Here is a 144,179-nt window from a genome sequence, read left to right as displayed (position 1 = left end):
GAGATGAGTTTCGAAGGTGTGACAAATGATAGCAATGCTCCACAACAGAATAGCCTTGACGACATAATATTTACAGTTGATGAGACAATGTCACACATCTCCCAGAGTGATACACTGCTCATGAATGAAGCAGTGGTGAGCAATACAGTTATGAATCTTGACAACACATTACAGATACCACTTATTCACAACACAAACATCAACTTGGAAAATACAGTTGACAGCAATCACAGTAGCACAACTGACTCACTGCTATGCAGTTATTATTTAACATAAACACCAAATTAGATAACATGAACACCAATTTCACTGATATGAAACAAGATATAAATACCAAAATTGATAGTTTGGCACCAGATATGAACACAGTAAAACAGCAACAAAACACTGTTACACAACATCTAAATACAATGAAACAAGAACAAAAACAAGTATTCAAGAATTTGCAAGACACAGTCTCACAGTTGTCCAATAACTTAGCCAAAAATTATCACACTGCATCGACGAAAAACTGAATAATATGAAAAAACAAGTAAAGCATGAAGTACTTTCTGAAGTTAACAGTAATGTTACAGAGCTAAAACAGAAGGTAGATTCTTTTAACGACCATCATGATCTAGTAGGGCAACAGATAAAGACAATCACAGATGCGAACACAAATATTGAAGCCACACAAAACCAGTTGTGTTCGACAGAAAAAAGATAACCAGTGTCATTAACAAACTAAACGAAGACTGTGAAGGTGTACCTCTAGCTGTAGAAGAGCTTATTTTAATGTTAGTAACATTAGAAGTTGACTTAGCACGTGGTAAGAAGGACAGAGAGAAGATCAATGAAGATCTAAATGATATCATTAGTCAAGCTGAAGCAGGTATGTTGGATAAGAGTAATACGATTGCAGAGCAGTTAGTAACCGATTGTAAGTTATACACAGATGAAGTAGAAAAAGCTATTCAGAAGAAGGAAGTGACATAGTGAACAAAGTAAAAATTAACCTACAAGCTGCGGAAGGTAGGATCCGCAATCTTTTAGAAGAAGATATTACCAGATCTCGAAATATGGATGTAGATAATACACAGGCTACAGTGAACAAAGTGCAACCCTTTGGTATGTATACACAGTCTGTTACAAGTCCTACAGCAGGTACCAGTGACAGTTGTAGAGTGCAAAATGTAAACTTATTCACAACTCCAACACCTGAGTAATTACCAACCGGAATTACAGGTAACTACAATAACAACATAAATACGACCGAAAATGACACGTGTCTATTAATTATTTTTGCAGACGATTGTTTGCTGAGACATTGACAGTGGCTTCATTCACTACCGAAGGTAAAACAATGAACACAGTAATATTTATCAGTGCTTTTCGCCACGTATTTCCAAGCAACTGGACGGAAGTACAGAAAATCAGATTTGTCGTGGGATATAAACAAGGTGACTTTCTTTTATGGGCAACTGAAGTTGCCGAACGTTGCAGCACTTACGAGGGTTGGAACTTAAATAGTGGCAACTATTTATCCACAACTGATACAAAAGAGTTACATGTTTGCACTTGTTACTGTCCTTCAAAGTAGTCACCAGCGTTGTGTAGAACCCGTTGCCAGCGATGTGGAGGGCATAGTATACCGTTAGCAGAGCCTGTTCTGTTGATGGTGCGAATGGAGGTGTCTACTGCCTGTTGAATCTCTGGAACAGTTCTGAAGCGAATGGTACGAAACGGTTCCTTCATATTCACTATCAAATGAAAGTCACAAGAACTTAAGTCCAGGGAGTATGGGGGATGGTACAGTACTTCCCAGTCCCATCGACTGAACAGAGCAGCCACTGCTTGCGCTTTATGTGCCCTCACATTGTCGTGTAAAATGATGGGTGGGTTGTGCAGAAAGTGTCGCCGTCGCAGGTGATGCGCCAAAAACGAACAGTAATATTGTGCATTGACGGTCTGCCGTGGAGGAACCGTAATGCGTTAGGATAACACCATCGCAGTCGTACACGAGAACCACCGCTCCATTCGCATCATCAACAGAACAGGTTCTGCTAAAGGTATACTACGCCTTTCACATCGCTGGCGACGTGTTCTACACAACGCTGGTGACGACTTTGAAGGACAGTAATAGGTGCAAACATGTAACTCTTTTGTATCGATTGTGAATAATTATTTAAGTTCCAACCCTCCTATATACAATTTGAATGAGCTTTCTTCGACAAATACTGGTCTGAGGCAGTACAAGAAAGACTCAGACGCGAGGTTTTCAAACCTGCACCATTCAATGGCAAATACGGTAGTCTATGAGGATACTTTTAGAAATATCTGAACAAGACCCTCTACAAGACGAACCCAATATCACAGGCAGACGAATTAAAATTTTTTACCATCGCACATTAGAGAAAAATTAGCCACAATGCCAGAACACGAATCTAAATACACACATCAAAAAAAGCTTCGCATCAACTCGGTTCCGAGTGTTCCGGAACCTGTACAGAAAATTGGAATAGAGATCAATATAAACATCATTTCCGCCCTTTTTATTGTTCATGAAAACCACACATTGGATATTGTACCATCATAAAGCGAGACCTTCAGGGGTATTGGTCCAGATTGCTGTACACACCGGTACCTATATTGCCCAGTAGCACGTCCTCTTGCATTGATGCACGCCGCTATTCGTCGTGACATACTATCCACAAGTTCATCAAGGCACTGTTGGTCCAGATTGTACCACTCCTCAACGGCGATTCGGCGTAGATCCCTCAGAGTGGCTTGTGGGTTACGTCGTCCATAAACAGCCCTTTTAAATGTATCCCAGGCATGTTCAATAGGATTCATATCTGGAGAACATGCTAGCCACTCTAGTCGTGCGATGTCGTTATCCTGAAGAAAGTCATTCACAAGATGTGCACGATGGGTGCGCGAATTGTCATCCATAAAGACGAATGCCTCGCTAATATGCTGCCAATATGGTTGCACTATTGGTTGGTGGATGGCATTCACATATCGAACAGCCGTTATGGCACCTTGCAAGACCACCAGCGGCATACGTCTTCCTCACACAATGCCACCCCAAAACAGCATGGAACCTCCATCTTGCAGCACTCGCTGGTGAGTGTGTCTAAGGAGTTCAGCCTGACCGGATTGCCTCCAAACACGTCCCTGGCGATTGTTCTGGTTGAAGAGAATGTGATGTCAGTCCTGAGCAGTCCAATTGGCATGTGGTTGGGCCTATCTGTACTGCGCTGCATGGTGTCGTGGTTGCAAAGATGGACCTCTATTCTATAGAGTCTATAGAGTGCAAAGATGGACGTCGGTATTGAAGTTGCGCATTATGCAGCCTATTGCGCACAGTTTGACTCATAATACGACGTCCTGCGGCTGCACGAAAAGCATTATTCAACATGGTGCCATTGCTGTCAGGATTCCTCCGAGCCATAATCAATAGGTAGCGTCGTGCACTGCAGTAGTAGCCCTTAGGTGGCCTGAGGAGGCATGTTATCGATAGTTCCTGCCTCTCTGAACCTCCTCCACGTCCGAATAACATTGCTTTGGGTCACTCCGAGATGCCTGGACATTTCCCTTGTTGAGAGCCCTTCCTGGCACAAAGTAATAATGCAGATGTGATGGAACCGCGGTATTGACCGTCTAGGCATGGGTGAACTACAGACAACACAAGCCGTGTTCCTCCTTCCTGGTGGAATGACTGGAACTGATCGGATGTCGCACCCCCTCCGTCTAATAGGCGCTACTCATGCGTGGTAGTTTACATCTTTGGGCGAGTTCAGTGACGTCTCTGAACAGTCAGAGGGACTGGTCTGTGATACAATATCCATAGTCAACGACTATCTTCAGGAGTTCTTGGAACCAGGGTGATGCAAAACTTTTTTTGATGTGTGTATTTTCTGTCAATGCTATATACTATCGACTTAAACGGGTGTTACACGACGATCCGCCGTGAACGGTACTGGTCTACCGCGACAGCCATCTAGTGGTAGAACGGGTGAAACTACAAAAATTAGCAAACACATTATCCGCGCGCCAGAATAGAGAGCAGTTCTAAACTGCCATCAATCCGCGCATGCGCACTAGGCAGTGATAAGGCGCGCTTGCGCAGAAGGGCCTACCGCAATGTTTTCTGCTTGTTATTTGCTTACTGCTTAGTGGCTAGTAGCTCATTTCAGATTGTTTTGGGCATTTTCCGCGTTTTTTTCAGTAAGTAGGATTTCATAAGTGCATGGAAAAAACATTTTTTTTGCAGTAGACTTTCTTTTGTGCCGCTGTTTGTGAAAACATTATTTCTATTGATTACTTCGTATTCTAGAAATGAAATAGATCGAGGAGGCGTTAAGCGTCTTAATTCAGGCATACTGCGAGGAAAGGTGTGTGTGTGACTCGCTGTATTATAATGCGATACGTCGGCAATCGTTTCTTTCTGAGTAATATGCATATAAAGCCACACAGTGATTTTCGATTTGTATCGTAATGCCTTAGGTTACAGAAGTTCATGTTTGTTTTGGTTGCGTCTCTTGTTCATTTCAGCATTCCAGAAAAGAGAAACAGGCAGTGATAGGCGACGAATTTCGTGCAGTTTCTCCCAGTGAGATAGACGAGGACTGAAAAACTCTGAGTAGCACTTATATACCGTATATTCATAACTTCGACAAATAACACAAGTACACCTTTAAGTACTGGTCCTTTCAGGTGCTGCAAATTGCAGTGCATACATCCACAACAACTTTTGAAATGGTGAGTTGTGCTATTCATGAATTTTAAATGATAAGTATGTCTTGCAGAGTTAATAGTAAGGGTGGTGGTACATGCATATATGTTAGGACAGGTCTTGATGCAAAATAAATTAAATACAGTAATGTAAAATGCATAGAAAAAGACTTTGAATACTGTGTATGTGAGTTAAAAAACTGAAAATATTTATTGTGTGCATATATACGATCACCATCAGGGAATTTTACTTCTTTTCTCCATAACCTTGAAATGCTGCTAAATCTGCTCAAACAACAATTACCAAATACAATTGTTCTTGAAGATTTTAATGTTAATTTTAAAACTAACTGCAGTAAACAACAACAACTGACAAAGCTGTTCATATCTTATAATATGACAGCAACAGTAACAGAAAACACTAGATGTTTAAATGTGTCTGAAACAATAATTAAATCAAGTATTTGTCAATAAGAATAAGTGCGAGCATATCACTGAAGTAATAGATATGGGGTTCTTGGACCATAAGGCAGTCATGTTAAAATTATAACATATGTCCATTAAGGATCCAATGGTATATGAAAAATCCAGAGAGAAAAGATTTGTAAGTGAAGACGGCATGAGGGTTTTTAATCACATGTTAAAAAATATAACTTGGGACATAGAATCAACCTGTGATGTAGATAAAAAAATCGAGTCATTCCTAGCAAGTTATTCCCATTGTTGTGATATCACATGTCCTATAAAATGAGTCAAAATTAAAACCAAAACAAAGACCTGGGTAACACAAGGAATAAAAAAATCTGCAGACACTCTGTGAAAGTTGAACAAATCAGCAAAAAATACTGTTGCGTTAAAACCATAAAACTTACAGGAAAGCATATAAAAAAGTTATAATAGTGGGTAAGAAACTAAATAATGACTCATATAACAGGAAAGGTACTAACAAAAAATCAACCTGCAAGGTAATAAATAGGAGCATAGGTAAACAAAAAAGTAAAAACAGCATTCTTGTAATTAAAAGTGAATAAAAAACAGTTGAGGATCCACTACAGATATCAACATTTTCAACACACATTACACAAATATCGCAACAAAACTAATTCAAAAAAGATGTGATTTCTGCTCCAGATTGCAACAACCAATGAATGATAAAACCATGTTTCTATACTCTATTCCTGCATTGGATGCACAAAATGCATGAAATCAGTTAAAAAATAAATTGGCATATGTCTGTGATGGGACTCCAGATAAAGTCATAAAGAACAGTGCTAGATACATAGATTCCCCACTTGCTGAGCCGGCCGCGGTGGTCTCGCGGTTCTAGGCGCGCAGTCCGGAACCGCGCGACTGCTACGGTCGCAGGTTCGAATCCTGCCTCAGGCATGGATGTGTGTGATGTCCTTAGGTTAGTTAGGTTTAAGTAGTTCTAAGTTCTAGGGGACTGATGACCACAGCTGATAAGTCCCATAGTGCTCAGAGCCATTTGAACCATTTGAACCCACTTACTGACATAATTAATGTGTCATTTAGCACAGGAGTCATCCCAAACAAATCGATTGTCAAGACTATTTACAAGAAGGGTGACCAGTCTGATGTTACCAATTACCGGCCTATATCATTGTTATGTGGATTTTCAAAAGTAATTTCAAAAGTAAGGGTAATGCATGGAAGACTCTCATTTTCTTACAAAAATCAAATTCTAGTTAATGGGCAAAACGATTGTAGGAAAAATTGGTCAACAGACACAGCAATTTATAACTTTTTAAAATGAGTCATAAATTCTGCAGATAAAAATGAATTAAACTGTGGCATGTTTTTGGATCTGTCTAAGGCATTCGATGTTATTGACCCTAATTTACTTCTCAGGAAACCATATTACTACAGGGTTCATGGACTAGCACATTATTGATTCAAATCCTATCTTTCTAATAGGTATCAGAAGGTAGAGATACAGCATGTGGGTAAAGTTTACTCATCAGCATACCAAAGAGTCAGATATGGCGTGCTGCAGGGCTCTGTACTGGTGCCATTGCTGTTCTTAATATTTATAAATAATATGCTAAGCCATATATCAACATCAGATACAGTATTGTTTGCCAATGACACCAGTCTCTTTGACAAAGCTACTATGAAACTGACTTACAGGAGAGAGTCACAGTAGCCACAAAAGAAGCAAACATGTTATTTACAAACAGCAAATTAATTGTGAATAACAAAAAAAAAACAGTTTGAATGGACTTCAGACATGTAACAAACAAAGTAAAATCTGACCTAACTGTTGAACTTGGGCAGTATAAGATAATGCAAACTCCCCATACAAAATTTTTAGGATTATGGCTAGATGAATATTTAATGTGGGAGAAACACACAGAAATGTTAAACAAAAAATTAACTCAAAATTGTTATGTTCTTAGAAAACTAAAAAATTCCTGTAGTGTTGATGCAGTGTTATGTTCATACTTTGCACTCATACATAGCACACTAAGATATGGTATCATATTTTGGGGGAATACCAGTTCGGCCAAACACTCTTTTGTGCTCCAGAAGATGGCAATAAGGATAATCAGAGGTATGACACATAGAGAATCATGTAAAAAAGTTTTCAAGGAACTACAAATCATGAATCTACCATGTATCTATATTTATGAAAGTATATGTTTTATGAAGGCACACCAGAAACACTCAAGTTCATAACTACAAAACGACTTTCACAGAGAAAGTCACACAAAAGCTACGTATCAAAAAAGTGTTCTTTATCAACCAAAAAATTTATTTAGTGCACTACCAAAGGAAATTAAAAGTATACCAAAATTCCACATATTCAAAATAGAACTTAAGAAAATGTTAATTAGCAAGAGTTTTTATAGTGTCTAGGAATACTTAAATCACAAGCATTCATTATACAGTAGCTTATTTCCTTCGTCATAATGACCCAAAATGCTAATTGAAAACTAAATTGTATTCATTTATTATTCTGATTTTGCATATTATGAACGTTGTTATGTGTATGGTTTCATGTTATATGTAATAATATTTTATTTATGGACATGTAATTGTAAATCTTTTCATTTCCTATTTTCTATGTAAGGCAATGTATGACAAATCCTATATCATTTTTATAACCACAATTACAAGGATGCTAAGTAAATAAATAAGTAAATATTCTGTGGCTAAAAGTCAGAATCTTAAAAGATTTCCCATTCGCCAGGAAATGTAAAGTTGCAACCAGCCTGCAACATAACAGGGTGTTAACTGGTATTTTATTCGTGATCTAGGCTGGTATGATCACAAAATGTATAAACATATTATTTATTTCTTACTTTCGGAAATGTGAGATAGCCTCCCTCATGACTGTGTCACACTTGCTAAATCCATCTTGTATCATAAAGATATGGTTCTCGAAACAGGCCATGTTCATCCTAATGAACTTCCGAAATTCTTGCAGATCTTAGGACCTCAGTTCTTTCATTAACAGTGAATATATTCGCTTGCCTTCATCCCTTCTTTTCAGCTAGGGTCGAATCCAACAACGTCTGACTTTCCGTTTTCGTTGCAGTTCTGCCCTAATCCGAAGAGTTACTGTCACTGCCAGAGCAATAGCTCCAAAAACAAGGCTTTAATGTATGATGAAAGACCTGCGCCGAATAAAGCAACAGAAAATCAGGCACAACAGCAACATAGTTATGTAAATCAGTCACTGAAACGCGATCTAAACACACAGCAGTGATGGTACACACAACATCAAAGTTACATACCCAGAGGTAACAAGTATGGTAACGGGAACGGAAACAACAAACGATTCAAAAGAAATTTTCAAAACAACAGGAGTAATTTCAACGCATGATCGAATTAAATCCACCATCACAATGCCATATCCCGAATATAAACAGAAACAGTCAGCCATAACAGTGACCGACATGTGGCAACAACGCCACGCTGTACAGCAGCCAACCTTTGGGCAGCAAAGTAACGGCACACCAGTTTTTACTAATAACAACATGATGTCGTGAGAAGCCAACAACACAAATTCGCGAAGAACCCACACTGTAACTGAAATTACTCCAGGTAATGAGTTAAGTCACACTACGCTGTCAGAAAACCCCAACCGGTCGTAGTAAAGCCCCAGGCTATTGACCTCTCTGGGAGTGGAGGCAAAGCAAAACTACACACATGTTTCTTAAGATTTGACAAACAAGGTGACATCAAGGATGATCTGTATCAGCATGACTTAGATACAACAAATAATATCCAGGAGGAACAAGTACAAGCAATCATTAAGGTGAAAATATTTAATATTGACACACAGTTAATATCAGATACAGGTTAGCTACCAACCTAATGTCAAACACATTTTGCTGTGAATTGAAGAAGAGAGGAAAATTTCCTACATTTCCTGTCCAAAATTGCAGGGTTCAAACTGCTACAGGCAGTAAGACTAAGTTGGTGAAGCGTCAGGCACTTATTCCATTACAAACTGAACATTTTGCAGTGAAGTGCAATTTTATTACAATTGACAAACTTAGAGGTAATTGTCTTATTGACATGGAGACGTTTGGAACATAAAAAACACAGATTGACATATGTAATGGTAAATGCCACTTTTATATAAAGGTTCAGATTTTTTTCTATTGCTTTAGTCAAAACATCTGATAAAAGTAACAAAAACAAACCAGAGTCAAATGTAACAGTACAATATTCCTTTCCAACTATATATTTCACAAACAGATTTGATCCTGAACGAGAAGCAAACACTGATATTAGTTACGAAATAGCAGAGCAGAAATTAAGTGAATCACATATATTAAATTATATGCAACGACAAGAACTTTCTAACTTGTTATTTAAGTATGCAAATGTTTTCAGTAAGGAGCCTGGAGTAATCAAAGACTATGAATATAAATTTGAAGTTTTTCCACATGAAACATTTTGTGTAATGTCATATCCTATTCCACAGGCGAAACGAGAGGCAGTAAGTGAAGAGATCAATCATTTGATTAAATGGGGAATTATACAATCTTCATTTTCACCCTTTTGTAGCCCTATGTTACCAGTAAGTAAACGTGACGGATCTGTAAGATTGGTTCTCGACGCTAGAAGTATCAATAAGACTTTAGTACCAGTACACATAAGACCAGACAACTTGGACGAACAGCTTTTAAAGTTTTACAACACCAAACACTTCAGTATCCTCGATCTAAAGGCGTCCTACTGCCTAATAAAGCTCCATGAAGAAAGTCGAAAATATACAGCATTTGTTTCTGGTAGCAGAAGTTATAAATTCCGTGTACTACCTTTTGGACTGAACATCAGTGCAGGCGTGTTTATATCTGCAATGGATATGATCTTAGGACCAGTACTGCTTAGCAAAATCACTGTTTATGTAAACGACATGCTAAGAGCCATACCCACTTGGTTAGAATGTATCAGGCTGATTGAACAGGAACTTCAACAATTTGCAGATTACGGAGTCACAGCCGATTTAAAAAAGTCTAGTTTTGGTAAGGAGCAAGTCAAATTTTTAGGACACTTTGTGTCAGACAAGGTATATTACATGATACGAAAAAACGTGATGCCATATGCGATTGCCCAGCTCCAAGGAATAAAAATCAACTAAAAGCTTACTTCGGACTAGCATCCCTTTTTCGGAAATCTGTATGTAATGACACATTCTGACGCAGAGACATACAATACCTTAAGGGCTGCGCCAAAGCAAACCTGATGGGTCAGTCAGATTAGTACTTTATGCGCGGGAAATTAATAAGATCATAATACCAATACGCACTAGGCCGGAAAACTTAGATGAGCAATTGCTTAAATTTCATGGAGTGAAGTATTTAACATTCGTGATATGAAGCTTTGGCATTGGCAAATAGCCCTACTTAGTGATTGCAGAAAATATACTGCATTCATTCATGCTGGCAGAAGCTATCAGTTCCAAGTACTGCCATTTGCACTCAACGTGAGTGCTGGGGTGTTTATAGAGGCTTTAGAGAGAGTATTGGGTCCAGAACTATTTAGCAAAGTGATGTTGTATGCAGACGATCTCTTAATAGCCACGGAGACGTGGCAAGAGCATGTAGAATTGGTACACAAGGTGTTCCAAAAGTTCCGAGAATATGACGTCACAGAAAATTTTAAGAAGTCCGAATTCGGAAGAGGCATAGGCAGTCATTTTTCCCTCGTTCTGTTTGGGAATGGAACAGGGAGAGAAGATGCTAGTTTTCGTTTGAGGTACCCTCCGCCACCCACCGTATGGTGGATTGCGGAGTATGTATGTAGATGTAGGATCGAATAAAATTTTTAGGCCGCATTATTTCACCAGGCGGAATTTTACCAGATCCAAAACAGCTTGATGCCATAAAATATTTCCCCTCACCACAAATAATTGAAAGCTTTTCTGGGGGTCACGTCATTTTTTCGGAAATTCGTGCCCAAACAGTTACTGAATAGTGATTCCCTACTCAACCTTTTAAGGAAGAACCACACATGGTTGTGGACAGGAAAATGTGAGGAAGATTTCGTAAAAATCAAACAGGCACTCATAAACGCACCCATTTTGAAGCATCCTAACATGAACTACAACTTTTATTTGAGCATGGACGCCTCATGTCAGGGATTAGGCTCTTGTCTGTTCCAATTGGTAAATGATAATGGAGTACAGAAAGTAAACATAATTAGTTTTGCCAGTAGAACGTTAACGGAATGTGAAAGAACCAATTCGGCAACTGAACTTGAAGCATTAGCTGTAGTGTGGGCTTTCTGCAAGTTCCAATACTATCTCTGGGGAAGGCATACACGAGTGTTTTGTGACCATCAAGCATTATCGTTTTTACTCACATGTAAATTGTTGCACAAACGGATTGCACTTTGGTGTTTATGCCTCCAGGAATTTGATTTCGAGATAGTTTATATCAAAAGTGAACAGAATGTAATTGCCGACGCATTATAGCGCTGCCACAAGGCTTGAGCGAGTTCAATGAATTGATCGAACAGACTTCCGATTTTAGAGTTTTTATGATGCATGATGGCACATTTCAACCATATTACAGAAAGACGTGTAAAGATATGAGCAAACTACAAAAGGAAGACAATAGTACATTGAACAATATTACACACTGTCAAACGATGTTCTTTTCTACAGGCGCAATCCACAATCCAACACCTGGTGTGTATGCATCCTGGAAGAACACACAGACAATTTGATAAGACACACACATAGAGTATGGGGACACTATGGGGTATCAAAATGTACAGCGAAAATATCAACGTATTGTTGCTTCCCGAATCTCATATGCGGGATTGAACAAATAATAAAAAAGTGTACAATATGCCAGAAGGTTAAACATCTTAATAGATCTTGTTTGGATGTATTATACCCTATCATTCCAACTAGACCAAGAGAACTAGTTTCTGTGGACGCAGCAGGACCATATCCATGAGCTAGGGGGGGGGGGGGGGAGTTAGATATTTGATCACATTTTATGATGTCTTCACAAAGTACTTAAAATTGTGTGCTATAAAAGCAGTACTGTCGGGATCAATAATGAAATGCATGATGGAAGACTACATACCACTAGTGGGAAAACCGAAAATTATATTAACTGATAATGCAACAAACTTCACTAGTAATAAATGGAAAACATTTCTCGAATCTCAAAACATATATTGGTTACCAAATTTCACCCAGAATCGAGCCCGATTGAGAGGAATTTTAAAGAATTTAATGGGTTTATAAGAACTTATATACCAAATAAACATACAAAATGGGTAGAATACATAGCTCCATTTCAACATATTGTTAATAATTTAATTCATACTTCAACAGGCTTTACACTTACAGAGTTAATGTTTCAAGGCACAGAACTTGACGAATGGGCTAAACCTTTACCTGAATTAGCCACAAAGGAAATAACACTAGACGAAAAGGTACGTCAAGCATTACTACAGATAGAAGAACAAGCAGAAAAAAGGAGAAAACAGTTAAAAAAAGGTAAGAAAGGTTACAGAATAACATTGGACAGGAAATACTATTACATACCCACCCATAACACTCTAAATTTAAGGCATTAAACAAAAAGTGGCAGTTGTTGTATGATGGCCCTTTCATTATAATAGACAAACCTCACCCAGGATGTTACCTGTTAGGTAACACACGAACAGGCAAGGTGAAAGGGTTATACCCCCACAAGGATATCAAGAAATTTTTTCATTAAAGGTTATATGTTATTTTAGCAAAATTGAAATTATACAACCTTGGATCACATAGTAAAATTGTTGTCATTAACCTAAGAAACTTGCGAACACAAAAAAAAAAATGCTCTAACTCCGGTTTCGTAGTTTAAGGAGTACATTGAAAAAGACAGTCAGTTAGTGAAAAACATTCATTAAGCTAGAAAACATAACTGAAGTTTCAATTGGACATAGAAACTAGCAACCAACTGGGGGCATATGCCAGCTTAAAAACGCATAGTTAACCACACCTAATGAAACATGTGTTACTGTGAGTCTTAACATTATAAAATAAACCATACGGTACTTTTGTAGTCTAACTCGGTTATTTAAGAGAGAGGAACAAAGACAAATTAGCGCGAAGGTCAGAGTTTGTTCGCTTGAGACGAGCAACAAACCACGCGTCGAAGTTGCAATCCAACGCTCAGCTGATGAGCACACGATAGCTGCATGGCAAGACGAGGGCATTGGCCGCGCTTTAGGCAGGGAGCCGGGGAGAGATCTACCCCCTTCTCTGACCGATCAGCAGTGTATACAAAGCGCGAAGGCGCATGCGCGGTCGAGTCCAGACGACACGTGACTTATATTACACGATGGCGGCTATCACGAATAATGTTCACCACAATGCAGTTTTCCCCGCGCCTACAGTCCAGTCGTGGTACATAGGCGCACATGCACGGAACGTTTAAAAGTTTTGAGACCAGGCTTGCTAGAAGACACAGTGACGAAAGTCATTCAAAAACAAGAAAGGAAAGGGTACTCAAGTCTTGTAAATAGTAGCTTAGAAAATTTAATTATAAGCTGGTACTATGTAATAAAAGCGAACATACAAGTACATACTGGTCATGGACGGTATTGTAATATTATATTACATTGAGTAAAATCTTAGCTTGTACGGAAGGAGAAAGAAACTAGCACAATAGAAAAAAATAAATAATGTAGATATATAGCCGGAAGAAAGGCTATGTACACGAGAACAACATACAATTACATATAGGGAAAAGCTAGCAGCAAAGAGGAAAGCAAAGAGATAACGCCTGCATTTACATTACACAGTAGCGAGCGATTTTCAGAATGAACAACAAGATATACGCGTGAATTTTTGTGACTAAGGAAGAGAATGACACAAGCTTTAAAATAGGAAAATAATAAACAGATGTATGCAACGTGAGTAATGAACTGAATCGCCCTAAAAACAAATACCTAGGCTTTATAGAGAGAGACTCACATCAACGTTAGGAAACACCTAAAGCACTCAGCAAACAACTTTGTAGAATATATAAGCTATACATGAGGGTACATGTACCAGGCTGAAGTGTAAAGGAGGAAAATATGGAATGATTGCGCATTAATGGACCGTAAGACAGTTATGTATGTAAGAAGAAATATTTAGTTTTAAGTATTATTAATATGAGGGGACGATGCTCAGCACACCCTGAATTATTTTGGAATATTGAGGTAATGGTGCAGGGTACCGAAAAAGGGCCCCATCAGCAAAGTGTATATTATAGTGGTAGATATTTTTTGTGTGTATAAACTTATGTATGAATATGTGAAAGGCGAAAGAAGCTCTGTACATGTACAGAACCAAAACAACATAGAAGTGTGTAAGGAAAATTAAACTTTTAAGACAACCTCGTATAAACATGCATACCTAACGTCAAGAGGCAACTTAATTAAAACCGCAAGACTCTACGAGTTTACGAAAAATTACGAAAAACCTGATACACAGTGCAACATTAGCGATGCTTCACTCATGTATGCAGAAGAAAGGTATGAATTACTTTACACGCTTGAAACATGAAATGATAAATCATGTCAAAATTATATCTTTCATACATATCACGATTTACAGGCACAAAGAATGAAAATGATATCGCCGCTATACGAGAAACAGGTAAGTAGTGTGATCGACGACCTGTAAGCAAAGGAATCGTCTATAAACTGAATTATGAACAAAAACATCATACAGAACTTTATGCTGCACAGAAGCTATGAAAGTCGGATTATTCGTGCACATAGATTTTCATGAGAACCTTTGCATTAAAATGTTTGTATTTTTTTCTCATGATAACACAAGATGCCTATAAGCGCAATTTAATTGAAGATGATACACGCACTCAAGGGCGTGCCGCTATTATGAAACACTGTACATAGTAATAGTAGATACACCCTGAACTTAAAGATTTTCTGTTTATATGTCCATGTTAATGTAGGAAGTTTTATTAGGGGTAATGATTTACAAGCACACCAGAACGTGCTTAAGCACAAAACACTGTACATATTAGGGTTATACTGCATATAAATGATTATTCCGTGCATTTTCAGATTTTTAAACGTAAAAAACCGTAGCATACACGTAGTCGTGCCATTACCCTAAGTAGAAGGTAGAAAATTCGCTTCCCAAACTTCAGTAGAGCGGCTACAGGTGTATTCTCTGCATGCTGATGCATGCTGATGCATGCCATTGCGTATGAAGAATACGTAACATAAGGTAAACCTTAAGTTACAGGATAAAGTGGTGTGTGTAGAAATTAAAATCGTGCAAAGTAATGCTACGTTGCCAGTGTCAGCGAGCCTAAACAAGTGACATCGAAAATCGAAGCTTGTATCGTCAAGCGACCCATGGCGTCACAATAAGAAAATGGCAAACATGGTTGACATGGTACGCTTATTACCTGGAGCTGCATCGACGGGATCGTCCTCCGCCTGGCACATTGTGGTGTGTTCTTCGGGGCACATATTCCAATGTACCTCGTCGTATCCAGTCTAAGTACTGGAAGGAACTACAAAAAGCACACGCATAGTGAGGTTCGGAAGTCTAGGCGGTACCCGCACGTCGGTGTATATTCACTGCACTGGCGCGCGCATTCAACCAACGTCACCCGCTAACGGACGACCAAACAATCAGACGCGCGTATCGCCCGCCCATATTCAACACTGGGGCTAGTGAACAAAGCTCGTCGCCCCAGAATAAATACAGAAAGCAATACAAGGACTTAATTTTCACCTCTGATGAGGAAGGAAACATTTGTAAATAACGTTGTATTCATTGTATATTTTATTGTACAAACTTTACTACGTGATGTCGTTTTCTCAGTATAAATCAAAAGTTTGTGTATTAGGATTAAGGCTTGTAAATATTGGCATAAGTATGCCAAAAACCTGACACACTCAGTAATACCAAAGAATACACAGTGCCATGAAAACGAGGCAGTAAAAATGAAGTTTGTAAATGAAAGACCCCCCAAACCTATCAATTGCAAGGTCGACTACTGTATCCTGTCAACCAAATAAAATTTTCTAGTGACAGTATACAGCAGGGGGGCAGCTGTAATGACACATTCTGACGCAGAGACATACAATACCTTAAAGGCTGCGCCAAAGATTAAATTGAGAGGGCTGTAGAATATATTCTCTGTAATGTTCATATTGGATTCTCTTTTGTTTCATACTCCAAGAAGGAGCTAAGAGACACTTTCGATTGTTACCTTGTAGGGGATGGATGTAATTTTTGGTGTGTGCAGAAAGGATGTCATCATGTTAGTATTTATTGTTTGTGAGACAAGCAGAGCAAATCTTATTGTTTGTGAATAAAAAATAGTGAGAAGTATCTAAGTTTTACAAGAATTATTTAAACCAACGTAACATTGTATTCCTTGGTTCCCACCATCTTTGTGAAGTGAACCGATGCCAGCTCAGGAAGATACACACGGCCTACAAAGAGAAGAACATCGATGGCGACTAATGAATTAATATTGTGGTAGGACGAATTCTATGTCTAAGGTGAGAACTCTGAATAAATCAACAATGATGTAGAATTCAAAAATGTAATTAATCGGAATGGTAAATTATATTACAGGCAAAAATTTACACATCACTGAATTTGTCCGCATTCAAGCAGGTCAATACAGTCCATAAAAAAGCCTTTCAAAAATTCTAAATTTACAGTTCCACATCCATTATTTTTTCTCTTTTCAAAAAATCAATAAATTTAATTTTTTAAATTTATTTCGCCATACGTACCACAGCAACTGATGAACAGTGATGCATTACTCAACTTGTTACGAAAAAATAGGGCTTGGGTATGGTTTGATAAGTGTCAGGAGGATTTTAATAACATTAAGCAGGCATTGGTCAATGCAAACACTCTTCACCACCCTAACGAGTCCAAGGATTTTTGTCTATGCAAAGATGCCTCATCTCAGGGCTGGGGGCATGCTTGTTCCAGATGCGAGAAGAAGAAGGTAAAGAAGTACCCTAGGTCATCAGTTTTGCTAGTCGAAATTTATCGGGAGCAGGAAGATCTTACTCTGTGTTAGAATTGGAGAGTTTAGCTGAAATATGGGCGTTTAAAAAGTTTGAATATTTTTTGTGCAGTGAGAATACCAAAGCTTACTCTGACCATCATTCACTGTCATTTCTTTTAACATGTGAACTATTGCACCGCAGATTGGCTAGGTGGTGTCTATATTTACAAGAATTTAATTTTGAGCTCATTTGTATTAAAGGAAGTCAGAATGTTATTGTAGATCCCTTGTCTAGGCTACCACAAGGTTTAGAGGAATTTAGTGAATTAACAGAGCAAGATGCAGAAATCAAAACGTTACTAAAGGTATAACACAACAGTCTGACTACCATAAGTTTTATAAGCAAATGAAAATTATAAAACAATAAGTTGGCAGATGGAGTAAAGTCACGCAAAATCTTAAGCGCGATGAAGGTGGAAAGGTAAGTAAATGGTATCAGGAGTGCAAGGGCGTTTTGTTTCATAGGAAACATGAAAAATCTGATCAATAGTGTGTGTGTGTGTATTACTGAAACTTATATCGAAGAATATTTAAGACACACACATGAAGTATAGGGACATTATGGAGTAGGCAAATGTACTGCAAAAATTGCAGCACTTTGTTATTTTCCAAATTTGAGAAGGCGAATCCTACAGGTATTAAGAAAGTGTGCAATATGTCAAAAATCAAAACAGTGCAATGTGTCAAAATATGCTGAGCTACACCCAATACTCACAAAAAAACCTCTAGATACAGTATCCCTGGACATAGTTGGTCCATATCCAAGAAGTAAAGGAGGAGTAAGATATGTAGTAGCACTGTACTATATTGTCTCAAAACATATCAAAATATATGTCATTAAAAATGCAAAGGCCACAAATATCAGAAAATGAATTGAGGAAGACTGTTTGAGAAGAATAGGTAAAGCAAAGTTACTACTAACTGATAATGCTTCATATTTCGTTGGACAAAAGTGGAAACAACTTATGACCTCGCAGGGCATAAAACTCGTAATAGGAAGCTTTTTTCACCCAGAAGCAAGCCCAGTAGAACGAGTTTTTAAAGAATTTAACTGGTTTATTGCGATATACACACCTCACATACACACCCGATGGGTAGAATACATAACTCTTTTCATGTAAATAGTCAATAACCTTCCAGATTCTTCAACAGGTTTCACACCTAACGAATTGATGTTCTGTACAAAACAAACGAATGCGTGGGAGTCACCCATACCAGAAGTACCCACTACAGAAATGACACTACGAGACAAAATCAAACTAGCCATGATTACAAACGAAAACAGGGCTTATTATACAAAGAAAATTTATAATAAGATACTGAAACGTGTTACATAATTTTTTGAAGGGCAACGAGTCCTCTTATGGACGCACCCTAAAGTGACAAAAAGTGGCAAACTGAATAAGAAGTTGCAATTACTCTGTTCAGGACCATATATAATTTCCAAAATACCTTATCCTGGAACATACAGATTGGTATATGAGAAAACAGGGAGAGACAAGGGTCTCCACCCTCACAAAGATATAAAAGCTTTTATATAAAGATGAAGCAAGGTTGCATTTTCCTTCTATCACAAGATAATTGAACATAATGTATATAACTCTAAGTGTAATTTTTTTCTTCTGGAGTGTATTTTAGGTTTAAGTAATGTGTATAGGTATAAGTAATTCTTTTCATTTTTACATGCAATGACGAAATCAACAGGAATGAGAAGTAATACACCACTTCACATGAAGCAAAAGTATAAAAAAAATTAGCTTGTGGCTCAGCTGTGCGTGCTCAACAATACGCACTGACATCAGTAGTAGGAGAGGAGGCACTGACTAGTGCGCATGGGTGACAGACCAAATAGGAAGGCGATATGTACAAGTACCTAACTTAAATACAAAGTAAACGGCGCTACTAGGCAATTACATCTACTGCCTAAGAACTAAGGAACCTATTGATATATGAACACAGAGATTTAATTAAACACTAAGCTATATATAGCATATTCATAAGCAAAGGGAAGCATTATGAAGAAACATAGGAGACATGTAAGCTAATAATGATAAAATACCATAGGAAATGCCAAATAATCCTCTTTGCAGGGTAAATGATCATAAAGGGTAAAAGAATAAACGAATGTCTATTAATTTAAACAAAGTATAGAGATATCCTCAGACAGATGTAATGACCAAATGTATTAGTGGCCACTGAGCGATGTAATGCAATTAATTTTAAGTTATTTTTTCTTTCAGCGACCAGTGCATCGTCATGGCGCAGAAGAAGACAATAACATTGAGAGTAGCAAGTACCAAATGAAGAAAGGGGCTGCATTTCGAGTAAACAATTTAGTTATAAGGATATTTATACTAAGGTCATAAGGCAATGAAAAATAAAAATATGCATCGTCACAGTATAGCTCTGTGACATTTACCAATACCTTTTTGCTGCAGAGTACACATAAACATTTAAGCATGTGATGTTACAAAAACCAATTAATTTTAATCATACCACATGAAAGCATAAATAATGACGTTTCCAGGTATTCTAGAAAGATAAGTCTATGATGGTTGAAACTCCTTCAAATTAACACTAAACTGCACATGAATTGAAGTAAGCACCACTAGCACAGAAACAACATGATAGTACATGAATGATTAGTCAGTACATATCATTTCCATAAAATAAGAGTTCCCTTGCAACTAGTCCGTGGTTGTATGAGTAACATTTCCTCATAAATCCTTGAACCAGTAGATCAGTATTACCTTTCTTCCTTCCCAAACACAGGAGGCCTCGCCAAGCATAGTTAGGCCAGCAATGCACAATGTTTTTGTCATATTCCGAGTGTTTTTCTCCCTCCTCTACCTAAGGAAGAAATGAGCACCCATAAGTGATAAAAGCCTATCTATAAAATGAAGTACAACTGTATCATATGCTTGTACCACAATAATGCATTATGTAATTAATTTGTGTATGTGATGTGAATGAAGGTACGTTAAAATTAACAAACAAACAGAATAAAGTTAATGAAAAATTTATGATGTTTTAAAACTTAAGAAATTTATGTTGCTAGTGTAAGTGATGGATGGAATGTCAGCCATAGATATAAGCTATCAGGTTATATATTGGTGTAACTCAATACTTCTATGAATTTTCATTGAAAACCAAACTCTGTTTAAAAAGTGAACTTTAAAGACAAGCAATTTATACAATGTTTTGGACAGCTATATGTGTCTTTCAACAAAGCGGACAGTGATGTGTGGTGACATTAACATATGTGTGCAATGAAGTAATCTCTGAGTATTGTGTCTCACAATGCCTGGCATGTTAATAAGTGAACTATAGTTGTTCAAGCCAGTACTTTCCTTACTTTCCTCATCGATGGATGCTGTTGGCCAGGGTCCTCTCCACTGAAAACTCGAGTGTGATGGATAATAATGATACCAGGGAGATCTTCTACCACAGTGTCAGATTTTGAACAATAAGCACACACATACTTCACCCAGAATGAAGACAAACGCCATGGCAATTCTTTAATATGTAATACTCTAGTGAAAGTATGACACTTAATATGAAATTAACACTAAGAAAACGAGTGCATACAAGTGCGACAGTAGCATCATTGACCATTAGCGACTCATGCTTAGGTGCAAAACTCTGCAGTGAGGTCGAAGCAAACTGAACATTATAGTCAGTGTGCTAAATTCAAATATATAATGAACTATTATATTATGTATATAATCTTTCAGTTTCTTGCAGAACTTTAAGATACGTAGGATAAGCTGACATATTCATTCCGTTAAATAAAAGAGAAGCCGACAAATAAAGGGCATCGACCCCTGTCAGCAAATGTAAATATATATATGTACAAGCAAAAACACTGTATGGCTCCATATCATGTCAATGTACAGTGTGGGGGTAACTGTGTAGGTGCATGGTGAAAGACCCACGGATATGGTAAAGTTAAAATTTATTTAAAAAATGAATGAAACAGTGATAATAACGCAAGCAAAAACCAACCATAAGTGTCGGCAAAGACATTAATTATGAATGCGTGGTCAGGTGCAGACAAATGAAGAAAAAAACATCATCCACTTTTCTTTGTAGATGACTCTGTTTCACTCTCTCTCGTATGTAGAAGGATGCTTAATATGTGATTCTGAATAAGAGAAGACTTAATAACAGTATTAAGTATTTTTATTGAAGTGAAGTGGAGCAAAGTTGGGAGGAATTCCTTCATCTTGAGAAGCACTGGTGTCCTTGGAGTTGGCAGCCTGCATCTACAATTGCAATGTAGGAGAGGAAGTCCATGCACCTATTTCATAAGATTAACAGAAGCATAAGATCCTTCAGAAGACGACTAATATAATTAAAAGATATATGGTGATGAATACAAACAAAAAAAGAAGCAAAGCAAGGTAAAGTGAATTAAGAATAGCACAATTTCGTACGTGGAGAAATTTACTAATAATGCAATTGTACTATCCTTTAATTTTTTCATTTTAATTATGTATCATCTTTTTTATTTATTATTATAATACAATGCTTGCCCCTGAATGTATGCAACCTCCAGAAACGAAATGGCCCAGAACTCTTTTTGCCCAATATTCTCTTAGTTGCCTTACTTGTATCACGTGTTCGTATCACCAGTCAATTACATCAATTCTCAGGATATTTCTTTTACTTACTGTTCCCTTCCAGATAAATCCCATTTCACACAGTGTCTTCTCCAAAACGACTTTCTGCCAAGTAAAATGGATTTATTGTTTTATTGAAATAAACAATTTGCATAACATCGGTAGAATTTTGTTCACTGATTAAAAATCCAAGAACCTTCAACATCGCAGCGTGTCAGCAATTGTTGGTTAATATATTAAAAACTAAAAACCCGCCTCGATAACGAAAAAATCACCTAATGTTAAGTGTTAACCCAGGGTTCGGCGTAGATAACTACACCATCTCCAGAACAAGAATAAAACCCGCAAATGCCTAAGAAGACCTTTAGACAGAGTATTGGGTCCAGGACTGATTAGCAAAGTGGCGTTGTGTGTAGACGATCTCTTGATAGCCACGGAGACCTGGCAAGAGCATGTAGAATTGGTACACAAGGTGTTCCAAAAGTTCTGATAATATGGCATCACAGCAAATTTTAAGAAGTCCGAATTCGGAAGAGGCATATAGGCAGTTATTTTTCCCTCGTTCTGTTTGGGAGTGGAACAGGGAGAGAAGATGCTAGTTTTCGTATGAGGTACCCTCCGCCACCCACCGTATGGTGGATTGCGGAGTATGTATGTAGATGTAGGATCGAATAAAATTTTTAGGCCACATTATTTCACCAGGCGGAATTTTACCAGATCCAAAACAGCTTCATGCCATAAAATATTTCCCCTCACCACAAATAATTGAAAGCTTTTCTGGGGGTCACGTCATTTTTTCGGAAATTCGTGCCCAAACAGTTACTGAATAGTGATTCCCTACTCAACCTTTTAAGGAAAAACCACACATGGTTGTGGACAGAAAAATGTGAGGAAGATTTCGTAAAAATCAAACAGGCACTCATAAACGCACCCATTTTGAAGTATCTTAACATGAACTACAACTTATGTTTGAGCATGGACGCCTCATGTCAGGGATTAGGCTCTTGTCTGTTCCAATTATAGTACAATTCTTTTATCTTGGCGGCTCGCGCATGCCCGCCCAGACGCGGGAGATTGCTGCGTTGCCAGTTGCACTCGACGCACGCGCCGAGAAACAGGGCCATAGTACAGCATAGTTCGCAAGCTTACGTTTAGGGGGGGGGGGGAGCGCGCAGTTCATGAAGTAAAGTAAAGCCACCACGGCCGCATTAGCCCCTTCGCTGCTACAGAGACGTGCTCCCCTCATTCCACGCTGTGCGCGATTTTGTCACTGCACTGCTTGCCTGTGCTGACACATGGTGCTCCGACTGCTTTGACACACTTATCATTCGATTTAACAAAAACTATTTGGCCCAAAAATTAGATTTCTACACACCTTCTTGACTGGTACCTTCCCCCCATAAATGACTTAATTTCGTTTCGATGTTCAACGCAGTTATTATGCAGCATTTAATATAGTAAACCATAACAAAATTATATTTGACATAGCTCAGAGCACTTCACTGATGGACGGTATATTCAAGTCCTAATGTTTTTGTTAGTCCACAGTTTTGTTTAATGTATTTTGTCTATTTCCTTTTGATTGATTGAAGTGCTTTAAAATAAAGCCAAACGCGCCCGGTGTAAATTAAACTTTTATTACAGTCGCGAAAGACGGAATATTTCTCAATATTACATACGACACCCATGTGGTACTTAAATTAAATGAGATATTGTTATACAGTAAATTTTATATGAAATTTAGGTATCTTGTCCACATTTCATTCTCAACATTGTGGCAACTAAAATCTACCATACGGAAAGTATACGCTATGAACTTTTACCTCTGCAAACTCTTCAAAATTTCGTGCAATGGTTTACTACATTTAATGCTGCACAATAACTGCGTTGAACATCGAAACAAAATTAAGTCATTTATGGGGGGAAGGTATCAGTCCAAAAGATGTGTAAAAATCAAATTTTTGGGCCAAATCGTTTTTGTTAAGTCGAATGATAAGTGTGTCAAAGCAGTCGGAACACCATGTGTCTGCACAGGCGAGCAGTGCAGCACGGAATGCGGGGAGCACGTGTCTGCAGCAGCGAAAGGGTTAATGAAGAGACAAAGCGCTAGAAATTTCAAAAAATTGAATTCAAACGAATAAAATTAGTGAAGTAAGACCCTTCCATATTGTTTTCCAATAAAGAAAATAATTAGCACCGCATAAGGTTTGAACTCTTCACCTTTCGCTTAGTAACCCAATATCTTAACCATTACGCTGCCGCAGCTTGTCAAACAGTGACGCAGAATACTGACAAACACTGTTGATATGACTATGAATTACTCACATTTCGTCGAAGTACAATAGGAAATAAACAAATACCGCTGTTCTTTATTGCGAAAAAACGGTTAGTGAGATTGATACAAACACCTTTCCTTGCTATCGCCTGAATTAGGAGTCTTATTGCTTGTTTGGTTTAATTAATTAATGGAATATGAAGCAATTGGTATAAAGAATGCTTTTTCCAAACTTTCTATAAAAGAATGTCTGCTATCAAGACATTGCTTTTGCTCTATTACTTTATTTATGACTGAACGTTTCTAAAACTGAAGACACTCGTCCGTGCTCTGCTCTGCAGTCGAGATCTGGCAACGTCGTTCTCTGATCATTGGCTGACTGTGTTTTGTGACGTCAGATGCGCAGAACGAACCTAAACTCGGCCGCCAACATAAATGACGCGCACTTTAGTAAATGATAATGGAGAACAGAAAGTAAACATAATTAGTTTTGCCAGTAGAACGTTAACAGAATGTAAAAGAACCGATTCGGCAACTGAACTTGAAGCATTAGCTGTAGTGTGGGCTTTCCTCAAGTTCCAATACTATCTCTGGGGAAGGCATACAGGACTGTTTTGTGACCATCAAGCATTATCGTTTTTATTCACATGTACATTGTTGCACAAACGGATTGCACGTTGGTGTTTATTCCTCCAGGAATTTGATTTCGAGATAGTTTATATCAAGGGTGAACAGAATGTAATTGCTGATGCATTATCGCGCTTGGCACAAGGCTTGAGCGAGTTCGTTGAATAGATCGAAAACACTTCCGATTTTAGAGTTTTTCTGATGCATGATAGCATATTCCAACCATATTTCAGAAAGATGTGTAAAGACATGAGCAAACTACAAAAGGTAGACAACAGATGAAGACAAGTTATACAAAAACTGCAGGCAGATGACAATAGTACATTGAAACAATATTAACACTGTCAACCATGTTCTTTTCTACAGGCGCAATCCACAATCCAACACCTGGTGTGTATGCATCCCGGAAGAATACATAGACAATTTGATAAGCACACACATAGAGTATGGGGACACTATGGGGTATCAAAATGTACAGTTTCTGTATTAGTAACATTCACCAAGTAACACCTCCTGATACACAGTTCTCTCAGGACTTCTCACTGCAGGAAGTAGAAACAGCTCTCCAGGATTTAAAGAAAGGTAAGACACCTGCTTTTGATGGGATACACAATTACTTTCTAGCTCACTGTGGAATGAGGACTAGGGTAGCGCTGATCAAATTTTTTACATAGATTCTAAAAATCAGGAATCTACCAGGAGCTTCCAGAATTACTTAAGTTATCGTTTTCCTGAAACTGAAGAAATCTTAGGATGAAGTAGAAAGTTATCGCCCAACAGCACTTCTTCTCAGCTGTTGCTAGAAACTTTTGAAGAGAATTCTATTAAACAGGATAGTTACAAGAATTCTGGAAAATATCCTTGTAGAACAAACAGATTTCAAGGCAAATAGTAGCTGCATGGATCAGGTTCTCAGCCTGATTACACACATCAAAGCTGTAGTTCAGAAACAACTGAACACATCTGTGTGTGGTCTTTGTTGAGTTGACTGCCACTTACAGTGTAGCATGCAAAGAAGTCTCTTATGTAAGTTAATCAGAGTTATCCTCTGCCAAACCAAACTGCGACTACTCAATAACATGCTATCAGATAGGCACTTATGAGTTGTCCAGGATAATCTCATAAGCAAAGAAAAGAAACTAAATAATGGTCCACCTTGGGGGTCAGTACTGTCACCTGTGCTTTTCAACTTTTAAAGTTCTGACATACCTGAAACCAGCGCTATAAAGTTTAGATTTGCTGTTGATCTAGCAGCTGTGGTTCAGCACAAACATTTCAGAAGTGCTGGAAACACTTTAACTAATGATCTCAAGAAACTAAACAAATATTTTACCATGTGGACAGTTATATCCAACCAACCTAAAACCGAAATTAACAGGCTATAAAATGGAGGTCCACATTAACAATCCATTGTTTCCTATTAGAATCAAACACATTATCTTGGAATGATTCTTGAGAGGACGCTATCTTACAGGAAGCATCTCGAAAACAACTTCTTAGAAATTAAAAGTGCAAACCAACGATATCTAGAAACTCTGCATTACTAATTGGGGAGTATCAGCAGATATGCTTCAAACTTATGCACTCAGTATTGTGTTTTCTATGGCTAAATATTGTGCTCTGGTGTGGCTGAGCAGCCCTCACCTAAACAATATAGGTACTCTGCTCAGCACAAAATGAGGATCATTTCTGGTTGCTGAAAGACTACGCCATTATAATGCTTTGCAACACTCATACACATAGCCCCTCCTCTGTTAAGGAGACAAGAAGCCCTATCGAAAAAGTATTCAAAAATAATGAATAACCTTCTATTTCTCGTTTATGAACATATTCCCGTGCTGACAACAAACAGACTTTCTTTCCGAAATCGACCCATAAAACTGGACCAACAGGTTGCTGATTGTAATTTCACTACTGACAACAAATGGCGTGGAAGGTCCGTTATTATGCTCCATCTAAAGCGTGATACATTAATGGCGCTTTATAGAGACCCAAGGGCTTTGAACTCCCATGGCATGAGTGGAAGAATGTAAATAACATCAGAACAGGACACAGAATGTGTGTGTAGACAAATGGGATAAGCAGTACAGCCCAAGCTGTACTTGTGTAGCACTGAATCAGACCATCTGACACTTTGTTGTAGAGTGTAACTTCAGAAACTGTTTGGGTGATCCAAACGACTTTTTCGTGTCTACACCATCAAACCTTGAGTGGATTAGGAGACTGGACATCAGCATGGATAAGGAGAATGGAGATTAGCATATGACAAATGTTCATTACTTTAATGTATCATTTTTAACTATAGCTTGTTTTTTTTCTTTTTGTTGTATTTTGGATTGCTGAAGTGGCCGAGCGGTTCTAGGCACTTCAGTCTGGAACCGCGCAACCGCTACAGTCGCAGGTTCGAATCCTGGCTCAGGCATGGATGTGTGTGATGTCCTTAGGTTAGTTAGGTTTAAGTAGTTCTAAGTTCTAGGGGACTGATGACCTCAGATGTTAAGTCCCATAGTGCTCAGAGCCATTTGTACCATTTTTTGTTGTATTTTGCATGTCATGTTATACACTTTTACTTTTCATGTTCTTATGACACGTTCACCTGACTGATTTTATTTTCTTCCTACTTTAGAAACTACAAATTCAGTTGTTTCTGTTGTAATTTTGCTTTACAACTCAATAGGACAGTGTTTCCCAGTATATAATTTCAGACACTAATTTCCGATGATATTATGTCTGAGAAATATTAAAAATTATTATAGTCCTTTGCATTTGCAGATAAAATTCCACCAATTAAATTTTTTGAAACTAAGTTTTCCCTTTGGGTTTCACTCATTTTTCATTTATAACTACAAATAACACATGCAGCTTCCCCTCCTGTGCATTTATATCTTCTGTTTTGTTGCGCTTGGCCTGAAGATAAGTTTCACTTACTATATGTAAACCATGTTCTGCAAATTTGATCTTGCATGTAATTTGTTGCATACTGCTGTAGAAGTACTGAGTATCGGCTGCTTTACTTAGCGCTGCTACTATCAGACATGCTGCTTTCGCGTTATTCTTTTGTCACTCTACATATGCATCCTTTTGCCACAGTCTAATATATACAGTCGCGACACTCTCTGCTGTGGAAGTTGTTACCATTTGACAATTCAGGTGACACTAGCGCCCCTAGCGGCCAGAAAGCTCGCCTTCCTCTGATGGCAGATGCCACATAAAAATAATGTTTGTGTTTAACTCGTTTTGTACACAATTTACAAAATAGTTAGTATATTTTTGCGTCACAAGTGTGAGGAGAACAGTGAGAGACATAAATGATCATGAAATATAAGTAAACAGAGCACGAGCTATTGAATGAAGTGACATAAGCTGCAACATATTCTTGAAGAAATAATTAAGAAGTAGCATACAGTCGCACTTATTCCACTGAAAGTAAGAGAATACACACTGTATATCCCACATATGAAGAATATAGATGCTCTTCCTTGTGTAAAAATGAGCGACACATAACTTTTTGTTGGAATTGTGTGCACAATATATTTCGTGTGTGATGGCGCAAAGTGCACTGTGTAAAATAGACCTCTTTGGCATTGTCTAACACTCTTTGTGTGCGCTAATTATTATGTTGTGTTCGCTGCAAATTTTTTTGTTATTGAATGTGCAAATATTGTTATTAGTAAAATGTCCTTTTTTCTCCTTAATACTTATTCAGCTGCGCAAATTCCAATAGGTTATGGGCCCAGGCTGCATTTAGAATAAGTATATCAATATAATAGTAGGGAGAAAGTATTGGAAAAGTTCCAATTTACGTGAAGTGCGAGTTATCCTTACAAGACGATCGCAATTTTTTTCCGCATTGTTTTTCGGTGTTCTTTGCGGCAATAAAAAGCAAGTTACCGTTAAGAATGAGTGCGTCACAAATTCCACAGATTGAAAGACTTACAGGTCGCGAAAACTGTGCAACCTGGAAGTTCGCAGTAGAAGCGTATTTACGTTTAGACGACCTATGGGACGTGGTAGATGGGACAATGAAATCCAGAGATCAGAATTATTCAAATAAGGATAGGAAAGCAAAATCAAAATTGATATTACTGATTGATTCGGTGAATTATGTTCACGTTGAAAAAGCTGCTACAGCGAAGGAAGTCTGGGACAATTTCCGAAGTGCATTCGAGGATGGTGGTCTTACAAGAAAAGTAGGATTATTACGCGAGTTAATTACCACTCGTCTGGATAAATGTAAGAGTGTAGACGAATACGATAACAAAATAATAACCACGTCGAACCGACTGAGAAACATAAGATTCGAGATCGCTGACGAATGGATAGGAACATTGCTGTTGGCAGGACTGCCCGAAAGGTGTGCACCTATTATTATGGGACTTGAATGCTCGGGTATACCAATCACAGGCGACAGTGTTAAGGTGAAAATCCTGCAGGACGTAAAGAGTGCTCCAAGCTGTTGTACATTGGAGAAGGAAGGTGCGTCTGCTCTCTACTCAAAAAACAAAAAGGGGAAACCGGTGAGGTGCTATAAATGTCAGAAGATGGGACATATTGCGTCTCAGTGCAAAGAAAAAGTAAGCCCAAGATCACACACTCAGCAAAAGAGGTATGTTACTGATAGCCCAGAGAGAAGGACCAATAACAAAGGTAAGGCACTCTCATGTTTTTATTCTTTTGGTGGGATGAATAATCGTGATATGGAATGGATTTTAGACTCAGGTGCATCCGTGCATATTGTTAAAGATAAATCACTTATTTATGACATCAAAGATAAGACTCATATGGGAATATCTACTGTTGATGGCAACAAGCTCACCTGGCTGGGAAACTAGATCTACATATAAGTGTAAATGGTGAATCAGATATGGTTACAGCACACAATCTTCATTATGCGAAAAATGTGGCAACTAACCTGCTGTCTGTATGGGAAATTGTCAAGAAAGGAAATACAGTCGCTTTTGACATGCAGGGTGCAAGAGTAATCAGTGAAAGTGGTGAAGTTATAGCTACAGCAAGTAACGAAAGGGGCATTTTTAATTTGGATACCATTGACAGTAAACATAAAAAGGTTACTGATTCAGTATATTCAGCAGAAGGTTTTTTATGGCACTGGAGGCTTGGACATCTAAATAGAAAGAGTATCTCTATAATAAAGGATATGGTAAAGGGAATACAGAATTTTAGTGTGTCCAAGGATCCTTGTGAGACATGTATAAAGGGAAAACAAGCAAAGTTACCCTTCAAGACTAGTAAGAGTAAATCCACAGAAATCTTACAGTTAATCCACACAGATGTATGTGTCCCGATGGAGTGTGAATCCATAGGTGGCAGTAATTACATTCTTACGTTTATTGATGACTACTCACGATATACTCATGTTTATTTTCTTAGTTCTAAAGACTAAGTGAGAGATATCTTTGAGGAATATTACAATATGGTTGGAAGGTGGACGGGAAAGAAGATCAAGATCATCAGGTCTGATAATGGGAGAGAATATATTAACCAGAAATTGAAGAAACTTCTGGCAGAAAAGGGAATCAGGCATCAAACTACTATAAGGTACAGCCCATCTCAAAATGGGGTTGCTGAGAGGACCATTGTTGAGAAAGCAAGGAGCATTATGACTAACGCTGAATTATCCAAAGATTTTTGGGCAGAGGCAGTGTCACCAGCTGTATATTTGAACAATAGATCATCTAAAAAAGCATTAAAGAACAGAACCCCTTATGAGATATGGATAGGAAAGAAACCTGATCTAAGCAATATAAGGGTTCTTGGGTATGATGCAATGCCACATATTCCAAAACAGCTAAGAGGAAAATGGAATCCGAAAGCTAAAAAGTATATTTTTGTAGGCTATTGTGAAAACTCAAAGGGCTACCGATTAATGGATCCATTGACTAAAAAGATTGTCACAAGTAGAGATGTAATATTCTTTGAAAATAGAAAGGACTCAAAAGAGAGCAAACCCACTAAGTCAACTGCACCTAGTTCAGAAGGTGAAACCTTGTGTGAGCAAATAGAAAGTGAAGAAGAGGAAGATGACAGCCAAGGACAAATGGATACAATTTATGATGACAATGAGTTAGAGGATGGAAAAAATGAAGAAAACAATGTGAGGCGTTCTTCTCGTGCACCAAAACCGAAGGAATATCTGGATTTTGAGATGTATACAGCACAGTCTTTTAACGATGAGCCAAGAACAACAGAAGAAGCAATGAGTGGCCCAGACTCTCAAGAATGGAAAGAAGCGATGAAGAGAGAATTAGAATCTTTATATCAGAACGAAACCTTTGAATGGGTAGATATGCCAGGAGATAAGAAACCACTGCAGGCAAGATGGGTATTCAATTTGAAGAACCCTGTAAACTCATCACCAAAATACAAAGCAAGACTTGTGGTAAATGGAATTTCACAAAAACAAGGGGTAGATTACGAAGAAACTTTTTCACCTGTAGTCAAGTATGCATCATTGAGATATCTTTTAGCCTTGGCAGTAAAACGAAATTTAATAATTCATCATATGGATGTTAAAACGGCATATTTAAATGGGAAATTGGAGTAGGAGATATATGTCATTCCACAAAGGGAAGCCATAAAAACCAGATCAGAAAGTAAAAAGATTTGGCGTTTGAGAAAAAGTATTAATGGACTTAAACAAAGTGGACGTTGCTGGAATCGATGTCTACATGAAACTCTAATAAATATGAATACGAAGGAATCCAAGGCAGATCCCAGCATTTACTATAAAGGGAGAAAAGAAGAAATAATAATAATGGCGATATGGGTGGACGATTTCTTTATCCTGACTGAAAGTGAAGGCCAAATGAGAAAGTACTTGGAACCAATACTTTTTAAATTGAGCTTGTTCTTTTGTACTTGTGTTCTGAAGAATGACAAATGTGGTGTCTTCTTCCTATTATTACTGCAATTGATTGCGCTGCGTGCACTGCCTTTCATAAAAACCATGTTAAAAATGAATATAAAGGATACTCTTTACATCTACTGAATACCGTATTCAGCAGCGTAGCTTCTCCACCGCTTGGGGCGCTGTTGTCGGGGTGTATAACAAAAATCAGCGAGAGTGTCGCGACTGTATATATTACACTGTGCTTTTGTTCATATGGAGGTTTTTGTGGCAAGACCACACGCCAGCGCGTGCTTTTAATAATGAACTCGAGTTCCTATGAACGAAGCACCATAATGAATTGCTGTTTCCATTTGACACAAATCGCGGAATCCACTAAATTTATCAATATCCACTTTGAAACTTCCAATGGCACCCGTGTTTTTATTGGATGTTTCCGTTACCGGCGGTTTCAATAAAAACAAGTTCCTCACGGAATCACACAGGATTTCTTTAATTGCTTAAAAAGTAGGCTTTGCACCCAGAATGTATTTTCTGTCCACAGCCGTGTGAGCGCCAATATGAAACTTCCCAGCAGAGCTTTGCTGTGTGCTGGACTGATATTCGAACCTGGGACCTTTGACATAGGTAGAGCATTTCCCTAGGAAGTGCAAAGACCTCGGGTTCTAACTCCAATTCGTCGCACACTTTTGATAGTTTTTCTGTAAATTATTATAAATCATTTAATTTGCCCAATTTCCTTATACATGTGTGATGTATTCATAGGACAGGAATTGTTAAGTTTCAAAACGGATAACAAAGAGCTTTTATAAATGTTCGTGTTTCAAGACTTCATAAAACAACCTAGGACTTACGGTGATCCTTGAATTATTTTTCCTATTGTATTACAACAAATAGATTTTCCGAAATTTCTCCCAAAGTAGGAAGCAACACTATGACATCTTCAGTTACCATTCATTTTCTCAAGCAATTTACTGCGTTTCAGATTGTATAAATCAAAATTAATTTTCTAAGTTCTTTATTTAATTTGAATGACCGTTGATAATGTTGCTAAGGGTGCAGTGAAGGACGTCGCAAGTAATTTTGTTCATTGTCGAAGGCTTCCATCTAAGCTTTGTTGGAAGACATGTTTCTTGAGGATCCTTGACATGAAACATCTTTGACTGATTTTAACCTCGTTGTGGCTGAATGTTTAGGGAGGGATTGTTCAAGTTAGTTGTGGTGGCGTTGACCTAATGAGGGAAATATTTATTGATGACACCTTGTATTTATATCATGTAACAAGGTGATAGCGTATAACTAAGAATTAAGACGTTTACGTTGAGAAAAGGTTGCTATTTCCAGTGCCGTACTAAAGCCTTTAATCTTAAAAATGAGTACCTCGCGTCGAATCTCATGTGGTTTGGACTTCTGCAGTGTTCCGGATATTAGAGCAAGTCTTCAGCTCGCTTCCGAATCTGGGTATGTATTCTATTGAACACTGGGTAGTTTTTAACGATGATCTGGTACACTTATTACATGATGGTATTAATTTTATATTCTTCTAGAATTATGCTTGTGTGTTTCAAAAGTACACCAATTGTTTACAGAGCAAGATAACCGGTGGCATAAGCTCTCACGTTGAATGTTGATAACATTTTTGCATTGATTGTAGGTTCCAGTCGTTTATCAAGCACTAAAAATTAGCTGTTCTTATTCGCCGCTGTATGAATAAAAGCGTATCTGCTGATACAATTTGCCGTTTCCTTTCGAAATCTTGGTTAATAAAGCTAAATTACGCGTAAGTAATAGCATTTTCAAAGATTGTTTGGGGGTATTGTTTGCAGTTTCTCGTAACCGGGGACGTATGTGTCTGTTACACGAGCAGTAGTAATCTGTTTTTTGTCATTCATCCGTTCGATTGCTTTGTGATTTAATTGTAACCTGTCCATTCAGAAACAGAATATGTGAAAGGAAATAGGAAAATCGCTAATAGTTAAAAGAAGTTGCTAATCAATCGTAGGACAGCACGATCAAATACCTTTTTACTTTCCCAGAAAAGGGACACCGTTGGTTAGTTTCATGTTACGTGATTCATTGATTAGATTAATCGCACTGATCTGGAACTAGTCAGTTTCCATTCACATTATCAGTTCCCATCGAAACTGGCTACATGCTGATGAGCTAGAAAATTTTTTTTTACTGCTGTGAGTTATTAATTTCTAACCACCTCATTTTACAGAGCTACAAAATTACGAATTTTTCTACAACATAGGGGGTGTGAAGGAGAAGCTTTTTCAATTTGTTTTCAGATTTGACTTATTTGTTTGTCAGCTGTTTTATGTCATTTGTTAACTGATGACAAATTTTGAGGCAGTGTTGGACACCCATTCTTGTACTACAGACGTCTTAATGAGAAGAAACGAAAGTAATTTTTCTCCTTATGGTACTGTGGTCGAGCTACATAGTATTGTTTGATGTACAGTGGATTGTTTACAACAAACTTCAAACTGTCTAATTCCTTAAACAGATGTCTAAAACATGATTTTGGGTGAGCACCACATATTACTCATACAGCACTATTTTTGTGCAATGAAGAATTTCTTTCTTAAAGTTGAGTTAGCCCAGAACATTATTCTATATGTCACTGTTGAATGGAAATACACTAACTGTGTGGGCTTAGTGATTTCTCTTTCCCAAAGATTTGTAAGAATTAGAAGTGTAAATCTGTCAGAACTAAGTTATTTTAAGAGTTCCAAAATGTGCTTACATTTTCCGTTAATATGGACACCAAAGATGTTTGACATTTCCACTCTAGTTTCCCCACTATGTGCTCCATTTATCACTGGAGTTATAACTCTAGACGTGGAAACTGAATATTTTGTACCTTTTTGAAATTGAGAGTGAGACTTCGCAGAAAACCTCTCAATAATAGACAGTCTTGATGAATATTATTTATCATTTCTTCTGTTGCTTTATGTATTTTTGGACAGAACACAGTACTTGTATTATCCATAGAAAGAATTAATTCTGTCTGTTGTATGTTGGACAGAAGTTTGTTTACATATAAAAGGAACAATAGTGAACTTATGATTGAGTCTTGTGGAACCCCAAAAATTTTCTCCCCTTTCAGAAGAATCTCCCCTGCTTACATTGTTTGAATTATTAAATGTGATATTGAGTTTCACACAGTGAGATACCTTAGGTAGGTCCCAGAAAACACCAGCTGGTGCTACTGTTAGTTGCTGCTTTTAAAATTGGGTGAGCGAATGTGTAAATGGCACTCTCGGTATAGCAACTCTCCTAAACTTCAAATTGTGATTTACTGAGGATTTTATAATTCCTCAGGAGGAATTTCTTTTCTGTCATCAGTCTTCTGACTGGTTTGATGTGGCCTGCCACGAATTCCTCTCTTGTGACCTCTTCATCTCCAGAGTAGCACTTGCAACCTACGTCCTCAATTACTTGCTGGATGTGTTCCAATCTTTGTCTTCCTCTATAGTTTTTGCCCTCTACAGTTCCCTCTAGTACCATGGAAGTCATTCCCTCATGTCTTAGCAGATGTCCTATCATCCTGTCCCTTCTCCTTATAAGTGTTTTCCACGTATTCCTTTCCTCTCTGATTTTGCATAGAACTTCCTCATCCCTTACCTAACCAGTCCACCTAATTTTCAATCTTAGTCGGTAGTACCACATCTCAAATGCTTTGCTTTTCTTAAGTTCGGTTTTCCCACAGTCGATGTTTCACTATCGTACAATGCTGTACTCCAGATGTACATTCTCAGAAATTTCTTCCTCAAATTAAAGCTGATATTTAATATTAGTAGACTTCTCTTGGCCAGGAATCTCTTTTTTGCCGTGGCTTGTATGCTTTTGATGTCCTCCTTGCTCCATCCGTCATTGGTCATTTTACTGCCTAGGTAAAATCCTCCGTGACCATCAATCCTGATAAGTTTTTCGCTGTTCTCATTTCTACTACTTCTCATTACCTTCGTCTTTCTTAGATTTACTGTCAATCCATACTGTGTACTCATTAGACTGTTCATTCCATTCAGTAGATCATGTTATTCTTCTTCACTTTCACTCAGGATAACAATATCATCAGTGAATCATATCATTGATATCTTTTCACCTTGAATTTTAATTCCACTCTCGAACTTTTCTTTCATTTCCATCATTGCTTCCTCGATGTACGGATTGAACAATGGGGGAGAAAGGCGACATCCTTGTCTTGCACCCTTTTTAACATGAGCACTTCATTCTTGGCCGTCCACTCTTACTATTCCCTCTTGACTGTTGTACATGACCTGTCTTTCACTATAGCTTACCCCTACTTTTTTCAGAATTTTGAACATCTTGCATCATTTTACATTGTCGAATGCTTTTACCGGGTCGACAAATCCTGTGAACGTGTCCTGATTTTTTTTTTTTTTTTTTTTTTTTTTTCCATTATTAACTGCAACATCAGAATTGCTTCTCTTGTGCTTATGCTTTTCCTAAAGCCAAACTGATCGTCATCTAGTGCACTTCAGTTTTCTTTTCCATTCTTCTGTGTATCATTCTTGTAAGCAACTTGGATGCACGAGCTGTTAAGCTGATTGTGCAATAATTCTCGCACTTGTCAGCTCTTCCCGTCTTTGGAATTGTGTGGATGATGCTTTTCTGACAGTCAGATGGTATGTCGCCAGACTTATATTCTTTACACACGAACATGAGTAGTCATTTTGTTGCCACTTCCTCCAATGATTTTAGAAATTCTGATGGAATCTTATCTATCCCTTCTGCCTTATTTGATCTTAAGTCCTCCAAAGCTCTTTTAAATTCTGATTTTAATGCTGGATCCCCTATCTCTTGTAAACTGACTCCTGTTTCTTCTTGTATCACTTCAGACAAATTTCCCCCTCGTAGAAGCTTTCAGTGTATTCCTTCCACTTATCCACTCTCTCCTCTTTATTTAACAATGGGATTCCTGTTGCACTCTTAATGTTACCATCCTTGCATTTAATGTCATCAAAGGTTGTTTTGACTTTCCTGTAGGGCCTACGTGGAATCTGTCCTTCCGACAATCATTTCTTTTTTGACGTTTTCACCTTTTTCCTGCAGCCATTTTGTCTTAGCTTCCCTGCACTTCCTACTTATTTCATTCATCAGCGACTTGTATTTCTGTATTCCTGAGATTTCTGAAACATTTTTGTACTTCCTCCTTTCATCGATCGTTTGAAGTATTTCTTCTGTTACCAATGGTTTCTTTGCAGTTACCTTCTTTGTACCTATGTTTTCCTTCCTAACTTCTGTGATGGCTCTTTTCAGAGGTGTCCATTCCTCTTCAACTGTACTGCCTACTGAGCTACTCCTTATTGCTGTATCTGTAGCCATAGAGAACTTAAAGCATATCTCGTCATTCCTGTGTACTTCCATATTGCACTTCTTTGCGTATTGATTCTTCCTGACTAATGTCTTAAAATTCAGCTTACTCTTCATCACTACTATATTGTGATCTGAGTTATATCTGCTCCTGGGTACGCCTTACAATCAGTATCTGATTTCGGAATCTCTGTCTGACCATGATATAAACTAACTGTAATCTTCCCGTATCACGTGGCCTTTTCCAAGTATACCACCTCCTCCTGTGATTCTTGAACAGGGTATTATTAGCTATTACTAGCTGAAACTTGTTACAGAACTCAGTCTGTCTTTCTCATCTCTCATTCCTTGTCCCAAGCCCGTATTCTCTTGTAACCTTTTCTCCTACTTCTTCCCGTACAGCTGCATTCCGTATTACCCTTTCAATATCGTCGTATACTTTCTCTATCTCTTCATCTTCAGTTTGCGACATAGGCTTGTATACCTGAACTATCGTTGTTGGTGTTGGTTTGCTGTCGATTCTGGTAGGGATGACCCTGTCACTGAACTGTTCACAGAAACACTCTCCCTGCCCTACCTTCCTATCCACAACGAATCCTACTTCTGTAATACCATTTTATGCTGCTGTTGATACTACCCGTTATTCATCTGACCAGAAATCCTTGTCTTCTCTCCACTTCACTTCACTGACCCCTACTATATCTAGATTGAGCCTTTCCATTTCCCTTTTCAGATTTTCTAGTTTCTCTACCACATTCAAGCTTCTGACATTCCACCTCCCGCCTCGTAGAACGTTATCATTCCATTGATTATTCAATCTTTTTCTTCTGGTAACCTCCCCTTGGCAGTCTCCTCTCGGAGATCCGAATGGGGGACTATTCTGGAATCTTTTGCTAATGGAGAGATCATGACATTTCTTCAATTACAGGCCACATGTCCTTTGGCTACATGTTACGTGTCTTTAATGCAGTGGTTTCCATCGCCTTCTGCATTCTCATGCCATTGATCATTGCTGATTCTTCTGCCTTTAGGGGCAGTTTCTCCACCCCTAGGACAAGAGAGTGCCCTGAACCTCTGTCTGGTCCTCCACCCTCTTTGACAAGACCGTTGGCAGAATGAGGGTGACTTTTTATGCCGGAAGTCTTTGGCCACCAATGCTGATTATTAATCAAAATGTAAACATCGGCGGGATTCGAACCTGGGACTGAGGGTGTTTTGACTATGAATCAGAGACACTACACCTAGACCACAGGTCTAATTCAGGAGGGATACTATTCGCGGAGAAAAAAAAAGTGTTGTGATGATAGCCTGACCAGCAGCTTAACCCACCTGAAAAAACAGCCACTTATTTCATGTTATATTCCCCATGTTTACACTGTTTGTCACATATTTCCTACGTCACTGGTCGAAGTCCATGACTTTTATCTAATATTCTTTTTTATACAAGTAGTATCAGGAGGTATACTATTTGTATAACATGACTGTAACATGAAATAAGTGGCTGTTTTTTCAGGTGGGTTGAGCTACTGGTTAGTCTGTCATCACAACAAGATTATTTTTAGTGTCACATCATTGGCTTCACCGACTCATAATCAAACTGCTATCTTCCAACCTAATCTATAAGTTGAACAAAGCTGCAGATCAGTGTATAACCACAGCCAGGCTTTTTACTTTAACATTTGTTGGCGTCACCTACTCTCGACCAAACAGTTATCTTCCAACCTGACCTGGACCTCGCTAAGCTACAGATCAGTGCATCACCATGACAAAAATGTTTCACTTCCACATTCATTGGCTTAACTAACAACAAAGCTGCATATATACACTAACATCACTGGTCAAAGCCAGTGACTTGATTGAATATTCCTCGACCCAACTATTTTACAAATTTTGGAAAATAATGACAGTAGTGAAATAGGTAGTAGTTATTGACATCTCTCCTGTCATCTTTCCTGGAGAGGAGTTTAACAATGGCATAATTCAGTCTATCTTGGAAAACTGCCCGAAGTTACTGATGCATTACATATTTTGGAAAGGCTGTGCTTATTATGTGGGAACAAAGACGGTACTTATTACTTGGGGACAAAAGTCTTTAGTACTCTGTGGGAAACATCATCATATCCAGATGAGCTTCTATTTTTGGAAGAATATCTTAATTTTCTTAGACTCAGAAGAAGTGGGTGACAACTACAAGATTGAATTTCTATTGTGTTGCTTGTTCAACACAGTTTTTTTGATTTTTCTCTGGAACTGTTTGCCCATATGTTTTCTACTACACATAAGAAATCATTATTAATCATCATTTATTGCCCTTCCATTTAAATTAATAATGATGTTACCCTGTTCCTTAGGTTTTTGTACTGTCTCTTGTTTTGATAAATTCTGTATAGCTTTAAGTCTGTTGCCAGAATTACTGGGTCAACAGAAGCGTCCGATTCCACCCGTTTGCTTTGGCCCATGACATAAGGGTGTTGGGGTGTGTGACATCATTACGGTGCAGAGTTTGAGTTGGTTGGGTTTGTAGATGTCGTCTATTGCTCTATTTTTCTCGAGATGTATTGTTTTGTGTATTTATTGTGTATTGAATGTGTTTTAATTTTCGTAGGGATGTTTTGAGTTTTTAATTTTTGAGGGTTTAAGATGTTGTTTTTGTTTTTTGTAGGTGTTTGTTTTTTTCATGTCAGTAGTTATAGTTGACCTATATAGGGCAAGGGAAATGACTGATTCCAATTTTTGTATGTAGATACAGGTGTTTTGGTACAGTCATCTGTGGTCAAGGAAAATGTTTGATTCCAATTTGCGTAGTTTTTGCTGTAGGCATTGGTGTTTTGGTATCGTCAGCTCCCGTTGACCTATATAGGTCAAGGGAAGTGTCCATTTGCTGTAGATTTTGTAATTATTTATTTTTGTTTCTCATTGCAACTACTGGAGGATCTTCACTTGTTCTTCCCCACAGATTCCTTTTCCTTTCACAAGAAATTTTACTTTTAAAGTACGGTTAGGCTGTTTCATCAGAATATTAGAGGATTTCACTAAATCTTACATTTAACTTCTCTAATCATTGTTAAAGCATTTCTGTAATGTGAAGAGCTAAATCAATTGCTGGCACAAAATGACTCTCATGATATTTGCAAACCTACCCTTCACGTATTCCATAGAAAGCAAATGTTGACTTCACATTTACCATTATTGAGGTAGACTTATCAGAACAGTAACAAATTCAGAAACATTTTACAGACTCCCATTTCTTTGTTAGAAGAATGTGCTCAGATTAACATTGAAAATATTGTTTCAGATATGATTTTGCATGTCTACCAATAGTTCATCCGAGGTTTAAGAGAGAGTTCCTTCATGGGAAAAGTAAAGATCGAACAGGGCCGTTCACTCGGTCAGATCTAATTCTGTCGAGTTCAGGTATGTTACATCTTGTAACTTACATAATGTTATTCCTTTTATGCTTTCTGATTCAGATTCGTGAGACTGATACAATATAGCTAATTTGTTTTTTGCAGATTGGAACAACATGATTGTGGGCAAACTCTCACCATACATAGATGTTGATAGTCCAGACGGCACTTATAGAAAACAGTCAGAGGAAACACTTGCACAAGAATTGGCATATGCTGCTCATCTTGGCCTCCCAGCAATAATGTTTACACTTAGAAGTGCGAACAATGTCAACTTGTCAAGGCTGCTGAATAATAAGCTACTGGCCGGATGTTGTTACCAGGTAAAATTAGTTTTGTAGTTCAGTATCTATAATGCAAATAAATTACATCTCAGGGTATTATTATAAACTTCATTCATGTTTGGGAGATATATAAGTGTGTGCAACTTCCAGAGGTGTTCCCCCCACCTACCAACCCACCTTAGCGTAGCATTCTTTGGTCAAGCAGAACATTGTAACTATCATTGTAATGTAGAGATCAGTATACTTCGGTTGCATGGAGAGCTTACTATTTGGTACAAAAGGCACATGACAGGTTCTTGCTATACAGATAAATTGCTCTCAACTGCTTGCTTAGACAGTAAGGAAAACTGATCACATAAGTAATTGTGACGCGGAGTGTTAGCTATGGACAAAGTCAATATTATTACTGCCAGTTGGCATTCATTCATAACTGATGGTTTCTTCACAGGTCTTTATATTTTTGACCAATATAATTGTTACTGGCAGAGGGGAAGAGTTATAGAATAGTGGTTTGTGGAGGAGTATGTTTCATTCCAGTTTATATTGTAGGCCTCCAAATTTCAAAATTTGCCAAATTTCCAACACATTGCATGTGAAGTACTTGAAATACGTCACCTGATAATTCTATATGACTTTGTGGAAATGTTTCCTGCTGTTTTTATGTGCACAAGTCCATCAAATCACTATTATCTGGTGGCTTGTAATGTTCTGAATGAAAAGTGTAATTTGTTGTACTGCATATGATTCGATGAAAACATAGGTAAGTATTTTCCACGCAGCGTGCCCATGTTTCACTGAATCCAGACATAACAATTGTGGTGGAATCTAGCAACATGAACAACCATTTGTCGCTCTTTTGTAACATCTGCCTTACATGGGACGTGCATTGGCGGCAGTAGAGTCTTTTTACAGTAAGTTTCTAATTTTGTCAGTAGTGTTTCTTGACTAAGATGTTGTTTCCCTCCAGGGATTTTTTCTCATTGGAATTCCCAAAGCATCTCCATAAGATTTGTGTGTTGTTTGAACCTCCTGGTAAAAAGCCTGGCAGCCTCCCTCTGAATTTCTCAGATGTCTTCCTTTAATCTGATGTGGTGGGGATCCCGAACACTTGAACAGTACTCAAGAAAGGGATGCACTAGTGTTCTGTATGCAATCACCTTTACAGAAGAGCTGCCTTTTCCTAAAATTCTCCCAATAAATGAGTCACCATTGACCTTCCCTACTATGTGCTCATTTCATTTCTTATCCCTTTGCAACATTACACATGGGTATGAAATTAGTGTGACTGTGTCAAGCAGCAGACTACTAAAGCTGTATTCAAACATTACAGAATTGTTTTTCCTACTCATTTACATTAACTTACTCATTCGTTTTTCTACATTTAGAGCTAGCTGCCATTCATCACACCAACTAGAAATTTTGTGAAAGTCATCTTGTATTTTTCTACAGTCACTCGACAATGACACTTTACTACACACCACAATATCATCAGTAAGCGGCTGCTGATTGCTTTTCACCCTGTCCATCAGATCCTTTACATATCAATATAATAGAGGGAAACATTCCACGCGGGAATGATGGTCAGGTCATGCAGGAAGTGTCATCACTTCTGTCTCTATGCTGTTCATTTTTGGAACACAACCTATGACCAGCTTAGAGACGGAATTGATGACACTCTCTGCAGGACCTGACCATCATTTTGCAGGACAGTGCTCAGCCATGTACAGTGCAAGCTGTTAATGATTTGTTTGACTGATGGGGCTGCTGAGTGCTATACCACCTACTGCATTCCGCTGACTTAAGCCCTTGTGAGTTCAACTCAATTTCTAAACTGAAGGAAACACTTCATGCCATTCGCTTTAGAACTGCTGCAAATTCGTCGGGCTATAGACCGCGCCACTCGAACTGTCAACACAAGTGGCATTGCTCAGGGTGTATACGACCCGGGAGATCTGGGAAAAAACTCGGGAATTTTTTCATCCGGGAGAAAACCGGGAAAAATCTGGGAATTTTTTAGAATTCCGGGAATTTTTCATTGTTTCAGTTTTCTGTAAAATTTTTGTAATTTTCACTGGTAAGAACCGATACTCTAATGAAGGATATTACTGTATCCTGCTACTGCAGAATAACATTTCAACAATAAAACATAAACAAGAGAAAAAAAGGAAAATAACTTAAATTGCAAAGGAAATGCGCCTTATACAACCATGACACACAGTGCTCATGCAAGCGTGTGCCAAAGCAAAATGTGTCAAAGGCTTCAGGAAGACTATGCAATGCTTCATAACAACAAATTACCTCCGATTAGCGTGAAGTCACAACTGTTTACATTAGATTCATTTTAGCAGTTAAGAGAGGGCTCATGCGCATGCGCAGTTGAGTCGTGTTTGAGTAGTAGATTCTCCCAATTCTGGCTACAGGAATGCGGCTGTGCAAGCAGTCGCAGCAAGGAGCTAGATGCTACCAGGAAAAGGGGGTGCCAAATTCATATTCTTGAGGAAAAAAACTTTTTTCCCCAAAGCACCTAGCATCCAGCGCACATTTGCCTATCGATTATTCATATGATTTTGAAACGCATCCCTGTTGGTTTTTGAACATTTTTGAACACATTTTAAGTTGAATCATACATTGATATGTGAATGCGTGTAGTGTATGTGATGTCTCTGTCAGGAGAATCATCATCACATCTAGAAATAAAATTTCCGCAGACTAAAGGGGACGGGGCTATACGAGCTGAGCGGAGTAAAGGCCGAACGGATGAATGCCAATCGCTGTCTGATTATGTGGTTGATTGGGTTTGTGAATGAATAGCGTTGTTATAATTACTAGCGAAATCCATAGATTCAGACTACCAGAGTAGAAATAAATGACTAACGGGAATAACAGGTGAGAAAGATTACATATTATCTTCTCGGTGTATCCAAGAAAATGAAATGTTGACAGAAAATTTTTGGCCAGATCGCTACACTAGTAAGGACCAGTTGTCAGCCGTTTAAGTTATATTATGGAAGTAACGCGGAAAACATATTGTACGAACATGTAACACCTAACCGGAGAATAATCGCGGGATAACTAAACCTGTGATTCTGCCAGGGTTAGTGAAGTTAATCGGCGAACAAGTTTTGACAATGGCAGGAATAGCTACAGAAGTGGTGATCACAAGATTGTTTGTTAGAATGAGGAAGGAGAAGAAATGGAGACATCACACAAATTATGGAAGAATAAGACAATTCCAAATTTATATAAAAATTTCGTAATACTACTTTTCGATCTTATGCTTGAGACACTGGTGCGTATGAATGAAATGTGAAACTATTTCTTAACATAAAGCTTTAAGCTTGTAGTAGGCCTAATAGGGATTTTGTATTTCGTGAATTATATTCTGTCATGTTATAAAAATGACCATTTGTGCCAAAACAGTCTCGCTTATTAGATGTGTGTTACAAAATTGCTGCAATATTAGAAAGGCCTATTTTGTTTTATCTAGCAGACAGTGACAAAATAGACGTAATCAGATCGAGAAACCAGACCAATCTTGGATATTATTTGTATTAACAGCTTTTTCATTATTAGGTAACGACATTTCGATTTTTCACTTAGCAAAACGTTTGATGAACTTTGAGGTAATAGATTCTTTCGGAGAAAGGAAAGCACACTATGTAAAGCTGTAGCAAGATTAGAGAGAAAAAAATGCTAGGAGCTAAGAATTGAAGAAATGTGTACTTTCTTGCTTGCCTCTTGTCTTTATTGGTTTTTATGTATTCTATATTTAATTTTATGTCACACAAAACAGCAAGGTGTTTGCTAATAGGCAATAAAGAGTGCAAATTTCCTGAAGAGTTCTTGTTCTCACGATTACAAATAATCCCATCTGCTATTAATTGCGAGATTTTCGTTTTTTCAGAGGGACAGGCTGTCAAACCGTCTGACTGGGAGCAGGAGAGGCACCACAGGACATTTCAATTTCCACTGTCCTGAATATAGTTTGATGGCATCTATTGCAAAATATGCACGTTTCAATACCATAGAGCGAAATACAGTGATGTGCGATAGAAGAATGCTGTCTGAAGAGACGTGGCACTGCAATTTGGCACACTTACGACCAAAAAACATGTCTTACATTTCCACAAACACACGTTTTATGTTTCAGACTTTTCAGAAAGATGTGCGCTACAAGATGAACATATTTTTGAAAATTCGATTTTTTTTTTAGTATTGACCTGGTTAGCAAATGTCGTAGATGCGGCGTTGATGCGCAGAGTAGTCTGAGTTATGGTGGGTAGTCCCCACGTGACTCGTGTTTACACTTAGTGATTTTGCGTTTCTCCTTCTTTTGCTCTCACATCAAATGAAAACAAAACGGATATCTGTGGCCGGGAGCTATCATGTGAATTAAAATATATTCACATAATTACGGAAAGCTAAAATATGTTATTAGTTTCAGATTTTATTTTATTCCCACCTTTATGACAGTGAAGTTATTTTTGTCTGTTTGCTAAAGAAATTTGACTTTTATTAATCTTTTCCGCAGACAGAGTCAATGTATTTGAAATGAAATATTTAATTCCACAGTACTGGCTAATTTCAACTGTTCGCTGCATTTAAAGTGCACGTTTTATCTTCTAGCACGTATGGCATTATGCCATAATAAAGAACCAAACATGATGTAAGACAGTACTAGTGCGCCATGATAATTTAAATCCCGAAAACCACACTGAAAAACTTAATATCGGGTCAAGGTCTACTTCATTGGAAATCTAGATATACGAATGTGCACTTTAAGTAGGCTATGCATTTTAAATGTGCACATTTCAGCATGGTTCATGAAATTCCGATGCTCTTAGGGTATTCTCTAATGTCTTGTTTCCTATATGACGTAATGTATTATCTTTCAATGCTTTACACGTACGTACATACGGACTTCCTACGTCATGGTAGCTGCGCAAACGCGGTGTCCCCTGTTATCTGCGCTCTCTGGCAACTGCTGAAACGATCCTGTATCTAACAAGTCGTGGGAAAATATTGCGAAAAGTGGTATGAAAGGCGTTACTTTCAAAGTAAATATCCTTTTACGTAAGTTGAACTATGTGCGAGAATGTACCTTGAATTTCTTAAATCACAGAGCGTTTGACTCTCATTTAAAAGTCAACTCTTTGATGACGAGCTGTTTAGAAGAATTTCGAACCATGAAGATCAGACATTTATGTCGCTATTGAAAATTTTATCGGCACATTTGTGTGATATATCTTAAAGTGTAACATGCGCAAAAAAGATTAACATTATATGCAAAAGCTTAGCTTCTCTTGCAGCTTATTAACCTTAGAGACCAATATTATATGTGAATGCTTTACTTTTCTAGTAGCAACACTATGTATACTAATTTAAACTATTAACTTTCCCTGTTTGAGTGTTCGTGATACTGTAATGTTGCTGTTGACTAACTACATCATGTGCCCTATGCTCTGAATATCCGCTGTCATTGGCTGGCGATATCACGTGACATGAGCTATGACTGGCTTACAGAAGCGCGTCGCAATCTCGATTTCAATGATTCGGAAAGTAACATCCGGTGTTTGGTGGAATTCCAATGTATACTTTCGTAATACGAAAATACGCGGAGTAGATGTTACTGCACATCAAAGATATTTCCAAAACTTGTCTTTTTCCCTGAGTTTCCTTTTCTAAAGTGCCGGGAAATTCAACGCCCATGTAAACCATTCAAAGGATTGATAAGTTTCGCAGGGAAAATATGATGTCACTTAACACGAAAAAGTGTGTTTTCACCCGGGAGAAAGTGTATTTTTAACCGGGAAATCCGGGAAAAATCCAGGAATTTTTTTCCTTGCCCACGTATACACCCTGATTCTACGACTTCCACATTGCTGGCAACGGGTTACGTACCATGCTGGTGACTACTTTGAAGGTCAGTAAAACTTTGAAACACACATCTATTTTGTACGAGCTGTAAACAGATAGTTGCCATTATTAAAGTTCCAACCCTCATATTTGTATGAATTGGTAGACTCCAGCTGTGACTCATTGATATTGTAGTCATAGAATACTATTTTGTGTTTCATTTTGTGAAGTGCAAAATTTTACATTCATAAACTTTTGTAGCAAGTTGCCAATCTTTGCACCACTTTGAAAACTGATTGGATTTTTATGCAGCTTCTTTCGGAGAGTACTTCATTATAGATATTTGTATAAAGTAGTTTTGTGGAGCACTTCTAAAACCCTTCTTGTAGATGCGCGTGACCTATGCTTTCTTCCAACTACTTGGCACTGTTTTTTGAGCTGTCTTTGATTGAGGGGTCTATGATAGTTAATAGTTTGAAGAGGGCTAACTCAGCCGCAGTGTCAGTATAGAATCTGATAGGGATTCTCTCGGGCCTCGGAGCTTTGTTCAATTTTAACGATTTCAGCTGTTTATCAACAACATTGACACTAATACTTATTTCACTTATCTTTTCAGTGGTATGAGTATTAAACTGGGACATTTCTCCTGGGTTTTATTTTTTAAAGGAACATTTGAGAACAGAGTTCAGCAAATCAGCTATTGCTTTGCTACCCTCAATTTCAGTTCCTGTGTCATTTGCTAAGGGCTGGAAACTAACTTTGCTGCCACAGACAGTGTTTACGTACACCCAGAATCTCTTGGTTTTGTGAAGGACCATTTCACAATATTCTGCTATGGTAGTCATTAAAGGCTTCACACATTGCTGTCCTGATAGCCAAATGTGTGTGTGTGTATGTGTGTGTGTGTGTGTGTGTGTGTGTGTGTGTTTTTAGCAAGTCTCTTTCTTTGTTTTACGCATTCAGGTAATTTCAGTTGCACACAGATCCGACCTAAAAAAAAAAAATAAAAAAAAAAAAAAAAAAAAAAACAGAACACTTCTGTTTTCTGCAATGAACCTGCCCCCTCCTATGGCATCCAGTTTGGAACTTTGTTATGAATACTCGACAATTTAATGATAAAATGTTGACAGTTGCAGTGTCTTCACACTGAAATGTGGCCTGATTATGCTATCTGCCTGTCGACAGGCAAGTATTTATCTGAGTACCTCAACCTACTTCCTAGCGGAAAAAACACCCATGTGCACTCCGCAAATACTCTGCTACAGAAGCAGCTGCTTTGTACAGTGCTCCCCTGACCTAGCAAGGTGGGTACTACAGTTGTCCTACCGACGATAAGGCAGGCGTCCCACGCCCTCAGAGGGCTCACAACTCCTTAGTGAGTATATGCTTGGCTGCCATGGGGTCGCAGTTTATGCAACACTACTTCCCTTTCTCTGTAGCAAGCCTATACTTCGACTACTCCTTCCCCCTCTGCCGTTCCATCGGATGGCTTTTCTGATGTGGGCTCTGCTTGCCCTGGTACATGATTTAGAGCCCTGGTTTTCCATTTCACTTCCGGCACACTCTACATCTTTTCGTTAATAAATACATGGTCCTCATTTTTGGGTTTGACTTCCCACTATTGTTGCAAATTTTTCAGAAGTGCTGATGGTGCAGGGTAGGTTGGCCAATGAGGTGTCTGTTCCACTTTTGTACCCTTCCACGTTAGCACCCTTCCTTTTCCATAAGATAGTGCACTTGAAACTCAGCATGGTAGCCATCCTTTGTGGGAGGGGGGGCAGGGAGTTGTCAAGTACCTGCATTGTAGTACCCCCCCTGACCTCGCGGGGATTGCACAGTGTGTGGCTGAGCTGATATGTCCCCATGTTTGCTGTGGAGTATGTGCCAGTCATGACTTTAGGAAAGGCTTTAGGAAGACAATGCAATGTTCAAAAACACATTGCCTCCAATGAACGTGACTTCGCAACTGTTAACATTAGATTCGTTTCAGCAGTTACGAGCGGGATCATGCGCATGCGCAGTTGAGTAGTACCTTCTCCCGCTTCTGGCTAAAGAAATGTGGCTGTTTGCTGTGTAATAAGCAGTCACAGCAAGCAGCTAGATGCTACCGGGAAAAATTTTACTGGAGCACCCAAGCTGCTAGATTCTTGCATGCGCAGCAGGCCCAGTTCTAGGAGGGAGGGTGGGGGGCAAATTCATACTATTGAGGGAAAAAACCTTGTTTCACAAAGCGACTAGCATCCAGCGCACGTTAGTCTATCGATTATTCATATGACTTTGATACGCATCCCTGTCAGTTTTTGAACATTTTTGAACACATTCTAAGTTGATTTCTGAATCAATTGTAAGTTGATTTGTGAATGTGTGCATAATGTACATGATGTCTGTCAGGGGAATCCTCGTCGCATGTAGAAACAAAGTTTCCTACAGACAAAAGAGGCTATACGAGCTGAGCCGAGTAAGGCCTAACGGATGAATGACAACCGCTGTCTGATTGTGTGGTTGATTGGGTTTGCAAATGATGAGCGTTGTTATAATTACTAGCTAAATCCATAGATTCAGACTACAGGAGTGGAAATAAACGAATAACAGGTAAGAAAGATTATGTATTACCTTCTCGGTGTATCTAAGAAAATAAAATTTTGACAGGAAATTTTTGGGCAGATCGCTATACTAGTAAGGGCCAGTTGTACAGTCCCCGACTAGCAGCCGCTTTAAATTCTATTCTGGAAGAAGCGCGGAATACGCGTTGTACGAACATGTACCAACTCCTAATCGTGGGATTCTGGCAGAGTTAGTGGAGTTAACCTGCGAATAAGCTTTGACATTGGCAGGAACAGTTACAAAACTAGTGCTAACAAGACTGTTTGTTAGAATGAGGAAGGTGAAGAAACGGGGACATCATATAAATTATGGAACAATATGACGATTCCAAGTTTGTATAAAAATTTCGTACTACTACTTTTTGATCTCATACTTGAGAAACTGGAGCGTATGAATGAAGTGTGAAACTACTTTCTAATGTAAGGCTTTTTGCTTGTAGTAGGCCTAATAGGCACTTGATATTGGTACTTTGTGAATTATATTCTATCGTTACAAAAAAGACCCTATGTGCCAAAACAGTCTTGTTTATTTGGTGTGTATTACAATTGTTGCAGTATTAGAAAGGCCTATTTCGTTTTATCTAGCAGAGAGAGACAAAATAGACGTAATCAGATCGGGAAACCACACCAGTCTTGGGTCCTATTTGCATTAACAGCCTTATCAGTATTAGACGACGACATTTCGACTTATCATGTAGCAAAATATTTCACGAACTTTGATGAGGTAATAGATTCTTTCGCAGAAAGGAAAGCACGTCACGTAAATCTGTAGCAAGATTAGAGAGAAAAAATGCTTGGAGCTAAGGTTTGAAGAAATGTGTATTGTCTTGCTTGTCTCGTGTCTTTACTAGGTTTATGTATCCTATATTTAATTTTATGTCCACAGGGCAGCAAGTTGTTAGCTGATAGGGAATAAAGAGTGCAAATTTTTTGAAGAGGGACAAGATTTCAAACCGGCCAATTGTAAGCAGAAGAGGCACCATAGGACATTTTAATTTCCACTGTCCCGGATATGGTTTGATGGCATCCATTACAAAATATACAATTCCACAGAGCGAAGTACACTGACGTACGATAGAATAATGTTGTGTGAGGAGGCGAGGCTCTGCCCTTCGGCACACTTACGACCAGATAACATGTCTTACATTTCCTCAAACACACGCTTCATGCACCAGACTCATCAGAAAGATGTGCGCTGCAAAATGAACATAGTTTTGAAAATTTGATTTTTTAAAAATTTTTGACGTCCTATCTCAAACACTCGAGGGAGTGGCAGGGTTCGGAAATATCGTAGATCCGGAGCTGATGTGCAGAGCAGTCTGAGTTACAGTGGGGTAGTGGGTAGTCTCCACGTGACCCGTGTTTACATTTAGTGATTTTGCTGTTTCCTCTTCGTTTACTGCTCTCATGTCAAATGAAAACAAAAGAGATTTCTGATTTCCACCTTTCTGACAGTCAAGCATTAATTGCCTTACAGAACAATGAAGTTATTGTTGTCGGTTTGCTAAAGAAATTTTCTTTTTAATTTCACACACTGTTCGCTGCATTTCAAGTGCACGTTTTCAACTTCTAGCATGTATGGCATTATGCCATAATAAAGAACCAAATGTGAGATAACACAGTACTGGTACTGCAAGAAAATTTACATCCCTAAAACCACATTGAAAAGCTTAATATCAGGTCGTGGCCTACTTAACTGGGAATATGGACATACAAATGTGCACTTTAAATGTGGACATTTTAGCATGGTTCTCGAAATTCCGATGCTCTTGGAGTATCGTCTGATGTTTTGTTTCTTCCATGACATAATGTACGATCTTTTAATGTTTTATATCTAAAAACACAGATGATGTGACTTAACGAACGAAAGTGCTGGCAGGTCGATAGACACACAAACAAACACAAACATAAACACAAAATTCAAGCTTTCGCAACAAACTGTTGCCTCATCAGGAAAGAAGAGGGAAGGAGAGGGAAAGACGAAAGGATGTGGGTTTTAAGGGAGAGGGTAAGGAGTCATTCCAGTCCCGGGAGCGGAAAGACTTACCTTAGGGGGAAAAAAAGGGACAGGTATACACACGCGCGCGCGCGCTCACACACATATCCTTCTGCACATACACAGACCCAAACAGACATTTGTAAAGGCAAAGAGTTTGGGCAGAGATGTCAGTCGGGCGGAAGTAAAGAGGCAAAGATGTTGTTGAAAGACAGGTGAGGTATGAGCGGCGGCAAATTGAAATTAGCGGAGATTGAGGCCTGGCGGATAACGAGAAGAGAGGATATCCTGAAGGGCAAGTTCCCATCTCCGGAGTTCTGACAGGTTGGTGTTAGTGGGAAGTATCCAGATAACCCGGACGGTGTAACACTGTGCCAAGATGTGCTGGCCGTGCACCAAGGCATGTTTAGCCACAGGGTGATCCTCATTACCAACAAACACTGTCTGCCTGTGTCCATTCATGCGAATGGACAGTTTGTTGCTGGTCGTTCCCACATAGAAAGCTTCACATTGTAGGCAGGTCAGTTGGTAAATCATGTGGGTGCTTTCACACGTGGCTCTGCCTTTGATCGTGTACACCTTCCGGGTTACAGGACTGGAGTAAGTGGTGGTGGGAGGGTGCATGGGACAGGTTTTACATCGGGGGCGGTTACAAGGGTAGGAGCTAGAGGTTAGGGAAGGTGGTTTGGGGATTTCGTAGGGATGAACTAAGAGGTTACGCAGGTTAGGTGGGCGGCGGAAAGACACTCTTGGTGCAGTGGGGAGGATTTCATGAAGGATGGATCTCATTTCAGGGCAGGATTTGAGGAAGTCATATCCCTGCTGGAGAGCCACATTCAGAGTCTGATCCAGTCCTGGAAAGTATCCTGTCACAAGTGGGGCACTTTTGTGGTTCTTCTGTGCGAGGTTCTGGGTTTGAGGAGATGAGGAAGTGGCTCTGGTTATTTGCTTCTGTACCAGGTCGGGAGGGTAGTTGCGGGATGCGAAAGCTGTTTTCAGGTTGTTGGTGTAATGGTTCAGGGATTCCGGACTGGAGCAGATTCGTTTGCCACGAAGACCTAGGCTGTAGGGAAGGGACCGTTTGATGTGGAATGGGTGGCAGCTGTCATAATGGAGGTACTGTTGCTTGTTGGTGGGTTTGATGTGGACGGATGTGTGAAGCTGGCCATTGGACAGGTGGAGGTCAACGTCAAGGAAAATGTTTTACGCATACGAACATACGGGCTCCCTGTGACATCGTAGCTTCGCAAACGCGGTGACGCCTGTCATCTGGCGTGGTCTGGCAACTGCAGAAACGAACCTGTTTCTAACAGGTTACGGGAAAATATTCCGAATGGTGGTTTGAAAAGCGTTACCATCAAAGTACCATTCTGGCAGTTACAACGGAACTATGTGCGATAATGTACGATGAATCTCTTAAATCACAGAGCGTTTGACTCTCATTTAAAAATCAACTCTTTGATGAATTTTGAGCCCAGAAGATCAGACATTTAAGTCGTTATTAAGAATTTTACGATCACATTTGTGTGATATATCTTAAATTGTAATACGCGCGTAAAAGCCCAACATTGTATGTGAAAGCTTAGCTTCTCTCGCAGCATATTAATCTTACAGGCCAATATTGTAAGTGAAAGCTTTGCGTTTCGTGTAGCAACACAATGTATTTTAATTTAAACCATTAACTTTTTTCTGTTTGTGCCTTTCGCTCTACTTAACAGTGATGTTGCTATTGGCTGACTACATCACGTGTCCTAAGCTCTGAATACCCGCTGTCATCGGCTGGCGAGATCACGTGACATGAGCTATGACTGGCTTACAAAAGCGCATCGCAATCTCGATTTCAATGCTTCGGAAAGTAACATGCGGTGTTTGGTGGAGTTAGAGTTTATACTTTCATAATACGAAAATATGCAGCGTGTATGTTGCTGCACATCAAAGATCTTTCCAAAACACGTTTTTTCCCTGTGTTTAGTTTTATAAAGTGCCAGAGAATTCTACTCCCGTGTATAAAATCATTCAAAGGACTTATACAGTTCCAAGAGAAAATATACTGTCAGTTAACAGGGAAAAAAGTATGTTTTCACCCGGGAGAAAGTGTATTTTTAACTGAGAAATCCGGGAATTTTTTATCCTCGTCCACGTATACACCCTGAGGTTGTAGTGGACAAGTTTGGGGAAGTTGCAGCCATCTCCAAAGTGAAGAATGGGTCAGTTTTGATTGAAACAGTCTGCCTAGTCATGGCTGTTGCTTGCTTGTGACAAGCTGGGTAACATTTCAGTGAGTAACACTCCCCACACTAGTCTGAACATAGTTCAAGGCATAGTTTTTCATTGTGATCTCCTCTTGGAGTCTGGTGATGAGCTACGTGCCAACTTGGAGCAGCCGGGTGTACACTTTGTCCGTTGTATCCATAGGGGACCAAAGGACAATAGGGTTCGTAATGGGGCCTTCGTCTTGGCCTTTGATTGTGACCTGTTGCCTGAAAAGCTCAACTTTACGGTATAACGATGTGATGTGAAACCGTATGTCCCCCCCCCCCCCCCCCCCCCTTCCATGCAGTGCTTCAATTCCGGCCCATGTCTTAGTGTTGCGGTGCCAGCCCAATCTGTAGGGATTGCGGATGATCATTCGTCGTGAATGTTCCTTGGGCTCCTCCCCCCGACTAAGTCAACTGTGGAGAGCACCATTCTTCGTGCTCACCAAACTGCACTGTCTTTCAGAGAGAGAAAAAATGCAAGAGTGTAAACTCTGGATAGACTGACATACCAAGAGGCCAAGAAAAAGTATGAGTGTGTAAATCCCCTGCCCACTGATAGTTGAGGGTTCTCCTCATGCTACTTTTCCCAACCCACTGGGGTTGCCAATCCACCTTCCCCAGCCGGAGATGAATCACCTTCGTCCAGCTTCTCATGCTAGGAAGGGGCCCTCAGGACACTCCTCTCGAAGGTTTCTGCCAGTCTGCCACTGGATACCAGCCAGTGGCTGAAGGAGCCACAGGCTGTTGGTCATAAAGTTTCATGATCTGCTTCAGTCCGTGAAACTAATTCTGGGAAGTCCTCCATCATCCAAAACCCCTAAAGGAAACAAAGACAAAACAGAAGCCATCCAACACGAAGGAAATTTTAGTGGCCCCCACATATTTTGCTTTTGTGGCCACGGCACAGATCCTGGTGGCCCTTTAGGCTGCAGATCACACCACACGATGCGTGTCAGAACCTGTGTGTCTTGGTACCATACCTTCTCAACCAGTGGTAGCAGGTGACCCTGTGACATAACCTGCCTCCTTGGTCCCTTCACACCCTCACAGTATACCGACAGCACAATTTTCCAGTGGAATTGTAGTGGCTTTTTCCACTACCTGGCTGAGCTAAGACATCTCTTAAGCCCCTCCCCTGCTTTCCGCATAGCTGTTCACGAAACTTGGTTTCCAGCAGCACAGACAGGTGGGCTGTTGACCGTGTTTTACTTTTTATCCATATTAGCAATATGGCGAAGGACATTTAATTTTTAGTTCAGGACCTCTGTTCCTGTTCGGCGTATGTTATGATTCGATCTCAAAGTCCTTGTTTTTAGCTGCCTTTCCTTCCATAATTTGGGCTTAACGAGCAATCGTTTTAACTCCTTTTTTTCTCTTAGTGTTCTACAATTCTGATATGGACGCATATGAACCTAGTTATTTTTGCATCCTAAAACAGAATGAACAGACAAACTGTCTCCCATGGGCACCTGTGTAGACTGGCTCTCCACGATGCCGACTGGGTGCTTTCACTTCCAATGTCATTCTGAGCTGCCTGCTAAATGCAGGCATTGACGAGGCTGTGCAAAACGCAGCAGCATCCATTCAATCGGCAGCCGACTTAGCGATCCCCCTGCTTGAAGGTAGTAAGTTGGTGGACCCTGGAAATTGCTGTGGCCATAAGAGATTGTAGGCGGGTTCTCCAATGCCATAAGCGGCATCCATGATTCGAGCACTTCTTTGCCTTTAACTGGCTAAGTGTCCAGGTCCTCAGAAGCAAGAATATTGGGAACGGTTTCAACCATTAGACCACAAACACCCCCTTCACAGGTTTGGGCAAAGATCAAATGCATCTATGGATACCAGTTCTCTGCAGGTGTACTTGGTATTTCCTTGAATGATGCTGTTTTCACTGATCCAAATACCATAGGTGAACATTTTGCTCTGCATTATGCTCGAACCTCTGCATCAACCTGCTTTTCGTTTCCTTAAACAGTGGATTGTGAGTTATTGCACTTATCCTTCACTATACACCACCTGAAGCTCTACAGTGCTTCAATCAGTGAGAAGGAATTCTTCATTGTCCTAGCCCTTTGCCCTGACACAGCCCTAGGACCAGACAGCATCCACAACCAAATGCTCAAAATGTCTAGCTGTGGATTGTCAACATCATCTCCTTACCATCTTCAACTGTATCTGGAGTGAGAGTGAGCTCCCACCTCAGTGGCAGGAGAGCATCATCATCCCAGTACAGAAACTGGGTAAGCATCCCTAAAGATGGAAAGCTATCACCCAGTTAGTCTAACCAATGTTAACTGTAATTTTTGTCCAGAAATTCTTGTCACACCATACTTTCCACATTCAAGTTGTTGCTTCCCACAGTACCCCTTATCCAAGAGAATGGGATCCTGCTGGGCTATGTATTGAGTGTCCATCTCTTTTCAGTGGCCATCAAGGGTCCAGCAGCAATTGTAGGGTCTTCAGAATCAGCGTCCTAGTATGCCAATGGTTTTTGCTTTACTGTTGTTCCTCTAATGTGGATATTGCTAAACACTGGCTGCTGTCATTCAGAAGGTGCAGTCGTGGATCCTCACCCACAGCTTTGTTTCCTGCCACCAAGATCTGTGTCCTGTCGCCATTGCAGTGTTTATCCACAACCAGAACTTTACCTCAATGACCAATTACTGGATGTGATGGTGACTTATCGCTTTTTGGGACTTGTCTTTGATGCCCCACTGACATGGATTCCTCATCTTCACCAACTTAAGCAAAGCTGCTGGCTACAACTTAATACACTTGCTGCCTCAATAAAACCAACTGGGATGCAGACTGCACTACCCTTCTGCAGCCGTACTGAGCCCTGATCCTGTCCCATCTTGATTATGGGAGCCTGATATGTGGTTCCACATGCTCTCAATATTGCAATCAGTGAACCAGATACACCACTGCGGCGTACGACTTGCAACAGGAGCCTTTTGAACTAATGCTGTGAACACCCTACTTCCAGAGGCTAGGGTCACTCCCCTACGGATCAGACACTGACAACAGCTACTCAGTTATGCTATACATATCCACAGCTCCCCTAAGCATCCAAACCACTATGTCCTTTTTCCTAGTAGGGTGTTCCACTTCCCACAATAGAGGCCCAGAATGGGGGCCACAATTGCAGTTAGACTACAGTGTCTGCTCAGAACTCCAACTTCCCCACTGTCACCTCTTTGTCAGGGAGCAATCGTGTATGCCCCCATGGTGTGTACCCTGACTTTGGTTCTGTCTTGATTTATCCTTTGGACCAAAAAGTTCACTTGATCCCATGATGTTTCGCTACCTATCCCTGGCTGTCCTCGATGCATTTTCAGGTTCGCAAGTGGTATACGCTGATGGCTCAATAGTCGGTGGACGATCCGGTTTTGAATACACACATGCAATGTGCAGTGAACTACACTCCTTGCTGAATGGATGTGTTCGCTTCACTGCTGAGTTGGTGGCCATCAGACAACCCCTTAGCCATGCATGCTCATTCTTGAAACGGAAAGATATTTCTAATCTGTGGCGACTCCCTGAGCAGCCTTCCTGTTGAAGATCAATTCTATCCTTGTCACCCAGTAGTCACGACTGTATAGGATCTCCTTTCTGAGCACCTCTACCTGTTTGGACCTGTGGACATGTTGGTATATTAGGGAATGAACATGCTAACCGGTTGGCAAAGTTGGCTACCGGGATTCTGATTTTGGAAATGGAAGTCACAGAACTGGACCTTCGGTCAGTTTGATGCCATCAATTGTTGGATGTCTGGAACTGTGAATGGTTCGCCTTGGACTCCCCAAACTGAGAGCAAAGGAGACCACGACCATGTGCCAGTTTTCTCTCTGTGCTTCTTGCAGGAAATCCTTTGTTGGCTGTGCATTGGCCACACTTGGCAGACTCACAGCCACATTCTCAGATATGAGGACCCACCTTACTGCCAATGTTGTGCCCATCTGACGGTGGCCCACAGCCTACTGGACTGCCCAAATTTGGCTGCTTTGTGACGATATCTTAAAACTTCTTCTTTGTGACGATATCTTAAAACTTCTTGACATATTAATGCTAGTGGTAGCAGAAGATGTCGAAACGACTGACCTGGTTTTATGTTTCGCTTGAAAAGGTAGTATATACTTCTCTGTTAAATGGGGCACTTTGCCCTCATTGATTGCCTGAGCATGTGAAATGGGTCACTTTGCCCTTATTGACTGCCTGAGTAGTTGGAGGGGCATCTCTCACCTGCTCTGGCCCAGAGGAGGTCCTTGGTTGGGCCTGGCCCATACCCTTCCCACCTTCTTATTCCCCTTGTTCTTTTATGTTTGCCATTTTCAACATTTCATCATTCATAAACTTTTGTCATTTTCTTGGGGTAACGGATGGTGAGGAGGTGCTGGTGGGATGCAGAGGGTGCCTCTCCCGTCACCTACCATGCTCCAGGAAGCTCCAACTGAGCAGAGCGGCTTGCCCACCTGTACACCCCCCCCCCCCCCCTTCCCTGCTTCTCACACCCCTTCTACTTCTCCTTGATTTTTATCTGTATTATTGTATTTTGCTTGCAATCATGCTACCCAAGATTTGCCTTTGCATCCTCCTGAGGGTACTCCTTTTTCAGTACATATAAGATGAAGAGACCTTGCAGTTTGGTCCCTTTATCTCCAACAACCAACCAACCAACCAACCAGTGCAGCTCCAGAAATCTGCAGCTGTGACCATTACAGATTTGAGGACGCTTTTGGCTGAGACCCTTGGCTCCAAACCAAAGGAACCCAGTCATCTCTGGACACAATCCTGCAAATTGCCAGCTCTGCTTGTACTCTGTGCACAAGGACAGCAGTCTTTTCTACTCCTGCCACCTACTAGTATGAACTAAGGATGGCCCCAGTGCTCATGTGACAGACGTCATTGGTGCCGACATGAGCCACAACTTGCAGCTGACTGCTCCGTACCCATTTGATAGCTGCAGGCAAGACCTTCTCCACATCTTGGCTGAGAAATCCCCGCCCCTCTTCTTGCACCCCCTCCCCTCAGCCAGACATATTGAGTGCAGATTGGCTTTCTTTCCAGCCCTAAGTGCTATCCACGTGTGCCTCCTCAGACATGATAGGGATGATTAGTGGGGACAATTGAATAATTTATAAATGAGAGGAAGACCTATTCGTGAAAAGTAATGATGAGTAACGAAAATACGACATTACTGGCAGGGGTGAATGTCCTTGTCCACAAGAGGGAAATCAAAACACAAATATCGGGAGAAAAAAATAGATTGGAATATTTTGGAAGTCATAAATACAGATGGAAAAACCTATACTCATCAACAGCAGAGAGATACTTAGCTGGTTTGAGTGAACAGTTGTTTCAGTCTGGTTGTTTAGTGTACTTTTGCAATTGTCAGCTTTTAACTTCATACTAGTGGATTGCATTTGCATGTAGGTGTCATCTTTCCAGCTTATTGTACATGTCTAGCTTATCTATACCACCAGTTAAAGTAATGTTTTTACTAGTTTTCATGTTGAGAATGCTTTTTTTCACAGTCGATTTTATCTTGGGAATATTTGTAATCTTATATTTATGATTTTAAACTTGGTGACTTTATGCTTATATGTAGTTAAAGGTTGGGCTTAGAAAAGGTGCAGTAAGACAATGTGTTAGTTGGCACCTGTATGGAATGTCTGTTTTTAAACACTGTCCAACTCAAGAATGAGAGTAATTTCGCTGGATGCTTGCAAACCGTTTGCAACCGCTTACTGTATGCTGCTTATACAGAGTCCTCCTCTGATGATCACAAACTTTGCATGCTTGTCTTTGCTGAATTAGAAGTAGACTGTGATTGGTGCCATGTCATCTTTTCAGATGAGTCCATATTTAGCTCAGGGAATTATGATACCATGATAGTTTACAGGCTATGGAGAGCACATTGCAACCTATGTGGTGCAACATCTGTGTATTGAGTATATCACATTATCATTTCAAAGATGGATGTCATCAAATGAGGCAGGGACACTTAATCAAATTTATGGTCACCTCGCCATGAATCACTATGTGCACATCATGAAACATACTATCGCGCCAAGTGTGAGGACATGATCTCCAGTTGGAGTGATCCAGTTCTAGCAGGACCACTCACTGATTAACACAGTTTTAATCGTGCAGCAATGATTTTTGCAAAAGGCTGCTCTCAATCTGATCGGCTGGCCTGTTTGAGTGTTGAACTTAAATCCCACTCAAAATTTGAGGACAAAAGTGAAGCATCATGTGAACTTACACTACCCGATACTGGCCCGGAACCGTGACATCTACTGTTGGATACATGGGAGAGTCATAAAGATGATGAGACTATTTCTGGATGCTGACCTCCATCCTGCGTTGGTGGGTGGACCTTGTACTAGCCTCATCCCTGATATCAAAACTTTCCCCCATTTCACATTACTCCTCTTTATATTACAACATTTGATGTATCTAAATGTTTGTTAATTGGAAATCTCCAGAAATCATTGTACTTTACATGGTAGCTATTGAATTTGTGTTACTTAACACTCAGTGCATTTAAATTTGAAAGAAAAGGTACAAACAAATCAATTTGAATCAAAATAGAAGTGGTGTCCTAATAAAGAGGCAGCCAGAGGAAACACTTCATATCGGCGCATATGAGAATAGATAAACCCTAAAATAATATCCTCTTGCATACTGTCTCTCCAACATTGTCTGCCTTTTTTGTGCAAAAGGTCAGGGCATACAAAAAAACTCTTTCAAGTTAACATTCTTTGGTAGCCCAAGGATAGAATTTTATGGACTGAGCCAATTTCTCTTTTAACCTTTAGAGAAACGACCACTGTGGAGTATGCATTCAGTGTTGTCTTCAGATTGCACATATGAAGCATTGTCTTCAATTTTATTTATGCCAGACTATGGAAGACTGAAAGATTACTTTTCCTTTGTATCCCCCCCCTGCCCTGCCCCGCCCACCCAAATTCCACACAAAAGTTTCATTTTATGTGTGGAATGGAGTGATAAACAGGTGATGTGAACACTATTTTCTCTTGCTTTGTGTATCACACAAATGTGATATGATGCCCATCAAACATTAGCACAATGGGACTCTCACCAGAAGACTTGATAAAGTTCCCAAAATTGTCAAACCACTTACTAAAAGTATGAGTCTGAATCCGGCTAGTAGGTTGTCAAGCTGGAGTTAACCTAATATGAGGTAGTATGTCTTAATATTCGATACTGTTGCATATTAGGATACTCATATATCGGGACTAATGACCTCAGCAGTTGAGTCCCATAGTGCTCAGAGCCATTTGAACCATACTCATATATCGCATATGAGGAATGAACCATCTTGCACTGGAATCCTAGCCTCACAGTTAGGCTGTTTGTTTGAAAGACCATTCAGTGTAGTGAATGAAAGAGCACTTTGTGGAGAATGTAACCATATGAATATTGCAACAGATTGTCAGCTTCATATATTAGTCTGATAAGCACACACACTCAGACTTGAAATTCAACACTATTAAAATCAAGGATTCTTGACAATGTGCAGCTCTGTAATGGTGCTGCTGTATGTCTCAGGCTCTATGAGAACTGAATTTTGAAACTTCCCAACAGAGGTGAGTACTTACACTATTGAGAATCTTGTCGTCTCACATTAGCTAACTCTCCCGTGATAGGCACCTTTTCTCTGCATTCAAAATCATTTTTAGTAATGACGGTATCTTTTGGGAAAATTAAAAACAATGTCAAGTCAGCTTATAAACAGTTCTTTTCTCAAATTATCATCATCTGGTATCAATAGTTTCATGCCCACAAACCACCAAAGTTATTGAGTTCTATTTTCCTTGAGAATTAGAAGAAACAAATCATATTCTACACTTGTACATAATGGGAAGGTCGTGCAGTTTTCTACCTTTTCTCCCTTTCGGATCGTTATATACATCCAACCATATTTTAATAGACTGAATTTTCTCATGCTGAGAAATCAGGAGCAGCAATCTGTTTTACTTGGTAAAATCTTCCTAAAGCCAAGATCGCATAAATATGTCTTTATTTACAACAACCGGTTTTGACGGACATTGCTGTCTTCTTCATTTTTGAAGACCTCTTGGAACAAGTTGTTCTAAAGCAAAAAATAGTTATGCAGTTTGGCTTTAGAAAATTTTTACCAGATTTTAATAAATATTGTCTTACAGAATTTAATCGTCTTATTCAGGCCCATTGCACTGAATTGTTGAAACTTTTTTCCACCTGGGGTATTTGTAATTTTACTTGGAGACGAAAATTCAAGAACTCATTGTCAAACACTAATTCTGCGTGACTCAGTTTCATTTTAATGATTTTTTCTGCTGCACCTATCCCGCACTGTCAGCTACTTCTTTGAATAGTTTCATGCATACAGACAAAACTTGTTCTTCAGAAACTTAATTTGAACCTGCTTCTTTTTGAAATTGAGACTGGTAGTGAATGTTAGTGATCCTGAATCGATCTGTAAAATAATTGCTATTGAGCCTGGTGCTAACATTTGAGTACGTAATTTGAAAAAAGTACACCATTGCCAGTATCATCTTTGCCAAAGAATTGAATAATCATTCAATTAATTACTCTATCCTACATATGAAGTATGAGATACATGAAAGATAAAATTTTGCTAGAAATCTAATGGAACTAAAACCACTTACTACTCAATGTAATAATATTCTCTCACTTCTATAAAATGAAATCCCTGCAAATAACTTACATGAATCTTGTTTAAAATTTCATGATACAGTTTTTTTGTTTTTTTTTTTGTTTTTTTTCCGCTCATACCACAATAGTTCTTTCAAAACACTACAAATAATATGCACTCATCAAGATGAGGCGCTACCACAGAAAGACCGGCGGTACCTACCATTACAGACAGGGACATAAAAAATATTGGTCAGATGGCGGAAACAAACTCTGATTCAGAGAGTGACTGCCAGTCACTTTTGACTCTCAGTTACTTGCACAGCGATGGAACACCACCTTCAGACCACATCAAGTGCTCTCAGTCAAATTGCTACATATTTCATGATCACCTTCGACATTGTATACTTCCATGTATAATGTTTAATTGCTATTAATTTCTAATGCATCTCACTGGTATGATAATATGTTGTCACTACTGACCAACATGCGCAATAATGATGCATAAGTTTTGCCACAATTTGTGACAAGGCTGTCTGGCAGTTTCCGGCGACTAGAGGGAGCAGTGTGATCCTGGTGTGCCAGACTCCCACTCCCACATTATTATTGAGGTATACGTACTTCCAGTTGATAAATGTGTCAATTCATTTAAAATAAGCTCGAAATCTTTAATTTTTGTCGCCCATGACGTGTGGTTTTCATGGCAGTAAGTGCGGCATAGTTTCCCAATTTCTTTCACAACTCTTTCAAACGGGCTGGAAGATGGGTTATAGTTGGATATTAATATTTGATGAATCCCTTCCCATGCTAAAAACTCTCTAAAGTTGTTACTAGCAAATTGAGGTCCATTGTCAGAAAGAAATCATTTTGGTTTGCCCATTTCAAGAAAGTATTGTTGTAGACAATGTATCACTGTTTGTGTGTTTGCTTTCTTAATCTATCACATACTTCGATCAACATGCTATGAGGACAAAAATGTAAGCTACTCCTCCTTTTCCTTTTGAAATTGGCCCAAAAAAAACTGCAGCTGTTAGAATGTGTAATACTTTAGGAATAATTGCATAAATTTTATATTTAATGTGAGTGTTATCCTCTTTTACCTTCTGACAAATCCCACAAGTTTTAATGACTGATGCTATTTTATGTCCCAGTAAAGTAATAGAACTTATTCATATGTGTAATACATTTCTTTATACCAAAATGTCCCTACCCCGTGTGAATGTACCACACTAACTCGTCTTCTACTAAATTCGGTATACATAAACGCCAATGTTGTGTTGTCTTACTGTCTTTCCAGAACAGATTATGTCCTACAATCTTCCATCTTCCCTCTTGATTAGGTGGTAGCGGCTTTCTGACACACATAGCAAAGATATCTGTAAAATAAGGATCATGTTGGATTTTCTCCATTATTTTCTGAGCCATCTCTTGCACCTTGTTACATGGATATTCTAATGTTAGAAAATTAATCGCAAAAATTACGCCAGGTCCTTCCGTACGCTTTAGTTCTTTCACGCCCACTGGTAGCTGAGACAAAGCATCGGGTACAATATTCTCTGAACCCTTTACATACTGGATCTTAATGACATATGCTTGAAGAAACAACATCCACCGCATCAATCTACTATGTAGTAATCACCTACTCATTAGAAATGACAGTGCTTGGTGGTCTGTAGAGACATGTATTTCGGACCCCCATATCAGTGTTTGGAATTTTTGTATACCCCATACTGTGGCCAATAATTCATTTTCTGTTGCCGTATAATTCATGTTTGTTGAGACTCCTGTTAGCAAAAGCTACTGGCCTATGGTCTGTACTTTCTGTACCCCATTCGCCTTGGAAAAGTTCTGCGGCGATACCATAGTCTGATGCATCGGTTGAAACCTTTCTCCCAGCTCGGGGTATTCCCTTTTCTAATAAATGCAAAATTCGAGGGTCGTTCAACTCTTGACTTCGTACGTAGTGTGTCCATCAAGCCAAAATACAACACTTTTTCGAATTTGGATAATAATTTGTCAATATTAATAGGTCTATATGTTAGTTCAGGGTGAGCACATCCAGTACGAGACGCACATCTCCTGTAGCTTTTTTCACCACTACCAAGGGATTATTTATAACACTCGTACTGTGTTCTGTTATTTTATTAACTACCATTTTATTTATCTCCTCCTTAACTGCTTCTGTTAAGCTCACCGGTATCGGGTACAGTTTACAAAAGAACGGAGTATCATCTTTGATCTTAAAATATACATGTCACTAATACTACTTGGACTATCCGAAAATACCATTTCATATTCTAATAAACACAATATTTATCATCACTGAGTCCAAAATAAAGACAGCTCTCTTCAAAATTCAATATGACGTTAAACTCTGACAGCCAGTCTAAGCCAAATTACACATCTGTATTAATAATTTCTACTACCAGCATTGTTTGCTGGAACGTAATATCACCGATGTTATAATTTACTTGGGTTTCGCATTTGACAACCTTACTTTTAGTTCCAGTTATACCTACTATGTATACTCCAGTTAATGGTAATAGTGGTAAGTTATGTTTAGTTCTCAATGTCTTAAAGAATCCACTAGAAATAAGTGAAACTTCACTACCAAAATCAGTAAATACATAGACTTCAAAATCTTCTATCTTTCCAACTATAATCGGTTGTGGATTAACTGTAGCTATGCCAGGTTCTTCTAGTAGCAACCATTCTTTTGTTGGTGCTTTATGTGTAAAGGAAGCATACTTAATAAGGTAGGCCTTGTAATGTATTTCCATGACCTGGGCCCCGGTTTTGGATCCAGATCACCTGACGTTTTCCTCATTATTTGTAATCACCAGCTGGTTACCAAACTTAGGTATGACGTTTCCATTTTGTACTCTGTTGTTACCAGATACAAACTCCTGTGTAGTTACTGGCCCTATAATCGAAGGTGGATGTCTTTTTTTTGATAATTTTCATTACCCCTATTCTGATTACCCCGGTGTACTGTAGCCAAATTCATCTCATGTCTTTTGAAATTGCTATTCTTACTGTTATTTTTCCTTCTGTATTTTTGATTCTCATTTTGATGCACATTCTCATTTCGGCCCTTATTTATTGCATCAAGTACGTCTACAAAAGATAACAACTCTTCTACCGTTTTCCACCTGCTACATAACATGTCTTTCCTAGTGTAAGTGGGTAATCCCCTTATCAGAATCCTTACCAATCCCTCTTCCTCCATTGGTTTATCTAAATATTTTGCTCTTGTTAAATACCAGTCACAATATTTTCTCATCGTAACCCTTGTATGGTTGTAATACTTTGGGTCCCATATGTCAGATATTAACTACTCGTGGGCACTTGTTGACCATTATTTCTCCTTAAACTTTTTCTGAAAGTCTGCTCAAGACGAGAAATCCTCTATATTCACTGTCCCCCATTCTGAAGCCTCTCCTAGAAGGTAACCTACAGCGAATTCTATCTTTTTTGTGTCTTCCCAATTTTTCAGTAAGGCCTGATTAAATTGTTTCAAGAAATGAGTTGGGTGTACGTCTCCATCTGGTTTAAATTTGGGAAATTGTGTGGAGAGTCCAGAATTTGCGCCCCATTGTAAATCTGTCACTACCTCATTAGTCAACACTACATTCTGTGTGAAGCCGCCCCTTTCTCTAGCTTATTCTGGATAAGTTTAAACTCTTTCCACAAATCTTCCATGCCTTTTTTTTTTTTTAGTATCATCAAGTTGTGAAGCTAAATGTGATGGAACATTGTCCAGGTTTACCCTCTCGGCAACTTTTCGCTCGATCAGCTCCTCTACCTGTTCCTCCAAACCGCTTATATTTATGGCGTCTGAGGCTGCTAGCTTTTCCTTAAAATTTCTCTCCACATTATCTACTCGAGTGTTGACTCCTGCAATTTGCGATTGGACAATAGGGACCAGTTTATCCTGTCTTTCGATGCTACCTTTTAAGGTGTGTAGTCTTTGTTTCGCTGCATCGAATGTAACATTACATACATTTTGAAATGTTCCTAATTTTTTATTAAATTCAGACTCTGTATTGTTACACTTGTTTTCAATATCAAGTTCTAATTTCTGGGTCAGTTGCTGAAATTGATAATCCTGCTTTTGGTTAAAGTCCGTAAGCGTTCGATTTATTTGTACAGTCAAAGAATTACTTAATTCATTCTTTAAATCTACTCATAAATTTTCCACTTTATCATTTAACACCTCAAATTTAGAATTTAAAGCATCACTCTGTGTTTCTAATTTTTCACTTAAAGTTGTACTTATTTCATTTCTCAAGGAGTCAGTTTGAGCAGTTGCACCTACACTTTGTCCCTCTATTTTTTCTCTTAATAAAGCATTTTGAGCATTTAGTTCTTGTCTTAAAGAAGCTGAATCTGCATCTAATTTTTCACTTAAAGATGAAATTTGAGCAGTTATTAAATTTGCTAATTTAGTCCAGTCTGGGATCTCTCTACTAATTCTTATGGCCATGCCTGCTTCAGAAGTTTCTGTAGGTTGTTGTTCCTGCTCCATATTTTTATTCTTTTTTGACCTTGTGATCATTAAAAAAAAATCACCTGTGTGAATAATGACCACACTACTTTACATGCATATATTTTTTGTCTTTAGCTCACTGGCATAGAGTTCTAAAAACGGGAACCAGCAAAGTCAGCTGGTTACTGCATCAGCGGCGGCTGGTTGCTATGTGTGTGTGAGGATTGCTTCCTTCCCACACCCAAATCTTCTTAATCGAATCCTACGAACTAATTTCTCAGTCTTGTTATTAAGGGTTGCTATGGCAACTCTCCAACTTCTTCATGTCTCAATTTACTCTAAAATATTCCTCCTTTTCGAGTCCTGATCACTTTGGTTGCCACGTTCTGACAGTTTCCGACGACTAGAGGGGGCAGTGTGATGCTGGTGTGCCAGACTCTCACTCCCACGTTATTATTGAGCTTACGTTGAGTTGTTTCGCCAATCTTCTTTTCAGGGTAGCCGGCTGCGATTGTCTGCCCAACTTCGTCTTCGAAGATAAGATGCTTATTTGGAGGAACTTTTTATACTCTTAAAATAACTCCGTACACTCAGGATTCTGTTAAACCAATCTCACTATACTTTCACTTCCACAAACAAGACACCATATAAATGATTCATTTCTGTAAGTCCAACAATTACCAGTCCGACAGATACTCTAACATACTTTATAACATATACAATCCAGAAAGCTCTAGCAAGCCCACCATCCGAACCTCACGAAAGTAAGCGAATAGGTAAGTGTCTTTTCTTTTTTTTTTTTTTTTTAACAACTTTCAAATGTTCTCAATAATGACTGACGTAGCTCCGTCACGGAGTACGTTGCGTTTGCTCCTTATGCTGGGCGTGCAACTCCTGAGGTGAGTGCTGCGACTACCTGCCCGAAATTCTCGAGGCACTACAGCTGTACACGCTGTGAATGTCCAAAGTGGAACTTAACCTGCTTTCTGTGCAAATAGCTTTGTTTTGTCAACTGTATGTAATATGTTAAGATTTTATGCTTATTAAGTTTAACAGTGTGGGTATCAGATTTTCCACTGAGAAACAGTACTGCTTGAGTTGTAAACATGTGTCTAATGTATTAACAACATACAAAATATTTAGCAAATACTAAGCCTAATGAATTTTTCATAACCAGACACCTTCCAAACATTACATGAGTTCTAACATGCTTTTTTCATCAGCAGAACATGTCAGACTTCTGTTATTTCTGTATGAATTTTGCTAATACGGAGTTAATCCTCAGTCATTGCAAAAATTTCAGTTCTATTACACATTTTAAGGATGTCTGACAGATGTTGTTGTTGTTAGTGTTTTCAGTCCGAAGACTGGTTTGATGCAGCTCTCCATGCTACTCTATTCTGTGCAAGCCTCTTTATCTCTGAGTAACTACCGCAACCTGGAAAGAAATGGAAATAACCTATCACACTCTGTATTTTATTCCAGACAACATTGTCAAAAGCTTTCTCCAAGTCTAAAAGTGCTATAAATGTAGGTTGTCCTTTCCTTATCCTATCTTCTAAGATAAGTCGTAGGTCAGTATTATCTCGGATGTTCCTGTGTTTCTCCAGAATCCAAACTGATCTTCCCCAAGGTTGGCTTCTACCAGTTTTTCCATTCTTCTGTGAAGAATTCGTATTAATATCTGGTAATCGTGACTTATTAACCTGATAGTTCCGTAATTTTCACACTTGTGAATGTCTGCTTTCTTTGACATTTAAATTACTATAGTCTTTTTGAAGTCTGTGGGTTTTTCGCCTGTCTCATACATCTTGCTCACCAGATGGAAGAGTTTTGTCAAGGCTGCCTCAGCCAAGGATAGCAGTAGTTCTGACGGAATGTTGTCAGCTCTTGGGCTTTGTTTCAACTTAGATCTTTCAGTGCTCTGTCAAATTCTACACACATCATGTCTCGCACCTCATTTTCATCTATGTCGTGTTCCATTTCTATAATGCTCTCAAGTGCATCTCCCTTGTGTAGAGGGTCTACATACTCCTTCCACCTTTCTGCTTTCCCTCCTTTGCTTAGGACTGGTTTTCCATATGAGCTCTTGATATTCATGGAGCTGCTCCTCTTATCCCCAAAGGCCTCTTTAATTACAGAGTGTATACGGGGACAAGCAAAAAATATTCCCAGATCTCCCGGTTAAAAATACATTTTCTCCTGGGTGAAAATACACTTTTAACGTGTTAATTGACAGTATACTTTCCGTAGGAACTGTAAAACTTATCAAGCCTTTGAATTGATATGGTTTTATACAGCTGCGTATAATTTCTCGGCACTTTACAAAACGAAACTCAGGGGGAAAACACGTTTTGGAAAGATCTTTAATATGCAGCTACATGTGCCCTGCATATTTTCGTATTACGAAAGTATAGATTCGAATTCCACCAACAGGAAAAGTTAATGGTTTAAGTTCCTATACATAGCGTTGCTACAAGAAAAGCAAAGTTTTTGCATATAATATTTGTGTCGAAGAGTAATAAGTTATAAGAGAAGCTAAGCTTTCACATATAATGTTGATCTGTTTAGCGCATGTTACACTTTAAGATACATCACACAAATATGCCAATAAAATTTTTAATACCGACGTAAATCTCGTATCTTCTGGGCTCGAAATTATTCTAAATGGCTCGCCATCAAAGAGTTGATTTTTAAATGAGAGCAAACGCTCTGTGATTTAATAAATTCATCGTACATTCTCGCACATAGTTCATCTTGTGTAAAAGGAAATTTACTTTGAAAATAGCCCTTTTTGAACCACAATGTGCAACATTTTTCCGCGACCTGTTAGAAATAGATTCATTTCAGCAGTTGCCAGAGAGTGCCAGATAAGAGATGTCACCACGCTTGCGTAGCTACGGTGACATAGGAGGCCCGGATGTTCGTACGTGTAAAACATTAAAAGATCTTACTTACATTATGTCATAGAAGAAACAAGACATCAGAGGATACTCTAAGAGCGTCGGAATTTTGTGAACCATACTAAAATGCATAGTTCGCCTTACAGTGCACATTCATATGTCCAGATTCCCAATGGTGTAGGTCTCGACCTGATGTTAAGCTTTTCGGTATGGTTTTCGGGACATAAATTTTCTTAGTACCAGTACTGTATTATTGCATGTTTGGTTCTTTATTATGGCATAATGCAATGTGTGCCAGAAGATGAAAACGTGCACTTCAAATGCAGCGAACAGTTGAAACTGCCAATAGTGTGGAATTAAACACTTCGTTTCAAATAAATTTATTGCCTCAGCAGGAAAGCTTAATGAAAGCCAAATTTCTTTAGCAAACCGACAAAAATAACTTTTCTGTTATGCAAGGCGACTAATGCTTGACTGTCAGAAAGGTAGAAATAAAATAAAATCTGAAACTAGTAACATACTTTAGCCTTCCGTAATTATGTGAATGTATTTTAATTCACTTGATTGCTCCCAGCCACAGAAATTCATCTTGTTTTCATTTGACCTGAGAGCAGTAAATCAAAAGGAAACAGAAAAATCACTAAATGTAAACACGGGTCTCGAAGAGACTATCCCCCCCCCACTCAGACTGCTCTGTGCAACAGAACCTTTTTTAAAAAAAAAAAAAAACACACAGCTTAACAAAGATAGGTTTATTTTGTTGCGCACATCTTTCTGAAGAGTCTGATACATAAAACGTATATCTTCAAGGAAATGTAAGACATGTTATTTGGCCGAAGTGCAGTGCCATGCCTCTTCAAACAACATTCTTATACCGCATGTCACTGTACTTCGCTCTGCGAACTCAAACGTGTATATTTTGCAATGGATGCCATTAACTATTTCAGGACAGTGGAAATTAAAATGTGCTGTAGTGCCTCTCCTGCTCCCAGTCGGCCGTTCCGACATCCTGCCCCTCTAAAAAATAAAAAGACATTACAAAATCACAATTAATACTTGATGGGATTATTTGTAACTGGGAGAACAAGAACTCTTCAGAAAATTTGGACTTGTTATTGCGTGTTAGCTAATAACTTGCTCTTCTGTGTGACATTAAATTAAATACAGGATACCTAAAACCAGTAAAGATAAGAGACAAACAAGACAGTACACATTTCTTCAATCCTTAGGTCCTAGCGATTTTTCTCTCTAATATTGCTGCAACTTTACATGGCATGCTTTCCTTTCTGCAAAAGAATTATTACGTCATCAAAGTTCATCAAACGTTTTGCTACATGAAAAATCAAAATGTCATCGTCTAATACTGAACAAGCTGTTAATACAAAAAATGCCCAAGACTGGTGTGGTTTCTCTATCTGATTACATTTATTTTGCCATTGTGTGCTGGATAAAACAAAATAGGACTTTCCAATATTGCGGCAATTGTAACACACACCAAATAAGCGAGACTGTTTTGGCAATAATGATAATTTTTGCAGCACGACAATATAATTCATGAAGTACCAATATGAAATACCTATTTGGCCTTCTACCAAATAGTTCCACATTTCATTCATACGCTCCAGTTTCTCATGCACGAGACCGAAAAGTAGTAGAACAAAATTTTTGTATTAATTTGGAATCGTCATATTTTTCCATAATTTGTGTGATGCCCCTGTTTCTGCTCCTTCCTCATTCTAACAAACAATCTTGTCATCTCTAATTCTGTTAACTATTCCTACCACTGCCAAAACTCATTCTCCGAATAACTTTACTAACCCTTCCACTATCACCGGCTTAGATATCCAGAGGGTATTCTCCGGTTAGGCGTCATTACGTGTTTCTACAATGCGTTTTCCGCACTATTCCCAGAACGGAACCTAAGCGGCTGCTAGCCGGGGACTACAACTGGCCCTGTCTACTGTAGCGATCTGGCCAAAAATTTTCTGTCAGAATTTCACTTTCTTCGATACACCGAGAAAATTATGTATTATCTTTCGTATCTGTTATTCCTGTTAGTCGTTTATTTCCACTCTATTAGTCTGAATCTATAGATTTTGCTAGTAATTATAACAACGCTGAACATTTGCAAACCAAATCAACCACATAAACAAGCAGCAGTTGCCATTCACCGGTTTGGATTTATTCCGCTCAGCTCATATAGCCCCGTCCCGTTCTGTCTGGAGGAAAGTTCATTTCTAGATGCGATGAGGATTCCCCTGGCAGAGACATCTCGTACACTAAGCACACATTCAAAAACAACTTGCAATTCATTCAGAAATCAACTTAGGATGTGTTCAAAAATGTCCAAAAACCATCAGGGGTGCGTTTCAAAATCATATGAATAATCGATAGAACAACGTGCGCTGGATGCTAGGTGCTTTGTGAAACAAGGTTTTTTCCCTCAAGAATATAGATTTGTCCCCTGCCACCGAAACTGCCACCCGGTTCCGATACCCCGGTTTGCAGACCCCCACACACACACACACACACACACTAGATTCCGGCCTGCTGCGCACGTGTGGATCTGGCAGCTTTGGGGTGCAAGTAAATTTTTTCTGGGTACCCCATGTGGCTGGTTGCTGCTACTGCTGCTTACACAGCCAACAGCCACATTTCTGTAGCCAGAAGCGGGAGAAGGTATTTCTCATACGTGACTCAACTGCGTGTGTGCATGAGCCTGCTCCTAACTGCTTAAATGAATCTAATGTAAACAATTGTGACGTCATGCTCATCGGAGGCAATTAGCTGTCTTTCTAAAGCCTTTGACACATTTTACTGTTGGCAGACACTTGGATGTGCACTGTGTTATTTTACATGGCGCATTTCCTTTGCAATTTAAGTTTTATTTTCATTTTTTCTCTCGTTCATGTTTTAATGCTGCAGTTTTTTTCTGCAGTAGCAGGATACAGTAATATCCTTTGGTAGAGTATCTGTTCTTACGAGTCAAAATTACAAAAATTTAACTGAAAACTTAAACAACGAAAAATTCCAGGAAATCTAAAAAATTCCCGGGTTTTTCCCGGATCTCCCGGTTGTCCCACATCTTATACACCCTGAATTGTCTTGCAGGCAGTATCTACCTTTCCTCTAGTGTGACATGCTTCTAGGTCCTTAAATTTGTTTTCTAGCCATTCCCGCTTAGCCACTTTGCACTTCGTGTCAATCTCATTTTTTAGACGTTTGTATTTCTTTTTGGGCGCTTCATGTACTGCATTTTTATATTTCCTGCTTTCATCAATTAAATTCAATATCTCTTGCATTACCCATGGATTTGTACAAGCCCTCAACTTTTTACCTACTTTATCCACTGCTGCCTTCACTATTTAATATCTCAAAGCTACCCATTCTTCTTCTACTGTATTCCATACCCCTGTTCTTGTCAATAGATCCCTAATGCTCTGTCTGAAGCTCGCTACAACCTCTGGTTCTTTCTGTTTACACAGCTCCCATCTCCTTAAACTCCTGTCTTTTCTTTAGATTTTTTCTACAGTTCCTAACCAATAAATTGTGGGCAGAGTCCACATCTGCCCATGGAAATGTCTTACAATTTAAAATCTGTTTCTGAAAACTTGTCTTACTAGTACATAATCAATCTGAAACAATCCAGTGTCTCCATGTCTCTTCCATGTATACAACACAGACAGACATATGAATTATCTTGACAAATGGTTCATACTGTGCTAACTCCATGGCATGTAAACTGAAATTGCAGTAATTGTTCTGCATTAATGCCAATATTAGAGGTCAAATGTTCTTTTCTTTTTGGGCAGCCTCTTTGTAGTCAGTAGTAACTAAGCTTTTGGATCTTGTAACCCAGTATCCATATGCCCATCTTCTCATTAGTTGCTATTTTCAAACTGCGGATGATGTTTAAAAGAGAATCTTAAGAACTGATTTGGATGCCCAGGTTGGCATCATTAACACTTCAGTTTGAAGGGAATGGTCTTCTGAATACTGTCTAAAACTTAGCTGTTTAATTTGTATTGTTGCATGAGATAAGCTTTGGAGACTTTGTTACAAGTTGTTTCTAGTGTGGAATTTTGTCGGTACCAGTGTGTTTGGAGATTATATTTTTAGTGAAAGCGAAGTTTTTCCCTCTTAGACTGAGCAGTTTTTAACCCTTTGGTGTTTCCAGTAAATGCTGTTGTTGTGAATTAATTTTTCATTGTTTCTCACTACTAATAACTCATTTGAAAAAGATTTTGAACCTGGCTGCAATTCAGCAATTGTCCATGCATGAGATCCAGTGTGTAGAACAGACATGATATCATTACAATAAACAAAATCACAGGAAATATTTACAGATAATTTCAGTGAATTATACTCGGGTAGGATCACATATTATCTAAATCCAGTGTGGGAGTCGTTGACTGTCTGTACATGGGCATGTCATCCACTTAATTGTCATTTCAGATACATTACTTGAAAGTATTAGCTCTCATTCGTAGAGCTTTTTAAAATTCAGAACTTTTTTAAGTATCACGCATTTGACAATGGATCCATCAGTATGTAGTGTACCACTTCAAATATTTGTGCATATATAACATTTATGTATGAAACTTGGCATCGGATCCTACTGAGTGTCAGTATGTCATTAATTTTTCATTGTTTCTCACTACTAATAACTCATTTGAAAAAGATTTTGAACCTGGCTGCAATTCAGCAATTGTCCATGCATGAGATCCAGTGTGTAGAACAGACATGATATCATTACAATAAACAAAATCACAGGAAATATTTACAGATAATTTCAGTGAATTATACTCGGGTAGGATCACATATTATCTAAATCCAGTGTGGGAGTCGTTGACTGTCTGTACATGGGCATGTCATCCACTTAATTGCCATTTCAGATACATTACTTGAAAGTATTAGCTGTCATTCGTAGAGCTTTTTAAAATTCAGAACTTTTTTAAATATCACGCATTTGACAATGGATCCATCAGTGTGTAGTGTACCACTTCAAATATTTGTGCATATATAACATTTATGTATGAAGCTTGGCATCGGATCCTACTAAGTGTCAGTATGTCATGTACATAGCTAGTGACATTCGCCGACTGGCTGAAGAGTAGGAGCACTAGTCTTGGGTCACACTCTTGCATGTCCTGTATGCACCGAGCTGCAGTGAGCAGAGTTGTGATTTCACAAGTACATATTCATTACTAGAATTAACATATTAACTAAACTTAACAAAACATTTTACATATGCCTGTGAAATGACAAATGCTGCACATTGCAGCTAAATGCATAGAGGATGGACGGGAGTGCTACCTGCCAGAGGCAACCTAAAACTAGTGCCTCTTCAGCCAGTCAGAGCATGTCACTAGCTCTTTATGTGGCAAACTGACACTCTGTTTGATCCAATGCCACTGTGTTAAAGTTTTAAGACAAAGGTCTACAGTACAGAGCTAGTAATTTCGAATCACGTATTTGAAATGGTGCTTAAGTGGATGACACGCACATCTACTAGACAGTCAACGACTCCCACATTAGACATAGATAATATGTGATTCTACACGAGTATGCTTCACTAAAATTATTTGTAAACATTTCCCATAATTTTGTTAATATAACAATACCATATCTGTTCCACACACAGTGCCATAATACTTGTTAATAGGTTCAATACATTCTGAAGAAGACAGTTTTAAAACTGTTGAAACTATGCTCAAGGTTTAATAAACATGTTTTTCACAGCTGGTTGGCTATTATTTCCAAATCATTGAAGCTCATTTGCAAAAGATTGCCACTGAATTGACTACATATTTAAGATTCTCCTCTTCTGCCTGTTACCCTTTCCCAAGCTGTCATCTTTTAATTTACTCAGGTTGGCAATTCTTCTGGGAAATCCGGAATTCTCAGGGAATTACATTTTACCTGGAAAAATCTGGAAGATCACAGGCAATTTCAGGAATTTTGTAGAATCTCGGGGAATTCTGTGTTTTAACGTAACTTTGAAATTTAATTTTATTGAACTTTTAAGAATCATAAATTTTAAAATAGTTAATATTTCAAAGTGTGGTGATCGTTTGAATATTAGTCCGTATAAGTTACTGAAGTTTAAAAACTGCAGTTTAAGTACAACCGAAAGGAAGAAAAGACATTTTGAGATGCTCGAACCCCCCACCCCCACCCTCCTCCTGCTATCTCAGGAACTTCTTAGGACATCTGCTCTCTCAGTAGCTTCTTATGCCATCATATTCCTCCCCATACTTTGGAATCTCGGGGAATTTTGTTTTAAAATTTGAGTAGCCACCCTGTTGAAATTTCTGATATATAAAAGATCACTCATTCAAATGCCTGCTGATGTTTTTGTTAGTGAGTGAGATTCTTGATTTCCTTCTCCTGTTTATTTCTTGAGTATATAATTTTTTGCAATCGTTTCTAACAGTTTTACATTATAGATCATCTGATTCAATTTTTAAAGTTTGATATAAATGCAAGTGGACAAATGAAATTCTTAGTTACATTAACACATGTAATTATGTACCTAGTTTTTATAAGTTTAGTTTATATTGTCAGTGCAAGTATCAGTTTTCTTGTAGGTTTGGGTTCATTTACCCATGGAGAGTCCATCAGTCGCAGCATCATATTGCAGATCTGATCCAGAAGAATTTGAACAAAATAGTGAATGTGAAGAAGCCAACACTTGGGATTGGTAATATCGTCAAATAATCAGTTTTTTAATATAACAGTTTAGCACGATGTTTGTGTGTAGATTTACTGGGCGTTGGGTAAGAAATTTCAGTTTCAGTAGTTTTACCTAAAGGGAAGAGTAAGCCATATTATGTGAAATAAAATTGGAACTACTTTGTTTTTTGTTAAGGCCTGTAGTTACGCAGAACTTCAGAATACTTGACAACCCAATAAAGCTAGGTACTATATTCTGTTCATCATAAGAGTAAACCTGATGTAAACATTACACCGTGTATTCTTCTGTGTTTGCTTGAATCTCATTGGATTTCGTTTCACTTGGAGAGGAAGCCAAGCTGTGACCAGTACAGTCAAGGACAATCATAAGGATACGTTTTGTGGTGTGTTACATGTACAAACACTGAGCAACAATTGGAGACAACAGCTTTATTGGCGCCTTTAACTTGGAAGCACTGGTCAGCCACCTGCAATGACGTGAGCAGTTGCAGTTCAGATGTAAAAAGAGAAGAGCAGAGGAACAGTATAGCTTCAAAGGTCATTTAATTTTTAAAAATAATGAAATAATATTGTACAAAACTGGCAGCACTACAGCATGCTTTTTAGGTGAGCAGACAGAAAGCATAAAATGATCTTTTACCCACCTTACATAGTATCGTAATTACCAACAGGGGTGATGCAAATTCCTAACCTACAGACAGGGTAATTTTTCTGAGCGAGTTACGTGTGGTACAAAAGCTTACTGCAGGGATTTCACCATTTTGTTGAATACTGAAAACAATAAAGGTATTAATTACAGTCAGTCATGAGGTAATCTGTTAGCTCCTTCCTTATCCAAATTGGAGAAGTACATTTCAGTTCTGGAACTGTCATCTGCTATATTGACAACAAGTCGATCAACAACAGAATCCAGGAAGCCACCGTGGTGCTGCATTTTCTTCTCTTTTATGAGGTGCTGTTCTATATCTTGTCAGTGTTTGGCATGACATGCGAAAAAGCTGCATGTGTTAGTTCCAGTATGTCTGGCAGCTTAACAGTCTTGAAATTTCTTGGGCCAAATCACTTAACTTGGTTCCTCATATTGTAATGGTACAACGGCAAATGTAAAAATGCTGCATTTGTATGCTGTGAAAATTATTGTTTTCCATGTTTCTGTGACAGTTACCTACATCTGTGGTATAAAACAATGGACATAGTCCAAATAGAGAGTATTTGGTTTTTCATTTTTGCCTTCAAAAATTAAACTGTTACGTTGTCTTAATTTAAGCAACCTTTAATAACAATCTTTCATAAAATCTCAATTATTCTTAATTATTAAGAATTTATATTTGAAATGAAAACAGGAATTTTGTGTGCAACTTGTAATTAGAAACAAGAAGACATGCATTATTCATAAAAGATGATGATGAATTTTACAATTACGAGATGTAGGTATTTCTAATTGAGGGAGGAAAAGAAAAATGACTCGAACAAGATTTGAACTAGCGAACCATGAACTGTGTTAAATAACAATCTACTATGTTACCAATTCCACTATACATAGAATGTAAGTTTGTGTCTCAACTGTTTGTAATACAGTACCTCAATAATCTTCTAGAGAAGATCATTTAGAATTTGTAGAGAACAGAAAGTAAAAAATGATTAAGTAATAGTGGAAATGAGAGAAAGAATACAAGACGTGATGGATAGAAGGATGATAAAATGGTATGGGCATGTGAGAAGAATGGAGCAAGCCAGAATTCTGAAAATGATCCTGGAATGGGAATCGGAGACTCAGAGAAGAGGACACCTTATGACCACCTGACTCCAAAATGTACGATTAACAATGAGAAGACTTGACACAGAGGAAGAAGATATACAAGGTTGGAACACCTGGAGGGATATGCTGAGGAGATAAATGAAGATCCAATGTAACAGATGTAATTCAGACAAACAAGAAACCTGCCATATTTTAAATGTATCTTTTGATTTGACGTAACTGTCTGATTTCTAGTTGGAATTAAATAAAATAGATGGAGCAAATTTAGAAGAATCAAAAATACAACAGAAGTAGTGTCAAAGTGACAGTCATATCAGATAATGTAATGAAAAGATAGTTGCTACTCACTGTATAGCGAAGATGCTGATTTGCAGAAAGACACAACAAAAAGACTGTTGGAAAGTTTGCTTTAGGCCAACAAGGCCTTTGTCAGAAGGGGGGGGGGGGGGGGGTGTCGCACATGCCTGGCACTGGCAAACACAACTTGAACGCACATGACCACTGTCATGTGAGCTGTCAGAGACTGTGGTCGTGTGTGTGTGTGTGTGTGTGTGTGTGTGTGTGTGTGTGTGTGTGTGTGTGTGTGTGTTTTGTCTGTTTTTGACAAAAGCCTTGTGCCTTGTTGACCAAAAGCTAACTCCCTGACAACATTTTTGTTGTGCCTGTCTGCGACTCAGCATCTCCACTATACGGTGAGTAGCAACTATCCTTTTCATTTATTGTTACATTCCATCCTGGATTTTCCATTGTTTGAATCATATCAGATACATATGTTTGATGTAAAACACATCACTAACAGCTCAAATCCTAAGACAAGTCTCTAAATACTAATTTATGCAGGGTAGCAAGAATGAAACTGTTCCAAGAAATATTTTTGACTTTTCATGACAGTGTATTCCAAACAGTTAAAAAAATAATTAGGAAATTAAATACATTTGACACCATGTGCAGACACTGTGGGTAAGTGTGCTTACATAAAACATGTAATTACGTGTTTAAAAATCTTTATCACTACTGTTAACGGCTATTGCAAAATGTTAAGACTGTTTGGTTTTTTATTTTTTTTTAAATTTTTGTCAGTTTTAATTTGGCTGCCCGGTACTTATTGATTAAAATAATGAAAAATTGTCACTTTAAATTTGTAGTGGTTCACTTATCTTAAGAAATGTTTCTTTGACAGGTGGAATAAGTTAAGATGCGTGAGTAATTTTGAGAAGAAACTCGGCCTGGCACTGGAGATATCAGCAGATATTCCACCAGAGGATGTTATTACTAGATGGCTTGGTGAACCTGTTAAGTGTATTGTACTTCCTACTACTGTGTTCATAACAAACAAAAAAGGTTATCCAGTTCTATCACGTGCACATCAGAATTTAGTGAAGCAGTTTGCAAATTTGGATGTACAAGTTATTGTAAGAGGAGCCACTAGACATGGTTACAGCAAATATTACCAACAATATTTGGACCATTTTTGGCAGGTTAGTCTCTTAACAACAGGATCAATGTATATATTAAAGACCACTGAGAAGAAATCAGAATTTTTGGAATGTGTGTACTTGTTGTATGGATTGGACACTTTTGTTATATATTGAACTGTGCTTCTCATCAGTAGATTTCCCTATGGAATTATCCATAATCCTTTCCACATTTCAGAAAGGTAAGCCTCAGTGTGCTGTTTAATCCCTCAGTGTGTTGTGTAAGCCTTCAGTGGGTGCACCCGTGTATGAAGTGTGCCAACCATAGATTAAGTTGCGTTTGCACCACTCTATCTTTGCTTCACAGTTGCGAGCCCATACGTATTTCTTCATTATTGCTTCAGCTAACACAAAGATTAATTGTGCTGTCATATGTCCAAGTGAGCAGCAGTTTTCTAAAACTAAAAGCGAACTAGGTGAGAAAAAAAATTCACGATCCATGCAAGAAAGTGAATCAGATTAGAAACTGACAGTACAATACCACAATGAGGCAGTTGGCTACTACATAATTAGTAATCGATTAGACAGTAGGCTGGTATCTGATGCAACTGCAATTAAAGAGTGCTGTAGCCCATATTACGTAAGTTTATTTTATCGTCATTTAATTAAACTAAGGTTAAACTTTGATTTTGTTCACACATTTACCTGGATTACATAAAGACAGCTAGTCTTTACGTATGCACAAAGTACGCCACATGCTTGTTCGTTTTATGAAAAGTGGCGTGCCTGCTCAAGTGTTAAAACTGCCTTGGTGAAGTAAATGATGTGCAGTTCTCATATAATAATTTGGGTGGTCATTGAAGCTGAGAAACATTTTTTTATAAGTGGGAAGCTAGCTGTGGATGTTTCGTGGTATAATTTATTTTGTGGACTGATTTTCAATCTTTAAGTCTATCATCAGATATTAACTATCATCATTAGAGGAGATAGAATAGTGGTGAATAACTTGGAAAAGGATATTACAGATATAGAGGTGATTTGAAAGCAGATTAAACTTTATATCTTTGATGCTGCAATTGCAAGATAGTCAAAAATATGTAAGCTACAAAGCAAATATATGTAAAGGGTACGTACTGTACCATAAAACACTAACACTTAACATTGAAGAACAATGAAAAATAGGTACTGTATTTGTCCAAATAGCTACTGTATTTGTCCGTGTAAGTGTGATGAATTGCTCCTAACTGCAGAGATAACATATATATGGTAAAACAACGAAGTATACAAGGTGTGTCTGTAAGAATGTGCAAAAATTTAACAGGGCATAGAGAACACTCCACTGAACAGTTTGAGGTAGGGAACCTGGGGTCGGAGAAGCCAGCGTAAAGAGATAATAAGAATAAAAATCACATTATTGTGTACTTTATTTACATTAGTTACAGTTAACTGCAAATACCATCATTGACACAACAAACATACCAATTGCACTGTATCTTACAAAATGTGCTGAAACGACAGCCATCAGCCTCAATGAAAGCATGACATTGGTGAACAAGATTCTCAAGCACCCTGACAAATATTCACGGTGTATTTCAAATCCCGACGCAGGCAGCTACTATTCTGGCAACTAATTTCATCTCTGTATCCACTGGGGTCTCGCACACTAGTGACTTTAGATATCCCGATAGGAAGTATCAAGGGACAAGGGAATTCAGGTCAGGAACCTCACGGGTTATGGAATAGGACCTCTTCTTCCAATCCAGCGGCCAGAAAATACAGCATTGAGATGGTTGCAGACATCTGCACTGAAGTGAGGTGGTGCATCATGACATTGTATCCACATCCTCTCATGAACAGCCAAAATACATTCTCCAACAGCTCACATAGAACTATTGCACAAACCTCAAGTACAGGTGGACATTCAGATGGCCAGGTAGAAGATATGGCCCTATGAGATTGTCGCCTACAGTGCCGGCCCAGATATTCACAGCAGAACTTGCTTGATGACGTGGCTCTACTACAGCGCGGGGGTTTTCCTCATTCCCCACATGGCTATTCCTGCTGTTCAAAATACTGCCATGATCAAATGAGGCCTTGTCAGTTAACAGCACAATTTGGAAGAAATCTGGTCGATCAATCCATTGTTGTAGCGACCAGTGACACAATGCAACCCTCGGTGCATAGTCAGTTATTAGCATTGCATGGACTTGTGGATAAAATGGGTGTAATTCTTGTTCATGGAGTGCTTGCCACATGCTAATATGTTCAGTGCCCATTGCATGTGCAATACGATGAGTACTTGTAGTGGGGCACACTGCAACACGTTCCAGCACCACCTCTTCAAAATGGGGTGTGCGATTGGTCCTCATGTTGCCAGGTCCCTCATTTCTTCTTTTCAGTGAACCAGTCTTCTGCATTCATTGATCGAGAGAAATAAACACTTGTTGTGGCGGATGATGTCTATTAGAAATCGTTCCCTATACAGTCTTTCAGCAGCGAAATCATTGAAACGTACATCCCCACACACAAGGTGCACCTCAGTGAGTTCTGTGAAACTGTGCCAGTACTGCTCTATTGTATTGTACTGTACATCTCTGAATAGCACTGAGTAATGAATAAGTCTGTCATTGATTCATAGCACATTCTGTCATGAGAAAATGTAAATACAGTACAACAGAGCAACCTTATGGGCAAGTAAAGTAAACAAAACCTGCATCATGACTTTCTAGCAATCGAGCTCGTCCTCGTTGTTTCCTTGCAGAAAATGGAGAATGCACATGTAAATAACAGCGCAATATGTGTAAATTTGTATGCATGTTAGTTGTGAATAAGCTGGGGAACAGTAATACTAGACAAAGCAGTAGACAAGTTTACTTCCACATCTCCTTAAACTGGCTTCTCCGACCCCAGGTTACCTACCTCAAATTGCTCAGTGGAACATTCTCTATGTCCTGTTACATATTCGCATGCTCTTAAGGAAATACCCTGTATAGCAGTTTTAATTACGTTAACAATCAGCATAAAATAAGTGAAAGACATTTACTCAGCAATCATGCAGTGCAACTTCTAAAATGTCCTACTTACAAATTGTTGTTGTTGTTGATGTTGTTGTAGTTGTTGTCTCCAGTCCTGAGACTGGTTTGATGCAGCTCTCCACACTACTCTACCCTGTGCAAGCTTCATCATCTCCCAGTACTTACTGCAACCTACGTGCTTCTGAATCTGCTTAGTGTATTCGTCTCTTGATCTCTCTCTTTGATTTTTATCCTCCACACTGCCCTCGAATCCTAAATTTGTGATTCCTTGATGCCTCAGAACATGTCCTACCACCCGATCCCTTCTTCTAGTCAAGTTGTGCCACAAGCTCCTCTTCCCCCTAATTCTATTCAATACCTCCTCATTAGTTATGTAATCCACCCATCTAATCTTCAGCATTCTTTAGCACCACATCTCAAAAGCTTCTATTCTCTTCTTGTCCAAACTATTTATCGTCCATGTTTCACTTCCATATATGGCTAACTCCATACAAATACTTTCAGAAAAGACTTCCTGACACATACTTGATGTTAACAAATTTCTTTTCTTTAGAAGCGCTTTCCTTGCCATTGCCAGTCTGTTTTATATCGTCTCTACTTTGACCATCATCAGTTATTTTGCTCCTCAAATAGCAAAACTCCTTTACTACTTTAAGTGTCTCATTTCCTAATCTAATTCCCTCAGCATCACCCGATTTAATTCGACTACCTTCCATTATCCTCCTTTCAAGACACCGTCCGTTCCATTCAACTGCTCTTCCAAGTCCTTTGCTGTCTCTGACAAATTACAATGTCATTGGCGAACCTCATAAGTTTTTATTTCTTCTCCATGGATTCTAATACCTACTCCGAAATTTTTTTGTTTTTTGTTTCCTTTACTGCTTGCTCAATATACAGATTGAATAACATCGGGGAGAGGCTACAACCCTGTCTCACTCCCTTTCCAACCACTGCTTTCCTTTCATGTCACTCGACTCTCATAACTGCCATCTGGTTTCTGTACAAATTGTAAATAGCCTTTCGCTCCCTGTATTTTACCCCTGCCACCTTTAGAATATGAAAGAGAGTACTCCAGTCAACATTGTCAAAAGCTTTCTCTAAGTCTACAAATGCTAGAAATGTAGGTTGGTCTTTCCTTAATCTTTCTTCTAAGATAAGTCGTAAGGTCAGTATTTTCTACGGAATCCAAACTGATCTTCCCTGAGGTCGGCTTCTACCAGTTTTTCGATTCGTCTGTAAAGAATTTGTGTTAGTATTTTGCAGCCATGGTTTATTAAACTGATAGTTCGGTAATTTTCAAATCTGTCAACACCTGCTTTCTTTAGGATTGGAATTATTATATTCTTCTTGAAGTCTGAGGGTATTTCGCCTGTCTCATACATCTTGCTCACCAGATGGTAGAGTTTTGTCATGACTGGCTCTCCGAAGGCCGTCAGTAGTTCTAATGGAATGTTGTCTATTCCCGGGGCCTTGTTTCGACTCAGGTCTTTCAGTGCTCTGTCAAACTCTTCACGCAGTGTCGTATCTCGTATTTCATCTTCATCTGCATTCTCTTCCATTTCCATAATATTGTCCTCAAGTACATCGCCCTTGTATAGACTGTCTATATACTCCTTCCACCTTTCTGCTTTCCCTTCTTTGCTTATAACTGGGTTTCCAGCTGAGCTCTTGATATTCATACAAGTGGTTCTCTTTTCTCCAAAGGTCTCTTTAATATACTTGTAGGCAGTATCTCTCTTACCCTAGTGAGATAAGCCTCTACATCCTTACATTTGTCCTCTAGCCATGCCTGCTTAGCCATTTTGCACTTCCTGTCAATCTCATTTTTGAGATGTTTGTATTCCTTTTTGCCTGTTTCATTTACTGCATTTTTATGTTTTCACCTTTCATCAATTAAATTCAATATTTCTTCTGTTACCCAAGGATTTCTACTAGCCCTCGTCTTTTTACCTACTTGATCCTCTGCTGCCTTCACTATTTCATGCCTCAAAGCTACCCATTCTTCTTCTACTGTATTTCTTTCCCCCATTCCTGTCAATCGTTCCCTAATGCTCTCCCTGAAACCCTCTACAACCTCTGGTTCTGTCAGTTTATCCAGGTCCCATCTCCTTAAATTCCCACATTTTTGCAGTTTCTTTAGTTTTAATCTACAGTTCATAACCAATAGATTGTGGTCAGAGTCCACATCTGCCCCTGGAAATGTCTTACAATTTAAAACCTGGTTCCTAAATCTCTGTCTTACCATTATATAATCTATCTGATACCTTCTAGTATCTCCAGGATTCTTCCATGTATACAACCTTCTTTTATGATTCTTGAACCAAGTGTTAGCTATGATTAAGTTATGCTCTGTGCAAAATTCTACCTGACGGCTTCCTCTTTCATTTCTTACCCCCAATCCATATTCACCTACTATGTTTCCTTCTCTCCCTTTTCCTACTCTCGAATTCCAGTCACCCATGACTATTAAATTTTCGTCTCCCTTCACTAGCTGAATAGTTTCTTTTATCTCATCATACATTTCATCAGTTTCATATACAAATCACTTGATGCAAAATGTTACCTGTGGCAATACTAACATAGTTGAAAATTTTTTTGGTTAACTTTATATAAATGTGTATGAAATATTGGACTTCATTGTAGAGGTGATATACACGTGATGAAATAAGATAGCAGTTTGGAATATATTGACAATCACAATAAAAATAGAGGCAAAATGGATTAACAGAGTGAGAAAGACACTGTTCAAAGAAATGCTAAATTAAAGGCTTATCCATGGCAATACCAATTTGGGGTGGGGGTGGGGGTGTTACTGTAACCCACCTTTTGTAAACATTTCAACATAGTTGTGTACTTTATATTTTAAAATTTTGAAATACATTTCTATTTTTTAACAAGTTTTTTACTATATCCCATACTTGTTTTAAATTTTTTCTGTTAGACTTAATTCAAAAATTTGTCTGATTGAGGTGGTCATAAAGTTTCCTTCCTGTTGTAGTAGATATGTCTTTTCACAATGAATGTCATATTCAGTATTTCCAGATTCTTGGCTCTTGTTGCATACCAGTATCTCTAGAAAGTACAGGGTGAGTCAAAAAGAACTTAACAACTTTGGAATGATACAGATTTTTTTGAGAAAACTTACGGGATCAGTAGATGTGCCATTTAGCAGCAAACAACCTCAAGTTTCACATAAAAGTGACAAGTGTCATTTTAGTTTGATGTGACTGCCATTTTTGATGTGGCAAACATCTCACCGGTAATAAATTTCTTCCCACACTCGTTGCAGCAAATTGAGCGTAACTTGTGCAATGGCAGCATAGATTTGATTTTTCATGTCAGCTAAATTGTATGGTAGGGGTGGAACATACACACTATCTTTAATGAAACTGCAGGGAAAGAAATCCGATGGATTCAAGTCTGGAGAGCAGTGTGGCCGTGCTATTGGCTCTTCATGGCCAGGCCACTGACCAGGCAAACAATTATCAAGGAAACATTGAACTTCTGTGAGGAAATAAGGTAGTGCACCATCTTGCTGGTAGTGAACCATCCCAGCTCGATCATCTTCATCGATCTGTGGAATTAAAAAGTTTTCAAGCACGTCCAGATACACTGTGCCAGTGACAGTTTCGTCTATGAAGAAGAAAGGGCTGTTCACTTTCAGTTTGCTAAGGCACAAAACACATTCAAGTGAAAGTAGCCATTTTAACTGTGCACTATGCTTCTGCTCCTGGTGACGGAATGGGATACTGAAACTTGAGGTTGTTTGCTACAAAATGACACATATACTGATTATGTAAGTTATCTCAATAAATTTCTATATAATTACAAAGTTGTAAAGTCCTTTTTGACTCACCCTGTATGTTGTTAATAAGTCAACAACAATTAATGTAGCTTTTTTGTGATGGTCATTAAGTACCCCCTCCCCCCATGTGGTATTAACATCATTGAAACATTAAGATTATTGGAAGTGTGCTGGTATTGCTAGGGTTAAGTGAAGCTGAGAGTGTGGAAGTAAAAAGCTGAATTTGACCATTTAATATTAAATGAAGACAGTATGCTAGATGTTTGTTGATATCCAGCGGATCCAACAGCCTTGGTTTTCACTGATTGGTTGCCAAATGAAGGTATGAATTTGTTACTTTATTTATGATCTTCTCTCAATACATACTCAGCAAATGTGGAGTCAGGATTCTATAACCTCCGGCTACAACCACATTAAACAGTTTTCATTAATATATCTCTGCCCAGTTGACCATTCTGATACTTACTACAGTCAATATAAGTAATTTTTTATACTCCACTACCATCTACTATTTAGGTATTTCTTTGTTGTTGAAAATATGTGGGCTGTGGTGTTCCTTACGTAGTACATTTTTTAGTTAAAGAATTTCAGTGTTTGGGGTATATTTTGTGATAATTGTAATAAGTAGTAGTGGGATAGTACATTATTGTCTGTAAACATTGGAAGGAATGCCAGAGGGAATATGAGGCAGTGGTATAATTGATTGGCATTGGTCTGTAGAGTCTGAGACCAAATGCTTGTGTATTTATGTGGACGTTAAGGCCTAGAAATTAGGAGTATACATGCAAAACCAACTAAAGCTGTAGCCATTCACAGTGAATTCTACCTTTTTATTATGATTAGGTCCATAAAATAATGGAATGTACTTAATTTCCACTATCTTTGCCATTGAAACCCATGGTTTAGATACTTTACTCTTTGACTGCTCTGGACATATTAATGTGTGCTCCTGCCGCCGCCACTGCTGCTGTCCCCGGGTTCTTTGGATAAGTTTAGGCATGCCTTTGATCCTTCCGTCAGGGGCTCTAGACATTTATACACACACCACTTTGTGCTGCCTTTGTGTTCCTGTTACCATGGCCAGCTGCTCGGGTCTTTGTGTGCCCCAGATGTGTTGATGCACCAGTGGCTGGGTAGAGCACCCCAAGTAGTGGCATTTCTGCTGCTCAGCAGCATTCCATCATTCAACCTGTTTGCTTTTGCTCCTGTGATCTTATTTGTGTTGTTGCTTTCATCTTCAAATGGTTCAAATGGCTCTGAGCACTATGGGACTTAACTTCTGAGGTCATCAGTCCCCTAGAACTTAGAACAACTTAAACCTAACTAACCTAAGGACATCACAAACATTCATGCCCAAGGCAGGATTTGAACCTGTGACCGTAGTGGTTGCACGGTACCAGACTGTAGCGCTTAGAACTGCTCGGCCACCCTGGCGGGCGCTTTCATCTTCATTTTTTGATTGAGAAAATGTCATACCGTTGTGGTTGTAGAGAGAAAGAAATCGTACATACAGTGTGAGGCAGCTACACCTGGTGCTTGGCATTCTAAATGTTGTAAATAAACGAAAGATCTTCATGGAAGCTGAAGTAATTAAAACATTTAGTTGCTTAGCCACTACATCCTGTGGCATAACAACAAATAAGTTAGATTACAGCTGAAAGCCCCACAAAGAATATTGTAAATACTAGTGTGTTCAATGTCACAGTATTCTTTTTTGACTGGATATGATAATGCTGTTGAAAGATGTACATCTCTCCATTGAAAAAATTTGCAAAAGCCTTGTTTTGGTATCTTGAACCACTTATGAAATACGATGGGTGTTAGAACCACACGATTCTAATTTTATATGCAAAGATCGGTGGGCGCAATTTGCGCAACCCTCCCATGGATATAAGAACCGATATCTTGAGAGTGGTGGTATATATCATTCTGCTGTTAGTTTTAAACACAATTTCGATATATTTGTTACATTTCATTCACTGCAATCAGTGACGTAAAACATACCGTACACAAGGCCTATGCACTGAACTTAAACTCTGTAAAATATCATGCAATGCTTTACTTCGTTATGAGCACACTAACTAAGACTAATAATGGAAAGTAATTCAGTTCTTTATCAAGTGAAGATATCATGCTTTTATATGTGAAATAATCAAATTTACTCACCAAATAGTTTTCGTAAAATGGGATAAGAAGCCTTTTATTGGCTGTCTGCTCACCTGCGCGAAATGCTAGGACAGTTGTAATTCCTTGTCATACAACAATATTGACACGTGTGTTTTTGTCCATGCAGTGATTCATTTCTAGAGGAGTTTAAATTATTAGAGTAACTTTTACAGTAGTGCGTCAACTATCTGGCTTGTTTCTATTTGTGTACTTCGTTAAAATATCATAATAACTCTTACTGGCAAAATAAAGGTTAATTTATTGTATGTACTGCACTTTTTCAAAGCTTTACCGAGCAGGTGCTGGATATAGTGCTGTGTAGCTGTTCAAAATGTTTTATGCATCTTTTGCACTTGTAGCAGATCTGGAATTGCAGGTGTAAGGTACATACAGTATTTTTAATATTCAATAAATTACTGAACCCTCTTCAACGAACTATACTTGAAGCCCTCTTTATACCAGTGCTCACAAACAAACATGAACACACGTAGAGAGCAGTTCTGTTGGAAACACTATGTTCTTTGCTTCTTCAGTTGAGTATCAAACGTTGAAACTATGTGCATTGTTAAAACTGTTGATTTGTGCGGTGCTTTGTGTTTTTAATTAAGGAGTCCAAAATGGATGATATGTAAGACGTCAGAAAATGTTAATAAAATCAGGTCTTGACATAAAATAAAGTTTCTCATGACACAGCTGGGGTCGGAAGAGCTAATTGCAGTACTATGGTCTATACAGCTTTTTTGTTACCCAGCTTGACTTCTCATCACGTTAGACCACATAGTCAAGAGTCAACTGTATTGTGTATTCGGGGCCATGAAATCCTGAGTGGCAGACGAAATTGTCATGCCAAGTCCTCCAGAAATATTCAGCACAGAGGAACCAGACCGTGTAGCAAAATGTGTTCACAGCTAGCAGTTGGAACTCAGTGTCTCAGTGCATGCCATAGTATGGAGGCAACAACGAAGCTGCGCTCTCCACAGAAAGCAGCAGGGACATTTGTAGCATTCAATGGTTCACTCTCTTTTTGCTAAAATTTTCATAATTCATCTGTTCTGTTATGGTTCCATCAGTTTGCTCACTTGTTCGTGGAATTTTCTGTTTGATGATGCTCCAATATTGATATAGGTTTTTTTGTTTTGTTGTTCAACTTGTTTGAGCTTGGAAAATATGTTCACTGCAATTGCATAGGATTTTGTCCTTTTGTCTGGCTTTTGCATCCCATATAATTCAGATCAGCTCAGTTTTCCATATTACTGTGTAGTGGGAATGTATTTTCTCTTATTCTCACTGGGTATGTGTCAGATTAAAAATCCAGAGTTCTGGGGTTCAGTCATCAGTTGGTGCTAGGATTTATCTCACTGTTTTCAACTCAGGCAAATAATTTGAACACATGGGGAGAGGGGAAAAAAAATCTGCAAATTTGCAGCATGGTTCAGAATCAACATTCAGCTCTACACTCCCCTTCCATTACTGGTTGGGTAAGTTCAATGAATGATGGAGAGCAAAGACACAATGCCTCATTTGGGACCACACCTAGCAAAGCATTGTGGTGCAAAAACCAGCCTTTGGGTTTGACTTTGGCGTACCTCATTTTGTAGTTCGGGGCAACTCATAACCACGATGTAGTTCCCACATTCTATATTTTAGAGGGTATGAGCAAGATGACACCCTGTGCTACTGAGTAATTTTCTGTGGTTGCCTTTTTTTAGGCTGAGGGTCCATCAGTGGCATGTCTTGTAGCTAATGAGGCATATCCAGCTGTATGTAGAGTTAGCTGCAGTGTTTACAATGTTGTTTCAACAGAAGTAGCGTTACAGGCGTGTACACGAGAATCAGATGAATCATGATTGTGCTAAGCAACTGGAAACATTTGTATGAACATTCATTGATTGTGCCAAACCTTTATTTTTAGTGTTGATCTATTACATAGTTGTTCTCTAAGACTGTTTTATACTTTTACAGACGATGTTGCACACAGATGCCTTGACAGCTTATGCCCGTGGCTATGAAGATTACTTACAGTGTCCTCTTCAGCCTTTGATGGACAATCTGGAATCGCAAACATATGAAGTATTTGAAAAAGATCCTGTCAAATACAATGAATATCAAAGGGCAATCTATACAGTACTGTTGGACAGAATACCGTTTGAGGAGAAGAATACCAATGTGCAGTATGTACATATTGTTTTGTTGTTTTAAGATAAGATGGTGTCATGGTCAAAATTCCAGATTACGTGTGGGCAGAATGCACTCTTGTATGAGACTGCAATACAACTTTATTCTTCATCTGCAAATTCCTTTCCCCAACTTATATGCAAGCTATTTTATTTTGGCATACAGCTCAAGCAGAATAGAATATTTTGTACTCTGAAAGTAGTCAGTACTATAAACCAAATAACACTCGTGTTCTATAGTAATAATGACCTCCGAAAGATATGTATTTGCATCATTATTTCAAAAAGATTTGTATACTCAGTGCTTGCATTTGTCAGACATTGCAAGTCATCACAATGGAAAAATCTGCGATTCCTTCAATATATTCTGTTGTGTAAATGGCTATGCAAAGCTAAGTGTATCAGGATGTTAGTGCTGCAAGAGGAAAACCCCTTTACTATCCTCTTTTTCTCCTTTAGAAAGAAGAAATACAAATGCCACCTATTCCTGGCCTTCAGAAAGACACTTCTTAACCTTCTCAAGAAAAAATTTCTGTATCCCGCATTGTTGCAATGTGGTACATTTTCTTGGATGCTTAATGAGTAAGGCAGAGTCTGTAATTTTCCACCACTGTTTACAGTTTAACATTATTTTATGCGTGTCATGTATATCTCATTAGACATGAGATTAAATAAATTTAGGAAACTGTTTTATGAGGAAAATGAGTTGACCCTGTTTAAGCCTTAATAGTAGGGTAGTGTAATTTAATTTTTAAAAGGTCAAGACCTGTGAAACATTTCTGGGCAAGGATGGATACATAATGGCTCTTAGTTATAACTGCGTGTGATATTAGTTTTTATCTCTTGCTTTAATGCATTGTATACATTGTATTCTTGTACTCTTTACTGGTAGGTGTTTACGTACCACCTGCAGTGGCATCTAGTCTGGAACTCTGCTAATTTGTGTGTTTTTTTTTTTTTTTTTAAAGAATGCTTGTCACCAGGTTGCATTTCATATTTTGTCCCTCTGAAAGTTGGCTTCAAAAAGCAAAGCATGAAGACACTTGGTCACATTGATCACCATAATCAGCAGTTCCACACAACACAATGATATTGTTCACTGTTGACTCATAGGAGAATATTTAAAAAAAAAAACACACACACACACATACATTTTGACGACCTCAGTACGTATTCTCATTGAGGGGAAAGAAAATAGTTAATAGAAACATAAAGACATAGTTTGTGTACTTAAAGCCAAACCCATTCAACCACTTTATTGGTAATTTAGGACTGAATGCATATGCTGAACAGTATATAAGTAGGAAACAGTGTATCGAAAATCTGGGCATCTGGCCCCATTCAGTGGGGATGTTGGCTACCAACAGTTTGTAAACCCAACTGCACATCACAGCACAGTTCCTGTGAGCACTGGAAAGGAGATGCTTTGGTATAATCCATATGTCCTACTGGTCATAAAGGGCTTCAATTACTTACGGCTGAACTTGATAAATTTCCCTGAAATATATACAATTGGATTAAACTTGTGGTTGCAACACCAAATATGGCTTAAATAAAATCCAACAGTTGTTTTTAAATATATCATGTTTGTTCACGTTTCTAGCATTCCACTTGCTGCATTTACTTCGTGATATTGGATGTTAAATTCGCTCAGTGCTCATCAGCTTATTGTTTCATAAGCCCCAATATATTTGCTACCAAAAGTCTTTGCTTATTCAGTGCTATAAAAGAACCTGACGTTAGATTAATAGGGATATTGGAATGCGTAAAAAAGCTTAGAATTCTGGTACTGAAATATAAAAGTAACATATGCACACTTATGAGGGACACACCAAATTAGTATAATGTATTGTACGAATAGGTTTCAGAAATATTTGTGTTTTTCTTATAAAGAAAATGTTGTTGTATATTCACTTAGCTGTCCCACTTAGATGAAATTTCAAAATTGAATGGTCAGTGTTAAAAAGAACTCGGTGGAATTTGACATTGTTTGTCACCCACGAGTGAGTCAGTGTCTGGATTAAAACTGGTTAATTTTAGCCTCAAATCACTATCTACAGGCGGCCACTGTGGCTGAATGGTTCTAGGCACTTCAGTCCGGAACCGCGCTGCTGCTACAGTCGCAGGTTCGAATCCTGCCTCGGGCATCGATATGTGTGATGTTCTTAGTTTAGTGAGGAATAAGTAGCTGTAAGTCTAGGGGACTGATGACCTCAGATGTTAAGTCCCTTAGTGCTTAGAGCCATTTGAACCACTATCTACATTCCATCTATTCTTGTTCTTATTTTTCAAAAAGAGTACATTTGAAGACATAGATATAGATAGATTCTCAAAAAGCTTGTCTGGTGTCACAGTGAATAGTAATTCAGCAATATCTCCATGGGGCCTGAGTGAAGAAGTGTACAGGCGAACGCCCTCAACTCGCATTTGAGAGACCTGGGTTCAATTCTCTGGTCGCGCCACCAAGATACAAGTTTTCTGCTATCACCCAGGTCGCTCCATGCAAATCTCGGGTTGGTTGCTTCCTCCTTCTCCAATAGTAAGAAATAGAAGCAAGGCTCCGTCGCTCATAATCGTAACCATGGGTATGACGTAAAATGCCAATCGTTCTTCCTTCTTCTTGTGGCAGGATATTGAAGGAGCAAAATTCAAGCAAGTTTTTCTTCTGTACAGTTGTGTCTTAAAAAACTACCCACTTGACAAATTACTATCAGATGTGGCACATTTTGTGTTCATGCCTGGAACAGCCAACCAAGGCCACGAGCCAGCCATGTAGCGCAGGCTGTAGAGGTGCATTTGTAGTCTTTCAGCTGCCTAGTGGCACACAATGTTGGTCATTTTCAAAGTAAAAAAGAACTGGCAAGCATTTCAACTCTTCTTACATTGTTTACTTGCTGACCTTGGCAACTGAAGAGTGTAACCCCTGAAGTTCCTGATAGTTTTGTCTTGTCTTTGACTCTTGACTAGTGCTCATGGCTCATTGCCATGTTGCCTTGGCCGACAGGTGTGCCACGCCCCGTGGGTAGGGAAACACTGGTTTAGAACAAGCTTTTGGTTTCAGATTCACATGCCCTGTTGTCAGCAGCACTGCATAATTCAACATTTACACAACTGCAAATTGTGTTTTAGAGGGGTCTTGCAAGATTTGCATGAAGTGAGGTCTGTATAAAATTGATTGCTCCATGAATTGGCATGGTGTTTTGGGAGTAAACTGAAAGACCCTCTTGCAGAGTAACCATGATATGTGAACTCTGGGCTTCAAATGGAATGTCTATGAAACCAGAAATGGCACAGAAGTAATGGAATGCTGAGGCATTTCATGCTATAGAAACTGGAATCATCTAAATATATTAGCATTTATATATTCGGTAATGATACTTGCTCTACAAATGTGTCAGTGAAATGAAACACGGTGACTATAACAATGACGTAGTCACTCAGAGTGGTAGAAACTGTCACATGTTTACTGTATGTTGATATTGACAAAAATAATATCCTTAACTCGGAACCTGTGTCACCATAAATACCAACTACTTTTACACCACAGTGACTGTTGCCACATCTCTGTGCCCTTTTCTTTGCACTGGAAATGAGTGATACGTTCCGCTTGCACAGGATTTTGTGTTGTGGTGAAAATGTGAAGATCTAATTTCAGTATTAACCAAATGCTGTCTTCGGATTCAGTAATCTTGTGCTCAAGAAAAAGGGAATACAATATAAATTAAAAATTAAAATGAGCAAAAGCACAAAAAAGGTAATACAGCAACAATCAAGACATAGCTGTTAAGAAATAATGTCGGAAAAGTGATAAATTACGTCAAAGGAAAATTCACTTTGGAAAACCGTAAAATTACAAGGAGGCTGAGTGACTGGCTCTGGTATTTACTTTCAGTGGGTGAATTCCATATCATGTTGATAGTCACATCTAAAAGTAGGAAAAGAAAGTATTAAAATATTACGAAACTATTAGTTTCATCCTCAGAAAAGAGAGTGATAGCTTGTTGGAAAGGAGGAGTGGGGCACTCAGCTCCCAGGTTGAGAGGAACTACCCACTAGATGTGAGGTTAAAATGAGACAAAGATTAAAGGGGAAGCATGTAAGAGAGAGTGGGGTTCCAAATATAATACTTTGGCTATGCCAACTTCAGTTCAGAGGTAATTGGAGAATAGTGTGAGAACTAATGCTGGATTGAGAGTAAGAGAAAGGAAAAGCGCATTTAATGAGGTAGAACATGGAACAGTGGAAAGCTAAATAATGCAGGGCGTATACGACCTGGGACAACTGGAGATCCGGGAAAAACCCGGTAATTTTTCATTGTTTTAGCTAAATTTTGGAATTGTGACTGGTAAGAGCAGATACTCTAACAAAGGATATTACTGTATCCCGCTACTGCAGAATAATACTGCAGCAATAAAACATGAATGAGAGAAAAAACGAAAATAAAACTTAAATTGCAAATGAAATGCGCTATATAAAAAAACTGTGCTCACACAAGTGTCTGCCAATAGCAAAATGTGTCAAAGGCTTTAGGAAGACTATGCAATGCTTCATAGCGATAGATTGCCTCCGATGAGCGTGACGTCACAACTGTTTATATTAGATTCATTTGAGCAGTTACAAGCGGCCTCATGCGCATGCGCAGCTGATTCGCATATGAGTAGTACCTTCTCCCGATTCTGGCTTCAAAAATGTGGCTGTTGGCTGTGTAAGCAGTAGCAGCAAGCAGCCACATGCTACCCAGAGAAATGGGGACTTCACACAAATAGTGAATATGACGATTCCAAATTTATACAAAAATTTCGTACTACTACGTTTCGCTCTCATACTTGAGAACCGGGAGCGTATGAATGAAATGTATTTTGTTGTGTTACAAAAAATAAAAATGACCATTATTGCCAAAACAGTCTTGCTTATTTGGTGTGTGTTACAGTTGCTGAAATATTAGAAAGGCCTATTTTGTTTTATCTAGCAGACTGTCACAAAATAGACATAGTCAGATCGAGAAACCACACCAGTCTTGTATTTGTATTAACAGCTTTTCCGGTATTAGACGACATTTCAATTTTTCACCGTAGCAAAACATTGGACGAACTTTGATGAGGTAATAGATTCTTTCGCAGAAAGGAAAGCACACCATGTAAAGCTGTAGCTAAATTAGAGAGAGAAAACACTAGGACCTAAGGATTGAAGAAATGTTCACTGTCTTGCTTGTCTCTTGTCTTTACTGGTCTCCACGTGAACCGTATGTACATGTAGTGATTTTGCTCTTTCCTCTTCATTTATTGCTCTCACATTAAATGAAAACAAGACGGATTTCTGTGGCTGGGAGCTATCGAGTGAATTAAAACACATTCACATAATTACGGAAGGCTAAAATATGTTATTAGTTTTAGATTTTATTTCCAACTATCTGACAGTCAAGCATTAATCGCCTTGCAGAACAATGAAGTTATATTTGTCAGTTTGCTAAAGAAATTTGCCTTTTATTAATATTTACCGCTAAGGCAGTCAATTTATTTGAAACGAGGCATTTAATCCCACACTGTTTGCTAGTTTCAACCGTCCGCTGCATTTCAAGTTTACGTTGTCATCTTCTAGCATGTATGGCATTATACCAAACATGAGGTAATTCAGTACTGTAGTGATGGGGAGCTCGTGAATGAGTCGTTCAAATGAACGCTTCACTCCAGTGAAGTGTGAACTAACCACTCAATTTCAATGAACTGGTACTTCAAACTCTTCACAGATAGCACACTCCACACTTTTTTCTAGTTCACTCACTCTCTTCCCCTCTCCCTCCCCCAGTACATCGGCGCTACGTCACTCATTCTCCCTTCACTTCAGTCCTCCCTCTACTGCCTGTCGACGAATGGCGCGGTGTTTCTGGGGAACGATAGGGTTAGGAGGGGTACAGGGGATGAGGGGCAAGGGGAAGGTAGCGTCAGCTGCTTCCTGCAGTGCTGACATCATTACCAGCGACTATTTGTGGAGCTATACTTCGCATCTACGGGTAAGCTACCGTTGGCAGCACTTGCAGACAAATGAATATTAAAATACAAAAGAAGAGGCTGGCTGTGTGAGCACGCACAGCCAACATGAAAATAAAATGCTTACCTTGTGAGTCTGGAACTGAAGCATACGTGGAATCCACGCTTGAAAGATAATCGTTCATGTAGGAATGTTTATCTCGTCCACATTATTGAAAAAATTACACTAAATGTCAATTTGAGGATTGTCCTAATTAAATTTAAAAAAAATACACATATATGTTTATGAATAAACATCAACGGATTTGGTGAATCTTCAGAGATTTCCATTTAAAAACATAATTTGTTCCACTTTTTTCCCTGTCAGGCGATTTCTTCTGTCAGTTATAAGGTGTCCTGCCTTCGAAAACACTCTTTCACACGGCGTGGAGGTTGCGACAATACACAGTCGTATTTTTGCAAGTTCAAAGAGCGAGGGGTATACTGACACCCGTTCAGACCACCACTGAAGTGGATTGCCTTGTCTCTGTAGCAGGGGCTCTTGTAAATATTTGTCCACTTCCACTATTGCAGCAGCTCTCGGGTGTGGATTACTCTGCAGCCTGGAAAACACTTCATCAAATTCGAGCCAGAGACTGGAAGTTGATCCAGTGGTTGGAACTGAGATTGTTGCAGTAGCAGTGGATGTGTTCGTCACAAATTTCTCACAGTGCCTGATCAGGTTTAATTTCACCTTCTCAGCAGAATTTTTATCAGAAAAACCATGTAATTTGCACCAGGGATCCAATGCAGTTGCTTCCGCGAAAATGGAATTTTCCTCTATATTTCTAAATCGTCGTTTTAGGTCTTCAGCTAACTTTTCGGCCATCTGTTGCACGTCTACATAAATTTCAGTGTTATTAACAAACCTGCAACACCATTTGTTCAACGAGCGACTAAGTAGTATAACTTTAGAAGCAGTGACAACATTTTCACTTGACATTTCCTCAGTGCAATCTTTGAAAACTTTCAACAGGTCACAGGCTTGTGTTACACTTGCAATGTCCTCTGCAGTCAGATTTGGAAGATCTGGATAATTCAGAGTGATAACTGTCATTAGGGAATTCTTAACCTCGATTATTCTTCGCAGCATATCATAGGTTGAATTCCATCTTGTAACAGTGTCCTGTTTTAGTGTCAGAACTGGCTCTTTTAACTGTTCCTGCATCTTTTTCAGTTTCGTGCAGGCCTGCGAACTTCTTTTAAAAAATTCAACAATTTTTTTTACTTTATTCAGAATGGGTTGAATGTGCGGAAGCCCATTCTGAACAATTAAATTGAGTGTGTGCGCAAAGCAGGGGATGTGTTTCCAGGCTGTGAGTCTTATAGCTGCCACAATGTTAGCAGCATTGTCGCTGACAACACAGACGACTTTTTCTTGAATGCCCCATTCCCTTGTGACACGTAGCAGTTCTTCCGAGAGTTTTTCTGACGTGTGCCTTTCGTCGTATTTAAAGCACTGTAGGAGGGAAGACGCCAGCTCCAGGTCTTTAACGTAGTGTGCTGTCACCGACAAATAACTCTCATTTGTTGTTGAGGTCCACCCATCCATTGTCAGCACAACCGCTTCCGCAGAATTAATTTTGGCTCTCACAATTTCTTTCATCATGGCGTACTGTTGCTGTAGCAACGTATTGGAAATGGTCTTCCGAGATGGCATTCTGTAAGCACCATTCAGTTTGCCTACAAAACTTTGGAAATGTTTGCTTTCCACCATGTTGAAGGGCAAATAATCCTTTACAACAGTCTGCAGAAGTGCGAAATCTATCTCCTGATTTCTTTTGTTAGAAAGAGGTTTCGGAAAATACATGGGTAATGTTCCGTGATATGGAGGTCTGCTTTCTGATACTGAAGTGGTACTGTTATTTTCTGGCACCAACTGCTGTTCGCTTCTGGCATTAGCTGATGTTAGTTCCGGATTGTACGGGTTTTTTATCCAAGAAATATCAGAAGATGCAGGAGCAGGGGGCGCTAAGCGTCTGACTGACAATGACACTGTTGGATGCAGCACTCGTTCATGACGCGCTAGATTAAATGTATTTCCTCCTTTATATGAAATACACTTAGAACAATAATTGCACTTTGCTTTCCCATCACCTAAATCGGCGAAGAAACCCCAAATTTCACTACTTTTACGCGATCGCGAGTTGCTAGCCATTGTATAAGAGTGAACAGACACAAAAACTGCTTTCCAAAGAATATAAAGAGGGATTTTACCTGAAATCGTACCAATGACTACAGGTGACAGTTTACGTTTTGAATTTGGAGGGTTATTATTCTCAACAAAAATAAAATCTACAGGAAAACTTCTGAATAATTACTTAACGTAGGTATATAGACTTTGTAACAGTGGTAAACATACTCATTCTATTTTGGTTTAAATTTTAAAAGGAACAAAATTGGACAGCATTTCGTTGGTAGCCCTAGTTTTCAGTCCATGAATACAACAAATAAGGTTTCACTTGGCGGATAAAGACTTTTTTGGGCGCTTCATGAGAAAATGTTGAGCAAGATTAAATGTAATCCCTTCTTTATATGTGACAGGTTTCTCTGTTTATCTTTCCTTTGTCCCGTTTGACCATGCTCTATTTAACTCTCAGACACTGTAAGAGCGTAAAACGTTGCGTTCACGATACTGCATAGTTCGGCCATCTGTTGGTAAAATTATGAAGTATTACGAAGCTTTATTGTACGAGCGAGGCGAAGTGAGTGTAGCCGCGGCTGAGCGACGAACTGGGCAACTTCGCCAGCCTCCCGTACTTCATGAATGAACTACTTCATTTGAACGCTTCACGGCAAAGAGTGAAATGAATGAAGTAGTTCACGGGAATGAACGAGCTCGACCCATCTCTACAGTACTGGTACTCCAAGAAAATTTACATCCCGAAAACCACACCGAAAAGCTTAATATCAGGTCGAGGCGTACTTCATTGGGAATCTGGACATACGAATATGCACTTTAAGGCAAATTATGAATTTTAATTCTAACACTCTTGGAGTATCCTCTGATGTCTTGATTCTTTTATGATATAATGTAAGATCTTTTAATGTTTCACATGTACGAACATGCGGGCTTCCTACGTTATCATAGCTGCGCAAGCGTAGTGACGCCTCTTATCTGGCCCTCTCTGGCAACTGCTGGAAAATACTGCGAATAGTAGTTTGAAAAGCGTTATTTTCAAAATAATTTTCCTTTTCCACAAGATGAACTATGTATGTGAATGTACGATGAATTTCTTAAACCATGGAGCATTTGACTCACATTTAAAGATCAACTCTTTCATGACGAGCTATTTAGAAGAATTTTGAGCCCAGAACATCAGAGATTTGCCAGTATTTAAAAAAAAAATTACTGGCACATTTGTGTGATGTATCTTAAAGTGTAACACGCACAAGAAAGATGAACATTATATGTGAAAGCTTAGCTTCTCTTGTAGCTTATTAATCTTCGAGACAATATTATGTATGAAAGCTTTGCTTTTCTTGTAGCAACACTGTGTGTATTACTTTAAACCATTAACTTTTCCTGTTTGTGTTTTTCTCGCTACTTAACAGTGATGTTTCTGTTGGCTGACTACATCACTTGTCCTATACTCTGAATATCCGCTGTTGTCGGCTGGAGAGATCATGTGACATGAACTATGACTGTCTTACAAAAGTGCATCGCAATCTCAGTTTCAGTGCTTCGGAAAGTAACATGCGGTGTCTGATGGAATTAGAATCTATACTTTCGTAATACAAAAACATGCAGTGTAGATGTTGCTGCACATCGAAGATCTTTCCAAAACGTGTTCACCCCCACCCGAGTCTCTTTTTCTTAAGTGCCAGGAAATTCTACACCCCTGTATAAAACCATAACTATTCAAAGGATTGATAAGTTTTAAAGTTCTGGGGGAAAGTATACTGTCACTTACCACGGAAAAAGTGTATTTTCACCCAGGAGAAAGTACATTTTTAACCAGGAAATCCGGGAATTTTTCCCCCTTGTCTGCGTATACACCCTGTAACACAAAGGAAAAAATAATAAATAAGAAAGTAATATAGTAAATAATGAAATACTACCAGTTGGGGTGGGGGTCACAATATGAGAACAAGTTCTCATTTTCAGAGATCAGCCAATATTCAGGGGTATGACAGGAACAATCATTTGAAGCAAAAAGTCTAGTGATGATGAGCTCTAAAATGCATATAGTAAGAGTTATGAGCACTACTTCTGTTGTTCATAGTAGTGAAGATGAAAAAGCGTTCATAGCTCTTACGGTATGCACTTAAGAGCCAGTCTTTACTAGACTTTTTTCTTGTTTTGGTCTATACTAACTCATCTCAAGATATGGAAAACAAAGAGCTTGCAGTAGAAGATATTTGTTTCACAATATCAAAGGTAAAGTGTTCATAAAGAATTTCAGCGATTGTTGTTATTGAGAATATTATGTGCAGTCCAGACATACTCGTCTTCTTGCAATATGGCTCAGATAAGCTTAATTGTTCTATACTCCTGCCTTAAGGTATGCATTTTAGAGCCCATGTTTATTAGACTTTTTTGCTTCAAAAAATCGTTTGTCATGTCCCTGATTATTGACCATTCCACCTGTGATCCCCTGTACTAATAAATTGTAGCAATCAGGTTTGTCAGTAGATGTTAATATATCTGCTAAATGATTAATGGAAAATTCATATGAGATGCGAAACAAATACTAACAAAGAGATAGAGGGGCTGGCCAGTACTTAGCTCAGTACAGCCAATAGATACACATAAAACAGAACCGAAAATTTACGTTCCTAGCTTTCGGAACAAATGTTCCTTCATCGGGGAGGAGAGAGGGGAAAGAAAGGGAAGAAGGGAAAGGAGATTCAGTTACTCACAACCCAGGTTATGAAGCAACAGGGAAAGGAAAATAGGGAGGGTAGCAAGGATGGAGGCATGGTTGTCAGAGGGAAGCCAAAGATATTCTACTGTAAGTACTGTGCCAGCTTCAAACCAAAGAGGATGCATACAGAAGTAGAGGTATATAGTATAAAGATAAACACAACTATGTAGGATGAAAAGATGCGTGAAAGAGAATAAGACTGAAGAGTAAATGGGAGTGAGGTTGTTTAACGTAGGTTCAGTCCAGGGGGATGGCGGGATGAAAGGATGTGTTGGAGTGCAAGTTCCCATCTCCACAGTTCAGAGGGACTGTTGTTGGGTGGGAGAAGCCAAATGGCACATACGGTGTAGCAGGTTCCTAGGTCCCTAGAATTATGCTGGAGGGCATGCTCCGCTACTGGGTATTGGGCATCTCCTAGGCGGACAGTTCGTCTGTGTCCGTTCATGCGCTCAGCCAGTTTAGTTGTTGTCCTGCCGATGTAAAAGGCTGTGCAGTGCAGGCACATCAGTTGATAAATGACATGCGTAGTTTCACACGTGGCCCTGCCTTGAATTGTGTATGTTTTACCAGTAGCGGGGCTGGAGTAGGTGGTTGTGGGTGGATGCATGGGGCAGGTTTTGCAGCGGGGTCGGTTACAGGGGTAGGAACCGCTGGGTGGAGAAGGTAGTCTGGGAATATTGTAGGGTTTAACAAGGATGTTACGGAGGTTAGGGGGGCGACGAAAGGCAACTCTGGGTGGTGTGGGGAGAATTTTGTCAAGGGATGATCTCATTTCAGGGGTTGACTTGAGAAAGTCATATCCCTGGCGGAGTAATTTGTTGATGTTTTCGAGGCCAGGATAATATTGGGTGACAAGGGGGATGCTTCTGTGTGGTCTGGGGGTAGGAACATTGTTGTTGGATGGAGAGGAATGTATTGCTCGGGAAATCTGTTTGTGGACAAGGTCTGCAGGATAGTTGCGGGAGAGGAAAGCATTGGTCAGGTTATTGCTGTAATTGTTGAGGGATTCGTCACTGGAGCAGATATGTTTGCCACGAATACCTAGGCTGTAGGGAAGGGAGCGTTTGATGTGGAAAGGATGGCAGCTATCAAAGTGAAGGTACTGTTGTTTGTTTGTGGGTTACCAACACAATTTCTTTCTTTCTCGTCCTTCCCTCCGCGTTTTATTCCTTCTTATGATTACTATTTCAACTTTAGTTATTTAATTTCCCTACCCACCCCACTATGTACCCTAATCCCATACCACATTATTTACATTCATTCCGGAAACATGCATTCACCGTAGCCAAACTGCAATCCCACATACTTTTCCTCCGGTCCTGCTTAACCTTTGGAATTACCCCTAAAGGGCTTACCTTAAAAGTTCCCATCTCCGGGTGCAATTCCTCCTTCCACCAGTCTCTCCTGGACTTCCAGAACCTTCAGTCCTTAGCCCTTACCCAACTTGTCCTGAATCTCTACACTACTTCATGTAACCACCACTCCCAACAGCTCCTATCTCTCTTCAAAGTCCTCCACCTCTCAAACCCTTGCTTGGAGAACACACTCAGGAACATCATCCTAGAAGCCAGCTGCAAACTTGAGTTCCATGCCACACACCACGTGAAAAAGCTATCCACAGTGCTAGTGCAACACCTAAGAAGTGGGGTCCCTCTCCCTGTCCCTCACAAACACCAACCACAACAGAACCTTCAACAAACCCCCCTCATAGCCAACAAACCTAGCCTAGCCACCCTACTCAATCTCCCCATCCCAGCACATACCCCACACAGACCAAATCTCAACTATAACCACAGTCAAATGCCACATATCACCAGTCCCAATTCAGTCCTAAACCTCTCATCCAGATCCCTCTCTCCTCCAGAGACATCTGTTCTATCAAAAGGCTTAACCTTTAGCCCCACGCCTAAATTCAACCACACTGCCCTGGTTAAAGATCTCTCATTCACCCGGAACCTCAACTGGAAATATCACTTCACTACCCAAACACAGCCCCCAAATACTAGACCCAGTGTTGACCCCTGTCTAGAACAGTTCCGACTGCCTTCTCAAAGGGATCCTCCTCCCCTCCCCCAAAACCATCCCTTGCAGACATTTCAGGAATTCCTCACATCCAGTGTTGCCTCCCAGTCCTTCTTGAAGAACATCCCGACAACCCCCAACATCACCCCAGCTGAATCCCGTGCCATTAAGGAGCTGAAAATAGACTGCTCTATTGTCATCCTCCCGGCGGATAAAGGCTCCACAACTGTCGTACTTGACCGTGTGGAGTATGTGGCAGAAGGACTGCGTCAACTCTCCGACACCTCAACCTACAAAGCTGTTACCCGGGATCCCATTCCCTCCATCCAGACTGAGCTGCAAAAAATCCTAAAAATCCAAGGTCCCTCACAAGGCCTCACAATGGCTTCCATAGACTTACTCACTCCACCTGAGCCACGTACCCCTACCTTCTACCTATTACCCAAAATCCACAAAGAGAACCATCCTGGCCGTCCCATTGTAGCAGGCTTCAAAGCCCCAACCGAACGTATCTCAGCTCTGGTAGACCAGCACCTCCAACCTATCACCCGCAGACTCCCATCCTACATCAAAGACACAAACCACTTCCTAGAACGCCTCAAATCCATTCCCACTCCTCTCCCACCTGAAACCTTTCTTGTCACCATAGATGCTACATCGCTTTACACAAACATCCCACATACCCATGGTCTCTCTGCCCTTGAGCACTACCTCTCCCAACACCCACCCGAAGATCTTCCAAAAACCTCGTTCCTTATCACACTTACCAACTTCATCCTCACCCATAATTACTTCACTTTTGAAGGCCAGACCTACAAACAAATCAGGGGAACGGCCATGGGAACCAGGATGGCTCCGTCCTATGCCAACCTCTTCATGGGCCGCATGGAGGAGGCTTTCCTGAAGACCCAACAGCTGCTTCCCCTGGCCTGGTATAGGTTTATAGATGACATCTTTGTGGTCTGGACTCATGGTGAAGGAACACTCCTTAATTTCCTCCATAACCTCAACTCCTTTTTGAATCTGAATTTCACCTGGTCCTTCTCCAAAACCCAAGCCACTTTCCTGGATGTTGACCTTCATCTTGTTGAAGCTCACATCCGCACCTCTGTCCATATCAAACCCACAAACAAACAACAGTACCTTCACTTTGATAGCTGCCATCCTTTCCACATCAAATGCTCCCTTCCCTACAGCCTAGGTATTCGTGGCAAACGTATCTGCTCCAGTGACGAATCCCTCAACAATTACAGCAATAACCTGACCAATGCTTTCCTCTCCCGCAACTATCCTGCAGACCTTGTCCACAAACAGATTTCCCGAGCAATACATTCCTCTCCATCCAACAACAATGTTCCTACCCCCAGACCACACAGAAGCATCCCCCTTGTCACCCAATATTATCCTGGCCTCGAAAACATCAACAAATTACTCCGCCAGGGATATGACTTTCTCAAGTCAACCCCTGAAATGAGATCATCCCTTGACAAAATTCTCCCCACACCACCCAGAGTTGCCTTTCGTCGCCCCCCTAACCTCCGTAACATCCTTGTTAAACCCTACAATATTCCCAGACTACCTTCTCCACCCAGCGGTTCCTACCCCTGTAACCGACCCCGCTGCAAAACCTGTCCCATGTATCCCCCCACAACCACCTACTCCAGCCCCGCTACTGGTAAAACATACACAATTCAAGGCAGGGCCACGTGTGAAACTACGCATGTCATTTATCAACTGACGTGCCTGCACTGCACAGCCTTTTACATCGGCAGGACAACAACTAAACTGGCTGAGCGCATGAACGGACACAGACGAACTGTCCGCCTAGGAGATGCCCAATACCCAGTAGCGGAGCATGCCCTCCAGCATAATTCTAGGGACCTAGGAACCTGCTACACCGTATGTGCCATTTGGCTTCTCCCACCCAACAACAGTCCCTCTGAACTGTGGAGATGGGAACTTGCACTCCAACACATCCTTTCATCCCGCCATCCCCCTGGACTGAACCTACGTTAAACAACCTCACTCCCATTTACTCTTCAGTCTTATTCTCTTTCACGCATCTTTTCATCCTACATAGTTGTGTTTATCTTTATACTATATACCTCTTTACTTCTGTATGCATCCTCTTTGGTTTGAAGCTGGCACAGCACTTACAGTAGAATATCTTTGGCTTCCCTCTGACAACCATGCCTCCGTCCTTGCTACCCTCCCTATGTTCCTTTCCCTGTTGCTTCATAACCTGGGTTGTGAGTAACTGAATCTCCTTTCCCTTCTTCCCTTTCTTTCCCCTCTCTCCTCCCCGATGAAGGAACATTTGTTCCGAAAGCTAGGAACGTAAATTTTCGGTTCTGTTTTATGTGTATCTATCGGCTGTACTGAGCTGAGGTAAGTACTGGCCAGCCCCTCTATCTCTTTGTTAGTATTAATATATCTGCTGTAGCTCTCCACATCCTGCTCCACAAATTTAAGATTTCATTGCTCGTTTCTTCCATTCTTCCTTTAATTTTATTTGCTTGATGAGTGTTTCCTGATTTAAATCATGGATCATAAAAGAACCCTTACCTTGGTTCAGTAAGTATTTAATGTTATGTGTTGAAAGTTATTGTATTTTGTGTACATGTTTATATACATCTCTTATAGAATTCAGATTTATTTAATTTTTAGGGTTGTAATGGTTGTTGGAGCTGGCAGAGGTCCCTTAGTTCGGGCAGCACTCAACGCGGCGCATAAGGCCGACAGAAAGATACGGGTGTATGCTGTAGAGAAGAATCCAAATGCTGTGGTCACGTGAGTGTTCTTGTTATATTTTAAGTTTTAATATTTGTTTGTTATATTTCAACTAATACTAGATTCCGTACCAGGCTACAGGCACAGCAGGAAGAATTATGGGGTTCCCAAGTGACAGTAGTTTCATGTGACATGAGGGAGTGGGATGCTCCTGAAATGGCTGACATTTTAGTTTCTGAACTTTTGGGTTCATTTGGTGATAATGAGCTATCACCAGAGTGTCTGGATGGAGCACAGAAATTCCTGAAAGGTAAGGAAAATTATAAATTTGACAGAGATATCATGAAATGTTTGGAAGACTTAAGAAGTGGATATGATTGAAAATGTATATGTAAATGGAGACAGGAAATTTGGAACTTGTATTTTTCATTTTTTATACGATAAAAACATTTGAAAAGTATAAACTTGAAGTTAAAAAAAAAAAAAACCTGGTTTTTACCTATTGCACTCTCGTGTTTTTCTGTTTTGTTTCAGCTGACGGTGTGAGTATTCCATGTAGCTATACATCGTACTTATGTCCTGTTCAATCATCAAAACTGTACGGTGAAGTGCGATTGTGCAAAGAGAAAGATAAACATCCTTTGCAGCATTTTGAGATGCCATATGTTGTACACCTCCAGAATAAGTATCAACTTGCCGCAACTCAACCACTTTTTAGATTTGATCATCCTAATAGAAGTGAGTCTATGAATATTTTTAATTACAAGTATCAGTTGTCCATTAAAAATTAATGCGATATTTTATAATTAGTTAAAGATTTAATGCAATATTTTTATTAAAAAATCTTAGCAGCAGATAGCTGTGTAAAATGTTATTGGTTGTAGGTCAAACTGATTAACTCCATTGCTAATAATTTACCACATAAATCACTAAATTGATCAACAACTAGTACAGTTGTTATTGAGATTATTAGCTGGTTAAGAGTTTGAAGTAATTTGGATACTGCATTGTATTTATTTATGAGGGTTATCCCAAAAGCAAGGTCTCCAATTTTTTAGATATAAAGAAACTTTTGTTTACAGTAAACTGTACATAATTTTGAAGCTTGAAATTTTTCTGTTTTTGTACATAATTGCCATTTAGATTGATGCATTTTTGTATAAGCTGTAGCAGTTTTTGTGTGCCCATGTCATACCAGCCAGCCCCCGTGCTATTGAAGAAGTGTCGGACCTCACCTTTCATCTTGTCATCACTGAAGAGCTATCCAGTCAAGTGTTTTTTTAGCGTTGGAAACAGGTGGTAGTCACCTGTGTGCCAAGTCCAGGCTATAGGGTGGGTGGGTGTTTATGTCCCATCTAAACTGTTACAGAAGAGCCAAGGTTTGCGGGCAGTGAAGGGGGGAGCATTGTTGTGGAGAAGGCTTATGCCCTTGCTCAACATTCCTCCACTTGGTTTTGAATCAATTTTTTAATGTTGGACAATGCCTGTCAGCATTTGTTGTTGTCCCAGGAACCATAAAGTTGACCAACAATATCCCCTTTCGATCCCAAAATGAAGTTGCCATGACACTTTACCGCAAACTGTGTGTGTGTGGTTTTTTTTTTTTTTTTTCCATGGCTTGGGTGAATCGGGATGCCGCCACTCACATGGTGTTTTTTTTTTTTTTTTTTTTTCTTTTCCCCCCACAGGTTTGAAATGGAAAGCCCAGGTTTCATCATCCATTACTATTGAATCAAAGAAGTTGTCCTTTTTGTCTGGACAGTGTTGAAGAAATTGCCGAGATGTTTCACTATGGTGCCATTTGTGGTCTAATGTCAGAAATCTTGGGACCCATCTTTTGCACACCTTCCAAAATGTCAACACTTCAGTCAAAGACTGTTGAAGGGTTCTTCGAGAAACCTCAGGAACAGCATTATAGAGGTCCTTGAGAGTGACCCATCAACCTTGAAGTACATTTTTTTCAACGTTTGTGATTGTCCCTTTGGGAACTGGTGGTCTCCTGCTTCTTTCCTTGTATTGAATTTCAGTACGAGCACCTGCAAACTCTCTACACAACTTGCAGACATTTTGGACATCCAAGCACAACTCTCGATAGCCTTCCATCAACTGTCAATTGGTTTAATACCTTTTGCGCCTAAAAACTGAATAACTGTGCGAACTTCACACCAGAAAGTAGTGGCTAACGCGAGCTCCATTACAGTTGGCTGCCAAGCCTAGACTGAAAGCTCCAGTGATTATTTGTTAGTTCCAGTAGGGTTTGGAGGGGACGGGGTTGGTCTGCAGCCACGCAAACTGTTTCCCTGTGGCTCCAGTGCTTTGGAGACCTTACCTTTGGGATTACCCTCATAACCTCGTAATACAGTTTTTTTGATTCATCGAACAATAACTGGTTGCTTGTAATTTAGTTTTATTTTGTTGGTGTGTTCAATAATAAAGCTAATTTTGGTGATTTGTGCTTGTTCTCATAATTTTCAGTTTCTGACCTTTATTATGTTGTTAGAATGTTACTTAAAAAAAGTTTGTTTCAGGTAAAGTAATGGACAATTCGAGGTATAAAGCTCTCACATTTGACATTAACCAAAGAAGTATTCTTCATGGCTTCTCAGGATATTTTGATACAACTCTTTACAAGAATATTACACTGAGCATTGTCCCTGAAACACACACGAAAGGAATGTTTAGCTGGTTTCCAATTTTCTTCCCATTGCGTGTAAGTGTTTAAAAATTGAAAAGTTAATGCTTTTTGTGTGTGTAAGTCTAATTGCTGCATATTTAATACAAAAACAGTGGAAAAAGTGACATCCCGAGAATAGCAGGAAGGGTTCATTTGATCCCTGATGAAGTAGGCATTAAAATTCTACAACATGATTAATTACATTAGTGTCCAATTACATTATATTTACAACATCATTAAAGTTAGATTTACACAGTTTCCATTTGTCTATCCGTAAATGTGGCCTATTTCTAAAGTTCATAACATTTCTTCATTTATTTCCCTTGTTTCAGAATATTGAAATTAAACTGTGGGCATTGGTGTTTTCCATATATACTTTTGGCAGACGACCTTTTTTCTCCCCCTCAGATGTCAATCTATTGTTTCCTTTATACATACAGTTGGACACTTCTTTCACTGTTTGATTTGCCTGATACTTTAGTTGCTGCTTTGTGTAGTTAGATGTCTTGCTCTTTGTTTCCTGTGCTTGAGTTCATTTAGCGGTTGATGAATGAACGTCTTCCCCTCAGGTTATTTTTGTTTATTTGTTTGTAGATGATCTACACATTTATTGCTGTCATGTCTAGTATAGTGTAAAGAACATGCATACTTACAAATATTTGCTTTACAACATCCATGCGAAACTTTGTATTATTGCAAAAGGTACCAGTTTTGGCTTTCTTCTTTTCTTCTTCGCCCACTGCTACTTCAGAATGTTGTGTTCTGAGAAAAATGGCATGCTTTTTCTTCCTCCCATGGTACACTGTCGAGGTGTACTCTGGCTTGCCAGTTTTAAAGATGATGGTGGAATGTCACTCAGAATTGTTCTTTTTTATGCAGTTGAAGAGATTTCAGTAAATCTTGTTCATTGTACCTCTAACAATTTTTTCTTCTGTTGAAGTTTCTTGACAAGCTGAAGGACTGTGAAGGAGTTTGTGTTGTCACATTCCATAAGGCAAGGATGACTCACTCTACCAATGGGTGGTTGTCTGATTCAACATTTTCATTATTAAGGTGTGGGAAGGTATTGTAAATGCTCTTGGTTGCCACTCCTGAAGTCGCCCACAATTTGCGTGCCTGTTGGTCAAGTTTGTTCGGCATAAACTGGGTAATCCTGCACCTTAGTTGGAAGTAGCTGTTCATCATTTATAATACACGTCCTGTCACATTAATGTGATCACTGCCTATTTTCGATGTCAATGTACAGCATCCACTTAAATAGCAGATGCCTGTCAGAGCAGTGGAGAATACATAAAACATGTTGAGGGAGGATGCAGAAAACAGTGCAGTTGTCGTAATGCGGAAATGGAGTGATTTATCTGATGTTCAAAACGGCACTATCATTGGCTTTCGGGCCAAGGAGGGAAACATTTCCAAAACTACTAAGTCTGTGCGTAGTAAAATGGTAATATCCTAAATTAGCACAAAGGTGCACCAAGGCCCTTAGATCACAAGGGTGAACGAATCGCGTGGAGATGTGTGTGGGCAAATAGACAGGCAACTGTTGAGTAACTGACTGCCCAGATGAGTCAAAGAGCTACCAACAGTGTCTCCTCAATGACCATTAAGCGAATGTTGCTGCATATGGCCTCTGCAGCAGGTCACTGGTCCATGCACACATGGTGATTACTGTTCATTGGCGACGAAGGCTGGGATTTGCACACACATACAGCAACTAGATGTTCTGACAGTCACTACCCTTGTAGCCCAAAGTAGATTTGTTAGTTTTGAAGTACATTTAAATGTGTGCAACTGGTCACATGTTTACAGCACTTAGCACACTGGTATTGTGACATTTTGCAGAGAGAGATAGCAACGGTAGGTAATTATGCTGCAAAGAAAGTTATGTTATTAACTGAATTACTGCCCGGGAACTGACTGAGGTTTGTACTTCTGCATTTCAAATTATTATTTAGCTAAAACTTTTCTCTAAACATTGATAAATAACACTGTAAAGCAAAGCTATTTACTTTCCGTGAAAGAACATAATAATGTACAAATCATGACTAATTACAAACTGTAGAGAAGTAACACAGCATAAACAAAAATAATGTTACCAGATTTCAACTGTTTGCACAAAAGTTCATGTTAAACAGTAACTACATAGTTACTTACTTATGGTAGAAAACATTTTGTTTCTACAGCTCAGCTGCAAACCTCCTTTTTAAAGCATCAATCTGGGTGAGTTCATCAAGAGGTTTGCTCAAATGAGCTAATTTTTTAATCTGATTTTTCCCAAAGTTTCCCAGGTAATACGCCCTTCCCTGAAACTTGGTCCATCAAGAAATTAACTTGTTATTCAGCTCGTTCAGTCTCAACCAAAATCTATCTAAAAATTCTTTCTCAGAATGTGCATAGGTTGTGTCATCAATAGTATACTGATTAGACCAACTTAATGCTTCACCTTCTAGAAACTTTATAACAAACTTGATTTTCATCATATGAGTCATATTAGACACAAAATTATCTCTGCAATTCTGCAGAAAATCTGCAACATGTAAACTACATTCAGCTGAAAAGTTTTTCACTGGAATGTTGCAAAACATGGTGCTAGCATTGTTTATAAGGTTTCTTTTAACTAAATCATTGGACAGTTCTTCAAACTTTTTGCACAGGACAGAAACACTACATTCTTGGGTGGTTGTTTTGTCGTTACTGAATTTTACGTTTTCAACAAATTTATTATTTACTGTTTTCACCTGTTCAACGAAACTACTTTCAACAAGTGCCAGTCAACACTATATTTCCAAAGCCGAAATTTGACTATTTACATTTTTGTCAACAGTTCTTATTCCCTCGTGCACTTTTTCAAAAGCATTCCGCACCCCCATCTTCAGTGATGTCATTTTCTACATTTTTGACTTCAGTATTGAATTTAAGTTCAATTTCTTTCATTTTGGACTCGCTACTTGAACAGCTAATCTATCAGTTTTTTGATTGATATCATTTATTTGAGCTGTCTTTTTACCAATACAATCAAATAATGCTGCTGTTGAATGATTGAATTTTATCAACTTGCTCTTACTTCCTTGTTTATGATTTTCAATTTCCTTATTGATTTTTGCAAACTGATGCTTATTATTATTCATTTTTATTAATTGATCCTTATTATCGTTACTCATTTTTATTGACGATGCCAACCTGGTATATCTGTCGTTATTATCATCTTGTTTTACTAATTTACACGATTTGTTGCCGTCTTTTTTTCTGTTCTACTACTTAATCAATAAAATTTTTTGTTCTTGTTTCACAGTGCTACGTAAGTCACCCATGTCTGTATTAGTCCACACTGTTTCAGATTCTTTTTCAGTGATTGTCATTGTTAATGATTATTCAACAAAACACTTTACCACTAAAAGAAAATATTTCCAGTGCTTAACTTTGTTGTTAAATGTTGACCTCATTTTCTATCTTTCTTCTTCTTCTTCTTCTTCTTCTTCCTCTTGATTGCAAACTCCTGTTTTGTTGATGTGCTTCATATTTGGCTGATCGCTCACAAAAAATTTTCTCAATATATGTTCTTTTAATGTGCAACAAGAAAAATAGCCCAACACAGTATTCATATTTCACTTTCAGAAAATCCCGGACGGCGCCACCCTCTTGTAGCCAAAAGTCAATATATTAATTTTGAAGTACTTTTAAATTTGGGTGTGTGTTATCCACATTTTCACAACACTTGGCACGCTGAGGCAGTGACACACTCCGGAGACAAGTAGCAATGGTATAATTTGAATGAACAGTTCTCCTAATACTTATATTTTATTGTTCTTCGTTGTTGAAAGTTTTTGGCTCATAGTCCATTTTGAAATGCAACTTTATATACTGGTGTAGAGGATGCTCGGCTTCATTTTGCTAAAAAATGTGAAGACGTTTGGAGTTTCTGTTGTTGAATTGATATATTTTCAGTTATTTCACTTTACACTACAAATTAAAATCAACAATCATGCTAACACACACAACTTGTACTCCAAACTCTCACTTCAAACTCATACTATGAACTGCCCAAGGACAAAGAGTTACCTCTAACAACATGTAGCAATGAAAATGCTGTCATATATCAATCTATTTGTGCAAAATCGTCTTTGAAACATATATTTCAAAAATAAAGTACAAATAATTGTTTATCACTGCTTATGTTTTTAAGAAATCCATAATCATCATCATCATCATCATCATCATCATAATTACATTAAGTGTTTATATATGTGGATTTGGTAGTTGATTTCTGGGTTTTGGGTCTTGAACTTGGGACTTGGTCATTCCATGTGATCAAAGGTCGGTTAGTACATTTATCTCACCGTAACCAGTTTTAGGAAAACGTCCACTGAGTGGCAACAGGTGGCCTTTTCAGATGAATCATGTTTCATGCTGCATCAGAATCATGAATCACATTTCATGCTCCATGAGTAGATTAAAACTGAAGAAACTGCAAAAAGGTGGGAATTTAAGGAGATGGGACCTGGATAAACTGAAAGAACCAGAGGTTGTACAGAATTTCAGGGAGAGCATAAGGGAACAATTGACAGGAATGGGGGAAAGAAATACAGTAGAAGAAGAATGGGTAGCTTTGAGGGATGAAGTAGTGAAGGCAGCAGAGGATCAAGTAGGTAAAAAGGCGAGGGCTAGTAGATCCTTGGGTAACAGAAGAAATATTGAATTTAATTGATGAAAGGAGAAAATATAAAAATGCAGTAAATGAAGCAGGCAAAAAGGAATACAAACGTCTCAAAAATGAGATGGACAGGAAGTGCAAAATGGCTAAGCAGGGATGGCTAGAGGACAAATGTAAGGATGTAGAGGCCTATCTCACTAGGGGTAAGATAGATACTGCCTACAGGAAAATTAAAGAGACCTTTGGAGATAAGAGAACGACTTGTATGAGTATCAAGAGCTCAGATGGAAACCCAGTTCTAAGCAAAGAAGGGAAAGCAGAAAGGTGGAAGGAGTATATAGAGGGTCTATACAAGGGCGATGTACTTGAGGACAATATTACGGAAATGGAAGAGGACGTAGATGAAGATGAAATGGGAGATATGATACTGCATGAAGAGTTTGACAGAGCACTGAAAGACCTGAGTCGAAACAAGGCCCCCGGAGTAGGCAACATTCCATTGGAACTACTGACGGCCTTGGGAGAGCCAGTCCTGACAAAACTCTACCATCTGGTGAGCAAGATGTATGAAACAGGCAAAATACCCTCAGACTTCAAGAAGAATATAATAATTCCAATCCCAAATAAAGCAGGTGTTGACAGATGTGAAATTACCGAACTATCAGTTTAATAAGTCACAGCTGCAAAATACTAACTTCTTTACAGACGAATGGAAAAACTAGTAGAAGCCAACCTCGGGGAAGATCAGTTTGGATTCTGTAGAAACACTGGAACACGTGAGGCAATACTGACCTTACGACTTATCTTAGAAGAAAGATTAAGGAAAGGCAAACCTACGTTTCTAGCATTTGTAGACTTAGAGAAAGCTTTTGACAATGTTGACTGGAATACTCTCTTTCAAATTCTAAAGGTGGCAGGGGTAAAATACAGGGAGCGAAAGGCTATTTACAATTTGTACAGAAACCAGATGGCAGTTATAAGAGTCGAGGGACATGAAAGGCATGAAAGGGAAGCAGTGATTGGGAAGGGAGTGAGACAGGGTTGTAGCCTCTCTCCGATGTTGTTCAATCTGTATATTGAGCAAGCAGTAAAGGAAACAAAAGAAAAATTTGGAGTAGGTATTAAAATTCATGGAGAAGAAATAAAAACTTTGAGGTTCGCCGATGACATTGTAATTCTGTCAGAGACAGCAAAGGACTTGGAAGAGCAGTTGAATGGAATGGACAGTGTCTTGAAAGGAGGATATAAGATGAACATCAACAAAAGCAAAACAAGGATAATGGAATGTAGTCTAAGTCGGGTGATGCTGAGGGAATTAGATTAGGAAATGAGACACTTAAAGTAGTAAAGGAGTTTTGCTATTTGGGGAGCAAAATAACTGATGATGGTCGAAGTAGAGAGGATATAAAATGTAGACTGGCAATGGCAAGAAAATTGTTTCTGAAGAAGAGAAATTTGTTAACATCGAGTATAGATTTAAGTGTCAGGAAGTCGTTTCTGAAAGTATTTGTATGGAGTGTAGCCATGTATGGAAGTGAAACATGGATGATAACCAGTTTGGACAAGAAGAGAATAGAAGCTTTTGAATTGTGGTGCAGCGGAAGAATGCTGAAGATTAGATGGGTAGATCACATAACTAATGAGGAAGTATTGAATAGGATTGGGGAGAAGAGTAGTTTGTGACACAACTTGACCAGAAGAAGGGATTGGTTGGTAGGACATGTTCTGAGGCATCAAGGGATCATCAATTTAGTATTGGAGGGCAAGGTGGAGGGTAAAAATCGTAGAGGGAGACCAAGAGATGAATACACTAAGCAGATTCAGAAGGATGTAGGTTGCAGTAGGTACTGGGAGATGAAAAAGCTTGCACAGGATAGAGTAGCATGGAGAGCTGCATCAAACCAGTGTCAGGACTGAAGACCACAACAACAACAACAACAACAACAACAACAACAACAACGAGATAGATGACCACAGGCGTGTATGGCATGAAATATCTGAAAGCAAACACAGCAACACTCATCAGAAAGGTCCATGCCAGAGAAGGGAGTGTATGGCCCGTAGAATGTTTTCATGTTATTCCCTGGGTGATCATGTCATTCTGTAAGGCCCAATGATCAACACAAATATGCATATATTCATGAGAGCCATGTCCATCTCAACATGCAGTTCGTTTTTTCTCAGCACAATGGCGTCTACTAGCAGGACAATGCAATGTGTAACACAGCTTGTAGTGTATGTGCATGGTTCAGTGTGTACCAGAATGAGTTTGCCCTACTCCCCTGACTGCCATACTCCCCGTATTTAAAACCAATCAAGAATCTGTCGGACTGTTCATGCTATTGATCCTCTACCAAGAAACCTGGATAATCTGACCATGGCGCTGGAGGTTTTGCTGCAAAATGAGGTTTACCAGGCTTTTGACAGGTGGTCACATTAATATGATCAGTCGTCGTATTTTCATAGGGACAGTAACAGCAGAGTTAGTTCTGCAAAACTGTGTTTCATATTTCATAAATTAGATCAAACGTGTTAGCAGGAATGGTTTTGGATTAGGATGACTAATCATCATAGTGAAGGAATCTGGTAAGTTCACAGAATCTTTCTGTCATCATGTTGTCCCTGATTAAAATTAGGCGTCAAAAATGCAACCAAAAGTCATTCAAACAAACGCTGGTAGCACAAGAATCATCTCTAGCATATATGTCATTGCCTCCAATTCCTCCAGTTATACAATCCTAGTGGTGTTGATTTCATTCCAGAAATGGTCTTTGTGTTTTATATGATATGCAGCATTGATTAATTTTTTTAAAAAAAAAAGGCCAGAAGGAACTGGTAATGGGGTTATCTGCTTGGTGACAAGGATATGCAGTGAATCATCCTCTTTCATTCAGGACATTTAAAGCAATCCTTTTTCCAGGTGACAGTGTGTTAATAGCCTTCCATTCTGTTCCATCTCTTGACTGCCATCTCACTGTTGCCACAGCTGACTCCTGAGTAGTGTTACCAGATTTTTTTTTTTTTTTTTTTTTTTTTTAATACCCTGAAAGCGACAAATGATCAGTTTGAGGGGGGATTCCATTTTTTTGCCCAGAACAAATGAAAAACGGAATTATTTTTGTAATTTATGGGCCATTATTTATTTTAATGAAGAATGTGTAAGTTTTAAAGCACGTTTGCTTGATTTTACATATTTAAAAAGTCCAATACACTTGTAATCGTAGTTGAAAATAATCACTAATCCATTTTTTTATCAAATTCAGGGTACATTTATTTTGTGCATCAGTCCATTTTAATGCCATGTGTGAAAAACCCTTTCTACGAAGCAATTGGAACTAGGAATACTAAAGATGAATGATAAGATGTGAACTTTTTGGGATCCACAATTTTCTTCCATTTCTCAATCACACTCTTATTTTGTCACAAACAACTGTGCCAAGTTCACGCTGCTTTTGATTATTTGAAGTTCTTCGTATAAGGAGTCAGTATTCCATTGATCGACCCTTAAAAGTTCCACAGGTTTTTGAAAATGGCTGTAAATTATTGGTGATTTTAAGTTTAAAAACAGCATCTTGCAAAAGGATGTCGTCGTCTGATAAATCGTATCGTGGTTACAGATATCTTACAAAATTGATGTAGAAGTGTAGAAAAACGTTAGTGCTTAATTCACCAGTTATTTCTCTTGTCTTACTTCTGAAGTAGTTGGCTGTTATTCTTTGCTAAATCTTTTTGCAAATCCCGTGCATTTCAGCATGCCTCTTAGTTACAGAGAGAGAACCTGATTCCGTCTTCTTCATTGTTGTTTCTACTGAAAACATAATCTTATGCAGAAACGACAAATACACTGAAGTTTTTATGTTGTCTTCTTTTCATGCGATTAACTTCTCTAACAGCTGAGGACATTCATTGCGGGATGCCAGAAAATGAGATTTTAGTGCAGGCCATATTTTTAACAGTCTTTCAACAGCAGGACCAAGATATAAAACTCTTATGGCAATATGTTTTATTATTTCTTCCCATTGCACCTCTTTCATTGCAAATTGGAGTTAAATGTCTGCTCTTCGTTTCACAGATCTATTGATGTGTCTGCATATTTTCAGTATCAAACTTTCTACATTCACTTCCAGTTTATCACTACTGTATTTTGTAGCATTGTGGAGAATATGGACGGCCAACCAGTTTTGACAATTTTATCATTTTCAGCTAAAAGAAGTGTATAAATGGAATGGTTTCTGCCGAAGTTTACATTAGTGGTGGGTGCCAAAACTTTTTAAAGACAATCCATTCTTCTCTGGTGTGTCTGTATTAAACTGAGAAACTTATTATGCACATTTTTTGTTACAGTCTACAAATTCCAGTAGACTGTTTACCACTCCAGTATCATAATCATAGAATTGTAAGCAAATTGGAATCATTTTTCTTTTTTTAATTACTTGCATTTGTTGATGTAGATTAGTATAGATATTTTCCTTGGATGGTCTTTAAAATATTTTTAACAGATTCTTTGAACAGTACTCTGCATACAGTGACCTATGCTTTTGTTCTTCAGCAGCTAAAACATTGAGCGATTTTTGAATCATTACAAACACAGGTAATAATTTGTGTGAACAAATCATAATATTGTAACTAAGAGAATTCTCTACCATGTGATAAACAGAAGCAAGTTCTCCAGTAATTTTGTTCGTCTCTGAGGCAAATGGTTCAAGCTTCGACGCATATTTAGACAAAGTACTTGATGCTCTGTTGTATTTGAGATTTAGTAGATGCTTGTTGTTTTTCATCAGCACACGAGAATTCTTTATTGCACAGGCAACAAAACGCGTTGTATGAGTTTTCGTGTACTTGCCTTAACCGGGAATACCTATTTTCCCAGATCGGATTGTACTTAGTAAATCTATTGGCTTTCATAGCAGGTATTCCACCACTTCTAGAAGAATTATCTGTGTCACTGTCACTTAAATCACTCATTGTGTCTATAGCTTTAGAAATAAATCACAAGCATAACACATTCAACAGTTCAGATTTCACAAAACAATGAACGAACTTAAGAATAGAATGACAATCAAGAATGAAATTTAAAAAAATCTGTCCACTATTGTTAATATGCATTGACATAGCATTTAAGAGTTAGCAAATGAACAAAAATGTTAAACAAAAATTGTAGAAAGAAAGTGACTGATGAAAACAAAATGTGATGGAATATATTTGTAATTATGAGAACATTAATATTGTAAAAAGGAGTTGATCCCTCCTGCTGTTGCATCAATACTTCATGAAAGTTCTGTGAAACCAGGAGAATTAAGCAAATTGCTGCCCACTTTTGTCGAAAGAAGAAGAAATGAGGGAAGAGTAAAGCAGTTTGGTGGAAAGATGTTAAAAACTGATTTTATATTGTGTAAATAAAAGATGAAAGATGTGAGTAGATCCCTTCCGCTGTTTTAGTGCTAAGATTTCTTTTACCTCAAAGTGAAGGAATAAGTCTGTCATCCCAGTAATTGTGTTGAAATGACAGTCTTCCCATTGATTTATAGCTTCTCATTTTCAGTTGTTGTATCAGTATATAGCCCATCCCCTCTCCCTCTTTCTCCTCCTCCTCCATTTAACTATGTTTCTGCAACACCTCTCCATTCATGTGAAACCTGAAGCAGCAAAATAAATAAATAAATAAATGGAAATCTGTGACTTAAAGTTGATCAGTGATAAAGGCTTACTTTTGTGGCAGCATAGCTGTGAATTAATTATGTCACCCCAGAAAAAGCTCTTGCAGCATACTAATCATTTCAAGTTTTGCAAGAAATTGTGGAGTACTTTTTGTCGCATCGCCATTCCATAAGTCAGTTCACTGAAAGTTCTAAGAACTCAACTAAGTCATGTTTGTTGCTGTAAATGTGGAATTTTGACAGTTGCAGTTTTGTCCATATGTCACTCTGAAATTTTATTTTACAAGGGACAGTAGGGAGAATGTTACGGATATGACATAATTTAGTTACTACTTTTTGGGCTTCTGCAATTGAATGGTGTAAGAAACTATTCCTAAATATGAAGAAATAAGTTGACATTTTATGTGTATTTATAATATTGAAGGTTATCTTTACTTGTGCTTCTGTAATTGCATAATGTAGTTTTTGTTGTTATAATTGTGGATCTATATAAGAAGTGACTAAAAAAAATTATTTTTTTTTCAAAATAAATATGCAGGAACCGGTGCACCTCCGAGCTGGTGAACAACTGGAAGTCCATTTTTGGAGATTATCCAACAAGAAAAGTGTGTGGTATGAATGGTGTGTTACAAAACCAACACCTGGACCAGTGCATAACCCAAATGGAAGGTCATATACTATAGGTCTGTGAAGAGGAATGCAACAGTCTCCATACTGTATATCTGGGCAGTAAGATGATCCCGAAGTTTTCGATCTGTAAGCTGAAATTATCAGAACCTTCTAAATTTTAAAGAGAAACTATTGATTCTACATTAATAAATGTGGGGTTAAACAGGGTTATTAATGTTCAAAAACAGTGATGTATTGCAACAGATACAAGAAGTTAAAAAAAGAAGATTCATTTGCACTTCATAAATTCAGTTTGTCGAGTGTATTACAATGTGTCTGCCATTCTACTGAAATATTTTTATTTTTGTAAGTCAGAGAAGCAGCTGGAACTCTAGTACCAACTGCTTGAAGAAACATAATTCGAGCCACACAATTTTCGCAACATTCAGAATATTGGTGCACTTTTATTTTAATGGGTGTCTGTGATATTGGTACATTTTTCTTTTATTGTAATGTGACAAAGTGTACAGATGTGTGTCCTGATGTTGTCTTTTATGCAAAGGATTTATTGTGTAACTGTGTGCTTTCTTAGTACTATTATTTGCTCACAAACATGCAATTTCATAAATTGCAGTTGTTCTGTTCTCATTCTGTCAAGATTTTTGTTTTGTTAATTTTTCAGTTTCACACAGCGCCATATAGTGTATTACCTCATGTAATGGAATGCAACAGTAGTTGCTCCTGCCAATGAAATGACCAATTTCAGACTTATGTATCTTTCTGTGAAAGCAAAATATGTGATGCGGTGATTAAATAAAATACCTTTTCCTCCTTTTTTAAAAAATTAAAAGGTACTCAGTGAGTTTTATGTTTTGACATAGGAAAAAGCTGTTTGTGTCATGGATCTACTAGGTTGTGTTCTGCGTTCTTTAACATTGAACTTGTGAATAATTATGTTTAGGCCATCTTACTGTAAAGAGCGCCATGTGATATTTGTCTTTCAGTGTTGTTTATTTTATGAAATATGGTAAAACTTGATTTTAGTTTTCATAGTTGTATCCGGTATTTTTGAAAGGAGCCAGTGATCAACAGCAAGATAAATTTCAAATTCCGAATTAATAAAATTTAGAATAAACTTCATTGAAAGCAATGAAATAAGTATTTGTTTTGATGTGGTCCATCGTGATTTCCTTTCCTTCAGAGAAGCTTTTACTCCTAGTGTCCTCAATTACTTGTTGTATGTGTGTCAATCTTTATCTTCACTTAAAATTTTTTCCCTCTGCAACTCCTGGTACCATGGAAGTTACTCTCAAGGAGTTAATACAAACCTGTCTTTCTTATCAATAAGAAAATTTTTGAAACTTCATATAACTCTCATTTTTCTTTAAAGTAAGATTTATTTAGCAGAAAATATTCACTGCACATGCAAAATTCCTTAAGTTACTGGGTTTCCTTACTACTTGATCTTGATGATGTATTCTGTTTCACAATTTCTGGCATTACTTCACCCATATATATGCCATTGTGTAGTGAAAGCTGTGTTGCTAACCGAATCTTTAAGAATTTTTGCATCGTGATCTTTTCCAGTTGTACTGCTTTGCCTGGTTGAACTCGTTCTTCTCAGCCTTCGTTCACTTAGACCAACAGGTTTAGAGAGAGTTTCACACAATTTCAGCAAAGCCTACATTAACAGGCCTTGGGAAAACAAAACATTTATTCGGTCTTACATTAATTCAGCCAAATCTGAGTTTCAGCTTAAAGGATTAAAATAACTGCTTTACTGTATTTTACTAAAGGACTTGTTCATTTTATTTGTGCTTGTGTGGCTACAATGCTGGGTAAATCATGACGAGAAACATAAACTGTTGCTGAAAAAAGTTACTGACTTAACATCAGGTAGTTAAGTAACATTTAAATATCCCACACATACTACTTCAGCAACATGTCAGTTTCTGTTATTGAATAAACTGCAAAATTTGTGTAATTAACAATTTTTTTATCAGTTATAGATAAATAATCTGTGTAGACTAAATAAACTGCGTAAACTAATAAATGGGATCACAATGGACAAGTGTGAAAACGATCAGAGAATAGTGATAGGGACTGAAATTGTGAAGATAGTCTATTCCTTTTTGACATTGACTACTGTGAAGCAATCATCTTGCATGGAAATGTGGCCAATTGGTAGTGCTGTAGTAATTGTACCTATCCCTCCATGATTCTAAAGACAGTACTGTTTCCAGCTGTTGTCACTGCTCTGTAGAATGGACAAATGGTCAGCCTCCCTAAGAACTCAGGGACACTCAGACGAGGCAGGCAAAAAAGTGCAAGCACATTAAGACTTGTAATAGGCAGAGGGGTTAAAAAGGTCTTTTTACTAGGCAGTAATCATGAGAGGGGAATGTCTGAACTAGTACATAACTGTCAGTTAGTGAATGTGAAGTCACCAGTATTTTGAAGCCAAAGACAAGGCTGAGTGCAGTCACCTGTGGTTTAGATCACTGGGGAAAAATATTGGTAAAAAAGATTGTGTTGGGACTTTTGGAGGCACCAGAAAAACTTTCGACCGTAACCTCAACTACTAAATTGAAGTTGACCTCGGGCATGTTGCTGGAGACACTCCTTGCAGAAATGTGAAGATTGTGTCACTCTTTTAGCAGTGTGATAAATCCTAAGGGAAGTGTTCTGTTGAACGTGTAGGTGCAGATCTTCAGAGGTCTCACAGCACAGGGGAAAATCCACACATGGATGTGACTGATGTGCCACCCTTCCATGATTGCCTGCATGCTCTATATGTGAATGTTTCTGGTAAGAGGTTACTTGGATGACTAATGTTTGAAGCATTCAATGTGACAGTAGCACTGTCTGTCTGTCTAAAACCTGACTTCATACACTGTGATCAAAAGTATCTGGACACCCCCAAAAACATATGTTTTTCATATTAGGTGCATTGTGCTGCTACCTACTGCCAGGTACTCCATATCAGCAACCTCAGTAGTCATTAGACATTGTGAGAGAGCAGAATGGGCACTCCGCAGAACTCATGGACTTCGAAAATGGTCAGGTGATTGGGTGTCATACGTCCGTACGCGAGATTTCCACACTCTTAAACATCCCTAGGTTCACTGTTTCCGATGTGATAGTAAAGTGGAAACGTGAAGGGACATGTACAGCACAAAAGCGTACAGGCCGACCGAGTCTGTTGACTGACAGAGACTGCCGACAGTTAAAGAGGGTCGTAACGTGTAATAAGCAGACATCTCTCCAGACCATCAAACAGGAATCCCAAACTGCATCAGGATCCACTATTAAGTACTATGACAGTTAGGTGGGAGATGAGAAAACATGGATTTTGTGGTTGAGTGACTGCTCTTTCCTGACTTTGTGTATGGTGCACATGGGGCCCCAAGCTATTGTGGCCCATTGTTCTTCCTTCCCTGGGTACCTTTGCTTCCTCTGCCCCTATCTCCCTGTCCTCTTTCCTTCCCCCAGCCCCTCCTAACCCTCACACAGTGTTCTTACTTATGTCAGCCTATCAACCTGGTTTCTTGTATTCCTACTGGTTTTTGTTGCTCTCGCCTTTTCTTTCTGACCTTTCTTTTTGTGACATTTTGATTCCCCTTGGCATTTGACATCCATTTCCTAAATTTTGTCCAGGGTATGAGGCATTTGGAGAACAATTCCCCCCTGGCACCTACAGTATGGATTCCTCTCCCTCTCCTCCTTCCCCACCCACTGCCCCCGCTCACCTCCACCCCCTCTGCCCCGCTAGGTCACCAGCCCCTGCAGACTGTCTGTGTGGTGGGCTGTTATATGCCCATTTTGCTGAGCCCCCTGATGACACAGGCATCACACTTCTGATACCTGAGCTGTTGCCTTCCTGTATATGCCTAGAGTGGATGCTTGTCATTATGGAGCACCAGAACTCTCAGCAACAGCCACCATGCCAGGCAGTCCTTGCTGTGGCTGGGTGGCACACACAGGGCGAGCTCCTGATTGGATTGGGTGGTATCAGAATGGGTGCTTTGTGTATGAAATGCATTAAGCTTCGAAAAGCTGGCCATTCTTCTATGACCATCTCTTCCGGTGGTAATGGATCATTTAATGATACTTCTTATGGCCCCCAGCCTTCCCTTCTGTGGCTGGGAGAAGGGCCGGGCATGCCTGCTTGGGATGAAAAGCTTTCCCCATACCTGTGACTCATGGGGACACTCACCACTACAAGCTGTTATTTTTTGCAGACAATATCGAAGACAAGTTTGGCGAAGCGGAGTCTTTCAGTAAGATGCAGTTGGGTTTACTGTTGATCAAAACTTCTTCTGACACCCAATCTGCAGCTCTCTGTGCTTGTAACCATCTTGACAACCTCCTGGGGTCCATTACTCCTCACCAGTTTTGAATATGGTTCAGGGAGCCATTTTTCATAGGGACCTCATCCTTCAAACTAATAAGGAACTTGGGCCGATCTGGAACGGTGGGATGTTCATCATATTCTGCAAGTTCAGAGGGATTGTAAGGCCAATCGCATTGATACTGGCATCTGTATTCTTACATTTGAGGAGGATATGCTCCCAGGGGAGGTCAGTATTGGTGTGATGGAACCTGTAAGCCCTGCCACTCATGCTGTGTTTTCAGTGTTCGCGTTTCTGGCACGTCTTCCCTCTGTATGGAGGATCCCCTATGTGGTGAATGTGGACACCCACACCACATGCCCCCTATGTGTTAATTGTCATGACTATCACTCTCCAGATTGCCTGTTTTATAAGGAGAAGAAGATATAGGAGTATAGGTACCTTGATTGTTTATCCTATACTGAGGCTCATCAGAAATATGGCCTTCTTCACCCTGTGTCGATGACATTTAACTTTGACTCTGTCATATTCTTCTCCATCCTTCTTTCTCCTTCTCCCATCTGGCCCCCTCTTCTCCCCATACCCATAGGTTCCACACCCTCCTTTCTAGATGCCACTCCACTTCCCCGGCCGGAGAAGTGTCTCCCTTTGGTGCCTGGCGGTAAGGGGGCTCCCTCTGGGGACCCCTCTCACTGCCGCCTGCCTATTCTGTATCTTTCTGCCATTGTGCCAATTATTTTGGTACTCAAGGGCACTGAACGGTCTAGTACTCGAATTAGAGTCCCTGCATTATTCAGTATGCATTTTGGTAGCAATACCATTCGGGTTTAGAGAACTGAAGCGCTTTTGTCGGTTTGTGTCGCGCATGCCTATCAAAAGCAAGCGATCGTAGATCCACGCATGCACACTGCACCACGAACACAAAGCGGCTAGCAGACGACACAGGTGCTAGCAGACGACACAGGTGCACTATTCTTCCAAGTACCGAAAATTGCATTTACGTTGCCATCATGCATGACGCCGCATTCCATTAAGCTGACACGCCTGCCTTCATCGCCCTTGCTTCCTCTGTAACAGTATCAGGTGCAGTATATCCATTTCGATGATTCTCAGCTGATGAACATAAATTTTTTACAGTTTCTCTGATCACATGTTTCCATGCATGCATGCATAATAACGATAGCGTATTTGGCTGTATTCTGCAGATTGTCGTAAATGCCGTGTTAAAGTCCTCTTATTCTCATTCACACTGACATCGTGTTATAGGTTTTACATTTCGTCAAATGAGTTAGGAATAGTGTTTAGTACCACATCGTACTAATACATCTATAAAAACACCTGAAAAATTGATTCTGAGAGTTTCGAAGAATAAGAAGGTAAACAGAACGTGGTTATAGCTTGCTCCTATAGATCCAAATGATTAAGTATCCTACTTCCCTATATGATATGTCAACGATTTGGGTCTTGAATGAAAATGTTTCATATATGGTGCTACAGTCTAAACGTATTACGGCTGAGATCTTTCATCTGTGTCTACTGTGGTTGAGGATTCGATCGCAGATAAATACTTCCTCCCAGGGGGTCCACAACTCTTTTGTGGATATGTGCGTGGTGAGTATGGGGCCTCGAGCTAGTGCAGTTCTCCTTCCTTTCCGGGCTGCCCTACCCCCCCCCCCCCCTTCCCCATCCCTCCTCATCCCCAATCCTCCCCCCCCCCCCTCCCCCTCCTTTACCTCCTCTTCACACTGTCTCTTCTTGGGAGTAATGTATCGAGCCTTCGTCCGCAGACGGACGTTTGAAAACTCCAAGATCCTATTTCCTTTGTTTTTCTCTCCTTCCTCTATTGGTCTTTCCCTACGTTCACTCTTCTCCTTGCTTTCATGCCCTTACTTCTTCTCCTTGCCCTATTCTCCTTGTCTTCTTTTCCGTGTCTTATTATCCGCTTCAGCATTTGAGATTCTTTCTTCTATCCCTCTCTCCCTTTCCTCTCTTCTTTCCTTCCTGTGCGTGTCTGAAGGCCAACCCACGCGTAGCCGGTGACAGGGTAACGCTTAATTCCCCACCCTGGGTAGACAAGTAAGGCACGCACGTACCCCCTGGTAAAGGCCAGGTGATTGCCTGAGCTGTTACCTTCCAAACGTGCCGATTGGTCCCTCCGTTCGTTTCTCGGGATGTGTGACCTGAGGTGTCAACAATCTCCTAAGGCGGGAGTGCCCTCTGAGAGGTCCCCCACAAGGAAGGAGCATGCCATCGGAGAGGCTGGAAATCGTGGGGGATTCATCCGCAATGGATTTCTCTTCTTCTTCTGCCCAAAAAAGAAAGCTAGATGAAACTCCTGTTCCGAAAATTGTACCACCAGCACCGAAGTTTCTTGTTGTCACAAGATCTGACGGTCACGATTTCTCAACAGTCAATCCTTTCGTCATTCAGAATGGTGTAGATGCGATTGCAGGACCAGTGAAATCTTGTACTTGGTTGTGCAACGGTACCTTTTTGTTGGAGACAGAGAGCGCCTTCCAGGCCCAAAAATTACTTCGAGCCACTCTCTTATATACACTTCCTGTACGGGTGGAGGCCCACCGCACCTTGTGAGTTCGTCATGTGGCGTGGTGTATACCAGCTCACTGAACGGTCTAACTGATGAGGAGATTCTGTGTTTCCCCTCTGCTCAGGGAGTGACGGCCTTCCACCGGGTCGTGAAAAGGGTCGACAAGGACCTCATACCGACCCGAACCATATTCCTGACATTCGACAATGTGCAATTGCCTTCACGGATTAAAGCGGGTTATGAGATCATTTCTGTTCGGTCGTATGTACCCAGCCCTACAAGGTGTTACCAATGTCAGCGGTTTAACCATACACGGCAGTCTTGTTCAAGTGCGGCTAAATGTATTACCTGTGGCAGGGACAGCCATGAGGGTGACTGTCCATCTCCGTCCCCTCGTTGCATCAACTGCATGGGTGACCATGCTGCCTCCTCTCGCGAGTGCCCCGTCTATAAAGATGAGAAAAGTATACAGGAAATTCGAGTGAAAGAGAGGTGTCAACCTCGGCTGCTCGCAAGTTATTCAATAGCAGAAAGCCCACTGTGCTTCCTTCAGGTAAATGCAGTACCATTCTCGCCTCTCCTCGGCCTACAAGGGAGGTAGTTACACAGACATGCGATGTAACATTTAGCGATTTGGTCGTCAGATCGGCCAGTGCTAAGATCGCCCGATCAACGTCTCCTCTTCCTCCCACCAACCCTAAGACTCACACATCATCATCTGCTACTGCTAATACGAGGACCTCTAAATCAGATGCTCGGACCTTCAAAGCGAAGATTTCTTGCCTACACAAACTTCACAACCATCAACTGTTCTTTCGACAAAACGCAATTCTTCAAAGAAGGCTCATAGAAAAAGAGTTCTCCATCTCTGCCAAGGCGCGTTTCTTCTCCTGCGCATTCGGGAGGACGACGGTTCAATCCCGTCTCCGGCCATCCTGATTTAGGTTTTCCGTGATTTCCCTAAATCGCTTCAGGCAAATGCCGGGATGGTTCCTTTGAAAGGGCACGGCCGATTTCCTTCCCCATCCTTCCCTCACCGAGCTTGCGCTCCGTCTCTAATGACCTCGTTGTCGACGGGACATTAAACACTAATATCCTCCTCCTCCTTCTCCTGCGCCACCCAGCGGTTGCCGTCCCCGGCCATCTTCAGTTTCGCCAGGCTGCACCGCTGGTTGCCGATCATCTGGCCTTTCACCGGTGGAGGAAACTGCCCCTCCTAACCAGCTTTTTGGGAAGGTGGCAGACGCAACTGTTGAGGTGATGGACCATGACTCACCACCTATCGATTGCAGCAGCAGTGCTCCCTTTAAGCCAGGCCCTCAGCGGCCATCGAGGTGACCATTTCTTGTTTCTTCTTCTTTTCATTTTCATAATGGTACTTCTTCAATGGAATATTTGCGGCATTCGGTCCAACTGAGAGGAACCAAAAGGCTCCTTCGAATGCACTGCCCGCTTGTCGTAGGTCTCCAAGAAACGAAGTTACGCCCATGCGATCGTATTGACCTGGCACACTATACCTCCGCGCGTTTTGATCTACCCCCTGTGGCAGCTATTCCGGCTCATGGAGGGGTCATGTTGCTGGTTCGCGACGATGTCTACTACAATCCAATCACATTGCACATAGATCTGCAGGCAGTTGCCGTCCGAATTACTCTCCCCACTTTCACATTTTCCATTTGTACGGTTTACACTCCATCATCGTCTGCCTTTACTAGGGCAGACATGATACAACTGATTGCTCAGCTTCCTGCACCATTTTTGTTGATTGGAGACTTTAATGCCCACCATCCCCTTTGGGGCTCTCCAGCATCCTGCATGAGAGGCTCCCTCTTGGCAGACTTTTTCAACCATCTCAATCTAGTCTGCTTAAATACTGGTGCACCTACCTTCCTTTTGGGCGCAACGCATACCTATTCCCACTTGGACCTCTCAATATCCACTATCCAACTTGCACGTCAGTTCAATTGGTATGCTCTGTCTGACACATACTCGAGCGACGATTTCCCCTGTGCAATCCATCTCCTGTATCACACCCCTTCTCCACGTTGCACTAGCTGGAACATTTCCAAAGCCGTCTGGGGGCTTTTCACCTCCCTGGCGACCTTCCATGATCGAAACTTCTCCAGCTGCAATAGTCAGGTCGCATACCTCACGGACGTTATTCTCACTGCTGCTGAATATTCCATCCCTCGTACCTCCTCTTCTCCGCGTCGAGTCCCAGTCCCCTGGTGGACTACAGCATGCAGCGATGCTATTCGTGCTCGGCGACATGCTTTACTCACCTTCTAACGCCACCCTATGATGGCGAACTTTATCAGTTACAAATGACCCCGTGCACAATGTCGTCGTGTTATCAAAGAAAGCAAAAAGGCTTGCTGGGTGGCTTTCACCAGCTCATTCAACAGTTTTACTCCTTCAGTTGTCTGGGGTGGCCTGCGCCGGCTCTCTGGCACCAAGATCCACTCCCCGATTTCTGGCCTGACTGTAGCGAATGAAGTCCTTGTGGATCCTGAGAATGTCTCAAATGCCTTCGGCCGCTTTTTCGCGGAGGTTTCGAACTGCCCATTATCACCCTGCCTTCCTCCCCCAAAAACAAGCAGAGGAGGCACGACCACCTTCTTTCCAGTCTTTGAATCGTGAAAGTTACAATGCCACCTTCATGCGGTAACTCGAAAGTGCACTCGCCCGGTCCCAATCCTCTGCTTCGGGGCCCAATGGTATCCATATTCAGATGCTGAACAACCTTTCTCCTGGAGGTAAAGGCTTTCTTCTTCACGCCTATAATCGCATCTGGACTGAAGGTCGTGTTCCCACACGCGGGCGTGAAGCAATTGTTGTTCCCATACCCAAACCAGGAAAGGACAAACATCTTCCTTCCAGTTATCGCCCCATCTCCCTTACCAGCTGCGTCTGCAAGGTGATGGAGCACATGGTAAATCCTAGATTGGTTTGGCTCCTTCAATCTCGACGCCTCCTTACCGATGTCCAATGTGGCTTTCGTAGGTGCCGCTCTGCTGTTGACCACCTAGTCACCTTGTCGATCTTCATTATGTACAACTTTTAGCGTAAGCGCCAGACGGTGCCTGTGTTCTTCGATTTGGCGAAGGCTTACGATACCTGTTGGAGGGCGAGCATTCTCCACACCATGCACACTTGGGGCCTTCGCGGTCGTCTCCCTCTTTTTATTAATGCATTTTTAATGGATCGAATGTTCAGGGTATGTGGGAGTTCTGTTTTGTCAGATGCCTTTCGCCAGGTGAATGGTGTGCCCCAGGGCTCCGTTTTGACCATGGCCCTTTTTGCCATAGCTATCAATCCAGTAATGGATTGCCTTCCAGCTGACGTTTCAGGCTCCCTTTTCGTGGACGACTTAACGATCTTCTGCAGTGCTCAGAGAACATGTCTCCTGGAACGATGTCTTCAGCGTTGTCTAGACCGTTTGTATTCCTGGAGTGTCGCTAATGGTTTCCGTTTTTCTGGTGAGAAAACGGTCAGTATGAACTTCTGGCGTTACAAATAGTTTCTTCCCACATCCTTACATCTCGGTCCCGTTGCTCTCCCATTTCATGGAGACAACAAAATTTTTAGGTCTTACCTTTGACAGGAAACTTTGCTGGTCTCCACAATTGTCTTACTTGTCTGCTCGTTTTACCTGCTTCCTAAATGTCTTCTGTGTTCTCAGCAGTACGTCATGGGGAGCAGATCAAATGGTCCTGCTTTACTTATATCGGTCCATTGTCCAATCAAAGCTGTATTGTGGGAGCTTTGTCGATTCTTCTGCCCGGCCGTCCATCTTACGCCGTCTAAACTGTATCCACCATTGGAGGTTATGTCTGGCGACTGGAGCATCCTATACCAGCCCTGTTGAGAGTCCGTATGCTGAAGCTGCCGAATTACTGTATGCTGAAGCTGCCGAATTACCGGCGCGATATGTTGCTTTGTCGGTACGACTGCCGACTGATGTCGGTGCCCGCCCACCCGTCATATTTCTCCTTTTTTGTCAACTCTCTTGACCGCCAATATGGGCTGTATGTCTCTGCCCTGTTACCTCCTGGAGTTCGCTTTTGTCACCTGCTTCAGCAACTTGATTTTACCCTCCCTACGACTTTTCGAGTGGGTGAGAGTCCGACGCCACCTCGGCTCCAGGCTCAGGTTTGCGTTCACCTTAAACTCAGCTCAATTCCAAAGGAGAGGACTGCGGATTCGATATACTGCTCGAGATTTGTCGAACTTCGTTCAAGGCTCGCTAATAACGTCTTTATTTACACAAATGGCTCCAAGACTACCGTCGGATGTGCCTTTGTCGTTGGGGATGATACCTTTCCATACCGGCTCCTTGACCAGTGTTCAAGCTTTACAGCTCAGCTTTTTGCCCTCTATCAGGCTGTTCAGTATATCCGCCGCCATCATCATTCTCCCTATGCCATCTGCTCTTATTCTTTGAGTTCCATTCAGAGTCTCCTTGACTCCTATTCAGTCGACCCTCTCGTGCAATGAATTCAACAGTCCCTTCAGTCGCTAGCTGATACCGGCGCTCATGTCCTTTTTTTGTGGATTCCTGGCCACGTTGGTGTGCCTGGGGACGAAGCTGCTGATGCTGCAGCCAAGGCTGCTGTCCTGCCTCGGACCGCTTCCTTTTGTGTCCCATCAACTGATGTTAGTGGGGTTCTTTGTCGGTGCGTTTCATCATTGTGGCATGAGGCTTGGTCCTCTCTCCATGAAAATAAGCTTAGGGCCATCAAATCGATCCCAACGGCTTGGACGACATCCTCACGCCCTTCCCAGCGAGAGGAGGTCATTTTGCCCAGGTTGCTGATCGGGCTTTGCCGATTCGGCCACCGCTACCTGTTGGCTCGTATCCTTAGTTTTATTACATTGACGGACTTGTCCAAACAGATCGAACTCTTTTTTTATTTTGTTTATCTACGTCTGTGTAAGTACCTTCTAGTGTTGCCCCCATGCGTTTTTCTACGCTATTAGTGTACTAACGTTTGTGACTATGCACTAATGACCGTAGTAGTTGAGCGCCCTAAACAAAAAAAAAAATGATAAATACTAGTGTCAAGCAAGATGATGAAGATGACTGCTGCTAGTTAAATTCCCAGTAATTTAAGTTGTGCTCTTAGATTCCTGTCTAACTGCATACTCGGAAATCGCTACATATTCCTAAAAAATGGTGAATTATCTTTCGGTTGTTTCACTCACAGCAATTTCATCTACAAGAATTTCATATTTTAAACACAAAGAAATCATGAAATCATTACTGAGGAAGTGCGCTCTTACATGGAAGTAATATCGAATACTGCAGAAAAATCTTAACTTACATGAATAACAATGTTTCAGAACATGTTGCATATATAAAGAGGAAAACAATTTTTTTGCATCCATCCATGCGCGAGCGTTCTTCTGTATTGCATTCCCGTGCGCTAACCACTTGGCAACGCAAAAAAACACACGCACTGCTCATTTCTTGTAGTATTGTGTAGACAAACATAGGCTGACTTCATTGCCAAACAGTGCTGCGTAAGTCATAAATACGTGATAGTTTGGAAGGTTTCCAATATCGGGCTTCACATAATTGCTTTCCGTTGTTACCTGAAAATTGTAAACACATTTCGATAATTACTAACTAAACCATTTGTGGGAAAAAGTGCACAAAGGCACTAGTCACGTCAGTTTACACTCACGTAATATATGTAAGCAGAGACGATGTCTTCATATTTAATGATATTTAATCTCTTATTTGCATAAAAATAACACATACTTTGAGAGATTATTGACCGAAAACTATTTTTTTTTTTTTTTTTTTTTTTTAAGTAATCATTCACAGTAACAACCTAACCTAACCATAGTTATAACAATGGAAAATAGTCTATTATGAACTCACTTTCCAACCAGATGCATCCTCTGGTGATTCTTTAGTAACACAATCACTAAATCCAAAGCTAAAACAGCTAAATCTGTTTAAAATAACAAATTATAGGTGTACATAAACCACAGCTCACTGATCGACAGGGCTGGACCGAAATCCAAAACCCCTCTGTACAATTATCGTAAAATCAGTGGGAGGACCGTTCGGTAACAAGCCTCAGAAGCTTACTGAATAGGATATTTCGATAAAGAACCGAAAATGACGTCACTACTGAGACTAACCTACTACACTGATCGGTACGAACAATACAGTATAGGGCCCCAGGCCGGAAGCCTGCTGCCACAACACAGCCACGGGGCGCACAGCCTGTGCGCCTCAAGGCCACCCACTTCCCATCTCTCTCTCTCTCTCTCTCTCTCTCTCTCTCTCTCTGTGTGTGTGTGTGTGTGTGTGTGTGTGTGTGTGTGTGTGTGTGTGTGTGTGTGTTCCAGATCTTGCAGATGTCTGCTCTCTCTCCATGCTCTTCCCTTCTCGACCAACGGAAGAGGAGAAGAAACATAAGTTTCAAGACTAGGCCCCTCCAGTGGCCCTGAAGATGCCATCTCCTTATCACAACCTGAGTATGACCTCTTATTTGTAGATGTCGCCCCATTCTTGTTGGTGACTTGATGGTGTGATGACTCCAGTTTCTCTGCCTGCCATTTGGATCCCCGTTGAGTGCTTATTCAATGAAATTGTAATCCGTTAGTTCTTTTTACTTGTCAGCTTGTGTTGTTACGGAACCTCATTTTTCTGATGCACACTCACTGACCCTTTGTGGGTTCCATGCATTGTGTTGGAACCTGGCTGGCCCTTTGAGGGCTTCTGGTGGCATTTGCATGTTTGTCCATACAGATGATGATGATAGTACATTTCTCCCACTTCGTTTCAGATTGGAAGCAGTTGCCATCCAGATCCTGGACTCTGTGATCATAGTTTGCAAACTCTATCTCCCCCATGTCAGGCCACCAACTACACCCACTGCCGTAACTGCCCTCCTTCTCCTTGGGGATTTTAATGCCAATCACCGTTTTTGGTGCAGTTCTTTTTCATGTAGCTGGGGTCTCCTCATTGACAAAATTCTTGCGGACCACTAACTGTGCCTTCTTGACGGTGGTTCAGCTACTCGTTGTAGTGTTGCCTATGGCACTACCTCTGCCACTGATCTTCCATTCACTTACTCTCCCGTTTGTCCTTCTTTACACTAGTTGCCACACAATGACCTCTGCAGTAGTGATCATTTCCCGTTAATTCTCTAACTCGCTTCCAATCTGATGACGAGGTTACCCCAGTGCGCTTTCCATTGTGCTGATTGACCTCTATATACCTCCCAGGTCGTGTTTGTACCTTCTTTGTTAGGTTGTATTGATGAAATTGTTAGTGATCTCTTTGATAAAACAATTTGCACAGCTGGCATTGCCGTTCCCTGCTTGACGAGACCACCTGGTGCCTCCCAGTTTCATGGAGGAGCACAGCCATTGCCAATTCTATCCGTGATTGCCACTGCATCTTGCAACATCTTAAGCAGCATATGTCCTCTGCTGGTCTTCTTAGTTTTAAAAGTTTTCATGCCAAAGCCCATCACTTAATCAAACAGAGCAAGTGAGTATGTTAGGAATGCCATCTCTCCCTAGGTTCTTCTGTCCCTTCATCATGGGTGTGGTCTACACTCTGCACTCTCCAGGGTTGTCAGCGGCAGTCTTCCTTTCTGGGCCTTGCCCCTCCAGCTCGCCTGTGTACGGATCCATCAGTTCTTATGATCCATTTCGCAATGGCATTGGCATCAGCCTCCTTTTCAGCTACGTCTCCACAAACAGGAGCTTGAAGCTTCCCACTATAATGTATACTATTATTATTATGTTCTCCCTCATTCTTTTCTTTACACACACACACACACAGATATATATAAGATATGAATATAATAGAGGGAAACATTCCACGTGGGAAAAATATATTTAAAAACAAAGATGATGTGACTTAACATACGAAAGCACTGGCTGGTCGATAGAAACACAAACACACACATACATACACACAAAATTCTAGCTTTCGCAACCAATGGTTGCTTCGTCAGGAAAGAGGGAAAGACGAAAGGATGTGGGTTTTAAGGGAGAGGGTAAGGAGTCATTCCAATCCCGGGAGCGGAAAGGCTTACCTTAGGGGGAAAAAAGGGACAGGTATATACACACACACACACACACACACACACACACACACACACACACACACCCATCCGCGCATACACAGACACAAGCAGGCAAAGAGTTTGGGCAGAGATGTCAGTCGAGGCAGAAGTACAGAGGCAAAGATGTTATTCAAAGACAGGTGAGGTATGAGCGGCGGCAAATTGAAATTAGCGGAGATTGAGGCCTGGCAGGTAACGAGAAGAGAGGATATACTGAAAAGCAAGTTCCCATCTCCGGAGTTCTGACAGGTTGGTGTTAGTGGGAAGTATCCAGATAACCCGGATGGTGTAACACTGTGCCAAGATGTGCTGGCCGTGCACCAAGGCATGTTTAGCCACAGGGTGATCCTCATTACCAACAAACACTGTCTGCCTGTGTCCATTCATGCGAATGGACAGTTTGTTGCTGGTCATTCCCACATAGAAAGCTTCACATTGTAGGCAGGTCAGTTGGTAAATCACGTGGGTGCTTTCACACGTGGCTCTGCCTTTGATCGTGTACACCTTCCGGGTTACAGGACTGGAGTAGGTGGTGGTGGGAGGGTGCATTGGACAGGTTTTACACCGGGGGCGGTTACAGGGGTAGGAGCCAGAGGGTAAGGAAGGTGGTTTGGGGATTTCATAGGGATGAACTAATAGGTTACAGGACAGCGGAAAGACACTCTTGGTGGAGTGGGGAGGATTTCATGAAGGATGGATCTCATTTCAGGGCAGGATTTGAGGAAGTTGTATTCCTGCTGGAGAGCCACATTCAGAGTCTGATCCAGTCCCGGAATGTATCCTGTCACAAGTGGGGCACTTTTGTGGTTCTTCTGTGGGAGGTTCTGGGTTTGAGAGGATGAGGAAGTGGCTCTGGTAATTTGCTTCTGTACCAGGTCGGGAGAGATGTTGCGGAATATGAAAGCTGTTTTCAGGTTGTTGGGGTACTGGTTCAGGGATTCCGGACTGGAGCAGATTCGTTTGCCACAAAGACCTAGGCTGTAGGGAAGGGACCGTTTGATGTGGAATGGGTGGCAGCTGTCATAATGGAGGTACTGTTGCTTGTTGGTGGGTTTGATGTGGACGGGCGTGTGAAGCTGGCAATTGGACAGATGGAGGTCAACGTCAAGGAAAGTGGCATGGGATTTGGAGTAGGACCAGGTGAATCTGATGGAACCAAAGGAGTTGAGGTTGGAGAGGATATTCTGGAGTTCTTCTTCACTGTGAGTCCAGATCATGAAGATGTCATCAATAAATCTGTACCAAACTTTGGGTTGGCAGGCCTGGGTAACCAAGAAGGCTTCCTCTAAGCGACCCATGAATAGGTTGGCGTACGAGGGGGCCATCCTGGTACCCATGGCTGTTCCCTTTAATTGTTAGTATGTCTGGCCTTCAAAAGTGAAGAAGTTGTGAGTCAGGATGAAGCTGGCTAAGGTAATGAGGAAAGAGGTTTTAGGTAGGGTGGCAGGTGATCAGCGTGAAAGGAAGTGCTCCATTGCAGCGAGGCTTTGGACGTGCGGAATATTTGTGTGTAAGGAAGTGGCATCAATGGTTACAAGGATGGTTTCCGGGGGTAATAGATTGGGTAAGGATTCCAGGCGTTCGAGAAAGTGGTTGGTGTCTTTGATGAAGGATGGGAGACTGCATGTAATGGGTTGAAGGTGTTGATCTAAGTAGGCAGAGATACGTTCTGTGGGGACTTGGTAACCAGCTACAATGGGGCGGCTGGGATGATTGGGTTTGTGAATTTTAGGAAGAAGGTAGGGGTACGGGGTGTCGGTGGGGTCAGGAGGTTGATGGAGTCACGTGAAAGGTTTTGTAGGGGGCCTAAAGTTCTGAGGATTCCTTAAACCTCCGCCTGGACATCAGGAATGGGATTACCTTGGCAAACTTTGTGTGTGGTGTTGTCTGAAAGCTGACGCAGTCCCTCAGCTGCATACTCCCGACGATCAAGTACCACGGTCGTGGAACCCACCATTTGAATCAGACATTAAAGAAGTGTTATAAACATTATTTGTGAGACAGAAGTTTATTAAAGAACCATCTGTTCGTCGTTTCACCCATGCCGAGAATCCTGCATCAAGAGGATTGAAGCAAACAAGAGGAAGTTGCATGAGCAGTGGAGGGGCGATTGTCATAACCAGCTCTGTGCACAGTGGCGATAACGGGAAGTACATAAATTTAAATGGTGACTGTTGATATTAAGATGTATTGAATGTTGAAGGTCTGTTGATATTAATGCCAGTTAAAGTTCACTCAGGTTGTGTGTACCTTACAATTTATTTCAATTGTTGTTTCAAAATTCCTTTTTAATTATTTAAGCACCAATTTTTGATGAGTTTCCACTATATATTATATTTTATGCACACTGCCTTATTTTATTCCCCCGCCAATATTTAGTCGTGACCGTTCAAAGGATGCCATCAAGGGGAATATGGACAGACCTTTCAAGTGTTGAGATACTGCCTACAAATGAGACGCTCTGGGAACGCACATTCAGCGGTTAAGGTAGGAAGCTGTATGCTTATATGGCTACACTTGGTGCCGTCTCTCTCACAGTAAATAATCTCTTTTCCTTCCAATTAATATCCTTCACAGCCGGCCGCAGCGGTCTAGCGGTTCTAGGCGCTCAGTCCGGAACCGCCTGACTGCTACGGTCGCAGGTTCGAATCCTGCCTCGGGCATGGATGTGTGTGATGTTGGGAAGTCCCATTGTGCTCAGAGCCATTTGAACCAATATCCTTCACAGAAAGTGCATATCTATAGGAAAGACGAAAGCTTGTATGATGTGTATTTGTATAAACTGCAGTATAATTTATTCAATTTCTGTAAGATTGCATCAAAGAATATCAGGTTCTTTTATGAATATACACATAAAACTGCTTTAATTGAAAAGTACCGATACAAACAAAATTTCGTTTTTGAAAATCTTTTTTTTCGTAATTTTGTTAAACACTGTTCATAATGCAGTCAAAGGAAATTGCCATGGTTGAAAACTCATTACAAGATGCCAGAAATCTGAGCTTGGCAACAATTGAAAGTAAGGTGCCAACTCGTGAAGTGGCCGATGGCTACCAAACCAACCAGGTTGGTGTCCCACTATTAAAAAAATGATGACACTGGTAATATAACTAATCATGATGTCACTACTATGACAATCCAGGAGACAATTTCTCAGTTCTGGCTGGGAGACATTTTTTCAAATAGTGAAACTGAAGCGCGTGACAGCGAAAATTCCTTTATTTGCTCATGACCTCGTGAGCGGAAGAGCAGGAAACAGCTCGAAAAAGCAGTGTAAATACTAGTGACTCCCACAATTTGACACAACTCGTGCAACTAATAAGACAACAGCTTACAAAAAACGGGCATTTCCGGAAAGTGTAACAACAGCTTAAGAGTGTAACACAGCAGTTCACAAGACTTCAGGAAAACAGGACAGCAGTTCACAAAACATCAGGAAATTATAGGGCAACAATTTACACAGCAAAATCAGACATTTAATGATTTCAAGAATAGTATTATTCAACCGTTCAGTGAAGTGAGCAAAACTAAATGCACCGAGTTATCTGACGAACTTCCGAGAAGTTGACAGTGCTCGGTAAATAACTAAAACAAGAAATCATTGCCGTCATGTCCCGCTATATAAAAACGTTTACGGAAAAGGTAACATCCATAGATTGTAAATAGGAACAACTTGCAGGTGAGTTGCAAATTCTTAGTGAAGCATATTCTCAAATTCAGGAGACGCAATCCCAAGTGGATGCGTTGGACAAAAAATGTGATGAATGCAATCAGTGAGCTGCAAGACATATGCGAAAACCTACCTAAAGAAATACACGAGTTGAGTCTAAGAGTAGATCAGTTAATTTTAGAGACAGAATTTGCAGAAAAAAAGAGAGAGATAAGTTTTGTGCAGATGTAAACGAAATAACTGAAAAAGTTGAAGCTGGGTAAGGGCAACACGCTTGCTGAAGAGGTAGTGTCAGAATGCAAAATTTATGTAGATACTGTAGAAGCAGCTGTAAAAGAGAAAGTAAGTCAACTTCTAGCTAAAATACTCTGGTTTGAAGGAAGTAGAGAAAAGGCTACGAGGCAATGTTGCTAAAACTACTAACATTCCAAAACAACATATGACAAAACAAACCTATGTTTTGAGAGAAGTTAGAAACCTTCACTGGTTACCCACAATATGCGGTTAGTCTGTTGAAGGGAAATAGCAAAGGTTGCACAATGCAATATCATTTGCCGGCAGGTGAACCTGTCGAGGAAGTGCATTTGCCACGTCCTACCCCACAAGTGAACATTAACACGCCTGTCACTGACCGCAGCATATTTGTCAACATTAGTGGCAGATGAGGGATTACTTAGGCATTGACAATACCCGATATTTACTTCTAAAGGGAAAGAACACACCCTGTGGTCTTTATCAGAGCATTTCGAAATGTTTCACCCTGTACCTGGACCGAAACCCAGAAAATTAAATTTGTTGTTGGATACACACAGGGTGATGTTCTGCTATGGGTTGTGGATGTGGTGGAACATTGCTACTATTATCAACAGTTTGAGAGAGCATTTCTGGATCAGTATTGGTCGGAGGTCATACAAGAGAGGTTCAGACGTATTCAATCCAGCTTCGTTCAGTAGCAAGTATAGAAGCTTAAGGGACTATTTTGAAATATATTTGAATAAAACCAGATACTGGACAAATCCGGTATCTCAAGTAGATGTGCTGAAAATTTAAAGAGGCGTCTTCCTGCCCACATTAGGGAACACAAATTTATGGACCAACAAGCGAACAACAGATTCGCTGTACAACACGGATGGCAACTTTACCCCACACAGACCTGTGGTAATAGTAACAGTAATCACAATGGCAATGGAGAAAGCCATAAATATGAAGGTAAATTTTTGCCCATTTCAGTAACATGATATGTTCGGTATGCTATGATGTCACGATCAACAAAGCTTTCCAGTCCGGATACATTGGGTACACCTGTTCCACCACGTACAACAGCGACTGTTAGCCATCCATTTCCGTGGGTAAACGAATCATTGATGTCGATGCTGAAGTTCAGTCTGCATCCACAAAAGACTGCAGGTCCGTCCAGTAGAGCGTGTGCAGCGACAGATTTGATAGTATTCTTTTTCTTGTCGGCGGCAGATGTGGTCATTTCAACGTCTTCAATTGTTTTATATATAGTCTGTCTTGCACGACGACGGCGACTGTATCTTCTGTATGGCATCTTGGCAGCGTTCAATGCAGTTGCCTGTGCAGCAGCAGCAGCGCGAATGATCCGCTCCGCGGTCAGCGCTCGCTTTTATGGCCGCGCAATGGCGCGGCGAGAGATAAGGGACTTAGAAAATTTCACAGTGCCAGCAGAGCGTTATCCCGGACGCGGGCACTAGGAAAACTAGGTGCCCGCGTCCGCTGTTTGTCAGTCTTAGGCGGCTGGCGCCCTGCCAAGATGGCCTTCAACCGCCTTATCGGCGGGGTCTCTGAGCGCTTGACCTTTGACCCCGCCGATAAGGCGGTTGAAGGCCATCTTGGCAGCGCGCCAGCCACCTAAGACTGACAAACAGCGGACGCGGGCACCTAGTTTTCCTAGTGCCCGCGTCCGGGATAACGCTCTGCTGGCACTGTGAAATTTTCTAAGTTCCTTATCTCTCGCCGCGCCATTGCGCGGCCATAAAAGCGAGCGCTGACCGCGGAGCGGATCATTCGCGCTGCTGCTGCTGCACAGGCAACTGCATTGAACGCTGCCAAGATGCCATACAGAAGATACAGTCGCCGTCGTCGTGCAAGACAGACTATATCTAAAACAATTGAAGACGTTGAAATGACCACATCTGCCGCCGACAAGAAAAAGAATACTATCAAATCTGTCGCTGCACACGCTCTACTGGACGGACCTGCAGTCTTTTGTGGATGCAGACTGAACTTCAGCATCGACATCAATGATTCGTTTACCCACGGAAATGGATGGCTAACAGTCGCGTGTGCAGCGACAGATTTGATAGTATTCTTTTTCTTGTCGGCGGCAGATGTGGTCATTTCAACGTCTTCAATTGTTTTATATATAGTCTGTCTTGCACGACGGCGGCGACTGTATCTTCTGCTAATAAAGACTTTGGCAAATCAACATATATGTCACCCTCACCCTTTTCCTTGTATACACGTAATAGACGTAAATTATCTGTTAATGAAACTGTTTTTATATGGATTAAAGGTAAAGGTACTTGTGAATATGTTAAATTTGTAGGAGATTGTACATTGTATTTTTACAAATAAATTGAATTGTAGCGTAGCCCTGAATTCTGTAGCGTAGCTGAGAACTTGTAAACGTACATCTCGAATCTGTCGACATAGAGTATGCAACAGCATGTTACGTCAGCTCTCTGACCGCTTGACCTTTGACCCCGCCGATAAGGCGGTTGAAGGCCATCTTGGCAGCGCGCCAGCCGCCTAAGACTGACAAACAGCGGACGCAGGCAGACTATATATAAAACAATTGAAGACGTTGAAATGACCACATCTGCCGCCGACAAGAAAAAGAATACTATCAAATCTGTCGCTGCACACGCTCTACTGGACGGACCTGCAGTCTTTTGTGGATGCAGACTGAACTTCAGCATCGACATCAATGATTCGTTTACCCACGGAAATGGATGGCTAACAGTCGCTGTTGTACGTGGTGGAACAGGTGTACCCAATGTATCCGGACTGGAAAGCTTTGTTGATCGTGACATCATAGCATACCGAACATATCATGTTACTGAAAATGCTAATAAAGACTTTGGCAAATCAACATATATGTCACCCTCACCCTTTTCCTTGTACATTGGGTACACCTGTTCCACCACGTACAACAGCGACTGTTAGCCATCCATTTCCGTGGGTAAACGAATCATTGATGTCGATGCTGAAGTTCAGTCTGCATCCACAAAAGACTGCAGGTCCGTCCAGTAGAGCGTGTGCAGCGACAGATTTGATAGTATTCTTTTTCTTGTCGGCGGCAGATGTGGTCATTTCAACGTCTTCAATTGTTTTATATATAGTCTGTCTTGCACGACGACGGCGACTGTATCTTCTGTATGGCATCTTGGCAGCGTTCAATGCAGTTGCCTGTGCAGCAGCAGCAGCACGAATGATCCGCTCCGCGGTCAGCGCTCGCTTTTATGGCCGCGCAATGGCGCGGCGAGAGATAAGGGACTTAGAAAATTTCACAGTGCCAGCAGAGCGTTATCCCGGACGCGGGCACTAGGAAAACTAGGTGCCCGCGTCCGCTGTTTGTCAGTCTTAGGCGGCTGGCGCGCTGCCAAGATGGCCTTCAACCGCCTTATCGGCGGGGTCAAAGGTCAAGCGAGAAATGGGCAAAAATTTAGCAGAAATAGTTTCAATGGGCAAGTAGTATATAGCCAGCCTATACAATATGTGCAGACACAAGCTACTGGCAATAATCAGCCAGTCACTTGGCAAATGCAAAACAATAACAGACAACCGAATAACCCACAGACTGATAAATTTGGCCAGAAAAGTAACGCACGTATGCTGAATAACAGAGGCAAATAGAATTTCAGTTGAGAACCTCTCGCAACACTAATTGGTGTAACCAAACACCAATGATCAACATAGTGGAAGTTACGCCTAACCTAGAAATCGGTGCCATGGCGACGCTGGAAAACTTGAACCAGTCACAGTAGGCCCCTGTTCTGTGATTCTGAAGGGGAGTAGGGGTATGAACTTGATCAACACTTGCTTTATTAGATCCCTCTAAGGTGCATATATGTATAATAATATTAGATTTAGAATGCTGGAAAATCACATTCCAGAATTTATGTTGTTAGTTGGTATGGAAAATTTTTGTTTGTTTTGTCTTATATGTCAAATGTATAAATGATAAGGTATGTGAATGTTAACAGGGAAGAATTTTACTCTTGTGTGTCTAGAGTTAAATGTAAATGTGACTAAGGCCTCCCGTCGGGTAGGCCGTTCATCGGGTGCAAGTCTTTCGATTTGACACCACTTCGACGACTTGCATGTCGATGGGGTTGAAATGATGATTTGGACAATACAACACCCAGTCCCTCAGCAGAGAAAATTTCCGACCCAACCAGGAATCGAACCTGGCCCCTTAGGATTCACATTCTGTCGCACTGACCACTCAGATGACGATACTTCAAACACAATGCTTCGCCTTGCGCGTAGCCCAGTTGTAAATGAATAAACGAACTTGTGAAACGCACGTTAGCGCGCAATGCAATACGCAACTCGCCATGACGTTAGTGGTAAGAGTGTGACGCAGTGCATGCGCATTGAGGAGAAACCTAGTCAACAAACTGCAAGTACATGTGCACCAGACAGACACAGCTGAAAGTGTTGGAGTGCCCAAAACAAACTAACTCTATGAGCTATAGGCTGCACTAGCATTTTTAAAGCCCATTGCATAAACGGGGACATAGAAAATTAAGGGAGAGTCTATACTGCAACTAAAACTATCTACACAATACACACAAACAAGGATTAGCTAAGGGATTATACCCACAGAAAGGGATCCTAAACGAAATATTTACTGAAGTTTTTAAGTGTGGAAAGAACATGCACTAATTATAATTGAGGGATCAGAAAACTTGCTGCAGGTAAACAAGCGAGTAGAATATGAGTGGCAAACTGAATAAGTGGTCACATCAAGCCTATAATACACCTTCTTTCAGATTTATGCTAGTAGAGACACATACATGACATTAAATGAGTTTGTCAAGAGCACGACTGCACACTGAAGTAAATAAATACTTGGTTGAATATATGAAAGAGGTAAGTGACCACCAAGCCACTGTACACTTATCCTTGAAGATTTAGTTTTAAGTTAGTATTAAGTTTTTGTCTTCTAGGGAACGATGCATCGATACGTTCTAAAGTGAAGAAAGATAAATGCTTGTCGAATGTTAGGTACATATAAACATGAGAAAGGGCTGCACCGCACTTAAATGTAGTTGCAAGTTTATGATATGTATGAATGTGATTGTGTGAAAATATGTGTAGAAGAATACAATTGCAGTACATCGCATATCATGATGCTGAACTAAGGTGGCACACTTAATCAAGGGGACGAAACCTAGCTACGGTGAGTGTCAACTACCCGTGAAAGCATTAAACACCTGATTTACATTGAACTTTTTTTGCACATTTGTTACTTATGTAAACACTCTTTTATGCTCATTGTACATGACATATGGTATTGATGATACAACTCTGTATGCCTCTGCATATGAAATGGTTATCTTTTATACAATGAACATAACAATTAGATAATGAGCTGCACCTTAACACTGTACACGTATTCAATGTGATTGGTATCATCAGGTTTGCATTGCAAACAACAAACTTATTTTGTTCTTGGGATCACAATTAAGTCTAGTAATGAGACGTAACTGAGCACATAAATGCCTTTCCATCAAATTTT

At 39.8% G+C, this 144,179-nt stretch overlaps 1 protein-coding gene across 2 annotated transcripts; it reads left to right on the top strand.

Annotated features, from left to right (window-relative positions):
- Positions 1–32,818: 32,818 nt before the first annotated feature.
- Positions 32,819–120,876, top strand: LOC126481301 (protein arginine N-methyltransferase 5). Of its 2 annotated transcripts, none has more exons than XM_050104953.1 (11): positions 32,819–33,111; positions 40,289–40,407; positions 40,506–40,723; positions 76,044–76,156; positions 79,089–79,386; positions 90,292–90,500; positions 106,087–106,209; positions 106,284–106,459; positions 106,684–106,887; positions 108,678–108,859; positions 119,673–120,876. In XM_050104953.1, exons 1-11 carry the CDS (start codon positions 33,023–33,025, stop codon positions 119,823–119,825), a joined length of 1,884 nt encoding a protein of 627 aa, XP_049960910.1. In that variant the 5' UTR covers positions 32,819–33,022; the 3' UTR covers positions 119,826–120,876. The 2 variants fall into 2 exon arrangements, with proteins under 2 accessions (XP_049960910.1, XP_049960909.1); XM_050104952.1 differs by having other exon boundaries at positions 40,488–40,723.
- Positions 120,877–144,179: the final 23,303 nt, after the last annotated feature.

Source organism: Schistocerca serialis, chromosome 5, assembly GCF_023864345.2.
Source record: "Schistocerca serialis cubense isolate TAMUIC-IGC-003099 chromosome 5, iqSchSeri2.2, whole genome shotgun sequence".
Taxonomy (NCBI): domain Eukaryota; kingdom Metazoa; phylum Arthropoda; class Insecta; order Orthoptera; family Acrididae; genus Schistocerca; species Schistocerca serialis.
Note: the sequence above shows the minus strand (reverse complement) of the source record. Positions and strands in the feature narration are given on the sequence as shown.

Coding starts and splice junctions, on each gene's coding strand:
- LOC126481301 (XM_050104952.1), top strand. CDS start 33,023: ATGAGTACCTCGCGTCGAATCTCATGTGGTTTGGACTTCTGCAGTGTT. Junction 33,112..40,288: donor CAGCTCGCTTCCGAATCTGG/GTATGTATTCTA, acceptor ATATTGTTTCAG/ATATGATTTTGCATGTCTAC. Junction 76,157..79,088: donor GAAGCCAACACTTGGGATTG/GTAATATCGTCA, acceptor TTTCTTTGACAG/GTGGAATAAGTTAAGATGCG.